The 128,830-nt window shown below is 38.2% G+C and overlaps 2 protein-coding genes across 3 annotated transcripts; one reads left to right on the forward strand and one right to left on the reverse strand.

Annotated features, from left to right (window-relative positions):
* Positions 1 to 14,199: 14,199 nt before the first annotated feature.
* On the forward strand, positions 14,200 to 44,708 carry Fam98b (family with sequence similarity 98 member B). The gene is made up of 8 exons (XM_046460828.2): positions 14,200 to 14,333; positions 23,161 to 23,306; positions 24,787 to 24,921; positions 28,872 to 29,050; positions 31,455 to 31,535; positions 32,449 to 32,565; positions 40,510 to 40,677; positions 43,920 to 44,708. The coding sequence occupies exons 1-8, from the start codon at positions 14,263 to 14,265 to the stop codon at positions 44,292 to 44,294; spliced, it is 1,272 nt and encodes a 423-aa protein (XP_046316784.1). The 5' UTR covers positions 14,200 to 14,262; the 3' UTR covers positions 44,295 to 44,708.
* A 5,446-nt stretch (positions 44,709 to 50,154) lies between these two features.
* Positions 50,155 to 121,340, reverse strand: Rasgrp1 (RAS guanyl releasing protein 1). Of its 2 annotated transcripts, none has more exons than XM_046460826.2 (17): positions 121,154 to 121,340; positions 116,196 to 116,380; positions 82,816 to 82,921; positions 76,993 to 77,055; positions 75,984 to 76,115; positions 73,476 to 73,629; positions 70,170 to 70,343; positions 69,117 to 69,233; positions 67,620 to 67,895; positions 66,422 to 66,502; positions 64,981 to 65,085; positions 64,018 to 64,127; positions 63,137 to 63,281; positions 62,384 to 62,420; positions 61,463 to 61,615; positions 52,363 to 52,748; positions 50,155 to 50,355 (listed from the first exon to the last, which is right to left on the reverse strand). In XM_046460826.2, exons 1-17 carry the CDS (start codon positions 121,186 to 121,188, stop codon positions 50,221 to 50,223), a joined length of 2,394 nt encoding a protein of 797 aa, XP_046316782.1. In that variant the 5' UTR covers positions 121,189 to 121,340; the 3' UTR covers positions 50,155 to 50,220. The 2 variants fall into 2 exon arrangements, with proteins under 2 accessions (XP_046316782.1, XP_058440657.1); XM_058584674.1 differs by lacking the exon at positions 121,154 to 121,340 and adding an exon at positions 118,529 to 118,636.
* Positions 121,341 to 128,830: the final 7,490 nt, after the last annotated feature.

The raw sequence follows: 128,830 nt of genomic DNA on the forward strand, positions 1-128,830 counted from the left end.
TGCTCTCTTCTAGACCTTACCATAAAACTCTTTGTACTGTCACCCACACTCCCCATATCCCTTTTTATGCTGACTTTGGTTGCCATGTGTCCAAAATAGCAGAGTTGCAAGAAGGATTCTGGGTCCCTTAATTAGCACATGAAGGGACATTGTTCTGGTTATCTACTGCTGAATTAAAACCACCCCAAAATTTGTGGCTTAAGCAATAGTGTTTTATTAATAATAGTGATTATTTCCATAGCTGTGTGGGTTGACTAGGCTCTGCTGGCAGTTCTTGCTCATGAAGGCAGTTGTTGGCTAGGATTGCAGTCAGTCCTCTGATGGCTTAGCTGGGATGAATGAAAACAGATAGCTCTTTGCTGGAAACCTAGTTGGGACTTTCAACTGGAGTGCTTGCATGTGGCCTCTCCATGTGGCCTGAGAGTCTCTCAACCTGGTATTGGGCTCCAAGAAGCAGCATCCCATTAATGCATTTTAAGAGGCAAGAAATAAAAGCAGACAGCCATTTAAAGGCTACATTTGGAATGGCATAACATCATTTCTACCACATTTAAGCGATCAAAGTGTCCTTAGGGCCTGACTTAAATCAAGAGAGATGGAATTAGACAGAACTGCTTACCTCTAGACAACTGGTGTATTGAGGTCAGGGATCCACCTCAAATCCCAAGCTCTATTTTGCATGTGCCGAAATCTTATTTAAACTCCAAGGTGTTTTTGAAATGGGCTTCTCTGTGATTCTAAGAATAGCACATGTTCAAATGAATTTTATAATTTGCATGATTTATAAGCATCCCTCAAGAGATTCTTGGAGCCTTTGGAGTAGCATAATAAATGCTACCTCTTTGGTGTAAGTCCCGCTTCAAATCATTTGCATGTCAACAATATGTTGGTTATAGGTTCAGTCTTGTACTTCTACTTTCAAAGAATCTTATTTCTGCTGCTAAGAAGTCCAAAGGACTGATATTAAGACACATGTACTGCCACTGCTTTGTTCTCTAGTTTGTATGATGCCCAATAAAAGATTCATTGGATTTCCTGCATATATGAGATTCTGAGAGGACTTGTTCATTCTCAGCAACTAGTAAGGCACATGTAAATTCCTTGGTCAAGCATATAAATGTCTGAACACAGTCAGACCATTTTTCTGAATATGTTAGTCTACATAGAGGTCAGGTAGGTTGTCTGGGCTAATATAAAAGAATATAGCTTTTGCCTTAAAGCCTCTAATAATTCAGTCCATTTTGTGCTTCTATAACAGAATACCCGAGCCTGGGTAATTTTAAAAGAACAGAAATTTATTTTATGGTTCCGAAGGCTGGGAAATTCTTTATCAAGACACTGGCAGGTTTGGTGTCTATCGAAGGACCTCTCTCTTCTTCCTAGTAAGACCTTGAATGCTACGTCCTCTGACAGGGAAGAATCTTGTTCCTCACGTGACAGAAGAGTGGAAAAGCCAAAAGAAAGAGAACCTACTCATCAAAATCCCCATTTAAAGGCATTAAACTTACTCATGAGAGCAGAGCTCCTATGGCCTGAACACCTCTTAAAGGTCCTAGTTCTTAGAACTTTTATAATGGCAATTCAATTTCAACATGAGTTTTGGAGAGGACAGACATTCAAACCTTTGTGGATGGGTATGTGACCTATATAGTTACACAGAACCCTGCTTTTAGCAGGAATCCACATTTGATTTAATGCTCTTGAAGTTAATAATAAATATTAACAATTTTTTAAAAGTTTGGAACTTACTCATTTTGCACTGGAGCCTGTACATTATGTAGTTGGTCCTGGGTGCAAAGATCATCATTCCTTTAATTAAACCAATTAATAGCTGCCTAATGATGTCCATACTATTTATGATGACTTCAGGATAAAATTTATCTGAATGAAATCTAGGAATTGCCACAATAGTGAAAACAGGTGATGTTCATAAAGGCTAGAAGTTTTATAATCCCAAACATTTCTCTCTGGATATTATAATTCTGTTCTATTCTACTGTACTCTGTTCATTTATTCCACAAATAGTTTTAAGTACTCTCCAGGAACTAGGGACATAGTTCAACAGAAAAACTGATCAGAGGCCAGTGTAAGTAAATAGTCTGGGGAGTATTGATGGATGCCTTTGGAGAGATCTGCTATGGACTTTTAAGCCATGTATATGTCGCACACAAATGTTATGTATCTCCTTAGATTTTCTCCTGGTAACCTTAGCTGCTTTTTCTACCGTAGCCACCGCTGTACCTGCCTGACTCCTTCTGGGTATCTGTCTGAGGTCAACTAATTTGTCATTCTGAGCGTTCTAAGTCATCTTCCTGTGTTATTGCCATGCAGCTCGGTCAACTAGTCATGCACATCTGTTGTTTGTGGTTTCTTCAGTACTTCGGAACTTGAGAAAACCCACACCATAGAACGTGGAATGTGGCACCCAGCTAAGCTGTGAAACAGGTAAAATGAGACAACTTAAAGTACAGGGACTTTTTGACCAACAGAAAAGTGATAGAAGGAGCTAAGCAGATCAACTTCTTTTCTTTCCTCCAACCCAGGGACTGCCTCCAAAGCAGATTTTCCTGGTGGCTCCATATGTTGGAGGTATAGATATACATTGGCTCCTGGGAAAGCAGGTGTCTTGGCTATAAAATTATGTTCAGGTCCAAGGGAGTGAGCCCAGAAGGTATGGCTTTTTTGCATTCCATCTCAAGGCCAGAAAGAGTGTATATAATGCAGAAGATACAGTCAACAATCAGAAAGACAGGGCAATCCGTTCCATGGTTGTCAGCCAGACTGTCTTCAGCACCAGTGTTTGCCTTAAGGTTAGGGTTAGGGTTAGGGTTAGGGTTAGAGCATCCCAGAAACAAGAATGTACTATACATTGACCCAACAATATGAAGGGTTTCCCTTCATTGAGGCTGATGATTTTTATACTTGTCTGTGTATATGTTTTAATTTCCTTAAAAAGGTTACCTTCAAAGTAAGTAAGTAATGTAAGGTTTTAAAAACATAATAGAATTTTTAAACCACTTAGTAAATGATATTGATTTTCTTAACCTGGTTTCCCTAGAAAACAGTTTAAGACTAAAGCTTAGATGCTAAGATAATCATCAGTAAGTACAACACTAGGGAAGAAGGAACAGTGCAAAGGGAAAGGGGCAGGAAGGAGAGCAATAGATAGAAGTACATTACCCTGCCAAATGCTAACCTACCAGCAGCAGAGACTTCAATGTGGCATGTTCCTCTAGGATTCCAGCAGCCATCTGTGGAAAGTTGGATTACAAGTAATCTTGGAGGGATGAGGATTCTAGATGGGAGTTTGCCTTTTCTGCCCAGTTTCTCTCCCAGCATCAACAGTTGAGTGTTCACAGAACATCTTACCTATCACCTTGAAATAAGTATCCATTTCATGGCAGACGTGTTTGAGGGACCACAATATTTATAGGTGCTGATCAAGGCAAGCCCTTGTCCAAGAGTGGCAGAGCAGTGGAGCAGGAGCCACGGTGGGCTGGACTATGGGTGAGGAGCATGGGCCATGACTTTCTGGAGACTGCCAACCCTGAGGCACTTGCCAATTTGTGTGTCACACCAAGGCAGCCTGGCCCAGGCCCAGGTGGATGCCTGCTCCTCATAATGCCACAGTATTCCTGATCCCACAACCTCAATCTCCCACTTCCCTACCAATGGTGAGAAAACAGAAGTGGGGCAGACCTGAATGGAAGTTCAGATCCAAGGGTTAACCAATAGCATTAGTATCTTTCCAAACTCTGATTAGCATAAATGTGTACCAATAGCATGGGCCCAAGTGTGATATAAGCCTCCTGACTAGTATGCTCAAGCGGCAACCCCATGGGGGTCCCCTCTTGCCCTTTCAAGAGTTCTTCAGTTTCTATTCTTCACACTTGAATAAATCCTACTCCTTATGCTCTTGCCTTCCATTGTCCTATGAATTTCATTCTTCAGATTTACAAGACAAGAACCTGGAAAGAAGTTGGCCATGAGTTGAATTGTGACCAGAATGGTTCATGGACATCTTTACATATTCCTATCTATTTTTTTTCTTTTGTTTGTTTATCATTCCTAGTATTTTAAGGCAGTTATTTCTCATTGGTCAATATTTTGAGGACTAAAATGTTTGATTAGAATATATCGGATTTGTATTTGTACCTTTTTGTTGTTGTTGTTGTTATTACCAGGGATTAAACCCAGGGGCACTCAACCACTGAGCCATATCTCCAGCCCTTTTTTATATTTTATTTAGAGACAAGGTATTGCTGAGTTGCTTAGAGACTCCCTAAGTTCCTGAGGCTAGCTTTGAACTCACAGTCCTCTTGCCTCAGCTGATTGATCCACTGTGACTCTTTTACTCTTATTTTTACAATTTTTTTTAATTTGTTTTTTTGGGGGGGCACTGGGGATTGAACTCAGTGGCACTCAACCACTGAGCCCTATTTTGTATTTTATTTAGAGACAAGGTCTTACTCCATTGCTTAGTGCCTCACTTTTGCTGGAGGCTGGCTTTGAACTTGTGATCTTCCTGTCACAGCCTCCTGAGCCACTGGGATTACAGGTGTGAGCCACCATGTCCAGATTAAATTGTTATTCTATATACTTTTTTTCTCTCTCACTTATCTGTTTCCTAGATTCTCTTTCTTTTTTTTTCCTTTGCCAATAGCCAAACTTTATTGATCTCTCTGTCACTCATGCTCTATTTTCTACTTCTATTTTCTCTCCTTGACCCACACAAACATCACATCCTACATTACTTCTATTTTATCCCTGTTCACAATCTAAAATTATAGATCCATATGTAAAATTACTTTTTTGACCATGGGCAACAACTGATCATATCATCTCTGTTTATTGTGGCAATTAACATAATAGATGCCAAAGCAGGAACTATTTGGTTTGATGCTGTAAATTGTTTGTATTATTTATTATTACTATCTGTCTCCCCAGAAACTGTGAGGTATTGGAAGACTTCAGAGTCCCTATAAGCACAGGGAAGAATCCCTACTGCTTCAAAACCATACTGTCAAATGAGCAGACACACAAACAACACGATAAATCAAAAACATGGTAAAGTGAAAAATTCACATCACACAAACCAATATAATTCTATAACAGAATTCATCAATGCCACAGTGGATTAAATGACAGAGAAGGAGTTTAGAATGTTCATAGTTAAGTTGACTTGTGAGGTAAAAAAGATGTAAGGGAGGAAAATACATGGAGTGAAAGATCACTTCAATAAAGAGATAGAGATTCTGAAAAAAAAAATCCAAGCAGAAATCCTTGAAATGAAGGAATAAATAAACCAAATCAAAAATTCATTGGAAGTCATCACCAGGAGACTAGACCAATTGACAGGCAGAGTGCCAGGCAATGAAGACAAAATATCTAATCTAGAAAATAAAGTTGACGACGAAGAAAAGATGTTAAGAGACCATGAACAAAACTTCCAGGAAATATGAGATACCATTAAAAAGACCAAACTTAAGGTTTATTGGTATAGACAAAGGCCCAGAGATAGAAACCAAAGGAATGCATAATCTTTTCAATGAAATAATGTCTGAAAATTACCCAAACGTTAACAAAAAAGTAGAAAATCAAATGCAGGAGGCATACAGGATCCCAAGTATACAAAGTTATAACAGGTCCACACCAAGGAACATTATTATGAAAATGCTCAACATGCAGAATAAGGACAGAATTTTAAAGACTGTCAGAGAAAAAAAAATGACAGGTTAGTTTTAGGGGGAAACCAATGTGGATCTCAGATGATTTCTCAACCCACATACTTTAAAGTTAAGAGGTCATGGAATAAGATATACCAAGCTCTGCAAGGAAGTAGATTCCAACCAAGAATACTATATCCTGCAAAATTAAGCTTCATATTTGATGATGAAATAAAAACCTTTCGTGATACACAAAAGTAAAAGGAATTAACAACCAGAAAGCCTGCACTATAGAACATTCTCAGCAAAATATTTCATGAAGAAGAAATGAAAAATAAAAGAGAAAACCAGCAAAGAGAAGAACTATACTAAAGGATGGTTAATCAAAGGAGATACTGATTCAATTTAAAAACTAGAAATAAACCAAAACTACATGGAATAAAAACATTTCTTAATAATAACATTGAATGTAAATAGTCTAAACTCATCAGTCAAAAGACATACAATGGCAGATTGGATTAAAAAACAAGATCCAACAATATGCTGTCTCCATAAGACTCACCTCGTAGGCAAAGACATCCACAGACTGAAGGAACAAGGATGGGAAAAAACCTTATCATTCACATGGATCTCATAAACAAGCAGGGGTTTTTATCTTCATATCAGATAAAGTAGACTTCAAGTCAAAATTAATCAGAAGGGACAAAGAAGGCCATTTCCTACTGCTTAAGGAATTATATATCGACAAGACATAAAAGTCTTAAATATTTATGCCCTGAATAATGGAGCATCTATATACATCAAACAAACCCCTCTCAATTTCAAGAATCAAACAGACCACAACACAATAATACTGGGTGACTTTAACATGCTTATCTCACCATTTGATTGATCTTCCAGACAAAAACTAAATAAAGAAGCTACAAAACTAAAATTTACAATTATTAATTAAGACTTAACAAACAAATAGAATATTTCATCCATCAATGACTGACTACACTTTCTTCTCAATAGCACATGGATCCTTCTCTAAAATAGACCATATTTTAGGCCACAAAGGAACTCTTAGCAAATACAAAAAAGTAGAGACAATACCTTGCATTTTATCAGATTATAATGGAATGAAATTAGAAATCAATGATAAAAAATAGAAGCTACTCTAACATCTGGAAATTAAATAATACACTAGCTAATGACCAATGGATAATGGAAGAAATCAAGGATGAAATAAAAATATACTTTGAGATAAATGAGAGTAACAAAACAACTTATTAAAATCTCTGGGATATTATGAAGGAAGTTCTAAGAGGAAAGTTCATTGCATTGAGCTCATTCATAAAAAGAATAGAAAGTAACCAATTAAAGAACTTAACTTTACATTTCAAAGCCCTAGAAAAAGAAGAACAAACCAACACCAAAAGCAGAAGACAGGAAATAATTAAATCAGAGATGAAATTAATGAAATTGAAACAAACAAACAAACAAAAAGCAAAAACTCCATGAAACAAAAAATTGGTTCTTTGAAATAGTAAATAAAATTGACAAACCTTTAGCCAAGCTAGCCAAGAGAAAGAGACAGAAATCTCAAATTGCCAAAATTCGTGATGCAAAAGGAAATATTATCAGGGACACCAGTGAAATGCAGACAATAATCAGAAACTACTTTGAAAATCTGTACTCCAATAAAATAGAAAATCATGAAGACATTGACAAATTTCTACAGACATATGAACTACCCAAATTGAATCAAAAGGACATGGAAAATTTAAACAGATCAATTTCAAGCAATGATATTGAAGACACCATCAAAAACCTACTAACAAAGATAAGCCCAGGAACAGATGGCTTCTCAGATGAGTTCTGTAAGACCTTCAGAGAGAAACTTACACCACTACTCCTCAAATCATTCCATGAAATAGAAAGGGAAGTAACCCTTTCAAACTCATTCAATGAAGCTAGTATCACCCTGATACCCAAACCAGACAAAGCACATCAAGAAAAGAAAACTTCAGATGAATATCCCTGATGAACATAGACGCAAAAATTTTTCATAAAATCCTGGTAATTCACATACAAAAGCACATATCTTTTTAGATAGTGCACCATGATCAAGTGGGATTCATTCTAGGAATACAAGGCTGGTTCAACACATGTAAATCAACAAATGTAATTCATCACATCAATAGACTTAAACACAAGAATCACATGATTATCTCAATAGATGCGGAAAAAGCATCTGACAAAATTCAGTTTCCATTCGTGCTCAAAACACTAGAAAAACTAGGAATAGTAGGAACATGCCCCAACATTGTAAAATCTATGTATGCTAAACCCAAGGCCAACATCATTCTAAATGGAGAAAAATGGAAAGCATTTCCTTTAAAGTCTGGAACAAGACAGGGATGCCTTGTTTCACCAATTGTATTCAACATAGTCCTTGAAACCCTAGCCAGAACAATTAGACAAAGGAAAGAAACTAAAGGAATACAAATAGAAAAAGAAGAGCTCAAGCTATAAGTATTTGCTGATGACATGATTATATATCTAGAAGACCCCCCAAATTCCATCAGAATACTTTTAGAATAGAATAAATGAATTCAGCAAAGTAGCAGGATAAAAAATTAACACCCATAAATCAGTTGTGTTCCTACATACCAATGATTAATCAGCTGAATGAGAAATCAGGAAAACTATTTCATTCATAATAGCCTCAAAAAAATAAAATATTTGAGAATCAATCTAACTAAAGAGATGAAACACTTCTACAGTGAAAACTACAGAACACTAAAGAAAGAAATTGAAGAAGACCTTAGAAGATGGAAAAATCTCTGGATAGGCAGAATTAATATTGTCAAAATGGCCATACTACCACACATATTTAATGCAATGCCTATTAAAATTCCAATGATATTCTTCATAGAAATAGAAAAAGCAGTCATGAAGTTCATTTGGAAAAATAAGGGGTCCTGAATAGCCAAAGCATTCCTTAGAAAGAAAAGCATAGCATGAGACATCACAATACTGGACCTTATATTTTACTACAAAGGTATAGTAACAAAAATGGTATGGTATTGACACAAAAACAGACATGAAGACCAATGGAACAGAATAGAAGACACAGAGACATACCCACATAAATACAGTTATGTCATACTAGACCAAGGTGCCATAAACATACATTGGAGAAATAATGGCCTCTTCAATAAATGGTTCTGGGAAAACTGGAAATCCATATGTAATAGAATTTAATTGAATATCTATCTTTCACCCTACATAAAACTTAATTCAAACTGGATCAAGGACCTAGGCATTAGGCCAAAGACCCTGTCTGTGCCTACTAGAACAAAAAGTAGGCCTACTCGATATCATGTTGGCTTTAAACTGACATCCTCAAAAAGATTCCTAATGCACAAAAAGTAAAATCATGAATCAATAAATGGGATGGTATCAAACTAAAAGCTTCTTCATAGCAAAGGAAACAATCAAGAACATGAACAGAGAGCCTATAGAAATGTGAAAAAATCTTTACTACCTGCACCTCAGATGGTACATTAATCTCCAGGATATACAAAGAACACCAAAACCTTAAAACCACAAACAAATAAACAACAACAACAACAACAAAAAAAAATCCAAATGACCTAATCAATAGTTGGGCTAAGGAAATGAACAGGCACTTCACAGAAGAAACACGAATGGTTGAAAAATATATGAAAAAATATCCCATATCTCTAGCAATTAGAGAAATGCAAATCAAAACTACACTGAGATTTCATTTCACCCCTATCAGAATGGCAATTACCAGGAATATAAGTAACAATAAATATTGGTGAGGATGTGGGGGAAAAGGTTTACTTACACATTGCTGGTGGGACTGCATATTGGAGTAACCTTTATGGAAAGCAGTATAGAGGATCCTTAGAAGATTTGGAATTGAATGACCATTTGACTCAGTTATCCCCCTCCTCTGTTAATATACCAAATACTTAAAATCAGCATACTACAGTGATGCAGCCACTTCAATGTTTGTGCCAGCTCAATTCATGATAGCAGAGCTATGGAACCAACCTATGGAACCCTACAACAGATGATAAAGAAAATGTGGTTCATATGCACAGTGGAATATTAATCAGCCATAATGAAGAATATCATGTTAAGTGAAATAAGCTAGTCCCCAAAAACCAAAGACAGTGTTCTCTCTGATATGTGGATGCTAACCCACATCATTGGATTAGGCAAAGGGGAATGAAGGGAAGGGACGATGGATGGGACTAGGAAAGACAGTAGAATGAATCAGACATAACTTTCCGATCCTTAATGAATACATGACCAATGTAACTCCACATAATGTACAATAACAATAATAGGATCCTAATTGGAAAAAGTTATACTTATTCTATTGATGTATAATATGTCAAAATACACTCTACTGTCATGTATATCTAGAAAGAACAAACAAATAAATAAATTAAAAAGAAAAGCTGCGATTCTGTGAGCTGCTACATACCACCAGTGGTAGTGAAGAAGAACTGGGCTTTGCCAGCTGCCACACAGGTGGACACTCCTTTGCTGTGATTGGCTGAACAGGAAAAGGGGCTTTTCGGCTGCAGAAGCCTACAGCTTTCACAGGCCCCACCCACCAGTAGAAGCAGAGAATCAAACTCGGGTTTCACTGCTCAGTCCCCACCCACCAGTAGAAGCAGAGAAGTTTCAAACTCGGGTTTCACTGCTCAGTCAGAAGCAACTGTCCTCATAGAATGGCAAAATGACCTATGGGAGACTCGGGGGGGCGGGGGGGGGGCACCTGCTCAGGCTCAACGTCTTGCAGGTTGAGTTTCTGATTTCCAGTATCTTACACATTGTGATGTGTTGTATTTTTATTTTCCTTCAGTTTAACATGATAATTTTCATTGTAATTTCTAGTTTGATGCCTGATTATTTATAAAGGTATTGCTTAAATTCCAGAAATCAAAAATTCGCATCGTTTTTTGAATTTTTTTTTCTTCTTTTCTTATTGAGTCCCACTTTAATTAGAGATCATGCTCTTTAGGCTTTCAGTCTTTGAATGCGAAGAGACTTACTTTAGGATCTATTAAAACATTAAGTTTTATAAGTGATACAGCACTTGAAAAAATACATATTCTGATGTTTTGGGTGTAGTGATCTATGTATATCAATTAGGTCAAGTTTATAAGTCACATTTTCCAAATCTTTTGGATAACTACTGAGAATTTCGACAGCTTGTTATATCATTAATGAGGGACATACGTTAAACTTTTTCCTCTGGCACTGTAGTTTTTAAAATTCATATATTTGGATGCTGGTTGTTGAGCAAATAGACATTTATGATTGTTAGAGCTTCCTGCTGTCTTGACCATATTATCATGAAATGCCCATACTCATCTTTCTCCATAATACTTCTTGCACTGATAACTAATTTTTCTGACATTGATATTGCTATCCAGCTATTATATGGTTTAATATTTTGTTTTCTGTTTTACCTTCTTTTAGACTTAATAAATATTTTGCATTATTCTATTTTCCCCTTAGTTGTCAGTTAAATAATATTTGATTATTCCTTTTCTGATTATCTTAATTATGTCAATATGCAATCTTGATTTACTACCACGAATTATTTATTTTACCACGTCCTGGACAATGGAAGAGCCTACAATTCTTTAATCCTATTTGCTAACTCCCCCCAACCATTTCCCAATTCTCTCTATATTTTAAATTTCATAAGATATTACTATTGCTGGTTTCATAAGACATTACTATTAAAGAGTTAATATGTGCCTAATTTTTCACTTGCATATTTATCCTTTCCAAGAGCACTCTCCATTCCTTTTTGTATCATTGTGTTTTCATCTGGCATTTTTTTCTTTTTACCTGAAGAACTTCTTAATACTTTCTCAATATAGATATGCTTGAAACAATGTATTTCAGTTTTTATTTATTTGAAAACATCTTTATTTTCACCTTCACTTATTAAGGATATTTTTGCTGTGTGTAAAGTTACAGAACTGTAGTTATTTAGAAGATATTAAAGGTGTTATTCCATTGTTTTATTGCTCCCATTGTTTCTCTTGAGAGGTCAGCTTATGATTTTTGTTTTTGTTTTTTTCTGTAGTGCTGGGGATCAAGCCTAGGATCTTGTGCATGCTAGAGAAACATGCTATCACTGAGATGTATCCTCAGTCGGCCAGCTTATGATATGGTATTGAAGTTTGAGTTTTTTTTCCTCTAGCTGCTTTTAAGATTTTTCCTTTTGTTATGTTCAGTATTTTTACTGAATTGTGATTATTCTAAATTTCAAATTTTATAAATTGTGATTTTCTTTGTATTTATTTGATTTGGAGTTAGCAGAGATCTTGGATTAGTGGTTGTTTTATCAAAAATTTTTTGTTTAGAATCTTTTTTTTTTTTTTTGCTTCTCCATTTTCTCAATGTTTTTCATTTTGAAGTTTAATTGTTCCATTTATGGTCTAAGACCTTTTCACATTTCTGTCATGCTTAAACAAAACAAAAACAAAAACCTTTGTCAGTGCTTCAGTTCTATTGTTTATATATTTTTAATGAAAACCTGCAGCAGAAAACTCAAGGTCAACATTAATGAAAAAAAGTTACCTCATTGCTATTTGTACTGGTTATTGAACCTAGAGATGCTTAACTACTGAGCCTCATCCCCAGCCCTTTGTATTTTTGAGACAGAGCCTTGCTAAGTTGCTGAGGCTGGCTTTCAACTCTGGACACTTCTGCCTTAGCCTCCTGAGCTGCAGGGATTGCAGGCATGCACCACCATGCCAGGCCTCTGGTATTAGATTTGTTTGTTCGTTTTGTTTTTTAATACCGGGGATTGAACCCAGGGCAGCTTAATCAACAAGCCACATCCCCAGTCCTTTTTAAAATATTTTATTAGAGACAGGGTCTTACCGAGTTGCTTTAGGGCCTCGCTAAGTTTAGAGGCTGGCTTTGAACTTGTGATCCTTCTATCTCACCCTCCAGAGTTGCTGCTATTAGATTTTTTTTTTTTTTGTGGTGCTGGGGATTGAACCCAGGCCCTTGTGCATGTGAAGCAAACACTGTACCAACTGAGCTATATCTCCATCCCCTTGCTATTAGATTTTTACAGACACTTTTTGTCAAGATTACTAAGACTAATACCTCTATAGCTCTCCAATTCCTTGATGAAGATGATAATCACTGGCAACATTCATTCTCTCTCATTTGGGGATGAATTCAGATTCATTAAAGTGCAAGACATTTAAATCTTGCGGGACACTAAGTAACAGTATCGTGTAAGTAGTCATTATACATTATGAGCAAGCATCTCTCAGGGTATGAAACACATTTATGAGTAGGCTTTTTCTTTGAACACTGATTGGGAGGTGAGCGTATTATTGACTTTTACTGTGGCTAGGGATGCTATGTATTCTGCAATGTAGATGACAATCTTTTACAAGAATAATTAGCCTGGAGTGGTGGTGCATGCCTCTAATGCCAACAACTATGGAGGTTGAGGCAGGAGTATTGCAAGCCAGACTCAGCAATTTAGTGAGGCCCTAAGCAATTTAGCGACACACTGCCTCAAAATAATACATAAAAACTCCTGGGGACGTAGCTCAGTGGTAAAGCACCCCTGGATTCCATCCCCAGTACAAAAAAAAAAAAATCAATAGTTGTAAATAGTTGTATGTCTTACATGACTTTAATCTGTAAGAGGGCCTTCTGAGATACCCCTGTAGGTGATATATCTGCTAATAATAATCTGACCCAATATTCTGATTCCCTTTTACATATTAAAATCTAGGAATTTTGTTCTGTATTGTTTAGATAAAGATTGAATTTCCCATGAATGGTAATAAAGGGAATAGTGTATTTTGTTTTTTGGAACTTTATGGAGGGTTAGTCATAATTCTATAAATTGACATCCAGTACCTTACTCTGCTCTTGGTATTTTTGTTGCTTATACAATTCATATATTGTTTGCAATACACATAGCTTGAATACGTATTTGAAGTGATTCCACAGACAGAAACAAATATCTGGTCACTTCATTGGTCTTCTATGTTTCATAATGAAATAATATTTTTGTTATAAATTACCTTCCCTTCTATATTAAAATCGGAGCATTGCTGTGTATATTGATTTAGTAATTATACTTGTAAGTAGATGCTATTATTTAATAATTGTAACTCGAGATAATTATAATTTCATCTCAGGATTTTTGTTTCAAAAAGAGAGGTCTAAGCCGGGCTTGGTGGCACACATGGCTGGAGGATCTCAAGTTCAAAGCCAGCCTCAGCTACTTAGCGAGGTCCTAAGCAACTTAATATTTGATGTTTGATTTCAACATAAAGATTCCTTTTATTGCAATTATTTACTTTTTATTATTGTTTTAAGAAACTACTACTGTTATACAAAGCGGTTTTAGACTATCAATCAAGCGTGGACTTCCTTATGCCCGGAACCTTGGCGGCCTCGTTCAGAGGTGCACTTAGTAGTCACCGTCTATATCCTAACCGGAACCTTGGCGCTGTGACGTTGGTTTCCGGCGGTCTCTTTAGAAAGCCGAACAGCTTTGGGCCAAAGGACCATGAGAGGGCCGGAGCCGGGTCCCGAAGCTACCATGGAGGGGGACGTGCTAGACACACTGGAGGCTCTGGGGTAAGTGTTCTTGGGACTTTTCCCTCGAAAACGTAACCTTTTCTACCGTTTGGCTGCTGCAGCCTCCTCCCCGTCAATCTCCGCGGAGTCTGCGCGGCCCGGTGCAGGCCGCCTCAGCCTTGCTGCTTCCGGCGCCGACGGAGTTAAGCGGGAGGCGGGAGAGAAATCCGTTTGGAGGGTGGAGCAGGGCCGGAGAGCTGGGGCGCGTGGCCCCCTTTTCCAAACTCTTTGCTTAGAAACTCTGCAGCCGGACCCGGCGGGATGGGCTGGCGTGGAGCCGGCGAGCTACCGCCGGTCTTGCAGGCACTCCGGTGCGGGCAGGTGATGTTTATGTTGACGTTGTTTTCGCGCCCGGGGGCGGTCCTGGAACCCGAACTGGGGCTGTGGACTCGTCTCCTACAGTGTACAACCCGGGACTTACTTGGGGCTCAAGAGTCAATCATTCCTGCATCTTTGACAGGAGAAAGCATTTTGTTTAGTTCAGTTCGAGTCCATGCATTGAACCATTGAATCCGTTCGCTAATACATATTTATGTGCTAGAAAAGGTTTTCGGATTATTATAAACTCACTTAGTCGTGGAAGGTACAAGGAGTCTCTTGCCTGCTGCTATTCACAATTCAGAGTACTTTTATGAGAACTCCCAGGGGTCGAGGTGGCAGTGTTGTTAACAGCTTGCAGGTGTCGGGGTCCTTATACTCCACAACATAACCTACGCTCATTCCGTTTTTCATCACAGCCCTTGCTCCTATCTTGTTTGCCAATTTGTCAGTCTCTTCAACTTCACTCTTGCTTTTTCTCCCTCCTCCCAAATCAGCTCCTGGAAAACTGGTACCTTCCGGGTTTTGTTTACTGCTGCGCTCCCAGCAACATCCCAGATTGGGGTCTGTCACGTGTATGGTGACTGAGTGAATGGGTAAATGAATGAAGACAAGTTCAAAGGAAACTTGCACAGAAGTAAGCATAGGACCAGATTATTTGAGAGTCGAAAAGATTCCTATTAAAAACCTAAAAAGCGTGTAGCAATCTGCATAGTCTTTTGCTGTGCTGCATGCAAGGACTTCTTAATGGGGTGAGCTGTGCCTTCGCAGTACTGTGTAAAACTTGAAACCCTATGTCCTTGATTTTTCTCCCCCAAACTGCATTTGTGCCTCTACCAACTGCTTCTTTAGTTGCACCCAGATAAAACCTACTCTGCTGTGACCCTGCATTAGAGAACTTTATGTTAGTAGCTCTTGAATAAATGTTTGTTTAATGAAGGAACAGTTAGTGATTATTTAAGAGGCATTTGTTTTTGTTTTTACTTATGTGCAATCCCTTGGAAATTGTTCCTTAACTTGATTAAAGAAGTAATGAAGACAAGAAGTTAAAATACTTCAAAGTGTTTAGACTCCAGTTTGATTGCCAAAGTACTCCCAATAAGAACAATGGGATCCTGTAAATCATTTATGAAAAGAGGGAAAACAGTGTTTTTATTCCTTCTTTCATTCCTTGAACTTACTGTTTATATTTTAGTGTTTTGGAAAATGAAGTTTTCTGTAGTCTTGACTTTTATCAAGAAAAATTAGTTTCACATTATTCAGTATGGGAAGTAAAAGAGTTTGCATACTATAAAATTGGTTTTTTTTCTAGAATACCTGAGGAAAAGGGTTTGAAATGCGAATTCCATGATAATGAAATGTGAAAAAATAGTTTTTACAGTATATGTTATAATTTAATACTGTTTTCAAATGTCCATGTAAATAGTGACTAATGTATTTTCTATTGTGGTTTTAGACATTTAGGATACCAGTGAAGGTGCTTTAGTTTGTTGTATAAAGAAATTAATGGGAGGAACTAAAAGGGAATCTGATAAAGAATAATTTAATGTTATAGTATATTATGAATGAAAACGGTTGGAATCACTCAGTTTCCTCATCTCTGAAATGAGTGTGTTGGAGCAGATGATTTCGCAATAGTTCATGATTTTGTGGAACAGTGGATCTCAACCAGTAGGTCTTGTTATACATTAGAGTCATGTATGGAACTGGGAGCAGTGGCACCCTTCTGTAATCTCAGTGACTCTGGAGGCTAAGGTAGGAGGATCATAAATTCAAGGCCAGCTTTAGCAATTAGTGAGACCCTGTCTCAGAAAAAAAAAAAATCATGTATGGAGGTTGTGAAAAATGTTCCCCATTCTGGCAGATACCACAGCTGACTGAATGATCATCTGCAGAGGTGCAGTACAGACTTGAATATTTTTACAAAGCTTCACAGCTTAGATTGAGAGCTACTATTATAGAAGGTAACACAACTGTATGTTGAGCACTGTTCTGAGGTATTGGTGATGAACACAGTAGTCTTGGTTCTTGTCCCTGTTGGGCTTACAGTCAAGGGCAAAAACAGACAGGGTCACACAAATAATCATAAACTGTAACGAGTACTTCAAATGAAAGGAATAGTAATATTTTAGAAAGCTTAGTGGTAGGTTCCTGAGTAATTGACTTTTGGGACAAAATAGGAAGGGAGAATAGAAGTTAAGTACGTGATGGAAAAGGAGGATAAAGGTGTCCTTATAGTGAGAACAAAACATGAAGACCTTGAAGTAGGAAGGAGCATGTTGTATTAGAAGAAAAGGAAGTAACTTCATGTGGTAGGAAGGCAGAGTGCAAGGGACACAGTGGTGGGAGATTGGAAGCAAGAGTCAGGTGAGGACTAGCACATGCAGCAACTTTTTAGGCTTTGTTATAGATTTTATTCTTTAACAGCAATGGAATATGACAGAAGGGTTTTTAAATAAAAAAGGGAGTGATTATATATCTATTTGGAAAGGTACGTCTCTCAGCAAATGAATTGGAGAATTTAGTGGCCTGAGACATTGTTTAGTGGCAGTGAATATGAAAAGAAGTACATTATAAGACTTAGTGAGTAATTGGATATTAGATTTCAGGGATTCATTTCTTTAGTTAATATTAAGCACCAAAGTGAAATGACACTGTAGAATCTAAATTGAATAGGAAATTAAGTGAAGAAAGGAGGGAGCTAGTAAATAGAATGTAGAAGGACCAATGGAATGGAAGTAGTGAGATCAAAGAGTAGTTGTAGGTGAGTAGTCAAAAAGGCAAGCTGGAAGGATAGATGTAGTAGGTTGTGGTGAGGGAGTGATGTGTTTGAATTTGTGATTTGGGAGGTGGAGTAGGTGTAGCGAAGGCAAGGTCCAGGAGATAGCTGATTGATATAAGGTAAAGAAGGTTGGTAAAAAGGAAATTAGGAAATTGCGAGTTCAGAGTACCAGATAGGATATACATATGGACTTTGAATAAACTCATTATAATGGCAAGAATATAGGTGGAGAGGAAAGGTGATAAAAGGGAATGTTGAGTGTCCAGGAGATTGATAGATGAAAAATACAAGTGGAAGAGGGTCGTAGATCTGACTGGCTAGACCTTTTGAGAGAGCAGGAGCAGTGATTTGGATACTGTCTTGGAAAGCAAGGAGGACAAAAACCTATCAACCGATCTTGTGCAATTTGAGAATAAAAATAAGGAAAGCTAGAAGTGGTAGGGATAAACTTTTTGAGTGATATTGACAAAATATGAGTTGTTTATGGGTGGAACACAGTGGAAGAGATGGGAAGCAGGTAGGGGTGGAGAGCTGAATCAGAGGCTCGACTAGTCAGGTTGGCAAATGACAGGGGAAAATACGCAATCTCATGTTATGTTAGCTGGTGAAAATAAACAGAAAGTAAGTAAGGCCCTGGATGTCTTTCTCTCTGAGGAAAGGTGCCAGTATCCTTAATGGAAAGATGTGGATCACCTAGCTTGAAGTGGTGCCAGACTACTACCAATGGTTCCAGTAAGAGGCCCTGGTGGGGAGATAATCTAGGCTTAGGAGGGGTGTCACCAGTGTTTGGAATAACAATATCACTTTCCTAATAGGAATGTATAGAACAAACTAAGAGCATGGCTATTCTCAGTAAATAGCAGAATTGCATTGGGAAATCAAAGCAAGCATGCAGTAGTAGTAGTGATAAGCACTAAACAGTTGCTAAATATGGCATAAATAGACTTGAATTCCTGCTGTAATTTCTCCTAATCTACAAGGGTAAAAACAATGAGCAGTGATGACAAACATTGAGAGATATTTAAGTGAAAAAAAAAGTTTCTTAGTACTGTGCTGTTTAATGAGAGGTCTGTGGACCAGCAGCATTGATATCACCTGGGAATTAGGAATACAGAATCTTAGATCTCACTATTGCTCTGCTGAATTAGTCTATTTTAACAAGACCCTCAGGAGATCAATATGCATATGAAAGTTTAAGAAGCATTGCTCTAGTCTGATATACTATTTCCTACTCTTATTCAATTATCTAGCAGAATATTTTCAGATACTTCTATTATGTAAAACAATTAGATATGTTTCTGAATGGCGACAGTTCAGTAGGGGAAGTAGGGATGTGGCTCAAGCGGTAGCGCGCTCGCCTGGCATGCCTGCGGCCCGGGTTCCATCCTCAGCATCACATACAAACAAAGATGTTTGTCCGCCGAAAACTAAAACAATAAATATTAAAAAGTTCTCTCTCTCTCTCTCTCTTTAAAAAAAAAAAAAAAGAACATAGGGCTGTAGCAATAGAGTGTATGGCTCAGTTCCTAGCCAGTTAGCTATGATTATGACAGTCCCAAGGAAGTTCTCTCTCTGTACTTCAGTTTTCTCATCTGTAAAATGAGGTTAAGAATAGTACCTACTCTAATAGGTATTATAGCAATTAAATGAGGTAATATATGCATAACACTTAGGGCTAGCCTAAGTAAGCAGTTTGTGTTAGCTACTGTTACAATTATTAGATATTCAGATTTGTTAAATGTATTTATGTTTTCCTCTTTTTATTTTTACCTTACTTGATTAGCTAAGGCATTAAATATTATGAATTTTTTCCTTTGGTGATTTGAGCAGTTTTTATTGAATTTGATAAATGGCATTTCAATGAAAATTGACTTACATCTACCAATATGAATTAGTTAACATTTATTCAGGAGTTTATGATTATTTTATTGCAGAAATGAAAGCAAATGGGGGAAATAAGACATTTACTATTAAGTCTCAATGAAAATCATTGTATGATATGGAGGAAGAGGTGAGACATAGAGAAAGCAGCCTTGGGCTGGGGGTGCAGTCCCAGTTCTGCCTTTTATTTGCTGAATCATCTGGGTCATGTTAGTTGCTTAGTTTCCTTATAGGTGTTGACAGATGTTTGAGTTCATACGGAGTATTTGGGCTAAATTCACTTAAATCCTAATGCCATTGTTTATTTGCTTATTTTATAGTCCTATAGAATTAGGATAATACCACCTCAAAGCATTGTTATAATGATTGAATGAATTATATATGACTAGCATTGTGCCTGGCCTGCTACTTAAGGCAGGTATCCTCACCTTGTTAAGTCTTAATTTCTTTACCTGCAAAGTGGGAGTTAGAAAATATTCCCCATGTGATACAACTGGAGAATTCAGAGAAAAACAAATGCAAATGACTTAAACTTATGCAGAGACACATAGCCTTGCTTATAAAAGAAATGTAAATTAAAACTACATTGACCTACCACATAGTCAGAATTCCAAGTTTGATATTTTCAGTGAATTACCAGACAGTGATAGATACCTTGATAGTACAACTCCTGTAGAGGAAGATTTAATAATGAAGATTTAATAATGTCTAACAAAATTATATATCTATATACTCTTTGATCCCAAAATCCCACCTTTAGGAATCTATCCCAAATATACACTGATGAAACTTTGCCAAATTATAATAACAAAATAGTAGAAACTACCAGGATATCCTCATTAGAAGCTGATGAAGATATGATGTATTCAGACAGATAATACACAGCTGTAAAAATGATTGAAATTTATCTGTAAGTATTCATCTCTAGTAAATGCAAATATATGTATGAGCATGTATGTTTGAAGGAAGGAATAGAACAGTATTATCTTAAAAAGGAGAAAAATATATATGCTTGTATTATTTTTAAAACTATTATAGAAGTATAACCCCAAACTTGTAAATATGGTTACATGTTGGATGGGAGGCAGAGCATAGGCAATAGAATAAGATTAAGATTGTGAACTAGATTTGTGTGAATGTACCTTGTTTTGTAAATTAGACTTTAAATCCACAGAAATATTTTATATAATTATAAAGCAGAATTAAATAAAAATGAAATCAAAACAAAACAAATCCCAAGCTATGGAATCAACCCAGGTGCCCTACAATGGATGAATGGATAAAGAAAATGTGGTATATATACACAATGGAATATTACTCAGCCATAAAAAGAATGACATTGTGACATTTGCTGGAAATGGGTGGATCTGGAGACTTAGCATAGCTAAGTGAAATAAATCAATCCGTAAAAACCAAAAGTCAGATGTTCTTTCTGATACGTGGATGCTGACACAACAAAAGGGTGTGGAAAAGAATAGAAGTTCAATAAATTCGATAAGGGGAATTAAGGGAAGGTTGGAGGGACAGGAAATAGGAAAGACAATAGAATCAGTCTGACTTAACTTTCCTACATACATAAATAAACACACCACAGTGAATCTCTACATCATTTACAATCATAAGATTGGGAGCCTAATTAAAATAAGATGTACTCCATGTCTGTATACATATGTCAAATTATACTCTACTGTCATGTATAACTAAAGAGAACAAATAAAAATAATTTTAAAATATTAAAAAATCCCTAAAAATTAAAGCACAATGAATCAAGTGTCTATTGGTATATTGAGTAGATGGAGTAATTGCCTGGAAATAAACTGTTTTTCTGTACAGTCTTAATGGAATATATTCTAAATGTAAAAAATTGGATTAATTGGACAGTTTACTTCTCAGATGTATTTAATTGAAGAATTTGTCCAATTGAAGAGTTTGTCTCCAGACATTTTTCTAAAATATTACAATTAAAATTCAAACATTTTGTTAATTGATAGCAAATTGTTCTGGTATATACAGTGAAAGGGAATTGAAAGCATTATTCACACATTGTGCTACATAAATTCAGCCAGATATGAGTACAACATATCAAGGCAAATTCCTCTCATGGACTTGCACTTTCTGTTCTGTTTTTGTTCCAATGGGACTTAATGTTTTGAGCGTATACACCAATAGGTGACATGAAACAGAAGTTGGGATTATTATGGTAACCTGAGTATGTTGGAATCCAAGGAGAGGCTGAATGTTATATGTAGCCCACTAATCGGAGTAATCTATGAATCAGAGTGAATGGTAGAACCAGACAGAGCTGCATATTGCAGAATAGACAGCAAGGTTTGGGCAGAGCAGTCACCAAAGAGCAGTCACCAACAGTTTCCAAATAAGCAATAGCTAATATCTGTAATATCAGAAATCCATATTTCCCTTTCTGGAACAGTGGCAATAACAGTGTATCTTAATAAATGCCATTGGGAGAGTGAAATAAAAATTTTCTCAAAAATAAAACCACTGAAAAGTTGAATTTGATTTACAGGGATTAATCACAGTAGAGGAATTTGACCCACAGGGATAATTAATTGATTCAAAAACTTAAACTATTTTCTGTAATGTTGTTAATATTGCTGGATTTCCTATTCTAAAACTAGGTAATTTATATCTATTTTATATCTAATGGGATTATGCAAATGTCATTAGAATTTTCATTTTAAAAGAAAATAAATATAAAACAAGTAAAAACCTCACAGTTGCAAATTCAGATTGGAAATAGCAATATGTATTCCTGATTTAATTTCTCTTAAAAAGACATACAGGGGTTAGGGGTATAGCTAAGTGGTAGTATGCATGCTTAGCTTGCCCAAAGCCCTGGGCTCAAACTCCAGTAACCCCTCCCCTCAAATATGTGGAAACAATGACCAATGTGTAATAACAGATAATATACTCTAAATGCCATTAAAAAGGACGAGGGACTCTTGGAGAGATGTCTGACTACAGCAGGACTAGGGCAGGAACATCTTGTCATAGAAAGCAAGGAAAGTATTTAAAGACTACTAAGAATAAGTCATAGGACTCACTGGCCATATGAATGGGCTCCTACTAATGAAGTTAGAACAATTTAAATATCAATAACTGCAGTAGATTAAAACATATAAAATACATTAAAATTGTGAGGTTATGACATTTTAAAAAGTTGCAGAAAGAACAATAAAAGAAAATTGATATCTAATTCAATTAAGATAGTAAGGTATTTTGAAACTTTAAGGTTCCTGTCAAATACATTTGCAAAAGTATTTAAAAGTATAAAATTGTGAAGTGAAAAAAATGATTTAGGTTAAATTGATCTCATAGGTATTTTTCAGGTTTAGGTTTTTGAAATTTAAAATTTGCGCCCGTATTTTTTTTTCACTATAAATCTTATTTTTGGAACTAGTATAAAACTGAAAAAATTTCTATTATCTGACTTTGTATTATCTGTAATATTGACAGTTTAGATAGTTTTATGGTAAAATGTTAAAATATGGGGGAAAAAGCCAAATACTATTTGTATAGAGTAAGAATTGGCAAACTATTTCTGTAAAAGGCCAGATAGTTAACATTATAGGCTTTACTGATCAATGACCTGGTTATAACTGCTCACATCTGCCGTGGTAGTATGAAAGCAGCCATAGACAATTCTGTAAATTAGTATTTTTATTCCCTGTGTTCTAATATCTTTATGTACCGAAACAGATAGCATATAATTTTATATACATGTAATCTCTAATTTAAATTTCATTCCTAAGCCTGAATAGGCCTTGATAGAGAATATTAGATTTTTTTTCTTTTCTTTTTTAATTGCCTTTTCTTCCTTTCTAGGTATAAGGGACCACTGTTAGAAGAACAAGCCCTTACCAAGGCAGCAGAAGGTGGACTGTCTTCACCTGAATTTTCAGAGCTCTGTATTTGGTTAGGCTCTCAAATAAAATCATTGTGCAACTTGGAAGAAAGTATCACTTCAACTGGTATTGTCATTTAGTTTTATTTACCTTTCTATTATTAGTAATAAAATAAACTGCTAGCTCATAATTTATAATTTTATTAATTATGGGATCACAGTAGAAAGAAAAATTGCTAATGGGGAGAAGTTCAGTATGGGATATTAAAAATCTTGATTTGAATTTTATGGTAATACAAAACTGATTCTCAAATTTGATGTAAAATTATGAATAATACTGTTTATCTGCCGTGTTGACTCTGGTATTGTTCTTTAGCAAAAAAAGTCTGAATTTGGTTATTTTAAAAAATTTTTTTAATATGACTCAGTTTTGAACTAATTTTATATATATGTAATCACTAATTTAAATTTTATTCCTAAGCCTGAAACTCAGGGCATGTATTTATATAGAAATACTTTTATAAAAATATGCCCTGACTCAAAGCTTGTTCAGTTTATTATCATCTTGGTAACTGGAGTCCTTGTGGATCTTTTTTTATTTTATTTTATTTTTTGGTACCAGGGATTGAACTTGGGGGCACTCGATACTGAATCACATCCCCAGCCCTATTTTTTGTATTTTTTATTTAGAGACATGGTCTCACTGAATTGCCTTGCTGAGATTGGCTTTGAACTGTTGATCTTCCTGCCTCAGCTTCCTGAGCTGCTGGGATTACAGTCATGCACCACCCACCTGCCCCTGCCCTCTCTCCGCCTAATCTTTGGTATAATTTCAGACAGTGTTAGAAAATAAAACATGAAAAACTATTGGGCATTTGCTAGGGAACAAAATAGTCTTCCCTTCTAAAGCTGTCCTTTGAAATTATTTTTTTCCTTGCCAAATTTAACAGAAGTTGGGCTGCGAATGTAGCTCAGTGGTAGAGTACTTCCGTAGCGGGTTCCATCTCTAGCACTGCAAACACAAAAGAAAACAAGCAACAAATTTAACAGAATTCCTGTGAAACAAAGTAAAATAATGTGAATTCAAAACAAGGCACAAGTTCCTACATAATTACATTGTGAATTAAAGATAATAAACTTAATTAAATGATTGCATTTAATAATCTGGTTAGAAATAAAAAAGAAATGGGTAATTTACTCTGAAGCCAGTTACAATAATTGTAGATCTAATAATGTTTTAAGTGTTTCAGTTGCTAATTCCAAATATTTCCAGTTTACCTGATTTTATGGAGAGTTCATTGGACAAAACTTGTCAGAGATTTAAATATAAGTGTTTGCAATCTTGTTATTACAGATGTTCTTAAATTGATATTTTTGTTCTTAAATTTAAGCCTAAACACTTGAGCATGCGTGTACACACACACACACACACATTGTATGGAAATTAGTTGCCTTAGCCTAAGCTTTGTAGTTACACATCTAAGGATTAAATGTGAAAGTGAAAATTTAGAATTGAATATAAAATTGAAATTAATGAGGTAGATTTCATAGTATTGGCTTGTATGGTAAGTACTTAGTAAATGTATTATGATTTTTCTTTTTTAAAGGGAGAGATGACCTAGAGAGCTTCCAACTTGAGATAAGTGGTTTTTTAAAAGAAATGGCATGTCCATATTCTGTTCTCATATCAGGAGATATTAAAGACCGTTTAAAAAACAAGGATGACTGTTTGAAACTTCTATGTAAGTTATATTTCCTTGGACATTTAAATGCATGTGTTTGATCTGGTTTTGTTATTTTCAAGCCAAAATTTATGCAGTTTCATTAATGAAACATTACTCATTTTATCTGTTGAAAATGTTTTAGTATTTGACTTAAAATATGATGCTGTCTCAGATGTTTGCATAAATAAATTTAAGTAAATTCTACGAGTATATCCTCTAACACTTGGGATATTATGGTTAATATAGAATGCCCTATGTTTGTACTTTCTATTTCCTTCACCTTATTCCTCTCTTAGCATTTATGACTAGATGTGTAAAGTTGGTGATCTCCAAGGTCCTATTTAATTTAAAACTCTGGGAACTAGACTGCTAAGGAGATTATGAGATCTCATTTTAGTGATAGGCATTGAATGATAATCTGTTCAAAAACATTTATTGATCACCTACTCTTGTACCAAAAACTGTTATAGGCACCAGGAAGATGTCAGTGTTTTGTTTTGTTTTTTTTTTTTTTTAAGAAAAATTTGTATAGTCCTTTTTTATTATAAAAATACATGCTCAGGAGGAATGTGATGGGGTGTTAATGTTTACGGATACCAAGTTTCACTGGGGAAGATGAAAAAGTTCTGGAGATTGATGGGATAATGGCAATGCAATAATATAAATATGCTTATTGTTACAGAGCTGTATGCCTAAAAATGGCTAAAATGGTAGAGTTTTAAATTTACATGCTGATGGTATAAGTCTTAGAAAGTAGACAAAATTGTAAAGAAGAAAATAAAGTATAACTTTACTACCTAGAGAGAATTATGAATACTTTTGGTGTATTTTCTTTTGAGGGGGGCGGGTACTGGGGAATGAACTCAGGGTCATTCGACCACAGAGCCACATCCCCAGCCCTATTTTGTATTTTTGAGACAGGGTCTCACTGAGTTGCTTAATGCCTTGCTTTTGCTGAAATTGGATTTGAACTCTCAATCCTGCCTCAACCTCCGAAGATGCTGGGATTACAGGCTTATGTCACTGTGCCTTGCAACTTTTTGGTGTATTTTCTTTCCCTTTTTCTTGTGTGTGTGTGTGTGTATGCACACATACACACACACACACACAGAGGAATGATTGAGAAACTGTTACAGATGCAGTTCCTTTTCCTCTTCCCCTCATTTAATGTATTATTCTACTCTTCATTTCCCCCTCACTTCCTGTTGTTATTATTTTATGGTACTGGTGATTGAATCCAGGACCTTGTGCATGCTAGGCAAGTGCTCCTTTTATTTTATTTTATTTTGAGATAGAGTCTCGTTAAATTACCAATGTTGGCTTTGAACTTGCAATCTTCCTGCCTCAGCCTCCCAGGTAGCTGGGATTACATATGTGGACTCCACTATGCCCAGCAGTTTTTTTTTTTTTTTTTTTATCAAATTGATTTAAATTAACTATATTACTTTTTATTGGCATAATATTTTTAGTTAATAGATTTCAAGTTTGGAGGTATTTGAATTTTTTTTTCTATTTTAAAACAATTTGTGTTTCTGGTTACTTTTACTTAGACAAAGACTATGAACGTTTAAAAAAATCTCTTGTCTAGTTATATTGCCATATTTTGCTTCAGAAATCAATTCACAGTCTTACCAAAATTTACTCTTTATCTTTAGTTTAACTGAAGTATAGTTATAGTTAGCTGTTTGAATCATATTTAGTCATATAATAATCTTGCTGTTGCTCCTGGAATGTTTGTAGTGTGCTTAAAATAAAAAGGGCTAAATTCCTTCCTATGGGAAAAGCTTTAATGAATCAAGAGGAAAACATGAGAACTTCACTAGAAAAATGTATAAAGTATATAAGACGTGAACATGTATTCTAAAGAAAAAAAAATTTTTTGTGTGTGTGTACTGGGAATTGAACCCAGGGGCACTCAACCACTGAGCCACATCCCCAACCCTTTTTAAGATATTTTATTTAGAGACAGGGTCTTGCTCTGTTGCTTGGGCCTTGCTAAGTTGCTGAGGCTGGCTTTGAACTCGCAATCCTCCTGCCTCAGCCTCTTTGGATTACAGGTGTGTGCCACCACACCCTGCAAGAAAAAGAATTTTAAAATTGCATATAAAGTGAAAAGATGCACAATATTTTTCAAAATCAAGGCATTATAAAAATAAAATAATACAAGTGTGTAGGATAACAAATTCTTATATACTGTAGACATGCTATGGGGGTCAAATAACTGGTGTAGCCTCTTAGGAGGACAGCTTTTCAAAATCATAGTTAAAAACTCACCTCTCTTTGACCTGGTAATTCATTGTCTCTGAATACATATCGAATGCCCTAAATATTGAAAGATAAATGAAAAGGATGTTTATTACAACATTGTGATATCAAGAAGACTGGAAACCTGAGTGTCCACAAATAGTTAAATGGGGATGGTGCATTTATGCAGTGATATCACAATCTAGTCGTTAGGAAAAATGAAAATAGATCAAATGTGCTTTTATGGAGTAATCTCTGAGATACGTTAGTAGTAAAAAGCAACATAGAACATGCATAATTTACTGTGGTGGGAAGACAACTTACTTTTCCCTGTATTGTTTATACTCTGCATAGGTTAGTTTTATAAGTACTAGACTAAACTCTTGATTGAACTATTGCTTAGAGCATGCTTCTGCAGAACAAATGCAGACTTCCAGAGATACGATACATTTCTGAAGAACTAGTAATCTCTTTTAATGAGGTTTTTAAATCAGAGGGTCCTTAGTGTAGTCCTCATCAATGAAGTATGGTAGATACTGGTTGTAACTTTTTGGTATTTGGCTCTTTAGACTGTAATATGTAGATTGCATAGAAAATTAGTGTTTTTTCTCTCTCCATGAGAGTCACCTTGACTCTAAAACAAACTACACAGATGTCCAACTTCTGCTTCATCTCTGTTCATTTAGAATCTCTGAGGATGGGATCTTGGTATCTATATTTCCTAGATATTGTGTTCTCAGCTGAATTTGAAACTGCTATATTAAATTGTGGCTTTTGTGTATTGTCAATTTTAACTAAGGACAAAAACAATATCATAACTGTTGTAGTGAAAAGTTAATTTAAAATAAGACTATCCATCAAAGATTTTTTAGTAATTTTCTTAAATATGGCTTTTGAAAGAATAGAATAGAATAGTGAAAGGAGAGGGAGTTGTGAACAGCTTCATGTGATCTTTCCTGACTCACATTGTTCCGTCCATGTATAGATGAGTTAGAGCTACACATTCTCTCCTAGCCCAGTGCTTTGTCATAAGAGAATGTGTTAGTAAAGTCTCATACATTCTTAATTTTTTGGTAGGTCTTTTCTACTGGATTTTAAATTCTTTAAGGGTAGGCAGTCTCTCTGATGTTACAACTCCATTGTATACACTGTGCCTGACTCAGAACAAAATGTGTAGGTACATTGAAATAGCATTGTAGATCATTTACTGTATTAATTAAAATGGAACTGCAGCCAGCTAGTGCAAAATCAAGGAGAATATAATAAGTCATTCATTCATTCCTCTTTTACTTGATGGTATTAAATAAATTCATTTTCATTTTTATTTTTAGTGCCCCCCCTTTTTTTACTCATTCATTTATTCAAACTAAGTCTTAGAGTAAATCTATACAGGTAAAATAGATGAAAAGTGAAGCTTCTCCTTTGGAGGGACCTGGAGCCTTGTATGCTTGACTCTAGAGGGAGCTGCTCAGGCTTCTCCAATGTGAAAAACAATTAGCCATTTAAAGTACAGTACAAATTTGAAAGAGTATTTTATGTAGCTTTAGGTAAGTTGTGTCCCATTTACCTCTGCTGCCTTAACACAGTTTACTGTGTTCTGCAAATGTTGGTATTGCTCTTTGGTTCTTTGTAAGGGAATATTGGTTTTGGTATTGTTGATACTTATTTTATTTAAGATATTTGGTGCAGATAATAACATTTGTTTTAACCTTTTTTTGTTATAGTATTTTTAAGTACAGAACTTCAAGCTTCACAGATATTGCAGAAGAAGAAACGTAAAAATTCTCAGTTAGATAAAAACAGTGAAATTTATCAGGAAGTTCAAGTTATATGTGATTCTCTTGGTGTTCCCAAGTCAACCACTTCCGACATTCCACTTATGCTAAACCAAGTGGAATCAAAGGTATTGTATTTGTTTTATTTTTATTTTCTCCAAATTTAGCTAAATACTAACATATAAATGCTGAATTAAAATGAAAGCCTTTCCTTTAAGAGTAAAATATACATTATCATTTCAAGACAAATTTGTCTTCATATAAACTAAATTTTGGATTTGGACTTAATGTCCATGTGACTTAATTTTGCCTATGGCTAATATTTAAGAATCAGATTTTAACATGTGAGTGCTGTTAGGCTTGGCTAGAGTTTGCCATAATAGAAATAACTTTTCAAATTTAAAGATTCTGTTACTAATCAGTGATATAATACAGTATAATGAAAGAAGGATAGTTTTTCTGTAAAGTCAAAAGAGAAACTAAACTTTTTTCCCAATGGATGTTACAGTGGGGTTTCTTTGGCTCTGAGTAAAAAGTTTTTTTGTTGACAAGTGTTTAGTAAGTGACTATTACATAATGAATGTATAAATGAGTATTCTGACAGAATAGTTAAAGACAAGTACAAATCTCATACCTCATGCTTTTTCCCTTTTAATGGTCTTCTGGCCTATTTACCTAAAAAGGCTTTCTATACCACTCACTTCCTATTAAAACTAAAAATTTCTCTATTTTCTTTCTTCTACTGTGATGTGTGCCCAGAAGACAACTTATTATCATTGGGGGAAAATTTTTTACAATACAATCTAAAGCTGTTCAAAGGTATAACAGCAAATAGGTATCATTTATTGTTCTAAATGCTTATATGTATAACTCATCTAATTCTCATATTACACATGAGATAATAACCTCTATGGGAAAAAACTGAGGTATTGAAAGATTTAATAATTTAAATAAGCAAGTTTCCAAGTAGTGGTAAAAACCTGAGGTTTGAACATATGTTCATATAGGCACTTTCCAGAGCCTATGATCTTCACTCACTCCATAACAAGGAATGTGAATATCTGAGGGTGGCTACATGTAGGAAACTATATGTGTGCATTCAGAATCCCTCTGGAGTGAGGAGTTAAAACCTGGTGTATGCCTTAATCCCAGTGACTTGGAAGTCTAAGGTAGGAGGATCAAAAGTTCAAGGCTAGCCAAGCAAGGTCCTAGGTAACATTGTGAGACCCTGTCTCAAAATAAAAAAGGGCTGGGGATATTGCTCAGTGGTTAGGTGCCCCTGGGTTCAATCCCCAGTACAAAAATAAATAAATAATGTATAAAATAACATAAAATTGACATTACTTACCATGAGTGGAATTTGTAGAAATGACATATTTTAAGAAAATAATTAATTCCATAAGATATGTAAAGATCAGGTCAATATCATTGGTATAGAGGTAGATTGCTACTAAGCTAGTGAAGCTTAAACTCTGGGGTCTCATTTGCATAGGTACTTTCTAAGCTAATTTAAAATATGACTTTCTAGATATAATTTGCATGTCATGAAATTCATTTCATCTTAAATATATAATCAATGAATTTTAGTATATTTACCAGATTGTACAACCATCTCTAAAATCTAATTTTAGAACACTTCCATCACTGTGAAAAGAAACCTCATGTTCATTTACAGTCATTTCCTATTACTACCCCATCTTCCAATGTGATTTTGAATTATTTTTCTTCAGGAGTGCCCCCAACATTAATTAAATAAGCTTCATTCTCCTTAAAATCTGAACTGCTCCTGATTATCTTCTGTTACTACCTTATAACTAAGAAACTTTAAATATTTCATTTATTTTTGAAACATTTTCTTTAGCTAGTGAAAGATTCTCTAGTTAGGAAGGTGAGCCTACTTAGGCTGTCATTCTGTGGTCGTTTTATTCAGGATAGATTATTATTATTGGATAGCTCCTGATACTACTAAAGAAAAAGTAAATGCCAAATATCTTGCTTACCAAAATAAATGTTTTAAGTAATTTAAATCAGTGACTTTGCAAAAGTAATGAAAATGTGTATGTGGTAACAATAATTGACATTTTTATATTGTCTTGCTGAACAATGAAACCAGAATAAATACAATTAGAATGTGCACATAGTATTTGAGAAAAATCAGTATGCTTGTTAAATGTGTAAGTATCCTCTTTGAGAATTTACCAGGAAGTAAGAGATTGCCATCTTAAGAAGAAACTCCAAAATTATTTCACATAAGACCCAATTTCTCATAGTAGAACCCTTTAATAAGTACCTTAGTCTCTGTACACTATTTCTTCTTATTGGAAAGATCTTCTGTAACTTGAATCAATATAACTGGTGCTTATTTGAAAAAGATAGTAATGGTACTCTTTCCTGATTTGTGAAGGTGTATTTTAATTATATCACTTTAACATTTTATTTATTCTCTAATGTTCAAAACAACACTCAAACCAGAATAAGCTTGTTTTTAAATTAAGTATATACATTTTCACAATTTTTTGTATTTACTTTTAGGTAAAGGATATTCTCTCTAAAGTCCAGAAAAATCATGTGGGAAAACCACTGCTAAAAATTGATTTAAGTCTGGAACAGGCGGTAAATCTTCTTTTCTTTTTAGTTTGGTGCATATGATTGTATTAGTTAATTTTTTGTTACTACATTGAAATACTCAAGTCAGAATAACTTTATAAAGAAAAGAGCTTTATCTATCTCAGTCTTAGAGCCCGAATGTCCATACAGCATGGTGTAGGCTCTTGCAAGGGCTGCCTCTTGGCTTTGTAACCTAATGATTGCAAGGATGGTAGTTGAAGGGAGATATCACATTGTCAAACAGGAAGCCGGAGAGGCTGGGGTCCCACAGTCCCTCTCAGGGGCAACCCCAGTTGACCTAAGGATCTTCTACTAGGCCATATTTTTTAATTCTCTTACTGCTTCCCAATACTGCCAACCTTCAGATAAAGTCTCCAACACAGGAAACTTTGGGGGGGGGGCAAATAATATATGAACCATATAATGACTTAATTTTGTAAATGGACATTCAGGTTTTACAATGCATAGCATGCATGTTATTTTGGAGAATCAAAATGGATTGATATTCTAGAGTAATATATATAAACATTTCTTCAGTCAAATTATTAAGTGAAAACATACCTGGTCAAGAGTATTGAAATTGCCCAATCTGTTAGTGTAGTTATGATTTCAAAAAGATAATATTTTTAAAGCTGATGAGAAGAGAAATTACTGGTATATTTTTTCTATATTGGTCCATACTACATGGAAAGTAGAGTTTTTACTTAATATGTTTAATTGAAGATAAACTTGTTTAATATCTTCTGAATATCATAAATGTTCTATCAGATGTTCATTATTTAAATAATTCACCACAAAGTCTAAAGGGAATTAGAAAATGGTTAAGTATAGTATACTTTGAATTAGCAGGAAGTACTTAATTCTTAGGTTTCTGTGTAGAATGAGTCTGAAGTTTATGATTTTGTTCCAAATTCCTTAGGAACAACTGGAAAGAATTAATGATGCCCTTTCCTGTGAATATGAATGCCGCCGCCGCATGTTAATGAAACGATTAGATGTGACAGTGCAGTCCTTTGGATGGTCTGATAGAGCAAAGGTAAGGCTGTTTTCCCATTTGTATCCTGTAGGTGGTATCCTGTGACAGCTCTTCAAGATCTTGTTTGCTATTATGCAACTGTACCACATTTGTTCCTTATCACTAATCTGAACCACATGTCTAGGTCAACTACTGGCCTCTTATATAAAATGATCCTAGTCTTGCACACATTCCTGTTTGCAAAAACTTAATTTTTCCACAGGCTTTCATATTTGTTTTAAATTCATAGATGGTGTGATTTATGTCAGAATATGCCATTGCAAAGGAGGCATCCTATGAGATAATTAGTAACTTATTAAGAAAGTAGAATATAGGAATGGGACAGATCGTACTGATGCCTGAACAGTTCTTAAAAGTTTCTTAAAACTGGGTAGGTGGGGTATGTGTTTTATTTGAAAAGGAGGTTTCAGGAGAGGGGAATTCCCATTTATGAATCCCTTCAGAGAGCTTTTTAGAAAGCGTCTCCCATCACTCCCATTTTAGGTGTTTAATTTGTATTCAGATTTAGTTTGGGATCCTCCCTATTATGGTTTAGATATTAGGTGTTCTCCAGAAGCTCACGTGTGAGACAATGCAATAAAGTTTAGAGCTAATATGATCAAGTTATGAAAACCTTAACCTGATCAGTGTCTGGGTCCCCTGACAGAGATTAACTGGGTGGTTAACTGTAGCAGGTAGGGTATAACTGAAGGAAGTGGGTCTTTGGGGTATTTATTTTGCCCCTGGTCAAGAGAGCTCTTTCTCTCTGCTTTCTGATGCCATGTTCTGAGCTGCTTTCCTTTGCTACCCCCTTCCATCATGAGATTCTACCTGCCCTTGGGCCCCAAAGAATGGAATTGGCCATCTGTGGACTGAGATCTCTGAAACTATGAGCCCCCAAATAAAAGTCTCCTCCTTTAAAATTCTTGTCAGATCTTTTAGTCATAGCAGTGAAAAAGCCGATTAAAATATCCCTAACCTAACTTGCATCACAGCCTGGATACTTTCCAGGCAGTAAAAAGGGACAATTATAGAACTTACCTTCTTTCAAGGATCACCATTCTAGACTCCTTGTTGTCCACTATCTGAAAGTCATTTGTACGTATGAATTACCCAGTTTTAAAAAATTATTTCATGTCGAAGGGTAAATCTGGTTGGTACCTGTTACTTGATGCAAGTGAAGTTCAGGTATTATTTTCATTTTTTGAATTAAGTGGGTAGTTCTTCTGTTTTGTGTTAATATCAGTTGGGGCTGCTTATGTAGGGCTTTGTTTTGGATATGGTTTGCCCCCCAAGTGGGCATGTGCTGGCATCTTGATCCCCAGTGTGGTGGTGTTAAGATAATGAAACCTTTAAGAAGTGGGACCTAGTAGGGCTGGTTTTGAAGCCCAGTGGTAGAACACTTGGCTATCATGTGTGAGGCACTGGTTTCGATTCTCAGCACCACATATAAATAAATAAAGTCCATTGACAACTAAGAAAATATTTTAAAAAAGAAGAAGAAGAAGAAGTGGGACCTAGTGGAAAGTAATTAGATTATCCACCCTCTTGAATGGATTAGTGCTGGTCTTGAGTGGGTTTGGTCTTGCAGAAGTGAATTCATTTTTGTGAGAATGGGTTGTTGTAAAGCAAGGCCACCCCATGTACTTGGTCCCTCTGCACACAGCTATTTCCATTTGGCTTATTTGCCATGTTGTGATATAGCTAGTGGGGGGCAATGCTGTTTGGACTCTCTACTCACCAGAATTGTGAACCTAATAACCCTCTTTATGCTTTATCCATTCTCAGGTATTTTGTTTTAGCAACACAAAACTAATACATGTAGCTTCTTTCATCTCATACCTGGCCTGGAATGACCAAGATGATTGTCTCACGTGTATGTGTCCTGACTCTGTTGTAGTACTTCCATTCTCCTCTTGGTTCTTGGCGGTCTCTCTCTCTCCATGTAGAGTGTTAGTTTTCTACAGCTGCTATAACAAATTGTCATAAACTTAGTAGCTGAAATAACACAAACTATTACAGTTCTGGAGACCAGAAGTTCTAAAATGAAGGTATTTACAGGATTGCAGACCTCCTGGATGTTTTAGTGGAGAATGTGTTTCCTTACATTGCCTGGCTTTTACATGCCACCTGCATAGTGTGGCTTTCACCCTAATCTGTCTCAAAGCGAGTAGCAGAATCTGATCTTCTAGTCTTTCTCTCTGTCTTTGCTTCTGTTCTCACATCACCTTCTGTCTCTGATACACTTCTGTCTCTCTTTTTAAGGATATTTATGATTATAATACAGATTAATTTTTCATTCTTAAGATGCTTGTCTTAATTTCATCTGCATCTACAAGGTAATATTCCCAGATTCTGTGGATAAGGATATACAGATGTCTAATTTTTTTAATTGAATTTTATTTTTCATGCATTATATTTCTACAAAATGGTGGTAGCTTTTTTTTTTTCATGGTAAGAATACTTATAAAAATTAAGTCTTCTAATGAGTATTTAGTATTTCTGTTATATTTTTGTCTCCCAGAAACTTGTGTCTTCTTATTGCAAACTCATCTGTTTATATGGCTATCATTGGCTGCTCCTCTGTTTTCTGGACCTCATGACCTGCTATTTCACTGATCCCTCCCTCACTCCCTCACTCCCTCATTTTGCCATAGTAAATTTACAAACAACTTGTTAATACAGAGTGTATAGGACATGATTTTTCTGAATCCCAAATTCTGAAAATGTTTGTTCTGCCATCACATTTGATTTTTTTGATGAATATAAAATTCAAAAATAAATTTTTGTCTAAGAATATTGAAGGCATTATTTCAGTTTTTTCAAGAACTTGGTACTGCTGTTATGAAAACCAATGTCATTTGCTGTTGTTTGGATAACCTTTTATTTTTCTCCAGACTCTTGGGCTCTTCATTCATGCAGTTATGAAATTTTATAATGTATGTTGGTTTGAATCTTTTTTTATTCATTACACCAAACACTAGCTAGGCATTTCAATCTGTAGATTCTTTTAGCTTTTATATATTCTGTATTAATTTCTTCCCTTTTATTCTCTGAAATTCTTGTTAGTCAGATAGTGAACATCTGGTAGATCTGCTTAAGATGCTTTTTTCCTCTCTCATTTTCTTTCACTTCCTTTTTGATTTACTTATTGGAAATCTTTTCAATTTTATTTTGTACCTAGTGTTGAATTTTTGTTTCTACCATCATTTTTAAATTGTCACAAATTCTTTTTTGATTCTTTGAGTTGTTTTTTTTTTTTAATATCTTTATTGCTTACTTGTAGATGGACAGTACCTTTATTTATCTTTATGTGGTGCTGAGGCTCAAATCCAGTGCCTCACATATGCTAGGTGAGTGCTCTACCACTGAGCCACAGTCCCAGCCCCTCAGGGTTTTATTAAAAAAATTTTTTTTTCTTATTTTTGAATGTACTGGCTTCTTGAATGCAGGTGAGAACTTTTTTTATTTTGGAGTTTTTGTTATTATTATTTTGCCTTCAATTTCTTCCAGGGTGATTTTTTTTTTTTTTTTCATTTTTTTCCTCTTTTGATCTCATACTGGTGACTTTTTTCAGCTGGATGGTGGTCCTTGGTTGTCCATAAGAAAGAGGAACAGAAAATCAGATTGGAAACTATAGTCATTGATAAGGATTATTAACATCAGGCTTTGAAGCTGGCTGTTGTGCTGTGGCACTTTTGACTTTAGCATGTCTTTGTAGCTGCCCTTTTTTTTTTTTATTACAAGAAAGGAAACTTCATTTTCCTTATACACCTCCCCACACACTTTTTTGTCAGGGAGGGAGGGATAGCAGCATGGAAGTAGGGATTGGAGTAGTTTTCTGTGATGTTGGTCTCCCACTCTCTATATCCCTTTTATTCTCTTTGCTATAAGATATGTGTCTCTTTTTATATTTAGTGTATTCATTGTGACTCACTTATTTATCTATAAATCTTCCCTTATATATCTTACGTAGAGTATTTCCAAACACCTGGGAGACAGATAAAGGAAAGTGAAGAGTGATTGTAACAGGGTTCTTGGTACAAAATATTATTTCAGATAACTTTTTCTTTTTTTTTTGGTACTGGGGATTGAACTCACTGAGCCACATCCCCAGCCCTATTTATTTAGAGACAGGGTCTCAATGAGTTGGCTTAGTGCCTCTCCATTGCTGAGGCTGGCTTTGAACTGATGGTCCTCTGTCTCAGCCTCCTGAGCTGCTGGGATTACAGGCGTGCGACACCACACCTGGCTCAGATAACGTTTTTTTGTTGTTGTTGTTGTTTTTTTTTTAAGCATAGTAGTAGAATATCTATAAGGCAGAGCTGAAAGCTATCATCCATGTATTTTTTTTTCCAGTAATAATGCAGTACCTTGTGTATGTCAAATGTCAAGCACTGTGATATACCTGATTGTGGATAGGCATATCAGATTCTCTATAATTAGATATAGATGTTTGTAGAAGATTGCTGTTTCTATAATTCCTACTCAGCTTCTCAGGTGGTTAAAGTTTAATTCTTTTCTACATGTGTACCTGGATAAACTCTTGGATGTGTCTGTACATGTTATTGGAGTAACTGTATGCAAGAAGCTCATATACCCTGAAGGCTGTGAATTATCAAAGAAGTGTATATAATTGTTGACCTCAAGAAAAACAGTTCAGCTATGTGAGAAGTACCAGTTTTTACTAACCTCTGGCAACTTAAGAGCTATTGTATATATGTTGGGTCTGTAGTTTAACCTGATAGAATTTTTATGAGAAAAAGGAATTTAGAAATATGAGGCAAATTGTGAAAGGTAGTTACATGAAACTTGCCTCATTAAACCAACTTGGAGGATGTTTTCAATGTTGGCTTTAATATTATAGAGAAATCTTAAACAAATGAGTTTTTTAAAAATATTTTTTAAGTTGTAGATGAACACAGTAACTTTATTATTTTAATGTGGTGTTGAGGATCAAAACTAGTGCCTCACATGAGGGAGGCGAGAGCACTCTACCACTGAGCTACCACACCAGCCCACAAATGAATTTTGATACATTCTTTTCTTTGAACATTCAGAGTGACATGGATACATAGGCATGTTGATCCTTTACTGGCCTTAAACAGAGGCTTTGAGCAAATATGCCTTTAGGAAATATGTTGCTATATCTTCTGATCTTGTTTCTTTTTCATCACATATCATATATTAGGATGGGGGAGGTCTTTTTTTTTTTTTTTAATTTGGTCTTTTCCTCAGTCTAGGAGATTTAAAAAAAAAAATATTTTACCTTGGCTATCTGTAGATAATTTTTGGCCTTTTAATTAAGTCTTTTTGGTTTGATTATGTGCGTATGTACCCTAAGTTTTGTTTTCTTATTAATTTAGTACATCTTTATCATTTTTTCTTTATTATTATGATAGAAAAATATGTCTGATATTGTTGTGGCTGTCATCAAATATTGTTCTATAACAGTTTAAATTTCTGCAGAGTATTTTGTCATATAGATATACTATACATTGAGGCTTCCTCTTACTTTGTCTGTTTGACCCTTTACTAAAATCCTTGGCAGCTAAATGATATATTCCTAAAAGTGGAATTTCTTGTTTAAAAAAATTCATGATTTTAAGGCTTTTGAGTCATATTCTGGGTTCGCCTTCGAAGATTATACTCAGTTATTAGTAAGATTAATCTAGTTTCTTTTATTTTGCTAGTATTGAAGTAATAATATGAGTGTAATTTTATAGTTTGCCTTTTTCACTAAATATATTGTGACCATTGCCCATATTACTAAAAGCTCTACTTCAGTACCCTTTTTAAAATTAATTTTTATCACATAACATAAAATGTATTATTTAAAAATGTACAGTATACTGGTATTTAGTATGTTCACTTTGTTATATAACCATTACCACTAATTCCAGAAAATATGCATTGCCCCAAATGAATAAGTACCCATTAGCAGTTATTCCCAACACCCCATCTCCATTTCCTGGCAGCCATTTTTATAATGTATTTTCTGTCTCCAATTTACCTATTCTGAAAATTTCATGTAAATGGAATCATGACATGTGCCCTTTTGTGTCTGGCTGCTTTTACTAGGGATAATGTTTTCAAGGTTTGCCCATGTTGTAACATGTAAAAGAACTTAAGTCCTTTTGGTGTCCTGTTTATGTTGGCATTGTATTTTGTCATGTGAAATTGCCATAATTTATTTATTGTTTTATATTTTTTCCCATATTAACAAAAATAAAAAAAGATGAATTTTTTTTTTGTAAGAATATTAGACACTTGAATTTCCTCTTTTTTTCCTATCTCCCCCCACCCCCTCAGAGTCTTCCTGTTTTCCTCTTGACTGAGCTTTTTATGTTAAGGAAGTTTTGTTAGTTGCTTTGTTAAAAATATTTTCCCCATTGTCTATTGATTTGTTTTATAACTTTTGATGTGTAGAAATTTTAAGTTTTTACGCTAAAACCTCAAGCAGTTAACTATTCACTTCAGAATTCTCTTTGGTATTTGATGTGCCTTATTGTTGTTATTATTAATGTTTTAATAAATAATTAACAGTTTATTCCTTATTGGAGCACTATTTAAAAAATCTCTCACTTCTTGTGAATCTCTGATGCTTCCTTTATCATTTATGTAAATATATTCATATGTCTATGGGGCCCTCAATATCAGTTGTTTCTTTTCATCAATTTATTTTTTTCTTCTAGTTTTAATTAATTATATGGAGGTAGGATAGTATACTGTCTCTATAAACTTGTGCTTCAGGGTCATTTGGCCTTTATTAGTAAATGGACAAAACTGGTATTCCTCTCTGTGGTTTTGGAATAGTAACCTAACATTTCTAAGCTTATTTTTTTCCCCCTGTCTGCAGAAGGGGATATTAAAAATCAACCACTCTAAAGGGATGTTTTGAAGATTGAAGAAATCATGCCTAAGTGAACAATATCCTGGAATATTTAGCTTTTTTTTTTTTTTTTTTTAATTTTTTTTTGTTCTAGAGATTGAACCTAAGGGAGCTTTACCACTGAGCCACATCCCCTTTATTTTTTAAATTTTGATGTAGGGTCTCTCAACTAAGATGCTTAGGGCCTCATTAAGTTGCTGAGGCTGACCTCAAACTTGAATCATCCTGCCTCTGGGATTATAGGTGTGCACCACTCTGTCTGGCTAAATGTCAGCCCTTTATTAGTAAATGGACAATGATAATTTTATATTAATATCTTGTAGGATTCTTTCAAAATTGTTCAAGTCATTCTTACGTATTTAGTTTCTGGATTTTTTTCTTTTTTTTGAACTGGGGATTTAACTCAGGGGCAGTTTACTACTGAGTTATAGCCAAACCTTTTTTTTCTTTATTTTGAGACAAAGTCTCACTAAGTTGCTTAGGGCCTTGCTAAGTTGCTGAGGCTGGCCTTGAACTTGGGATCTTCCTGTCCCAGCCTCCCCAAATCTCCTCAGTTGCTGGGATTATAGGCATGTGCCACTTTCATTTTTTTTTTTTCATCCTTCCCCAAACCATTCTAATGGGATTATAGTAAGTCTAAATTTATAGGTTAATTTGAGAGAAAGTTGACATGAATATTCACTATCTCCACCCAGAAAGTTGATATTTCTCACCATTTATTCAAGTTTTCCTTTTGTTTTTGCAAGATTTACTGAAGTTTTTTTTTTTTTTTTAAGTTCTGTACTTTTTTTTTTTTTTTTTTGGTAAAATTTTTAGATTTTTTTTTTTGTTAATATGAATAGAATCATTTCGTGTTATATTTCTTTGTGAGTTGTTGCTGGTATTTATATATTCTTTTAGCATCTGTTCGTCTATTTTTTCCTTCCACATATAAATTATCAGATATTGAATTCCTTTGCTTTTTCCTATTTATTTTTTAATCTTTTTCTTTTCTGAAGATCATGACTGCTATTACATTGCTCTTTCATTAAACTTTACTTTTGTTCACTTTTTCTCTATCCTTTGTCATTTAGGTCAAAACAGATAACATAGCAAGAATTTACCAGCCCAAACGTTATGCTTTATCACCTAAGACAACAATTACGTTGGCACATCTACTTGCTGCTCGAGAAGATCTATCTAAGATCATTAGGACAAGTAGTGGCTCCAGCCGGGAAAAGACAGCGTGTGCCATTAATAAGGTTGGTTTTTCTTTCAATATTAAAGACCTGAGAGATTTTCTCATTTTTATTTTATTTATTTATATGTGATGCTGAGGCTCGAACCCAGGGCCTCACATGTGCTAGGCGAGTGCTCTACCACTGAGCCATAACCCCAGCCCCCCATTTTTCTTTTGTGATTTTTTGTGAAACAGAAAAGAGCATGGAGGAGCTTAAGTCCATGTTGGCTTAATTGTGCTTTTTAATGTGTATTATTTATTTGAATTTTTGTATTCATAAATTGAATCAAAATTTTATTTCAATCTAAGTAATTAAGAATTGCTTTTATCAGTAGCTTTAGCAAGAATTATTTGCTTTATTTCCAGTATGAAGTTTTTTCTTTTTTGGTAAGAATTTGAAGGAATTTGTTTCAGGTACTTGTTTTTTTTTTTTTTTTTTTTTTTTTTTTAGGGGATTTAAAAAATGTGTTCTTTTTAAATATACATGACAATAGAATATATTTTTGACATATTATACATACATGGAGTATAACTTCCCATTCTTGTGACTGTAAGTGATGTAGAATTATACTGATCATGTATTCATATATGAACATACAAAAATTATGTCTGATTCATTCTACTGTCTTTCTTATTCCTATCCTACCTCCCTTCCTTTCATTTTTGTCTAATTCAATGAAATTCTGTCCCTCCCCACAACTTATTTTGTGTTAGCATTCACAAATCAGAGAGAGCATTTTGCCTTTGTTTTGGGGGGATTGGCTTATTTCACTTAGTATGATAGTCTCTAGTTACATCTGTTTACCCGCAAATGCCATAATTTCATTCTTCTTTATGACTGATATTTTAACTCTTTATATCTTTGGTATAAAGGGAAGAGGAGCACATGTTTTAGAGTTATACTAATCTGGGTAAACACCTTAGCTCTAGCCTTTATTTAGAGGAATTGCTACCATGGCAAGTTACTGAATTTCTTTGAGCTTCTGTTTCCTGATTCAAAGTACAGATTCATTTCTCTGACAGTGATCTTAAATTAAACAAGCTCAAGGACACTGAGGTGTTTTTTTTTTTTTTCCCCTCGTTACAGTGGCAGTAACAGTAAACTAATTTAGAATGTTTATATCAGCTAACTAGCATATCTTCTTTGTTTAGGTAGAGAAGTCCATGGCAGACTTTATTACAAAAGAGCAAAAAATCAAAAGAGATGTGGATAATTTTAAGGCATAGTTTTTTAGTACAGTTTGAGATAGGATATCTTGTTGAGGGGACTTATTTCTTTCCTACTCCTTCCCCTTCATCTCCCTCCCCCATTCTCCCTTTTCTTTCCTCTCCTTTCCTCTATGCTAGGGATCCAACCCAGGGCATTGAGCATGCAAGGCAAATGCTCTACCACTGAGCTAGACCCCCAACCTTGGGGATAGTTGTTTTTAAAGTCAACTTGCTAATTATTGCTATGTTAAGCATCACCAATGTTTGCCTCTCTGCTTCCATTTTAGATCATCCCCTTCTATATTCTGAAAATGTTCTTTCCTTCAGTATGTTACTTAATGTCTTGCATTGGATTATAGTCAAAATGTAGTCTTCCTGGATTTAAGTTCTGCTTCTTTAAGTAAAATTACCCATGTCTTTTCTGAGTTTATAGTCTGATTAGTTGAAGTAACCTTAAGTTCATTTCTTGGAGTAGCATCTCCATATGCCCACCAACATATTATGTTTGGTTAGAGAGACCAGTGATAATAACAAGCAAAAGAAGGTTATTTTTTTTTTATTGGATGATTAGGATATTATTGCTGACATTAAAACAGAGTGTTTGTATACTTAGAACGTTGTTGCAAAATGAGGATGTGGTGGTAATTTTTGTCATTCATTTACTCCATATATTTTTTTTATTTTTTAATATTTATTTTTTAGTTGTAGTTGGACACAGTACCTTTATTTTATTTATTTTTAGGATTGAACCCCCAGGGCTTTGGACATGCTAGGCAAGCACCCCACCCCTGAGCCACAACCCCAGCCCACATTTACTGCATATATTTTTAAAGTCAGTTTGATTATAGAGTATCAGTGGAAGTGGAATGCAACTGATTCATAGGTCATTTTGGTTAAAGAGTATATATTTTGGTTTTTTTCTGAAAAGCGTTAGTAAGATGCTATTGAATTCCCCTTGGCTGTGGTGAGTGATTGACACCCTCCTCAATTATCTGTCTTTCTCTCTGCTCATGGCATGTGTCGTACCTTCTAGAGAAGGTTAGGAACTTAAATTATTCTCTAATTTGTTCTTCAAGATATTGCAAAGCAGAAGTTAAGGAAGTATATCAACTTTTTATTTTTCTTATATAGGCTGAATATAAAGTGCTTGGGAACAGAAGTGTTTCAGATTTGGATTTCTTTTGAATTTTGGAATATTTGCATATATGTAATGCAGTAGCTTGGAGATGGGACCCAAGTTTAAACACAGAATTCATTTATGTTTTCTATGCATGTTACAAATAACCTAAAGGGAATTTTATACCATATTTTTAGTGCACCTATGTGTTGACTGTGACCTATCACATGAGACCAATTATGGAATTTTCCACTTTTGAACATCATGTTGATGCTCAGAAAGTTTTGGATTTTGGAGTATTTCATCTTTTGAATTTTAGGAGTAGGGATGTTCAGCCTGTAATGTTATAGTTACTGTCATTAAAAAAGTAAGTGAGCTTAAGTTTCTCACAAGAAAGAAATAATTCATTGAGAATCCTTGCATCTCTCTGCTGTGATGCCTGATGTTATACTTATATTCAACTCTTACTTCTTTACATTTACATGTTACTTTCTATACATTATGCTTTGTTGAAATAAAATGTGCTTAGGAATACAATCTTTTATCAGTTAATGTATTACCAAATCAATGTTAAATGTAGGGTATGTAGTTCATGTATGTGAAAAATATTTTTACTAAAAAAGTTCTTAGCATGATAGATACTACATTTGTTATAGAATTTGTTAGACAAATTTAAATAAGAGAAAAGTAATAAGCCTTTACATTTCAGAAATACTCCCCCAGATTTTATAAAAATAATACCACATTCTGAGGAATTTGTCATACATCACACTTATATTTTCAATATTAATTTATACTTCCATGTCTGATACTTTCATGTTAAATATTTGGCTTATATTTCTTTATTAGAAACAGTAACTTTAGTATTATTTGAAATCTTTATGTAAGTTTTAACTTTTAAAATACTAGAAACTGAAAGAAAATATTTCTTCACACAGGTGCTGATGGGAAGGGTGCCTGACAGGGGAGGACGGCCGAATGAAATTGAACCACCACCCCCTGAAATGCCCCCTTGGCAAAAGAGACAAGATGGTGGCGGAAGGGGTGGTTGGGGTGGTGGAGGTGGAGGTGGTGGCAGAGGAGGTGGTGGGGGTGGGAGAGGTGGCTGGGGAGGGGGAGGGGGAGGCGGGTGGGGAGGAGGTGGTGGAGGAGGTGGAGGTAGAGGAGGTTTCCAGGGCAGGGGAGATTATGGTGGTAGGGGAGATTATGGTGGAAGAGGAGGCTATGGTGGAAGAGGGGGCTATGGTGGGAGAGGTTATGGAGATCCATATGGAGGAGGGGGTGGTGGTGGTGGAGGATATAGAAGATATTAAAAACTGCAACAATTAGATATTAGTGCTTACTTCTTGTTAGATACTTTAGGCATAGTATTCTAAATAACAAATTTGACTATTATCTTTGGAGAAAATACCGTGTTAGATTCCCTGATGAAATCATTCTTGAATTGGGTTAATGTGTAAGAACATTGTTTTATACTACCAATTGATCTCTCAAAGTGATGACTTTTTCCATATTCTGTGTACTATTGAGCATGTTGTGTCTTTTTAAAAAACAAAAATGAACAAAAATATTTTTAAAAGTATAAATATTTATTACCATCAAACTTGGAAAATGGAAAGTATTTTATTGTCATGATTGAATTTAGATTGTTAACCTGTATTTTGTTCAGGATTGAAACACATAAATGATTCTGCCTGTGATAGAAAAGAATATAGACTCTTGCCTCATCTGTTTTCCTGTAGATGTTTTATATTTGTTAATTCTATTTTACAAAGTAGGAAAGGGACTGATACTTCTGTTCAAAATGTAGTTGTCATGATTTGTATTTTATGGGATGAGATTTCTTCTGATCACGTTTCTGTTTAAGGTTCTATTAATTGAAGCCCAGGTGTTTTTTTTTTTTTTGCTCAAGACAATACAATGATAGCCTAGGTTTTTTTTACTATGCATTTTTTATTTTGTTTTCTAGTTGGATTTGAAACTGGTATGATTTTATTTGAAATTAAGCTAAGTTAAAACTTGAGGTCAGAATTATTTGAAGGGACAAAAATACATACAGATGTTACATAATGTTGTGAAAAATTTTCCTATGAACTGGTCTTTTCATTGTTTGTGTCCTCGATTTAGATAATCTGATATTCAAAGTTAGACTGAACTGTATCACACAGGATTAAGGCAGTAATTTCCAGTTTCAGCAGATCAGGGGCCCGGTAGGGCATTCACTGATAATTCTGATTCACAGCTAAATTTGGGAAACATAGTATTAGAGAATAGCTATGTGTGGTCTGGTGAATAGAGCAAAGTCTTGGGGATTGAGAGTTGTGAATTTAAACTGTGGTCAGGGGTGTTTTGGATTGAAATGACTTTAGCTCTCAAGGATTAATTTGCTCTTAGTTGTCAAATGAGGAATGAGCCAGTTGCCCCTTGCTTAGGTTGTTTCATAAAGACCTACTTACCAATGCAATTTGTTGAAAATTTATAGAGCTCCTATTGTGAGGGTTTAAGAGGCGATTGGTATTTTTCTCTTAGTGTAAGAATTGGAGAAAAAAAGCTGATCATACAAAATTTCTCACACTTCTTATAAAATTTCGGTCTTGGCTCCTGGTCAATACCTGTACATAATAACCTGTGATCTAACTAGTTCAACGGATAGCTTAATTACCAGTGAGCAAATGGTATTTGATATTTGGCAAGTTTGTTATTTTATTTTACAGTAAATCCTCTGGTGAAATCTAAAATAATGTTAATTAAATCTTTAAACATAAATATTGTGTATGATGTAGTCTTCAACATGTATTTATCAAGCTAACTCTTTGAAGGAATGTGTTCAGGACAGAAAAACATAAAAAAGTTTTGGTTATTTGTAAACTAACGCTTTTTTGTGTTTATATTTAATTAAGAGACTTAATTTCATTTGTTATAATTGAAGGAAAAAGGCTTCACCTAATTAAGAAAACACCAATTATCAGTAGCTATAAACTCAAAAATAAATATTTTAAAATATATATATGTATAAGCAAAAGACCACTTGAGTAAAATGTTCCAAAAGAGTTAGTTTTAAAAAATGTTCATTTAAAACTTTTACATTTCTGCTTCTTTTCTTTTTGGGAGCATTAGTTACTGATATGGAAAGAAGATTTACAACCATTTTTAACTTTTTTAATACTAAAGGTTTATGGTAAATAAGGCAGAAGCATTAGTTTATAAACTTCTATAAAATTTTTTTGTACCTTCATAGGTTATCTGTTACTCGGTTATCTGTTGCAGTCACTATAAATCTTTTCTTAGTTGAACACCTTTCCTGGAGTTGTAGTAGAGCTGGAACTCCTATTTTCACATTGCTGTGAATGTCAATTGAATGAAAAGCTCAGTCCTCTAGACCCTAACATCTTCTTCTTTCTTTTAATATGGGATTTTCTTAGTAATCTTTGATCTGTAAGTTTCTTTTGCATAATTGATTTAGGACCTTAATGTGAAAGACCATTAATGTAAAAATGTTTTATAAATTGAGTTAAGTACAAATGTAGAATAAGATGAATGGTACTCCACTGCTTCCTTTTAAAATCTAACAGCTTTTTTGATACATCCATTTCATTCTTTTGAACCTCCTCATTACTAGTTCTCAGCTTCATTTTTTTCTATTTTCATACTTTCCTTCCTCCTTCCTTTTTCTTCCTGTCTTTGTTCAACCAGTGGCACCTAATAGCACCTATAGACATGATCTTACTAGGAGTTTCTGGATTAAAGTAGGAATTGACCTTTCCTATGGGCCATATAATAACATACATTCTATCTATATGTAATTACCACACAATTACTCATAAACTCTTCTCAAAAGGGAAATAGGTATTTTCTTTGAATCTATTTCCTTGTGTTTTGTAGATCTTGGAAATCTTGCCTCATTAAAGAGAATAAACAAAACATTTTAAACCAGCATTTAAAAAAAATTTTACCTGTATTTGTGACAAAAGATAGGACAACCTAAAATGTATGTGGCTGGACAACATTTTGATAGTGATACTTCTATACCTTGTAAGGAGCACAGGGTAGAGAAAATTTTGGTGGCAGTTTAATCTTTTCCTCAGGGTCAGGTTGTCAGTATGATTTCATTCTTTTGTATGAAATATTATGAATTGCCAAAATGATAAATACAACCTCCTCCACATGTACCAGAATGCATTCCACAGTAGAATTTGAATGGCTGAAACACCTCCATTGGTCCACTTAACAAAATATTTGACTGGGGATTAAGGGAAAATCATGACTGTCTCTAATCACTGTAAAGAATCATGACCACAAATAAATTGCATGAATCTGTTTGGAACTGTGAAATTAAAGATGAAAGCCACAGAGAAATGACAACCTCAAGTAGTCTCCATTAATGTTAAGAAATTACAGACTTAATATTTGGGTATGGGGAAAAGGTTGGATAGTTCTCCAAAGTTACTTTTTAAAAAAAATTTATTTTTTTAGTTATAGGTGAACACAGTATCTTTATTTTGCTCTACGTGGTGCTGAGAATGGAACTCAGTGCCTCGCGCATGCTAGGCGTGTGCTCTATCTCTGAGCCATGACTCCAGCCCCCAAAGTTACTTCTTCATGACATAAAAAACACAAGCTGAAAGTTTAGTTGCTTTGCTTGTCCTTTCAGGAAAATTGTTTGTTTAATAGCATAGGGGAGTGATCTCAGTGTGGAGTATAGTAAAAATTCAGGTGAAGTTTCTATATATTCATAAAGTTGAAGAAACACAAGACATTTATTTTGTAGGGATCCTAATGTCTTTTATCATATAAATATTACACAAGGAAAACTTACATCAAGTATCAAAAAAAAAAAAAAAACTTTACAATCTGTACATTTTTTTTCCCTTGCAGTTCTTTTACATTATACATCTTTAGACAGAAATTCACAAATGGTCAGGGAAAAGGTGAGACAATTAACAAAGAAAAGGAGAAGTGACATTGCTATATTTAAAAAAAAAAAAAATTTCCTTGTTTTGACAGATCTATTTGTCCCCAAATTTATTTCAAGTGAATGTGAGAAACAAAAATTTGCAACCTAGGTTTGATAAACAAAAACTTGTTTCAGATTATTTCTATAGATTCCACCAGACCCTGTAACTCAACATGAATAATATTAACTTATACAACATAATTTGGCTCTTGCTGAACTGTAAAAACCTGTAATGAAATTATTACCTTCTATTCATTTTAATGGTAGACTGTGCAGTGCTTGAGACTATCTAGTCATAATTTGACTAAGGGGACTATGACCTTTTGAATTCCTGCATATAAAGATTATTTACATTAAAAAATAATTTAGGGGGTCTTTATTTTGGATGGGAGAGTAAGAAGAACGAAAAAATTTGTTTCTGTGACTCTTTAAAAAATTGAGTTACACAGACTTTTTGGTCTTTATAAGAGGAAAATAATAGTGAAGAATACAATTTTAAAATTTGTCACAAATGCATATTTGTTCCATATAAACTATGTAACAGTGCTATAATGAGGTGGTAGACCTGAGTAACCCTGCTTTGAGGATTTCTGATTTTGGACTTAGAAAAAATAAATTTGTGTGTAAAGTGATTTTTTAAAATGTAATGAAACACTAACTGTAAGCTAGTTCTGTGTCAGTAAAACTCAGTACAAAGAAGTGTTCAGATGGAAAGTAGTTTTTCCATAAACTATTTGAGTGATCTGAATCCTCCAAGTAGGCAACACAGGGTGTGTGTATGCGTGTGTGTGTGTGTGTATACACTTTGCATTGTTATGAAGACTTGGTACAACTAGCTTTAGGTTTGAGACTTTCAGTTGTTAAAATTATATTCTTGGTAGTTGGTTATTTTGTGTAGGAATTGCAAGTCAGCCTGATACCTGGCTTTCCAAGCATGAAAATCCCACCCCCCACCACCAAAAATGGTTATATGATTTTTAAAAATGGAACTAAAATAAGGCTGATATGGAGTTTGTGAATACTTGGCTAGGCAACCAAATGATCCCATTTATCATTAATCATCATATTAGGGTACTCCTGGGACTGTTGTTATTTTTGCCAAACAATAACAATTTACATTTAAGCAGTTTCTTCATCTTCTAACAGAACTATATATTTATGAATTTGAAACAAAAAGTCACATTTGTGAATAAATGACTAAAGGTTGTTCAATTCACTTCCACATTTTTGAAGGAAAAAAAAGTCCCAAGCCACATGCATATCTGATATTGTATATACATGTTATGTACATATGTACATGCTGTCAACTATTATTTAAGCCACTAATCTAATTAGCTTATTTCTAAATAGTATTACTAGTAAAGACAGTTTAAGCACAAATTCAGAGGACTTTAAAAATTGTTTACTTAAAAGATAAAGATGGAACATGATTTAAATATACTTCAGAGACTGTTTCTTAAAAAACCATAAATTCCTAATTCTATCCACTGTAGAATATATGAGGACAAACATGTTTACATTGTTTTAGCTCATTAAGCCAGTCATGTATGAGATGGGAATAGCTTGTTTCCAGGTATTGGATTTGATTACCTATAATGACTTAAGACTAGAACAATGAGTTGACCTGCAGACCTGCAATTGGATAATGTTGTGTTGTTTACTAGGTCCCTAAAAAGCCATGGCTGCATTTCTGGAAATTTATTTCTAGGTAGATATGCTCGTGTGTATGAGCACAGTGAGAAAGGAGGGGAAAGAAGCTAATTGATTAGGTCTGAGGTAGTGAAGCAGAAATCAGATTCACAAGGAGTGCTGGCATGTAGGAGTCAATCTGCTTTGGAATTGGGTATTTTTTCATTATGAACAAAAAAGTTGGGTAGAACAAATTAAATTCCTTAGTTTATAGAAAACTCAGGGAAGGAAGCAAATTCATTTTCCAGAGATTTTAGTTCTCAAGAAGAATCAGTTGAGCATGCCACATGAGATGCTACCCTATCAGGAAACTGTAATCATGTTTTAGCACACTTTTGGTGTTAGTCCCAGAAAGGGAAAAAAGTTTTAGTATGAATACCAAAAGTTTCTCATTCTTCAGCTTTCCTCCCCTTTGAGCCAACTGATTAAAAGAGGAAACTGTGCTACAGATTAGGAATCTTTTAGGTAAAAACAAATAACAAAAACTGCTTTTCCTTTTTAAAGTACCCTCTTTAAACAATCCATGTAAGGTTAATCAGTGAAAGAATAGATCTCCAGTACACTCATCTACAAATTGTGCTTCTTGAGTTTCTGGGCTAAGAACAGTCACCTTGCTCCATTTGTGCTAAGACATGATTGGTTTTTTCAAGCTGGAGAGATTCTATTTTCTTCTGTGCATATTTCAGCTGGATCTTTAGGGCATCATTATCTGCTTTCAGGGTATTTATTTCCTAAAGGGAAAGGAGAATAAGGTATGTTAATAAAGCAGCAATGAATAGGAAATCAGTTAAAGTATTGGAAGCACTACACTTGATTGGCATCTCCTATTCACTTTGGTTGAGAATTAAAAATAGTTATTTTGCCCTGAATATAAAATAACATGTAAATATTAAATAAGCATGTACAAACAGCAATTAGTCTTTGTTATCATATCACAGATGTGAGTGGCTAGCAAGCAGAATAAACCATTCCTGGGCAGTGGGTGGAGGATGACAAAACCTTTAGACATTGTGTAGTAGATCTTAACTTGGCAGAAAAAAGAGTCTGGTGAGATCTGAGCTGTGAAAGAAGTGCTTGCAGATTCTATGTTATAGTTTATTTAATCTAAGACCCTCTCCAAGTCATTGAAACTAGTATATCCTTTTGATGAAGATAAAAATTTTTACAGCACCCCCTAAACTGGGATTTAGTGATCTAATTTGTAGAGATTTAATTACAGAGTCATCAGTTTATTTCCAAGCTTCTGATTTTGAAGCCAGTGTTCATAGATTGCATTGCACTGATTACACCAAAAGAATATGTGGGTGGTGTCTGGACAATTAAGGGTAAATTGGGTTGTTTTTCAGCCTGAATTACCTGGTTTGCTGTCCATTGGCTACCATATAATATTGAGTATGTACTTGTGCTTTCTTACATGATGACAGACTATCTTAACCCTCCACTCACTCTGAAAATAGGTGGTAGATCTAGATTTTAATAGAAGCAGAAAACATTGCTATATAGTGTCAGACTGGAGATTGGAACTTGGGTACAGGTGACCCAAGAAACGTTGCTTTTACTTTTGTCCCATGCTGATTCAGAGGTACATGTAGACTAAAACAACATGTCATATTTATTCATACTTCTATTCATATATTACATGCTACTTTAAAATACTGGTATAATTTAACTAGTTTCTTGTGGATAGAATTGTCAAATTACAAACAAGTCTTTATAAGGATTTTATTTAATTGAAAAGTGGGACACGTTATTGTTACTCTAAAATGTACCTACTGAAGTCTCTTTGGCATGGGTAAAAATAAAGAGAGCAACCATGAAAATGTTTAGGAGGTTTGCTGGCCCTGGGTAGGAATTATCCTGGACCTAATTTATCTGAAATCTTTCTGCTAGCTATATTATTCAGTTCATAGGCATGTAAAATTTCAAGATTTGAAACCTTAGCATGCAATTCCATTTTTGTATTTTACAGAGGACCAAAGAAACATCTAGGATTGGAAACAAATCTTTGCCTCCAATACCAAAGTCCTTTTAACTTTATCAAGTTTATTTTTCAAGCTTTCTTTCACTGTTTATAAAACTTCTGTTTGGTAACCTTTACCCCTAAGGAGAAAGGGCTTTGTGTAACCATGGTTGGTCACTTGATTCCTAAAGTGAATCTTAATACTTTAAATAAGAAGTCTTCCCTTTTATCCAGGAAATCTCTTGTTTTGTTTTCTATGTTTTTCCTAATATTATGTTCTTCATTCCAGGCATCAAATCAAGAGTTTTGCAAACATATCTAACTTGTTTCTTCAAAAGTTTCTCTAATTCTGTTCTGTGGAGTCTGACAGGGAAGGTGTGATGTTGAGAACAGTGCCTGGAATCCTGAGGTCGGCTGGGCAGTTTCACTGTATAGTCTGTAGATTTAGATAAGGAATTCTAACTAGGTGGATGTTTGTACTGCTATATGTCTCCCAACATATATTGCAAACCTTGATGTTTTGGGAAAAGGCAGACAAGCACTCCTCCCCTTTAATAAAATGAGGGATAATGTTAAAACGAATATATCCTTGCTTCCTTGTTTCTAAAATGGCTTATTGCCTATAATTGGCACTGTTGTTCTTCCCTTTCTCTCTCCCCTCCTTTATTCTATTAGTAATAATCTGAGTTGAATCTTCAGAATCTTCAGTTTACACGTTCTGCCCTGTTTAGTTGTACTTTACCACAAGACTCTGAAAAATAGTGAAATGAACAGGTACCTGTTCCAGCTCTTGGTAGGTTGGGAGTCTGAGGTGACGGAGCTCTTCTTTTGATTTTATGAGGGATTCTTTATTTTCCCACTTGACAAAAGCCCGCTTTCTGACCAAGACTGGGCTGGGGCATGGAGATGTGGGACTGGGAAGCACATAAAGGGTGTCCTGGGCTGTCCTCCTTGGAGAAGACAACACAAATTGACCTGAAGGGCCCTCACTGCCAATCCAAGGAAGTGACTCAGTCTGGGTGGTCTTGTGGGCAACAGTTCTCTTCAGACGAACAGAAATCTTCTGTGAGGACACTCCCATCAACATGATTGTTCGGTCCTTACTCTCCTCACTGTGTTCCACCATTTCCCCATTAGGGAATGTAAAAGAGCCTTCCTCAGGTGCTATGGGAAGACACACAGTGAGTTAGTATTCTCAGAAAAGCAGAGACTCAAGATACTCACACGAGTTTCACATGAGACATGTCTTGCTATTACAGGAACTCCCCATTTCCAAATAGCCTTCATTTGCAGGTATCCATGCAGGGGGTAAGTGGAGGCTGAAACCCAGGGATTTCAAACTACAGCCTTTTTTCCTGTTTGTAAAAAGGTTGCCTGGAGAGTTAGTGTTTCTGCAGGTAAGTTGGAATCCCTGTTTGAATGCTGCAAAGTTTCATCAATTCAGAAAAGATCCCATTTGTATAATAGACACAGCTTAAATATGAGGGAAAAGTTAGCTTTGTGGAAGTATGTTCCAAAATATATCACTCTTGTTTGATATTGATGCAAAAGAACAGATGTGTCATTCTGGGTCTTTTCATTGAACCAATATACCTCCCTAGGACCCAGCATGGAAATGTTAACCATAAAGAGAATTTCCTAGAAAAGTAGAGTATTTGAGATGAATGGTAGGCTTTAAGGTAAACTGCATATCATCTAAGTTTATCGTTTGCAAAGACTCAGCACTAAGTGTGGGTTTTCTGAAAAGTCCTATTATGTCCTAGACAACACTTTACACACAAATTTTGGATTGTTTCATTAAATGGGGATGAAAAAATCCTACCTTCCAAACTTTGGGGAATGATATGACCATGTGAAAGTGTACATTTGTATTAAAGTTTTTGGTTTTTTTCCTGTTATAGATTTTTTAGTTAAGACACTGGATTTAATCCCGGGCCTTACAAATGCTAGGCACTGGGTTACATCCATCCCAACCTTTTATTTTCTTATGTTTTTATTTTGAGTCAGGGTCTTGCTAACTTGCCCAGGCTGGCCTCAAACTTGATCCTCCTACCTCAGCCTCTTGAATAGGTGGGATTTTAGGTATGCCGCCAAACTTGGCTTATTTTCCTACTTTTTAAATTAATGCATATTAAATGTACATATTGATGATCGATCATGTCCAACTACCCATTCTTCTACCCTCCTCCTGACCCCCACTTCTTAGTCCCTAGTAATCACTATTCTACTTTCAAGTCAACTTTTTTTTAATTTACACATACGAAAGATAATATGCAATACGTTTCTGTGTCTGGCTTATTTTGATTAACATGTTATCTTCCTGTTTTATCCATTTTGCTGCAAATAACAATTTACTTTTCCTTATGGCCTAATAACATTCAGTTGTGTTCATATACCATATTTTCTTTATCCATTCATCTTGGCAGTCACCTAGGCTGGTTCCATATCTTTGTTACTGTGAATAGTGCTGCAGTAAGTTTGGCAGACTGGTATACTTTTCATTTGCTAGCATCATTTTCTTTGGATATGTGCCAAGAAATGAGATACCTAGATTATATGGTAGTTCTAGTTTTAGTTTTTTGAGGAACCTCCATACTGTTTTCTGTAATGTTTGTAGTCATTGACGTTCCCCTTAACAGTGTATAAGAGTTCCTTTTTTTAACATATCCTTTTTAGCATGTGTTAGAGTTTTTTTTTTTTTTCAATTGTTATTCTAACTGGGATGAAATGGTATCTCATAGTTTTGATTTGCATTTCTCTAGTGGCTAATGATATGGAACATGTTTTAATATACTTATTGGCCTTCTATAATTCTTCAGAAAAGTACTCAGATAATGTGTCCATTTTTTTTAACTTAGATTATTTGTGGGTTTTTTGTAAAGTTTTTTAGGTTCTTTATATATTCTGGATATTAACTAGATAAACAGCTGGAAGATTTTTTTTTGCGTATTATCTCTTCACTCTTTTTTTCTATACAGAAGCTTTTAAATTTGATGTAATAAGGATTGCTTTGGCTATCTGGGGTCTTTTGTGCTTATGTATGGATTTTAGGATTATTTTTTTCTGGTTCTGTAAAGAATGCCATTGATGTTTTGATGGGATTACATTGTATTTGTAATGTAATGGACTGGAAGAATATTGTTAAAGTGTCCATGCTACCCAACATCATACAAAAATCCTCAACAAAATAGCATCTCAAATTCAACAGCACATCAGAAATATCCTACAAAGATGGTTCAACATTTGCAAATCAGTAAACATATCACAAACAGAATGAAGGATAAAAATTATTATGATCAACTCAATATTTGCAGAAAAAGCATTTGATTAAAATTCAATATCCTTTCATGGTAAAAAACATTGAACAAATTATATTATAAAGTATATATATGACTGGCCCCCTTATACGTACTTTTGCCTGATTGCTCTAAAACTTCTAGTACTTATTGAATAAGTGAGAGTAGTTCCCATTGTCTTGTTCCTGATCTTAGAGAAGATGCTTTAATTTTATCCCCACTGGTATGAAGTTGGCTGTGGGCCAGTCATATATATACTTTATAATATTGAGATACGATCCTTCTGTACCTAATTTGTTCAAGGTTTTTACCATGAAAGGATATTGCATTTTAATCAAATGCTTTTTCTGCAAATGTTGAGTTGATCATGATTTTTATCCTTCATTCTGTTTATGTGATATATTTATTGATTTGTGAATGTTGAACCATCTTTATATACTTAGAAGGAAACCAACTTGATCATGGTGTAGGATATTTTTGATGTGCTGTTGAATTTGAGATGCTATTCTGTTGAGGATTTTTATATTGATATTCCTCAGGGATATTGGTCTGTAGTTTTTTGTTGTTATGTCCTTGTCAGGTTTTAGTGACACAGTAATGCTAGTCTTAGAGAATGTATTTGGCAGGGCTCCCTCTCTTTTAATTCTGTGGAACAATTTGAGAAGCATTGGTGTTAGTTCTTTAAAACTTTGTTGAATTCAGCAGTGAAGCTTCCAATTCTGGGATTTTCTTTTTTGGGAGATGTTTGTATTTGTGTTTTTTAACTGATTCTGTCTCATTACTTGTTATAGGTTTGTTCAGGTTTTGTATCCTGTTGGTTCAGTTTTGGTAGGTCATATAATTTTTTCTATTTCTTCTAGATTTTCCAATTGGTTAACATGGTTTTTTCAAATAATCCTTAATAATCCTTTGTATGTCTGTAATGTCAAATGTAATGTCTCCTTTTTTACTTCTAATTTTTTTTTATTTGGGTTTTCACTTTTTTCTTAGTTTATCTAAAGGTTTGCCAGTTTTGTTTATTTTTACAAAGAACCTTTTGAATAAGTGATGCTTTGTTATTTTTTTATTCATTTATTCATTTATTTCTGCTGATTTTTTCCCCTTAATTTTTGGTCTGGTTTGTTCTTTTCTAAGCCTTTGAGATACATCATTAGGTTGTTTATTTGAAATTTTCTTAAAAATTTTTTTTTTAATGTAGGCATTCATTGCTAGAAATTTCCATGTTAGTGCTGCTTTTGCTGCATTCCACAGGTTTTGGTATGTTGTGTTTTCATTTTCATTTGCTTCAAGAAATTTTTAAATTTCCCTTCTGACTTCTTCAGGGTCTCACTGTTCATTCAATGTGTTGTTCAGCCTCTGTGTACTCATATAATTCTAAAGTTTCTCTTATTGCTTCTTGTTTTATTCCACTATGACCAGAAAAGATATGTGGTTCAGGTTTTTTTTTTTTTTTTTTAATTGTTAAGACTTGTTTTGTGGCCTTGATAGTACTTGATCTATTCTAGAAAACATGTTCTGATGAAAAAAATCTGTAATTTGAAGCTGTTGGAATGTTCTATAAATGTCTATTAAGTCCATTTGATCTATAATAGAATTTAACTCTGATGTTTCTTTGTTGATTTTGAGGGGGTTAGTATCTGTCCATTAATGAGAGTGAGGTATTGTACTAGAGCCTATCCTGTTAGATCTAATTGTGTTTATCTTATTAAATTGGCTGCTCTGGCATTTGATGCATATAGATTTACAATTGCTATATTTTCTTGAGGACTTAATCTTTTAATCATTATATAGTGAGCTTATTTGTCTCTTTTTACAACTTTTAAAGTTTATTTTGTCAGAAATATAAGTACAGCTATGCCTCCTTGCTTTACAATTCCATTTTCTTGAAATATCATTTTCCATCCTTTCACATTAAGTCTGTTTATCTATACTAGTGAGGTGAGTTTCTTGTAGGCAGCATATTGTTGGGTCTTGTTTTTATTCACTCAGCCAGCCTGTATATTTTAATTGGAGAATTTAGTCCGTTTACATTCAAGATTATTGAAAGATAAAGATTTGTGCTTGTCATTTTGTTGAGTTTCTTCTAGTTGTTTTGCATATTCTTTGTTCTTTTCTCCCTCTTTTAATCATCTTTGTGATTTGATGGTTTTCCATATTGTAATGGTTACTTCTTTTCTGTTTCTTTCTTGTGTATGTACTCTTCCAGTGGGATTTGAATTTAATGCTATCATTATGGTAGTCATCTTTCTTTCACTTAGGGATATAGGACTCCCTAAAGCATCTTTTGTAAGGCAGGTCTGTTGGTCCAGAATTCCCTGATTTTTTTCATCTTAGAAGGTCTTTGTTTCTGAAGGATATACCTTTGCTGGGTATAGTAATCTCAGTTGGCAATTATTTTCTTTGAGAACTTGGAATATTTGTTCCCTCCTGGCCTATAGGTTTTCTGCTAAGAAATCTGTTAGTCTAATGGGGGAACTCCTTAAATGTGACTGGGTGCTTTTCTCTTGAGATTTTAAAGTTACTTCTTTGTCCTGTATTTTTGATAGTTTGAATATAATGCCATAGAAAATATCTTTTCTGATCTCCTATTTAGAGTTCTATAAACCTCCTATACACGGATGTCCATATCTTTCCCTAGATAAGGGCAATTTTGTGATTTTATTCATTTAATAAGTTTTCTACCCCCATTAACCTTCATTTCCTCACATTGAATGTTCCAGTGATGCAGATGTTTGATTGTTTAATGTTGTCTCAAGACTCGAATGCTCTCTTCTTTTTTTTTCTGTCTAAATGTGTCATTTCAAAAGACTTGTCTTTAAGCTTTGATGTTCTTTCTTCTCCTTGATCTACTGTTATCACGCTTTCAGCTGAATTTTTTATTTCATTTATTGACCTCTTCATTCCCATGATTTCTGTTTGGTTCTTTTTTAGAATCTCTATTTATTTGTGGAATTTCTCATTCATATCCTACATTTTCTTCCTACTTTAGCTATATAGCTATATTTTCTTGGATCTTAGTAAGCTTTTAAAAAAATCATTCTTTTGACCTATGAGGCATTTAATCCATTTTAGTTTCTATGGACTCTGTTACTAGAAAGATATGATCTTTTGGAGGGTGTCATAGTACCTTGTTTTTTCATATTTCTTGTGTTCCTCTGTTGAAATTTGTCCTTCTGGTAGATCTGACATCTCTACCACTTTTATGGAATAGCTTTCTTTATAAGCAGCTTTCTCCTGAAATGTGTCTTAGGGTATTGGTTTGTTATGAAATGATGACTTTATTTCCAGCTGGGCACCATGGTGTAGTCTCCCTGAAGTTTCTTTGGCTGTGATTAGTGAATGTAGACACTGTGTTCAAGTCATAGAGACCCATTGTCTCTGCAGCTCATGCAAGAATGGGACACACTAATGGTTCAAGTCAGGTATGGTATAGACAACATAGAGTGTGGGTTGCACACTTTGTAGCTACTACCGCTATAGAAGTGGTGGCCCCTGTTATATGATAGAGGTTTGCTCAGGCACTGGTGATACTGGCTTTGTTACTTGTAAGAGTATTTGGTATTGGTTGCATCAGTTCTGACACGGGACCTGAAGTACTTGACTTCTGATCAGACAGTGGTATTGACCTAGGTGCTTCACCAGGATAGATGGGGACAGGAATCATAGCAACCCCTCCATGGAACTTACACCCAGTTCTGCCAGCAGTGTGTGATCAAATAAGGTGCAGGGGTAGCCAGTGGTGGAAAGGTTTGTAGTGTTTCTGTCTGCTACTACTGTGGCATGCCCACCTAGGAGCAGGAACCCTTAGTTATGTGCCAGGGGACTGGGTGACAGCTGGGGCTTTGCATCCCCTTACTCTTTAGCTATAGTTTCTACCAGGGAGTGAGTAGAATTGTGTCCCAGTTGAAATTAGGCAAAATTTCTCTCAAAGTCTCCCTTGACTTGTGTGCCAAGGAACAGAGTGACTGCCAGGGTGACCCCTCAACTCTGTCAGCAGAAGGCCCCCATGAATAAGGGCAGAACATGGCTGGTGCCAGGCAGTTTCTATCTAGACCTCTTTAGGTCATGTTGGGGGGTGGGGAGGAACAGCTGGAGTGCTCCATAGCTCCATGAGTGTGGTGGTACACACCTATAATCCCAGTGACTTGGGAGGCTAAGGCAGGAGGGTCCCAAGCTTAAGATCTGCGTCTGCAACTTAGCTGCTTTGTCTTAGGGGGCTGAGGATGTAGTTTAGTGGTAGAGGAGGTCCCCTGGATTCAATCCCTAGGCTTACAAATAAAAAAGAAAGAAAAAAGCCCAGCACACAGCAGTGGAACCACAGCTCTTTCCTGTTAGTGATGGGCTCATCTGCTTTCAGTCCTGGTACAGGTGTGAATCTGCATGCAATTGGTCATGCCCCTGGGCTAGCAGGGCAGGCTTCCTGATTTCCTGGTTCTTGAGGGCAGTACCTTCTGTTTCTGTGTAGCAATATCCATCCCCTGCTGTGCAGGGCACTCAGCAGATTTGAATCGGAGACACTCTACTGAACCGCATTTGGTTCATGAGGCAGCTATGAACTGAATCATTGCAGTGGAGTGTCTATGAGGTTCCCAGAATTGGTCATATGCAAGGTTTTCTGACCCTTAGAGCAGTCCAAATTCAAACAACAGTTCCCTTCTTAAGATGGTTTCTTGCTGCAACATTCTGGAGGTTCACTAGGAAGTCTGCTGTACAAATCTCAGGTTACACTCCGTAGTTAGACTGCAATCCTTAGAGGGTTGTGAAACCCTCCGTTAGCTAGGATTGCCAGTATCTGTACCGATAAGAGTTTTCTGGAACTTTTTCACCTTTACCCCTGCATAGGGGAGATTTCCCTTCTCCTGACTGTGGAGCCATGTGGCAAGTGTTGGAATATTTGTTTCTCTTACTCTGCTGCTGTTCTTCATCTCTGAATCTTACAAGGTTTTTGTTTTTCTTATTTCCAGTTTACTCCCACATTCACTGTATTGAAAATGCAGCTGTATACCTGTTATATTGGTTCTTTATGGAGGTGCAGGTGCTAGGTGCCTCTATTTAGCCATCTTGAACTCCCCTATTTTACTTTTCTTTAACCCAGTTATACTATTTTTACCAATCACATTTCCCCAATTATGAATATAACATCTATTATTTTGTTCAAATTCCTATACATACAAGCAGCTTAGAATAAAAGAAGACAAATAAGAAAAAAGCAACAGAAACTAAAATTACAGAAAGAGTTCCAAGACGCTGCCGTGTTATAAAAACCAAAAGAGCTATAAATTTCAAGAAGTGAAAATTCATCCATAAAAAAAAATTTACAGTGAGGTAATGGGCTAAGGAAAAGTCATTGGCAATTTTGATTTGATAAGAAGGTGTGCTATCCCAGAAAATAATTATTAATGCTAAGATGGAAGCAGTTTGAATGGAGGATAATAGTCTCTCTTTTCTGTACTCCTGTCATTTGTGTCACTGCAGTCTATTTGACTCTTGGCACATACCCTTCTGCGTTGTTTCTAACCTGCTCCTTGTTTGTATAGTATCTTTGCTAAGTAGACAGAGGCAGACATTTCTGCTGCTTTGCAATTTGGACCTGGGGAATCTCAGAGACAGTTTAAAAATCACTTTCTTATTCTATTATTTGCATTTTAACACAAGCACATTTATATCTCAATTGTTGAAATTTTTGGCTTAGTCCTAGGATTGCTTAGTCCTTGTATGATTTGGAATATTAATCTGCAAATTTGTCTTGAGAGTTTTGCTTATTCTCTTCCTTTTGTGTCTACTATTCTATTTCTAGAATTTTGACAGTTATTTCCTTCTGTCCTCATTGAGTCCCCAGTCTAAGACCAGGTCTTAATGGTTTGGGGTTCCTATCCTGGAAAAAAAAAATGGGAATATCACAGGTAGCCACTCATAGTGGATGGCCTTGCCTGTAATTAATGATAGCCTTAAGTGACAGTTGCAGTTTTTTTTCTGTCTCCTATCTCAGTTTTAAGTAGTGAGTCTGGTTCTGTTCACCTTTTATGCAAAGGTGGTCTCTGTTACTCTGCAGAAATAAAATTCTCAGCCGCATTTGCCTGCTTCTGCAAATGGAATCAAGAAAACCTATGGCTTCAGTTTTCACTTCTTATAGTATGTTTTCACTACATTTCTGAGTAGTAGAAGAGTGACTAGCTCCTCTTTGATTATTCCTTTTAAATTAATATACTGTTTATAGATCATGTTATATATACATGCACATTCACCTTACTGTTTTTAGGTTTGGGGGTGGAGTAGGACAATTGTTAACTTGAAGCACTATTTTGGCCAGAAATCAATGTCTGCACTTGGTATAGGTGCTCAGCAAACACTAGCGACTCCTGATTTCTATGCCTACCCTGCACTATTATTCTAGTACCCTTATGTCTGAGATATAGGCAGGGAGCTGAAACTCAAAAATGTGGCAGGGATCAGTCCTGGTCTAGCAGTAGAGGTTAAGGTTTACTGAAACTTGGACATGCAATCATGAGGTGATCTTTCCTACCCATACACTCCACTCTTCCTCTATATTTTCCAAGATGAACATTCCCAGTGCTTACTTACCATGGAGCAGATCTTTGGCTCCCAGTGAGCAGAGGTTGGGCACTGGCCCCACAGAGGTACTATTCTCAGTGGAAGGTGCTTGGTTCTTGGCTCGCTTCTTGCATTCGAAAACCACCAGGTCTTTGCATTGTTTGTGGCAGTTCATCCCACAGTCTGTGGACAAGAATCCCTAGTCAGGAAGTCTTTCTGTTTCCTCCAGGGTCTCACAACCAAACTCATCCAGTGGTCTCTTTTTCAAACATGTCTATCCTATCTTCTGGAGCTAGGATACCTAACATTCCCCATGAACCCAGCATTCTTCTCTCTTGATAAACCTTGGGCCTCACAAGCTGATCATATCCCTTATTTGTGAGTCTCAGAATCAAAAGCAGAATACCTTGGAGGGAAGAGATGGTATCCAGGTCATCCTGCACACTCTGCCTACTCTAGGGAGATCCCCTGGAAGCCCCCAGCTGCTAGGTCTTAACTTTTTCTTTCTTGCATTAAAAAAATAAAAATAGAAATAAAACTTTCTCCCTTTCCTGAATTATCCTACTCACAAGGAAGGACACTTTAGGTTCTGAGATATCTGCTGATAAAAGGAAACCTGATAATCATTTATATCATATTCCAGAAGGGATTATCCTTTTTATTGGGAATCCACCCTTCCATGAGAGTATGAAAACAGTCTCTTATCAGCTGCTCCTATTTTCAGAGCAGTCAAGATAGAGAGAGGATCTTGTAAAGGCAAACTATGTCACAGGTCACCCAGGTATTCCTCTCTCCTGTGTGATGGCAGTCCCTCTCAGAGTGCTCTTGGGAAGCCAATTTGAAAATGAGGTTCTGTCTCTACCAAGAAGTTGTGGACTTCATAGACGAGTACTGCTATTGAGAGTCCCTCAAACTAGGGAGAACAATGTGGCCAACAAAGCTGAGTCTTACCTTTACATCGATATCCTTGTTTGATCACTCCCCAGAGCTAGGAGACAAATGAGAATATACATGTCATTCATCTATCTGGTGTGAGGCTACAGGGTAACACTCATTCATTTTCCTTCACTCTACTCTCTAGCTTAAATAGAAAGGACACCTATTTTATTTCTTGTCTTGTTCCTCAAACCTTAAACTGAAAGCAGGAAAAAGCATTGTTGGCCAAGCTTGACTAGTGTTTTTATGATCCAGGCCTTCTGCAGGCCTGAAATGGATGAATCAAGAGCAACAGGCTGCTCTGAACTCCATACTGACAGACAAGGATATGGTCTTGGATCAGGAACCTGGTTTAGAGGACATTTATTGGGTCAGGGTGGGACAGAGGAGGGGAGAGCTCGGGTGAGCTCTTAAAGGCAGGTTTTATGTTTTGTTTTGTTTTGACAGGGGAAGGAGGTATCTAATATTTTTTCTAGCATTTGAAACAGCACATGAATATGATACTTCGAAATGTATATCCAAAGTCCACCATTGTTGTACCATTATTCCAGGCCTCATTTACCAGGAATAAGAAAAAGTGAGAAAAAGAAAGACAAGGTGAACACAAATAAAATCCATACACTTGAGGACTAGGTCCTTCTCTGTGTTGCTTGGGCACTAAGCTGGGATAAGTTTGTAAGGATTGTGAAGCCCATGCCTGTCTTACTCACTTAAATGTACTGTACGCTTCACCAAGTTCAACCCTGATACAGTCTAACAATAACTTACAAATCCAGCACAGTTGTCGCAGAAAGTGGGCTTCAGGTAGGTGGTCTCTTGGAAGTTGTGAGGAAAGCCCAGGCCCAGTTTAGAGTAGATAGAGCTGGCCCTCATGAAGTAGGCTGTAATCTCATCCCTGCTGATGAGGCCTTCCCTGCCAGCACATGACAGGCAAGTATGTGAGTTGAGGCACAGGTGGCTTCTAGGCTTAGATACTCACCTTTTATCATCAGTGGCAATACAGTGTGTACTATGTGTTGATTGCTTCCACAAGCCCTCCTCATCCTAAGAATAGTGATGAGGACAGCATGGAATAAGTAGGTAAAGCAGGTTATTCAGTCCCAGAGCCATTCTTTGGCTAGACGAGGTAACTGACTTTACCACTATCTACAAGACTTGAAAAATAAATGATGTAAAATTTATTTCTAGAGAGGAAAAATGACTTATGTTATAGTTTCTGACTTTAGACAGTATATAACTAGAACCCACAGCCATATATTTGGTTTCTCATAAAGAATTATAATAGAAGATAATAACTGAGAAAAGTAAATATGCAAAATGTGAATAAATATTAGTTCTTTCCCATAATTTGTAAGATGAAACAAGAAGGAAGATTGAACTTTTTCTTATTTGTAGTTGGCTCTTCCTAAGATAGCAGATTTATGGAATCTTCAATTTCGAGATATTTTTAAAAGCATGAATACTTCATGGTCTGTTGTCCAAACTGAAGGCAAAGAGACCTTCAGTTGATGACTCTTTTAGCTCCAGTATTCATTATATAATCATAGCAGCAACACATACGAGTTTACAGGTTCTTCTAGTGAAACACTCTATAAACCTGTTCTCATCAGCAGGCTCATAACAACATATTCCTGTACATACATCCTCACCTGTCTTTGTCCATCACACAGAAGGAAAATGGAAAACTGGCAGCAATCTTTTCAAACTCTTCCTGAGAAATGTATCCATCCTGGTCATGATCATAGTTCTTGAAGACAGACTGAAAAAAAGGTATGTCTGTGGTGATTACTATAGAGAAACCTATAATCTCCCTTTAGCCAAGTGAAAAAGGGGCTGGGGCAGTTGGGACAAGCCTTTTGACAGCCTGAATGAGAGGAACAAGGAAACAAAAACTGAACCCTGGATAAGCTGAGATAGAACCCATTCCATGAGCTGTGGCAAAGATGCACAGGTTGCTTCCCAGGTCTTTGCCTTTAGGGGTGGCCAGGTGCTCTTGACAATTAGCAATCAGCTGTGCCATTGCACTGCTAGTCCACTGCATAAGGGGTGTTCTCCCTCCACCCTGCCCTTCTGTCATCACTCAGCTCAGATTACGCCTTTTCTGAGAAGCTCCTATGAACAGTGGAGTTGGAAGTGCTTTCTCCCTACTTTAATCCTCTGTTCCTCATTGTTGTGCTCTTTGACTTCTCTTGTTAAACAAAAATGGCCCATAGTAATACAGGCAGAAGTATGCAAGTATGGAGCCCCTCCTCTGCAGTTAGCATGGAGAATTGAACCAAGTAGGGCCACAATGCTCAGTTTCAGATTCTTGTTACCCTTACTATACTCAGACCTTTCCCAATTCCTCTTTGCCCCTGTCAACCAGCTTTCAGACTTGCTTTCTTGCTAGGCCTTTAAGGAGAGTCAGACCTGCCTCATATGAGACCAAAGTGCTAGCAAATTATACCTTCTGAACCATTCCTTAGTTACAGTATGAGAATAGGGTCCTTGTGCTCCTGCAGGAATGAGTTTCGACTTTCTCACCTTTGTGTTTCTGTCACTGTGCTCCCCTCATCCTTGCCCCCACACAAAACTAATGCCTTGTTTCTGTCTGTTGAAACAGAGGTACTTACATCCACCATCCTCTGGACGTGTTTGCTAATGGTCTTTGGGTCTGGTTTGGGAGATACTCCGGAGGCCCAGTCCACTACTACCGGTGGCTTTGAAGGTGTTAGTGGCTAAAATGAAATATTCAGAGAAATCCATAATTTGGAATTTCAACTTAGAGCCCCTTCCTTTCCCACTACCTGACAGTTCCATCTATAGATAAGCCCTGGCTGTGTGCAGTGGCATAGAGTACACATGTAACTGAAATCTGTACGAATAATCTTGATTAACAGTGTTGTGCTTTACAGTTCCTATAGTGCACTTCTCATACATTATCTCCAGCTACAGATAATTTAATATTCTCAATGTGCCCAAGTTTCATTCCTTTTCCATTAAACCCTTGTCAGAGCTGTCAACAAAGTAAAGTGAATCATTTAAATTTGCTCTATCCTGTAGTCACTTTTTAGTAGAGAGGTGAATGAGGAAAAAACTAGTAAAAAGGCATCAAGATACATAAGAGAAAAACAAAAACTGAACCCTGGATAAGCTTAGAATCCATTCCTAAATATTTGAAACTTAGCCCAAATTAAAATCTCCTCTAAAAACAGGAGAAATTCACCTTTTTACTGAAGTGTCTCTGACACCCTGAAAATAGAACCTACTAAATATTTCCAGTGAATATTTTTCATTACAATAGGAAGCTAGAACTTGATTTTTTTGTGTAGAGGCAGTGAAATCTAGCCCCTTTAAATAGATCAGCTGGATTTCTTATGTGCAGACAGCTATTCCCTTGAGGAGCACTGATTTTGGGGTTGGGAAACTTCCAAAGAGACTGAAATGATTTTACATGCCTGCAGGACAGACAGGGCCGATAACCTCGCTTTGAGGTTCCTAAGGTGTGCAGTTCCAGGACTAAGTTCTATTTTGAGGACTGCTGGACATTAAGAGGTCAGAAGACCCAGCAAACTGCTCTTTCTGTGAGGTCTGAATCTGACATAAGAAATAATGGGCCTATTCTACCTACCATGCCAGAAAACAGAAGTAAAGCTTCTCATTAGTATGCATATCTTCCCCCTCATTAACAAATCATAGTAAAACAACTTATGTGGGGACACTTTTCATAGGAAAATGATGTCACTCCAGTTCATAGTACTATCTCCCTTCTCTAATTTGTAAACCACTGACTGATTCCACCACTCAAGACGCTCTCATGGTATATAGTTTTTACTGTTCACAGTCATCCCTTCAACTCGATCACAAGCTGTTTATGAATAGCAATTGTGTGTCACTCATTTCGAGAAGCTTTCTCTGTTTCTAGCTCAAGGCTGTCACATAGAAACAATATACTTATGAAACATTCTTATGAATATCTTATGAAACAAAAAAATTCTGTTTCTTAAGATAAATTAACTTGAGGAGCAACTGGTAAAGTACCACCACACACCAGTTTTAATGTGAGAAACTCACTGGGGCTCTGTGGTTCCTTGGCTCTCGTGCATAGGAAAGCTCATAAATTTCATCTTCAGTGTAGTAGAGATCCAGAGATAACTGTGGATCAAAGCAGAACAGGGTTAATTGCTAGGATGCCATCTACTTACCCCAAGACTCATGTTCCTTTCCTGGTTCCTTTTCTCCAGTGGTTTAATCTTCTTGGCATGTAACAGTTTGTTTTAAAAATTCACAAAATTTGGCCAGTGTAACACCTGCTACTGCAATAGGGCAAACATTAGTTATTTCTTGTTAAATTGTTTTTAAATTTTGGAGAAGTCCCAGGATGCCCTCTTTTTAACTATGATTTCATATTTTTGGTTTAACATCTAAGCCTCTATAAGCCATCTAAGCCCCTGTTCATTTTGTCCAAGGCAGAGATCAGCCAAGGTCAGCAACTAAAGAGAAAGGGCTAGAACACCAAGATTCAGCCTGGGGTGCTATCGAAATGTTTCTGCAAGGTAGAAAGAGGTTATGGTCATTATTCATTTCACAAAAAGAATTGGGTTAAAACTTGTATAATTTTAGAACTGAGAGAGAAGTTAGAAGGTGTCTTGGAGACTAACCCCTCTGAATTCACAGAGGAAACAGACTTGGACAGTATGGGCCCATAGTCGCCCAATCAGTGAACCACAGAATTGCAGGTCTGGAAGGAAGGAAGCTCAGCTGTTGTTACCTCACACCCAAAATGCAAATCCTGGTTTCCACACCACTGACAAGAGTTCACCTACCCTTTGGCTTGGACATCTCCAGGAGCAGGGTTCTAAGCCAGTAGTAGCAGGACTCAAAGAACAAACCTGCCTGTTATACTCACTGTCTCCCCGTTTTTAGATAGCACACAGTTTCCTCTTGTTACCAATGCTATATCCTGATTTGCCCTGTGCTGCTCCTAAAGAGATTAAGACTGCTTTCATGGGAGTAAGGAAACACTCCTAGCAGTCCAAAAGGCACACTGCTCAAGAGAAAGGATCTCCCCATCTGGGTCTGCATCAAGGCTCTGATACGGAATAATGTGTGGTCTCTTGGCAGGTTATGTCTATGCCCCAGTACCCCATCCATAAAGTGGAAATAGTAGTTCTATTTCATAGAGTTTTTATGAGGCTTAACTGCTCATATTTGGCGAGGTGTACCGAATGAAGCTTGGCATACAAAAATTGTTCTCAAGTGTAAACCTCACCGTGAGCAGGTGCACCAAGTCCTTGTTGGCTTCCAATGGTGGGGCTACCTCCTGCAGCTGGACCAGTTCATTGATATGATTGTACAGAGCCAGCAGCTTGTGGACATTCACCTTCCCATCTTCCAGATAGTCGGGCATAGCTTCATACAGGGAAATGAGATCCTTGAGATGCACCCCCAGTATGGGGATCTTGAAGTGGGTGCACTCCCCATAGGCTCGCCTGTAGTTGTCATAATTTCTGCAGGAGGACAGCAGCTCAGTCATCTCACCCAGAACCTACAAAGTAGAACAGACCAGTCACAGGTGCTCGCTGAATATGGTATGTTGTCTGTAATGGCTGTCTTGCTTATTCTCATCCCCTGCCATGGTTTCACTCTATCCATAATTCATCTAAAAGGTAGAGATAGTGGCTTCCAAACTAACACTGGCTATATCAAGTGTCACAGAATACACTACACACTTTACTTGATTTTACTACATAACTTAAAGAATTTAAGTAGAGTTTAATTATTTTTGTATTCAAATTATTTCTTTTCAAAAATTAATAATATAAACACCTGACATAAAAATTGACGAGGCAGCCAGGAACAGTGACACACACCTGTAATCCCAGTGGCTCACGAGGCTGAGGCAGGAGGATCACAAGTTCAAAGCCAGCCTCAGCAAAAGTGAGGTGCTAAACAACTCAGTGAGATCCTGCCTCTAAATAAAATACAAAGTAGAGCTGGGGATGTGGCTCAGTGGTTGGCACCTGCGTTCAATGCCCAGTATACACAGACACACAAAAATAAAATCTGAAGATTTTTATTTATTGTAAGAGCTACATACAATAAATAACAAGTATCCCTTTAGTCCTGAGCCAGGGACACTGTAGTTCTTAACATTTGAAATGTGATGTCAGAAAGTGCTGCCTTTGTGGCTGGCAAGGGGGACGCATGTGTTTTAACTGTGGAGTTACAGTAGCTTCTTGCATGTTACTTTCCTTATGAAGCCCTCTATGGAGCTTTATCTCAAGACAGAGCTCATCTCCAACTGTGAGAAAATTTGAGTATTCAGAAAGTCATTCTCCAAGTGTTTTGGGTAGCTTGGGTTTTAACATGTCACTATACACTTGACTTACAAACTGAACTTTGGTTAACTGAACCTTACTCCTTTTGGGAAAACATTTTGGAGCAAGGAGCTGGGTCAAGGGAATCAGCAGTAAAGATGGTGACTAAATATTCAGTTGCCTATGAACATGGGAAAGACATATATCATTTCAACTGGCCCAGCAGGAAGGTGTACAGTGACACTGTCTTAAGATCAGATAGAATCATAAATACTTTCAAATCTATAACTTTCCCATCCTATGGATTTCCTTAGGGTTTGCCTCCCTGGTCCTTTCCCTGGTTGACCAGGTGTGGTGTGGTTTGGAAATGCTGATCTGAACCTTAAGGAGAAAATGGTTCTAGTGTTGGGAATGCTCCTAAGGGCCGGAGAGAAGATAGTAGCACTGACCTTATTGATTTCATGTGGGACATGCGAACTGGTCTCCTTGAGCCTGGAGATTGAGCTGTGACATAGCCCCCCTATTACAGCCATCAATGTATTGAAGTTCTGTAGCTGGTGGAGTTTCTGTGACACAAGAGACAAGATAGCAGAGTTATTGTACATGTGAATTATAAGGGGAGTTTACAGGCTGACTCTTGTCTCTGCCACGAGTCTTCCTTATACCCATCAAAGACTAGTAATCAAGAATTGCACTTTTCTGTTTCTCTCTCCCTTTCAGCTGAATTCCAGATGAGTGGATCCTAAATTAGCAAGGTGTCACATCTCCCTCCCTTTGCTGTAGCTGATCTGTGACCACCATCTAAATCAGTGGTGTCCAAGAATCACCCTGAGTATTTGTTGAACTCAAAAACTGTTAAACCCAAACCAGACATTCTGATTCCCTGGATCTGGGATGGGCTTAGAGATTTCTACCTTTAATGAATATCAGAGTAGGTGGTCCAGGTACCAAACTTTGAGCAACACTAGTGTGTATCATCCAGAGTTGGAAAAATATCATTAAGTATAATGTTTTATTCATTTACCCCAGATTTATCAGTTTGTTTTATTCTTGAGCATAAGGAGTTTGTCTTTAGGCAATGTTCAATGCCTGAAGGCATAAGAAGGGATACAGAAGCTGGAATCTCTACCCCTTAGACATTAAATCCAACTAATGCAGCATGAGCTCCAAGACCTAAGAAAACCCAGGCTGGTTTGGCTCCAGCAAAACAGAACTTCCTTGACTTTTGCCATGTGGGCCAGATTTGCGAAAAAAAGGTAAGCATCTTCTGAAAAATGTTAAAAAGATCTACATGTGAATCCGGATCCTGAGATGGCCTGTATGGCCCTCCACATTGTCCTTGGGTGAGAAAATTTAAAAATCACACCTAAATCAGGGGACAGTTGAAGCACATAAGGCCCTATATGGTTCAGGAAGAACAGCTCAAACCCATAGAGTAGGCTGGAAAGAAAGGGAATGGATGATTTAACTCAGAGACCAGGCAAAAATCTTAACCCACTCACCTGAGCCACATGGATGAACTTGATGAAAACTTCTGCCCTGAGCTGCGGGGTGGGGCGGCTGAGAACCATCAGTTGTACCCACTGGGAGATGCCATTGCACAGGGCAATGGATCGCTCCATGGTGGGGTTCTCCTTCACACAGCTATTTACAAGGTAATTTTGATAATCAGAGAACTGGGGGGAAAAAAAACAACCATCAGGACTGTGCACTGGTATTCTGGGAAATCTGAGGGACAAGTCAGCTCTGCTCAGTAGTAGATGGGACATGCTATGGGACAGACAAACTTGTATCCTCCCCTCCTACATCTTTGACATGAGGCCAAAAGGAATGATGGGAGGGAAGTCACATCATGGCCCCTCTACATGAAAATTAATTAAGCATCAGTGGATAAGTACACACCCTAATTAATCTAACTGTTGTTTTTGAGTGTATATTGTTTGTGTCTCCTCTAGATTCTAAAAACACTGTAGAACTATCTCACCATTAGTTCTGGCTCTGCTGCAAAATTTGAAAAAGATAATTCCCTTCACAAAAACAAATCTTTACCAGCTATTTTCTTTTCTTAAAAATGTGATAATAAAATCTCCCCTATTTAGGACATGAAGTTATCTCAATCAAACAAGATAATATATGAAAGCACTTCAAAAAGCACTTCTAACTTTTTGAAGTGCTATATACATGCAAAGTGGTGCTAATAGGATAATTATTATCTCATGCTAAAACAAGCCTGTTTGGATTTTCTTCCGCTAACTTGAACAGAGGCCAAAGGAAAGGGGTACATGAGACGTGGTTAACTATATATTCAGTGACCATAGTTTCCCAAACAAAATAATGGCATTTTCTGTGGTTTACAACAAAACAGCATATGTGAAACTGGAAATGTCCTGGAAGATCTGGTATGTGATTCCTGTAGCCATTATGTCCCTGTCATAAGAGTCTTTCTGCTCACACATTGTAGCCAAGAGGGAGGAATGGTCTGTTTTCTTCCAACACTCCCATGGGAGTCTTTGGTGCTATGCCCAGTCTGAACTCTTCCCAGTGAAAGCAGGTGTGGCCACGTGGCATAACCACAGGATTTGAGGGAAAGATCTAAGAGCCAATGAATTTACCACATTGCCATTCGTTTGCCACAGAGATGGTGGCAATTCCTGAGAAGTTGAAGCTGCTATCATCTGGGTCCTGAGTCAATGATCAGCCCCTACTGACCCGTGTTAGACATGTCCCATGTTACTTAGAGTGAAAAAATGAATTTTTCCATTGTTAACCATTGAGATTGCATGTGTGTGCATGTGTTGAGGGGTGTTACGGCAGTACGCCTTAGTCTTGCCTTAAGAGTAGTAAATAACACCAATGAGAAGCAATGAGGTTACAATACCAATGAGATTATGTAACCTAAATAAAAGAGCTGTAAATTAACAAGGTAACCATTTTACTGTGTGGTGATTGCTGATGGGTAGAGAAATCTGAGTAGGACCAAAATTACTCCTTTAAGGAGACATAAGAGAGACATAGAAACCAAAAGTGTTGGGCTGCAGATAAAAAACACACTTGTCTGAAACAAAAGTTGCCATGATTCATTCCAATGAATAGCCTCCCACTGAGAGACACCATCGCATCCCCTGGTTGTTGCTGCTGTTTTTAAGAATTAGCCCCATAGGCTCATCCCTGCTAAAGAATTGCAACAAACAAGGTTCTCAGCAGAGATAAATTTCCCTTCAATCTCAGTTGGAAAGAAAAGTGGGAAAACTCTTTAGGACTATGTCGGGAAAACAAAAAAATTCCCTGAAATAGTCTTCTATAAAGCAAATCAAACCACTCAAAAAGAAATGAAGGTTCAAACTTTTGTTTTCAGTCCGAAATAGAACACTTGTTCAACCCCCAGGGAGATGGGCTAGGATTGCTTGTTCTGAACTGATTTTTCACTTCTGCCTGCAATGATCTGAACACTGGCATCAAACAGATGTCCTGCAGGCCTGACTGAACAGCCCTGCCAGTTTCTCCCCAGCAGAGCTCAGATTTCCCGTGTGATAAATAACCCTTTTCAGTGGCTCTCAGCTGTGCCTGGTGTCCTGCCCCGTGATAGGGGAGGCGTTGCCAAATGGAAATTCCCCAAGTGAAGCTTTACAACGGGGCTCAGTGTCTGGGGGTGCAGGTGAGGGGACTGGGACTCCAAGAACAGGTTAATACTTGGAGACTTATTTCTAAGTAGAATGGAGGGTTCCTGGCTGGCTGGCCAAACAACTATGTTGACAACAGAAGTCTTGTCAATATAATGGGAAAGAATGAAATAACCTTTGTAACCTGGTTGGCATGTCTCTTTCCAGATGCAACTAGGCTCAATAAATTGGTGCTGAGTGACTAGGAGATGTGGTCCCAGCCCTGGCTCTTGACTCTGGTAAGCTGTACTGACTTTGCTCAAATCAGGCCTCTAGGCCTCCTCTCTCATCTGGGGAGCACAGGTCATTCTAGAATACACTGGGCATCTTAGTACTCCCTAGTTTTAGAGCAAAGCTGAAAACTGTACCTGCTGGCAGGAGTGGAGCCTGAGTGGAGTAATGGTGTCTGTTCTTAGGAAGGCGTATTGGCCAATGAGGGTCTGTTAGCACCTGAAATGTTGACAATTTCTCTTGTATGGAAACAATGTGCTCTGGTATGACACATGAGGATGCACGTGTGTGCCCTCCCTGTTCCTGGCAATATATTGAAATCTCTCTCCAGCACCACTTCTTTTGGCTCTGCTTAGTTGTCCCAGTAGCAATGATAAGGTCAGCACAGTTTATCTCTAGAAGTATGATGACTGCTGGGCCATGTCAGCACCACTCTAGGGGTTTAGGGATATTTGGGTTAGGCTAGGAGTATCTTTTCTACTTTAGGATTTCCCAGAATCATTCAAAGCCTACCCTTGAATGAATTTAAACTTCTAGGGAGACATATCCCAGTTTCATTTTTTTAGGAAGATATAAAAGAAGTTCTGGAAGCCTAATGATCATCGTGCGGGAGGGTGTGTGTGCGTATTTTCTCGCATATGCACGTGTGCAAGGTCCCTGCGTGCCCAAAGTGCATTACTGGAGCGAGTGTTGGGGTGGGGTGAAGTGGGTATGGAGGATGTGAGACGGAAGCACAGCAGAAGCAAACCAGGGGAACTCAGATGTACTGATTTTCCAGACTGTATGATGGTTTACTGGGAAAGCCTACCAGCACTGCTAGGGCCCCTAGTGTTAGTTAGACAGACTGTTTGCTCAATTTCTCTGCTTATTTTTAGAAATTTCCCAGAATAGGTTTTCTCCTGCCCCTTGGGTACATACTGATATCCTTCGAAAGGACTTGAACTCAAGGTAGGTGAGGTGCTCAGATAGCTCTTCTGGTTCCAGATGGTCAAAGAGCAGGGAGACTTTCCGTTTCTTGCTGGTATTTGATTTTATCCTTTGGGTGAGTTTCCTGGACCAGTCACGGGCGTTGCTTTTGTGGGTAATTGGGAGAGAGAGAAGACAAGGAGAAAGAATAAATTCCAATTACTTTTTGCAAGTATATCCACTGGTTTCGTCCACAGAATATGCAAAGCACCGAGAGCTTTGCTTGGCTAAAATGATGCATTAATAGAATTTCCCCAGATCAGGGTTTTTTTTTTTTTTCCTGTGGCAGCAACCAGAAAGCCTTGCTGGTTTTCAGGTAGCCTTTTGAATATATCTTGGAGAACAGGGTAAATGAGTTTACTCTGAGGCAATGGAAAGAGAGTTTCAGGCACTGGTCAGTTTCCTTGCCTTTGGTCCAGGCTCCCTTGTGTATTATGCCTGCTCTCCCAATGCTTTTGTTCCTGAATTCTCGTGAGAGAGATAGGAGAGTGGAAATCTGAAGGCAGTGGGACAGTTCTTATGCCAGAAGAGCTCAGAGAACCACAGAGAGAAGACATCGTGCTGGAAGGAATTGTGTATAGGAACAAGTGATCGCCCAGGGCAGATTTGAGTCATTTTCCTCCACTGTCCCCAGCCACTGAAATGACCAAGGAAACCTAGCTGACCCTAGAGTGCCCCTACTCCTCTAGTTCCTCATAAGCAACCCATGTGTCTTTTATGCGGTTTCAATTTCCCCCAACAAGACGGAAGCAGAGGAAAGCTGCCCAGTTTTGAAAGGCAGTAACTTGGAAATCTGTGTGTCCCAAATTGGTATCCCTAGATACCTTGCCTCTGATACAAGAGTTCTGTGATCAAATGAGCTTAAGAAATGCAACAGATTCTGTAGCCATCTTGATCGGTGAGTATATTACAAACTCTAAAATGCATTGTAAAAGCGAAATTTAACAGGTTATTTCTGAAGTACATCTGGTCAGATAATACCCCACAGATTATAATTCTGTGGAAAATATTGGTACAGGAAAGTCAGCTAGGAAATATTAGGACAGGAGACCTAAGTTTGACAACTGTTCTGTCTCTAAATTCTCCATCTTCAAAATGAAAAACAAATTTTTACTTTGAAAACTCTCTTTAACCTTTCAAGATATATAATTCTAAGCAAAGAAGTACACAGAATCCAAACTGATGAACAGCCTTGTGTGGGGCTCTGGGATGTGATTTTGAAGTCACTTCTATGTAGGCAGGGCATCGCGCATTGGAAATGGGCATCGCGCATTGGGAACAGGCCTCTCAGTCCAGTTTCAGCTCTGACACAAGCTTACCTAGCTGTGTGACCACAGACTGGTCAGTTTCCCAGTCAGAAAACCAGGACTTTAGATGAGTTGATAACTAGAATGTTTTTTCATTGCTAGAATTATAAATCTTAGGGATTTGTGCTATTGCAAAATAACATGGCCATGCTGTGAAAATTTTAGCATACAATGTGTGTGCACTCCTCCCTCAAACTAGGAAGGACATTCATTTTCCTGATTCAGCCAATCTAAGAAATAATAAAAATATTCCTGAGATCCCTTCCCAGCTCTAGAAGTTTAAATGATTTTCACAGACATCCGTAGATGTTATAAACCCTCTGTTGATTACGTTTCTAAGCAGTTCTTTCCCCATTTACAAGTTCAGGGTGCCTCCTGCATTGACTAATAAAGGAGCATGAATCCAGTGTTGTACTTTCAGTTTCTCAGGAGGTGGATACATTTTAAGTGAGGTCTTGCTACCTGATTTCTTTTTGACTGGGATTCACTTTTGTCCCACTCTTGGATGTTAATTACCTATGGCTCAATCATGGGTTCTGTCTGCTTTCCTTTTAAATGTCCATTGTACTCTCTTTTATTTTTTATTTGTTCTTTTTAGTTATACGTGTCAATAGAATGTATTTTGATATATTATACATACGTGGAATGTAACTTTCCATTCTTGTAGTTGTACATGATATGGAGTTACACTAGTCACTATTCATATATGAACATAGGATAGTTATGTCTGATTCATTTTACTGTCTTTCCTATTCCCATCTCCCCTCCCTTCCCTTCATCCCCTTTGTCTAATTCAGAGTCCTTCTATTGTTCCCTAACCCACCCCACCCCTTTATGTTGTGTTAGCATTTGCATATCAGAGAGAACATTTGGCCTTTGGGTTTTGTGAGATTGGCTTATTTTACTTAGCACATACTCTCCAGTTCCCTCCATTTACTGGCAAATGCTATATTTCATGTTCCTTTATGGCTGAGTAATATTCCATTGTACCAGCATTCATGGTGAGGCAATATGAACCCACTTCTCTGAGATCAGAGCGCTCAGCAGGGAAGGGGAGCAGCCATCTCACAGGGACAGAAGCCTAGAAAAGCAATCTGGGTCATAGGAGGAAGATGGTTTAAAAAAAAAAAATCACGAAAACCTTGACACTCACATTTGAGTTGTGTCAATTAGGCGGCAATGTAGCTCCTCACCATTGGCTTTTACCAGTTCCTGAAACTCCTCCATGGTGTTTGTCAAGCTGGCATCCGTTTTAAACATGATCCAGAATTCTGTTATCCAGTACCTATGGGGAGGGAGTTAAAAACCACAATCCAACACTGAAGCCAAGGACTCATAATTGGGTGGGCTCCCAAGGGAATTTTTGATCACAAGGAGGATTCAGAAAAAGACAGAGGCTGATCCGTCCTACAGTGAAGTAGGTGGGTGGGGACAAGGAGGGACCTAAACCATCCAGTCAAAGTCTTCAGTGTCTCCATACACAGAATGCTCTGACAAGACAGGTAAAGTAGCCAGGACATAATCATGCATCATTATGTGCATCAGTTAATCACAAAGTGAAGAACTGCAGATAAACCAAATGTCCAAAAATGGAACAATGTATCTGTAAAATATACTTTATAACATATTAGAATGTTATATGGTCATGAAAAAACAGTGTTTTTAAGAAGTCTTTAATGACTATAGAATATACTGACAATAGAAAGCTAAGTGAAAACTATAGAATATAAAACTTTATGTATTTTTTAATCTCAAACCACATTTTAAAAATCTCTGTAGAAAAAAAAGGAAATATACCAAAATAGGTAGTTGGATGTGATGACTATTATTTTCTAAATTTTTTAAATGTTGTTCAGTTTTATTTTTTATAAGTAGAAATAAAAACAAGACATCCTTATCTCTGTGTATCTTCCTTAAGCCACTTGATGCCAAAATACTGTAAAATTGAAAAAAAAAATGATATGAAGTTTAAGTTCAGGTATACCAGAAGAAATTCACTGTGCACTCTAGAGGCAGTTCTAGTAGCAATCCTTGGTCTTTTTGGTCTGTCCAAGGGGCTTTATGGATGGTGGGGAGGGGAAGGGCAGGGAGGAAAAGAAGAACTACAGCCTTTCACTTCAGCTCCCCTCCACAGAGTCTCCATGCAAGTGCAGAAACATTACCTTACAAAATAGCAGATCTTCAGGCAAAGCCCTGGTGAGTTCTTTGCCAAGGCTTCCTTATAGGTAGGGCTGTGGTTAAGGGAAATGGAAGCCTCTGTCACAGAAACCAAATAACCTCCATCTTTGAAAGTATTTACTAAAACAACTGCCTGAAATAAGGGGCACATGACCTCTTCCCTGTGCCCAAGAGGAGTCCAACTGCATCAACAAGCTAAAATGAGCCTTTTATCTTTTAAAATGTAACGGATTCATGCAGTGAAAAAAATTGTATAGTGAATTAGGAAAGGAAGACATATATGTTCAAATATATTTTCGTGATAATTAAGAACAATACTGTGAAAATTATAATAAATAAACCTAGAGGATGCCACTAGACTGACCCAGTAAACTGTGATGTCCAATCAGACAAAGCTATGGGCATAATCCAATATACAACTGGAGATCACCTTAAAGAGTGTTGCCATTCTGAAGATTCCAAAATATGAAAGAACAGAAAAATCTCATCGAGTTTGCTTATCTGTAGAGATAGATACATGGAAAGTGTGTTCATTTATTTTAAGAGTCAAAGAAATGAGAACTTCAATCCAGTGAGGAGCCTGAGGCAGGAGGTTCTGCCATCTTCCCTCCATCAATGGATTTAGGAATCAGATTATGTGGGCTGTGTATTTCACAAGCCTGGACATGGTGGTGCACGCCTGTAATCCAAGCAATTTCAGAAGCTGAGGTGGGAGGATGGCAAGTTCGAGGCTATACTCAGCAACTTTGAGGCCCTAACTCAAAAAATACAAAGTACTGGAGATGTAGCTTCATGGTAAAATGCCCCTGGGTTCAGTTGCCAGTACCAAAAAAGCAAAAACATAATCACTTCAATCTAAGATTGAGTGGCTTCCAGCTGAGCTCAGGAGAGGAGTGCAGTGAGCAGCCAGGAAAGATCAAAAGCCAAGGATAGTCAAAACCATATTTAGAGTTAAATATAGAAAAGCCAAGGATAGTCAAAACCATAGTGCTAATGTTTATTAGGAAGGCATTTGTGCATTTTGAAACTTCATATGTTTTAGAGCATATTAGAATGATAGCCTTGAAATTTCCATTAGGAATGTTTTAAGTGCTTCACATTTGTGGTTTTAAATTGAAATTTAAATAATTTTATGCATAGTTTTGAAACATGTAGACAATGCTAGCTTTACTGTTTATAACTTTAATTTATTAGAGTTGTAAATAATTACTTAGAATTCAGGGAGATATCTGAAGCACTTAAAAATAATATAAAATGTAAAATGAGTACCTGTAGTTTAAGACCATTTAAAGTATTCAATCAACATTATTCAAATTAACCAAACATTTTTCAACTGCTTGCTGACACGTACTAGACTTATACAAAAATAAGATATGCAAGCTCAACTTGAAAACCTAAAGGACTATGGTTATGAAATTTATAACTTTAATAAAGTGACTCATAATTTTAAAAATTGAATTTTAATAGGCTTACTGCCTATTAAAATATGTCCTTGAGATTAGAAAACAAAACAAAAACCACACAACCCCCCTACATCAACAAAGGTAATTAAGACAAAAGTACAAGCAACTGGCAAACTTCATGGAATAAGAGGTTCTGGTGCCCACCTTTCTACAGGCGTGAAAGGCAGAATCGAGAATGAGATGGTTTTATATTTCTTTATGCCAAATTAATTGCTTTGAAGGAGGGATTTAAGCACAAAACACATTTTAGATAAATATGTCTTAAGAGTCTATATTTGTAATATTCGGCTAGTTGAATTATTTTCTTTCTTTGTTAAAGGGGAAGGGACAAAAGACATGCTTCTCTATTAAAATAACAGATATACGAAATCAATATGGTGGTATTTGCCTTCCTCCTGGTTGTTTCTTATCCTCCCTTCATGTCTACTGACAGCACATGTAGTCTGCATGTGGTTCTGTGTCATTGTACATATCCAGTCTGTCTATCTAATGCCTAGCCTGGAGCCACTCTGAATGTTGTCTGGAAGGCTGGAAGCTGCCTGAGGTCTTCAGAGCTCAGAAACCATGATAGAGGCAGTCCCTGCAGGCCAGGCAGAGCTCCCTCTTTCCAACTCTAGGAGATGAAACAAACTTAGTAAGAGGCTGAAGCTCTGCTACTCTGGCATGAACTGCAGGGTTTGCTGGAAGCCTCAAACTCTGGCCCCCCTTTCTTCTTTTCACAGCTCCTACTATGGCCAGAAAGCACCAGCACATGCTGACCTTACTTTTTAGGCATCTAAACTATTCAATGCATGTTTTAAAATCAATCTCTCTCTCTCTCTCTCTCTCTCTCTCTCTCTCTCTCTCTCTCTCTCTCTCACACACACACACACACACACACACACACACACAATGAAAAAGAGGAAACCATCTGAGTTTATTTAACTAAAAATTCTCTTACTTCCAGGTGAAAGAACAAGGAAACCAAGAGCGAAGGAAAACATCATTTTGCTGTCAGTGTTTAACCTTTCCATTACAGAGTCTTCTTTCATACTGCCTGTCTTAGAATCCTGTCTTCCACCCTAGCTTACTTTTTAAGCTAAGCAAAGCCTAGATATCTAAAAAGTTTGGGTATAAAGAAAAAAGTTATCCCAGTGCTTTGTGTCCATATGGTGCAACATTGATTGCACCCTATCATGAGACACTAGGCTCAGAGAAACAAAGGTGAGTAAGCTTCGTCCCTGCCCTTGGGGGGCAATCTAGTGTAGGGATGATTTGCAAATAGGTAAGTGTATGTGCTTTAAAATATACTTATATTGCTCTTAAAGTAATTTTGCAGTACCCTTGCAACCTTTCATATTACTAACAACAATCAAGCCACAGCAGCTAGACTCGGTTACTTGACACAGTCATTAGCCAGAGCGCACAGTATTACATGCAAAGCTTAGAGACAGAAGATCAGGTAGATACCTTTAGTTAGTTCACAGAATAAAAACACTTCACACTTTCTGCAGTCACAGATGAGAAGCTGAAAAGCTTCTAGGCAGATTACCTCCAGGCTAGAGGGAGACACATTTTGACTGAAGCAATACAAAACTAAAGTCAAAGCAGTTAAATAGATTTTCAATCAAGAAGACTATCTTCAACCACCACAAGTATTTTTAAAAGAAGAGAAGGGCTGGAAAAGTCAAGGAAAGGCTCCACAGAGAGGGTCTTGGAAGGAAAACATTTAGCTAGGCAGAGGGAAAAATGGGTTTCCAGGCCCAGGCATCTCAGAGGCCCCTTAAATCTGGAGTATTGAGGAATCCAGGGTAGAGGGAAAGGGGCTCCTGGGAGAGCTGTAGGATGCGACAGGGAGGGTGGATGGTGTCAGAGGCAAGATGCAGCAGGGAGTGGGGGGAGGCTCACACTGTGGAGGCATTTTGCAGGCAAGTTGAGGAGTCAGACATGAACCCTAGTAGTTGGCAGAGGCCCCAAAGCAACAGCCTGCCCAGTTTGTTTTTAGGATGTGAGTTAATATCCAGGTGTGGATAATAACCAGACGGGAGAACCATATAGATGAGAAGACTAGTAGGGGGCAGAGGTCTGGGATTGTGACAGTGGGGACCTGGACGGGGATGGTGGTATAGAAATGAAGGGACGAGAGCAGAAACAGGTCATTTCTGAAGCAGAAACCCTGGGACTGGGTGGCAGATTCTGTAGGAGGTGAAAAGCAGGGAGGAGTCAGGACTGCTCCTGATGTTTCTGGTTTTGGCAACTGGATGGATAATGACACCACCACCTGAAACTGAAAATGAAGATACTGGTGCCAGTGTGGAATATAATAAGACTGTGGGTAGTTGGGAGTGGTAGTGGTGAGCAAATGAACATATTAAGGTGTTTGGATATGTTAAGATTGAAGTGTGGGCACGAGAAACTAGTCCAGACCTTCAAAAAATGGCTTAGTTTACAGAAACATAAATTGGAAGAAGTCACCATCAGCACAGAACCACCATGGTGGACATCCTGGGGAGAAACCGCCCATAGAAAGGCAGTCAAGTGAATGGAACACTGGGATGCTATCCTAGGATTAAAGTGGTGCTCAGAGAAGAGGCCAGATGAGATGCTGGAGAAGGCACAGCCTAAAGACAGAGACCCAGGAAGGTCCTGTCCAGGAGCCCTGGGGGAGAGCTGAAGAGAGCTGAGGGTTGCAGGCATTGGTGATGCCTACTACTTCTGGAAGGTCAGTGTAAACAAGGATGGGGAAAAGGCCCCTGGGCTTAGCAATTGGGAGGTCACTGCACTGGTGACATCAGAGAAAAGTATGAGTCCTGGGGTAGGCGCCATAGTTGACTTACAGAGTGCGTAGGAGTAGACAGATTGAAGATAATGCAGACTGCTTTAAGACGTTTCTGCATCAAATTTCTAACAATAGAATGAAGGGGTGGCAAGGTTAAGAGTTTAGTTTTTTAGGTTAAGGACACTTGAATGTGTGGCTCAGTTAATGGGCAGGTGCCCCTGAAGAGGCCAAGTTTGGAAGTACAGGAGGGAGATGAAATAACTCACAGGGTGACGGCAGGGCAGAGGGGGCCAACTCAAGGGCAGCACCCAGTGCATCCCGAGGGTGAGCACCCGGGGTACAATTTAGTTCAGAGGCTCTCAAACAAATTTTTAAGGAGGAGTACATAATCACTGACACTGTTTACAATCACTCATGCATGGAGTCAATAAAAAGCAGACAGACTTTGAGTCGGTGTTACTGTGGTTTTAAAATTCTCTGCAGAGGAGGCTTCCCACTTATTACCTGTACCTCTCATTATGGGAACCTTTCCCAACAAACACTACACCCTTGGCACGCTCTTAGAAACACCACCTTTGAGATGAGAGAGAAAAATTTCTGAGCACATTTAGAGGAGGGATTCAATTTGACCTTTTTTTGTTTTGTTTTGTTTTTTGATGGTGCTTAGGATTGAACCCAGGGCCTCATACAAGCTAGGGAAGTACTCTACCATCAGGTTCATCCCCAGACCTTTCAATTTTCATTTTTGAAATAGGGTCTTACTAAATTGCCCAGGCAGTAATCTACTTGCCTCAGCCTCCAGAGTCACTGGAGGCATGGGCCACTGCACACAGCAATTTTTAAGTTTTAGTATTTTTTTTCTGTGTGTGGCAACATGAAATGGGGAATTAAAGCAATGAAGGATTACAGCAGCAGTCACAAGTCATGACTCAGTCCCAGGGGCTTGGGCCTCAGGTGCTAAACAGTCTCACCTCCTCTACAGCCTTTATTTCTTGGGGGCTACATCCCCCAGTGTCATTTGTGAGAAGGAGGAGGAGGTGGGTCCTTCTCTGCCCTGCTTGGTTCACACCCCACGGGAAGGCTAACATTCATCAGGGCTTGCTTGGTGCACAGTCAATGTCTCTGCCAGAAGCAAGAAGGCACCAGCAGATTCTCCAGATGCTTTTGCCTTGGGAAGCTTTCTCCAGAGCCTGGGAAGGCTGAGAACTGGGCAGGGAAGCCAGAAAGGAATGCATCATTTGAAATGTGCTGTTGTCCTTGTCAGTTTGTTCAGGATAAACATGAATTTTGACTACTCTACAGGAAAAGTAGTTTTTACTTGCAAGAGATACTGAAGGTGACCATGTTTGCACCTTTGACCACCCCCAGAGAAATCAGCATCAGTACCAGTATCCCACTCAATGCATGAATGAACATGATACACAAATGAATACATGAATGAATATGCACACACTCCATATAAAAGGAAATGGACATTTCTCACTCAGGCTATTCCAAACCAAGCAAAACGAAAGCATGCTTCAAATCTCCAGCTACTTTTGGAATAGATCCCGTTCTGGCATTCCAGTCACTATGTTAAAGGATATAGGGTCATAACTTTTTGCAGCAGGTCCGCAGAGGAGATGATGATTCGGTGCATGGTCAGCATGACTTGCAACAGCTGGTTACTTCGACACAAGTTCCCATCTGCATCTGAAAATATAAAGAGCAGCATCTGAGTCAGGTCCAGTCAGGCATCTGGTGGACCACCTGACACCCTCCTCTTCCACTGCTCTGGAAGCTGGCCAGAGCATGCCTCAGGCTCAACCCTCCTTCCTGGCTTTTCTCTCTTCCTGCTGTACTCTATCTTCTCCCAAGTGTCCATTTTGATGCTCATTAGTCCCCTTGCCCCAAAGATGATAAAATCTTGAAAAAAGGATAAAATCTACATCAATACACCTAAGTGTCTGTTGAAAACAGAGGCAGTCCAGGTTTTGTGAGGCCTAAAGTTCACATGATGCAGGAGAAACCTCCCTAGGCTCATAACGAGAAAAGTTACAGTATAAATTGATTGTAATTAAAATACCTTACTTTCGAAACATTTTACAAAAATGTATGATCACATGAATAGGGCCCTCCCACAACCTTAGAAGTGAATCATGCAAATGAAGAGCCCTAGTTTCATAGTTAATGTGCCTCTGGATTGAAATAAAGGAGACAGATTAGAAGCAAACATGACATTGGAAGGTTGTCAGTAGATTACAGGTATTCATGTTGATTTGTATTGAAGAGCTTGGTTAGCTGGGTTTTCCAAATCCCACCTGGTAACAGATGCATTCTATACACCAGCATTTGTGGTATGAAGTGTCAGGGCCAGAGCTGATTACTTATTGCCATATCTACTCTCTGGTCTTCAGCATGAATCACATCACTGGGGCTCCCTTACCAGCTGGGTTCAGCCATTGGGAAACAGGAGCAAGAGATGGGAGGGAAGTCAAAATATGTCTTTCTCATTTCCTCTCTGCCTTGACAGCACATCCTTGATAGTAGCTACATGCAATTGGATGAATAATCACATGGGTTGGCCCTTCCTTCATGACTACAGCTCTGGCTGGGATATCAAACTGTTTATCTCTTTGACCCTTAGTCTAAGGGTAGTAATGACTTAACTGTTGACAGTTTCTAATGCAACATCTTTTAATACTTCTTCATTTACAGAAATTAAGAGAATTCTATTCCTAGCCAGGAATTTGAATGGTTCAATGAAAAGAATCAAATGAAAGAATATACATGAATTGTTTGTCATCTGTATTGCTATTTAAAATATTTTATAGAGGTTAGGCCTGGTAATCATAGAAACTTGGGAGGCTGATGCAGGAGGATTGCAAGTTGGAAACCAGCCTGGGCACCTTTGAAAGACCCTATCTCATGATAAAAAATAAAAAAGGACTGGGGATGTAGCTCAGTGGTAGAGCACCCCTGGGTTCAATCCCCAGTAAGCCCCCGGCCCCCACAAATACACTATAGAAAAGGGGTTGTCATTTTTATTTTCTTTCACATTTATCAAATTGTAAACAAAGGACATAGAACATTTGGGCCCAGAAGTTCTGATGCCTCAAATGAAACCTAAAGTTCATTGAGAAAACACTGTAAACTGACAGGCTCCTCCCTCCCTATTGCCAAATCCACCAACTTACTGGTGCCCTTCCTACTGCCCTTTCCTTTACCATGGAAGACCTTTCATAGTGGAAGACCTTGTATAGTGCTCCAGTCTCCTCTCCTCAAGGACGCTGGTGCTGCACCTGGCCACCTTCTCTCCTATAATCCCAATACTTTTCTCTCTACTGGTTTACTTCCACTGGCATTCCATGTACCCCTGTATCTCCCACTTGAAACAAAATGAAATAAAAACAGACCCATAACTCTCCTCCTAGTCTCCAGCTTCCTCTGCAGCTTTCTGTTTCCTTTCAGCAAAAACTCACTGTCACTACTTTCTTACCTCCCATTTACTCTTCCATCATTCCACTGTGACTTATTCCATTCCATTATTCCATTAAATATTTTCTTTCTAAAGTTACCGATGCCAAAGGTTACTTCATTGCCAAATCCAATAGTCATACCTCTGTTCATGTTACTTCATGATTCAATTGCATTCAACCCCAAAACACAACCCAAAGTTGACAACTCTCCTTCCTGGAACACTTTCTTCCCTTGGCTTCCATAACATCACATTCTCTCACTTCTCTCTCACGCTCTTCTTCTGTCTCCTCTTCCTCTGCTAAGCTCTTAAATGTCATCATGCTCTATGGCTTAGTCTTCCCACTTCTTTTTTTCTAACATTTAAAAAAATTGTTTAAACTTCTTAAATTTTAAATTTAAAAGTCAACTTTTTTTTTCTAGTGAAATCATCCAGTCCTATGACTGAAATACCAGCTCTATGCTGACAACTGCCCAAGTTACATATCTTCAGCCATGACCACCGAATTAGTATGCCCAGCAGCCTACCTGGCAAATCCACTTGGAAGTGCAAGTTCAAACTTAACTCACCCAGACAAAATCAGGACTTTCTCCTCCCAATTCATTCCTCCTCCATTTGTCCTCATCTCTAGAAATGGCACAACCAACCATCTTCAGAGTTGCCCAACCTAAAAACCTGGGAGTCATGCTTCATTTCTCATTTTCCTCATATCTAATCCATCAGGAGGTCTTGATTTTACTTTCAAAATATATCTCACTTGTCTCCATCCTTGCCATAACCCTCATTCAGCCACCATGATGCAATGAATTGACTTCCCTGCTTCTACTCTGGTTCACCTACAGTCCATTCTCCACACAGTAGCTAGAAGTGAGCTCCTGAAAACTATAAATCAGGTCATGTGCTTATATTAATATACATTAACAAATTCCATTATATTTGGTATAAAACAAATCCCTTACTGTAGCCAGCAGAGCTTCACTTATTCTACCTCTTTTAATATTACCCACTTCATTTTTTTTAACCACATTGCTCCTCTCCATGCATCTGTGTATACCTCATATTCCAAGCTTATTCCTACCTCGTGGTCTTTGCATTTGCTATTCCCCTCCACATAGTCTTTCTTCCCTTGATTCATTCATGTTATGTAAATCTCAATCATCACATCCCCAGAGAGGTCTTCCTTAAACTACCTAAGGTACCCATTCTCCTGCCTGAGTTTCTTCATAGCACTTATGTTCTAAAGTTATCTGGTTATTTTTTATTTAATTTTTAATTTACAGAATTTCAATAGAACACAAACTTCATGAAACCTAAGTCTTATCTGTTTTTTCCCACAACCTATTTCTAAAACCTAGAACAGTACCCACAATGGTATGCACTCTAGGCATGTGTTGAGTAGATGAGTGAACTCATTCATGCCTCTCTGGAAACTGAGTTTGCTTGTAATTAGTTATATCATTGACTGTGTATAATATACACACTTATTTTCTTCTCAGCCACAGTTTTCAAAAGAAACTCAAAATTACAATTTAGTAAAACATTTTAATGAAATATACATGGTTATAGCTGTGTAAATCTTCCATTAATTTTTTTGTACTTATACTCTGGTGAGGTATGTCTAGCATTGCTTTGTCTGTTTTCTGGCCCACATAATTTCTGTGATAATTGTCTCTTGCCACAAAATACTGCAAAACAAACTATGCCAAAATTCAGTAACTTAAAATAGCAACCATTTATTTTTGCTGAAGTGTCTCAGTTGGGGGGCAAGTGATACAGGCTGGGCTTTGCTGGCGCACTACTCCACATGTCTCCCAGCTTCCTTGGAGCAGCAGCCTATCAGGGGCAGGTTATTCTCATGATGGCAGGGCACTGAAGGGTAACTAGAAATATCCAAGGCCTCTTGAACTTAGTTTTGGAAGTGGAATGCTGTCACTTCTGCCTCATTCTGTTGGCTAAAGTAAGTCATATTTCTGAATCTAAAGTTGAAGGGAGGGAACTTCAAAGTCACATGGAAGATATCAGGCACAGGGAAGGTAAAAAAAAAAAAAATGGTGGCAAGCATGCAATCAAACCCCCAGAGCTACAGAGGGGTAACTTCTTAATGCGGCATTTGACAATAGTTTTTACAATGTGGACCTCTTCACAGAGATGGCAGTATTTATATTCTTGAATAGTGAAACTGCAATATGCAATACACTTAAAGGTATGCATTAGAATGTTCCCATGTGCTCCATGCACTACAGACACAGGCCCAGGCTTGGTAGGTATGGACAGCACTCAAGACTTGCTATCTCATTTTCCTTTTGTGGTTGACTATAGTACTTAAGAGGAGGCATGACACTTAATAAGCATTGCTGTCATTCACATAGCAATTATCATTACTGAAGCCCTACTTAATGCCAGGGGCTGTGCTAAGGACTTTAACAATGTTATTTATAATTCTCAGAAGACCCTGCAATGTTGGCTATTCACTGTTTACAGCTGAAGAAATTAAGCCATAGTGAGGTTAGGAAAGGGACAATGAATGGCAGAGTTAGGATTTAGCCCTAGGTCTGTTTGATTCCAGAACCCCTGCTCTTTCCATCACACCTGGTTGCAATCTGCAGGCCATCTGTTGGGAGAGGGAGCCAAGAATTAAATGGGAGGCTAATGAGGGTGAGTGCTAAGAACTCTTCCAGTCCTTATGACTATAAGAGATGCCATGAGGATCCTGGGTTGGAGCCAAGGCACACTTGGCAGAATGGCCTTTATATTCTGGTGAATTCTTGAAAGTTTTGGTCACTTGGTCCTGATCTTGAAAGTTGCCTTTAGGAGGAGAACCCAGGTGGCCATGCCTAAGAGTCACAATTGTTCACACTTTACCTTTACCTTGTGCCTCTTCTAGAGTTCCCGTGACGTTCCCACACTGCAGCTTGTGAGTCCTACCATGTTCTCTGTGGGGGTGAGTGCTGGAAAATGTTCAGACCAGAGGGGATGACTCACTCCACAAGAAGAGACAGAGATGGAGTGAGGGAAAGAGCAAGGAGACTTTCCACGGCTAGTCAGGAGCTCCACTGCCTCTCCCTCCTCGGTTCTTTTTCAACAAGAGAACAGCCCAGTGTAGTCACTTGCCCTCATTCCCACCATCATCTCTTCCCCGCGTGACCATCAAATGCCAGATGAGCTTTTCAAGGTTACATCAAGGTTGCATTCCTTTCCCACCCTCATCCCATACAGTGCATGCCTCTTCCCTTTGAGAACCACCTCCCTTTGAAAGACACATTTTCCAAATGGTGGTCAAGATGGAATCTACCTTCTGGGCTGCTGGAAAAAAAAAAAAAAAAAAAATATATATATATATATATATATATATATATATATACACATACACACACACACACACACACACACATATATAATTTCTGTAAGCTGATTTAAATATTTCAAGGAATTATTCTATTTTGTTTTCATCTTTAGGCTTTTAAAAATGCAGGGTGTCATACTAAAAATTCTAATAAGTAAAATGTGCAATGCATAATAAAATGTGCATATTTTTTCATTACCATCTGTTCTCCTTATACATTCAGAGAAAGACTTTTTTAAAGGGTTGAAACCTCTGTGAGGTACAAACTGTCAATCCTACATACTCTACCACTTGACTTAGGGAATAATGTATGCTGCTAGAAAAGTATACTAATTAAAGACGCCTAACCTGTGGACCATTTGCTCAACAGAACAAACAGAAAAGCCATGTGAGATTCTTTTGTCTATGAGCCAACAACCAATTTTCCACCATTAGTCTTAGTGCTGGCAGTAGCTGTGCTTTATGGAATCACTGATTCTTAGGGAGAAAAAGATAATCCTCTACCTTTACTTTCTGTCTCAGGCATTATTTCCTCCTGAAAGCATCACTGGGAAGTGATACCTACCTAACCTCTACCTACATCCTTCCAACAAGAGGAAAGAATTTCCTAACTATACTGTGTGGCAACTTTTCATTCTACTTCAATTAACAAGATTGTGGGGGAGGCGGAGACTTCGGTTCAGTGGCATAGCAATGAATTGAGGCCCTGGGTTTGATCCTTAGTACCACAAGTAAACACACACAATTTTTTTTTGGTACTATTACCCAATATGGACAAGGAAGCTACCCTGTGGAAAGCACTGACATAGGCACTAAAGGAGGTCTGATGAGCTGTAAGAAACCCTTGTCCTTGAGGAGCACACAATCTAGTTGAGGATTTAACACACACTCAAGACGCCTAATATTACCAAATAGGAAATGTTAAGCAGGAACCCCATGGAGACCCAGCTATAAATGGTAAGTTAAAAGGGAGAGCCATCCCATTTCAGATATGATGGTTTGGGAAGGATATCAGGTGACCTTGGCCAGGAGACATGCAACTTCAAGATTCAAAAGACCATCTATTCAATCTGTCTCTGAACCCCACCAACTTCTTTCTTTCTTGCTTGCTTTTTTTTTTTTTTTTTTTTTTCTTGACGTAATTTTAAATAAACTGCTTGCTTCAGAGAGATGAACTGCTCCTGGACGATCAGAATCCTATGAGTGAAAACCAGCCAAGGGTTGCATACCACATCCTGCCTCTTTCTGACAAGAGCTGGGGGGACTTTGCTACAGTGAGATGAATCTGGGGGATGAGATGGAAATGCCATGCTGCCAAATGGACATAAATGAAAACAAACAGCCAAGACCAGAGAGGAACTTCAGAACAGTCTTTTCTAAAGGGATGTTGAGTGCACCAAAGGCAAAATGTCAGAAACTAGTACTCTGAGGGTAGAGAAGCCGTCAGCACTGGGGGCATAACATGACGTACAAGATGGTTGCAACCAGGCCCTGAAAATGATAATGGAAAAACGAGGACCAGAAGACCATGCAGGCAGAGCTGACGCTGTTCATGGAAGTCACAACCTCCAGAAAGGGTAGACTGAAGGAATGTTCCAGAGACATAAAACCCATCTCACAGCAAGACTATAACAAATGGACCTTGAGAGCTTGTTTGGAGGTTCTAGCAGGGGAGCGCAGCTACTCGTATACCCTTGACCGAAGAACGGTCCTCCTCTATCGGGGAAGGTCGTCCTCTTCGACCGAGCGCGCAGCTTCGGGAGGGACGCACATGGAGCGGTGAGGGAGGAAGGGGACACCCGCCTAGCCAGCCAGATCAGCCGAATCAACCCTGGCGATCAGTGGGGTGACAGATGTCGCAGCCAGATCGCCCTCACATCCGCAAGACTATAACGTGTTAAACCCTATTTGGAGAGTGTGCAAAAACTGGTGAGTGGAAAATAAGATTACTGGTTTTTGCTGTTTGTTATTTTTTAGTGCTGACATTCGCAACTGAGGCAGCAGATGCACATGAAGGAGGAAGGAGGCGATGACAACTCTGAGCTCAATAGCTTCTACTCCCTAAGCAGCTTATAACATAACCAATGCCACTTTGATTTTTTTTTTTAAATCCTCTGTCCCTGAAGAGGAGAACAATCAGGGGAAAGCATGTGATTTGCCAAGGATCAGGACTCACTTCTCAGGGCAAGTATGAGAATAGTCAGTATGGTTGCTACCAGCAGCATGCTTATAAAAGTAACAAACAAGAAAGATGGAGAATGGTTTATAAAGGGTTTGCATACTTCGTGGCATGAATGCTCCCACATGGTCAATCTCAGCTACCATAATGAAGTCAATGGACATGGAGTGGGGAAGAAATGCTTGCAGTCATCTCTGGAGACAGCTGTGGGCGACCAGTAATGTGCACCTACCACTGTAAGTTCATCAGCAGATCTGAGGTCACAGGGCTGCTGTTTGCTGGGCTTCCTTTGTATCCCTTCCCACACCATCTCCTGCTCCACAGGATGACCATGGGCTCAATGTTAAGGATGAAAAATATCTCTGGTGAGACCCTAACCCTCAAACCCACCACTTTTCATGAAATCAACACAAAGAAGCTACTGGCATCATTTAGATGGGTCACTAGTATCCAAAGAGTTCATTAGCCAGTGGCCAGTGGGAAGATGCCAGGTGCCCTGGGCTCTCAGTGCCCTGCACAGCCAGCAAAAGTGCTCTCCATTCTTATAGTCAAATCATCACCAACGGAAATGTTCTTCCCTGGCATGGATTTCCTTCTGAGGCATGAAACTCTATGTAAAGTATGACCTAGATTTCTTGGATGAGTGATTGCAATCTGTAAATGTCTAAGCAAGTACATGAATTGCCTAAAGTGAGAAAGAGCTTTTAGCTGTATTGCCTCTGCTGAGCGAGACAGCCAGCTTCCCTGGGGAACTGCTGCCTCGATCTGGATCTGTCATGTTGGAGGAATCTGCAGTCTGAGAAGTCGTGAGGGAAGCTGTTCTTTTTAATTCTGCAAAGTGGACACAGTTCTGTGGGTGGGGCTGAGGCTTAGAACTAAAGATGAGGCCTGGGAGGAGACATGATAGGTCTTGGGCACACCCAGTGAGCCAACCTGGGACAACACTGGGGCTACAGACTTTAAGAGTCACTGTCAAAATGTAGTGCCAACTTCTGCTTTCCCCAGTGTCCATCCAACTCTCTGGGACAACCAAATTATCTGGCTGCAATGTTATGCTGCAATGTGGTTCTTTGGTGAACTGCTGTCAAGGCAGTCTACCTGGCTCACAGACAGGGAACATTTCCACTGCAGTGTCGTAGGAATGTACCTGGCAAGGGGAAAAGCAGAAGCAAGGTTCTGTCCCAGCTTCCCAGAGGGACACATGGCTGGAAGGGAGGACAGCAAAGGCCAGGGAACCCAAAGAAAAAGAGACAAATTGAAAAGAAAATATGGGACACACTCATACCTTGCTCATTGGAATTTATTCCTAGCATTTCATTCTTGTCTATTAAATTCTGGGCCCTTTTGTCATATCTTTGGACAGACACTAAGGAACAACTTGGGGTGAAGTTGAGAATCATGGGTTAGCCAAGACCTCAGCCTTCTTCAGAAAAATTTTCTGAATGTGTGATTTTGATCCTATCAGATCTGCAAGCCTAAAGAATAGATAGTCTCAATCAGTGCATGACAACATTGTAGCAGGGTGTGCTGATATAAAATGGCAATATACTGATTACAGCCCAACCACCAAATATACTTATGACCACAGAAATTGTTCTTTGCTTATGATTCTCTGCAATAAATAGTTCTATAATATATATATAGAGAGAGAGATAGATAGATAGATAGATCGATCGATCTCAACACCATGCATGGTAGAAGTCACTGAGCAAAGTCTTTTGCAGTCAGACAGAAAATAGTCTGAGGTGTCCCTTACTCTTCTTTGGTTGGAGTTTGGTTGATTAGATTAAATGTATTACAATGCTTGATAAACTGTAGAGCACTATAACAGTGATAAATTGCTGTTTCTCTTAATGGGATTTAAAACATCTTGTCTTTTTCTTTGCTCCTGTTGGTCCTTGGCTATCCTGAGTGGGACTATGATTTTTTTTTTCTTTTGTCAAACCCTTCACTGTAAACACAATCCAAAGAGCTGCTGTCCACTGTGGTTTGTCAAGCCATCTGTAATTGGACTTGGACTTGGGTTCCTCTCAAACATGGTCTCACTCCATAGCAGTTGGCTGATGGCCTTCCAAGCTTCCTTCCCATCCTAGCTTTTAAGTGTATCCTCCCCTGGGATCCTCAAAAGGATTTTTTGTTGTTCACAGAGGTGCTGGAGAGAAACCCACATGAGGGTGTAGGGAGAGAACTGCAAGGGAGGATGAGGAATCTCTTTAATTCTGAAGAACAGAAGAAACTGGCCTCTACTCAGCAGTCAAAAGTCAAATAAGAAAGTGGTTCAAAACATCCCAGTGGTGAACTGATGCTGTGTTGTGACTGTCTTACAGAAATTGCTAAAAGGCAACACTGAAATTCACAAGGTTGTTGCCAACTGGAAGATGGAAGAGACCAGGAGAAATAATGGTCTTTTTGGAGAAAAGGCAGAATCTAACCAGAAGAAATGAGCTACAGTTACAGTCTTGCTGCTGCTCTCAATCTGTTTGCTAATATATTGGGGGCATTTCCTGTGTAGCAGTCACTATTCCAAGAATTTATATATATATTAACCATATCATTGGCATCTGTTAGATGAAAAAACTCAAGTAGGGTCACTTGCCCAAGTTAACACAGTTATTAAGTGGCAGACCAGGATTGAGTCTGAGAGGCCACTTGGCCCCAGGATGACCCCGATCATTGCTGAGCCTGTGTGCTCACTTGCAGAAGGACAGTTTGGTGATGTCTCAGCCCTGGCTTCCCAGCAAAGAGGTAATCAGGAGATCAGTCTAGAAGAAAGAATGTTGATATCTTTTGGGGTGAACAAAGTTCTGAGCTGAGTTCAAACCACTGTGATGTCTCATTGATTTGTGGGTGTCAAGTATCTAGATGGCTTGACAGTTGTCACGTAGGCACATGAAACTCTCACTGTGCTGTTGAAATACCACCAACCTACATTTATTAGTGCTTTGTGGACAACCACTCTCTCCTTGTGTATTGTCTCCGCTGAGCTTCACAACTCTGAGATAGGTATTGTTTTTATTATTTATAGGTGAGGAACCAGAGAAGAAGGCAATGTGACCTGCCTGAAGTCACATATTTGATAAGTGACAGGATGGGGACTTAAGTTCCGATCTTTTGACTTAAGCCTTACCCTTTCTACCATATCCCCCTGCCTCTCAGCCTGAAAGCTGTGAAGACAAAAAGCACATCCTGTGCTCAGCACTTGAGTCTGGAGCGAGCCTACATGCTAAATGAGCACACTAGCAATGGTTGCCACCAGAATGCAGCATCAGCCACATGCCAGATGAGGGCTAGGCCATGTTACAGATATTCTAACTTTTACTACAACACTGCATGGTAAATGTTTTCTTCATTTACACAAGAAAAAACAGATTCAAGAGAAGTAAAAATAAGTTGTCACTGGTCCCACAGCTGGAAAGTAGCTAGAAAGGGCTGCACATTTTGTCCTTTTTTGTTTATCATTCTGGTTTTAGGTTTTTATTTTATTCATATCTACAATAATTATGCATTGCCTCTTAAGGGGGAATCCTTCAAAGGTAAGGGAAAAGGTTGTCTACTTTCTGTTGATTCCCTGAAATCTCTAGGGCCCTGCTATACGTACCATACTGGGACCATTTCCTTCATTTAAATCAAAGAATGTAGGAATAGACATAGACTGACAACTGCCACTAAGCACAAAACAGTAAGGGCACACTTAATATAAGGAAAGAGTTACATGGCTTTGGGAGGGACAAGGAGCTAAGGATTTGTGTCCCTAGCATATATAGATGGGAGGGGCTACAAGGAGGCAATGGTAACAAACTATCAGTATTTTAAGAAACAAAAAGGTAAAAAGAGGAGAAAAGAAACTCTAAGGACAAAGCAGGAACTAATATTTAGACTCTTCTATTAATCTACGTTAATGTCACTGGAATTTAATTCCATTTAAAGACCTAGGCAGGGCCACCCCTTGCCATATGGTAAAAACCAGGTGAATCTGAGACTCCCAGATACCTTTAAGAATCCTGAATTTTGTGGTCACTATGCCATAAAATGGCATGAATCTCTCGTGAAGGAGGTATCCTCACATGAGAAAAATTTATACTAACATTTAAAAAAAAACTTTATAAGCTTTTGATTTTGGTTAGATTTTCCCAGTTTTCCAGGTGTAGTGGTGTATGTCTGTAATTCCAGCGGCTTGGGAGGCTAAGGCATGAGGATGGAATTCAAAGCTAGTCTCAGTAACTTAGCAAGACCCTGTCTCAAAATTCAAAATAAATAAATAAATAAATAAATAAGAGCTGGGGATGTGGCTCAGTGGTTAAGTACCCTTGGGCTCAATCATTAGTCAAAAAAAAAAAAAAATCCCAGATCTTATTAATGAAAACATTATTTTCCAGGCCTAAAATGGTAAGGGGCCATGCTTGAAGAAGCTGATGTTATGCATCTTTGAAAGATCTAACAGGTTGATTCCAAGATTTCTCATATTAGTGGTATCCTCATTAATTGCTCAATAAGACCTTGGTTTGTGCCTGGACCCTGTTCTGAGAGAAGCGGAGCAGTGGTCAAGGCGATGAGGTCAGTGGACCAACCCCAAATGTAGGTGCTAGAAATGCCACTAAACAATTCTGACTTACATTTGCATGACACTTTCACACGCATTATCTCATTTGACTAGCGCAATTGTCTTGTGAGGTAGGTAGGGACTATATCCATTTTACAGATGCGAAAGGCAGAAAGACAGGGCTGATACTGTCCAACTGGCGTTTTTTTCAGATTGATGGGGACCAATTTGGTACCAGTTATTAAATATTTTGAATATCACCACTGGATAAATAACTTTCCCACGGATAATACCAGCACCAAATGGCAGAGCTGGAGTTCCAGGCTTGGATTTTCTTATTACAAGTCCACAGCTCTTTGTTAAATAAATAAATTAATAATAATAATAATAAGATAGAGTCTGTGGGGGCCGCAGACCTAACAAGGATCCTGTCCCAGGAAATGTCAGAAATCTACAGGCAATAATTCAAATAGGATACAGTAAAGGCCTGGAAGAAGGCCCAAACAAAACCATATTTGACACGAAAACATGGCTAACCCTTCATGAAGAGGACGGTATTTGAGGTAGGCCCTAGAGGAGGGTCAGATTTTGATAGAGCAACACAATCAAGGGTTGTGCGGGGTCAGGCAAGAAATGATTTCTAGGTTTGGAAATGACAGTTAAAAATATATTTGGGAAAGGATGTGAGGTTCAGTTTGGTTAAATTAGAAAACTCTATATGTAGGGAGAGACATGAGGAGAGGTCGATCAGGGTCAGGACTGGAGACCTGACACACTAGACTGAGGAATTGCCCTTACTCTGATTTTTGTTTTAAAACTGCAAAAGCACTGATTTAAAAACATGGGGTAAAAATAGAACTTCAAAAGCAGATGGACCACTGAGAGAGGAAAGCAGGCTCTCTGAGCCGGCATCTGCTACTGACGGGTTGTTCTACCTTATGACCTGAGACCTAAGGGCTCTTTTCAAGGTAGGTCATTTCCAGAGAACCAGGAACTTGATTTCGATTTCCACATATATACTTTTCCCTAACTGCACAGCCACAGCCACCCTGAGGTGGCTAGAAAGTACACGTGTCCAGGCATGCACGTGCTGCTCCAGTGAGGTCACAAAGGAGGAGGAAAACAAAGGGTGGCTTTTGCTGAACTTGACTAATTTTGTTGTTATTTAGGAAAAGATGCCACTTGCAGTTATTATTTTTCCCCCCTCACCTTACCCGTATTAGCATCTTAACCATCAAGTTATTTCCTGTCCACATCCTTCTCGGCTTCCTTGAGAAGCTGAGGAATCATAAAGGAAGGACATCCATGGTGACAGAGATTCAAAGACCCGAGGGCTTCCACCATCTGTCACCTGGATGCTGATGGAAGAAATCCAGACCCCCTAAGTGTATTAGAATTCAGCAAGAACAAGGCTTAAAGTTGGCAAGGCTTTGGCCTCACCTGATTGGGCAAGTGGGGTAAATATGGTTATTTCACCTTCAGTTCTTCATAAGTACCAGCTGGCACATCTACCCTTGATCCACAGAAAGTGACTACTATCATTTAGTCAGTCAGGACAGGTCTAGAGCAGACTGTAAAGTAGGTAAGCACTTGGAAGCTTTCTCCACTTGAGTTTTTCTCTTGCTCTTACCTTTAAGTACTGTGAAACACTTGATTGCCTTTGCAAACCATAGGAAAGATCCACTAATAATCACTATGAGAAGACAGCATAGTAATGAGTAAAATTTGGCTTAAGTGGGTGATTTTTTTTCTTTCTATTGAAGAAGCCTTAATATAATATTCTGCTACTATTCACCCTTTGGAGAGTTTTAGGAGAAGAATCAATGTTTTTTTTTTCTCTTATAATGAATAACAGGTTCAACTTATTCTGCAGTAAATTAATATCTTAAACCTGACTGATTTCCAAGACATCTTGAGTACCTCAGAAACAAAAAACAAACAATAAACTGCCAAACATATTCCAACGCCTTGCCTGAGATCTACTACATCAGGATACAAGAGATGGAGCATAGAATTTGCATTTTAGAAAGTTCTTTAGGAATTTGATGATCAGTCAAGATCTATTAGGCTGATTTAGACTATTTCGTTTACTCCTTGCCTGGTGTAGGTTCTATAAACTACTAATTACCCCTTGAAGACCCTTCCAATTTCAGAAGTCAGTGGTAAGGCCTCTTAGCTGATTTCAGGGCTAATGGAAGTGAAGTGCTTAAAGAGGTGACATTGCAGACTTGGTTGACAATATATGTGGATTTGTTTTTGAATTTACTATTCTGTTCCCAATTAAACTATAGCTTTATAGTAAGTCTTGAAAACAAGAAGTGTAAATTTTTCAGCTTCATTCTTTTTCAAAATTGTTCTAGCTATTCTAGGTCCTTTCCTTCCCATATAAGCTGTAGTTACATTGCCTGAATTTCTAGTTGTTTTCCTCCTTCCTAGTGTTTGCTAAGATAATGACCTGCCTTCAACTTTAATCATCTTTTTCTTTAATTTTAGCATTCAGTATAGTATTACATCCATCACAATGAAATTTTATTTTCCATATACTTTGTTTTTCAGTACAAAATTAAAAAAAAATTTTGTTGTAATGAACATGATACCTTATTTTATTTAGTTATTTTTATGTGGTGCTGAGGATGGAACCCAGAGCTTCACACGTGCAAGATGAGCACTCTACCACTGAGCCACAACCCTAGCCCTCAGTTCAAAAATTTTGATTTGGTTCCTTTTATTGTTTCCATTTCCCTGTTGAAGTTACCCATCTGTTCATCTTACTTTCAATCCTCCAATGCATTTACTATAGCTGTTTTAAATTCTTTGTCCAGTATTTCCAACATTTGTGTCATCTCTGAGTTCATTTCTATTAACCTTTTTCTTTTGGTTATCAGTCACATTTTCCTGCTTCTTCTTATACCTTGAAATTTTTTATTGAATGCTGGGCACTGTGAGCATGATATTGAAAATTTGGATTATGTTCCTTTATAGAGATATTTAAGTTATTAGAGTCATAGATGTCTCTTTTTTAAAATACATTTTTAGTTGTCAATGGACCTTAATTTTACTTATTTATATCTGGTACTGAGAATGGAACCCAGTGTCTCACACATGCTAGGCAGGCACTCTACCACTGAGCTACAACCCCAGCCCAGTAAATAGCTCTTTCCAAGCTTAGAGTTCAGCTTTTTTAGGGTGGGATGAGAGTAGTATTTATTCTAGGGCTAAGGCAGCTCAACTTCTATATTATAGTCTTTTCTACATCCCATTTGAAAGCGCAAAGCATAATGTCTCTCCACTCTCTGGAAGGAACTATACCATTTCCCTTCTATGCGAACTTCTTTGACTCACATGCCCCCAGTAACTGTTTTAAGTGTCATGGATTGATATTCATGAATAGTTTAGTGTTTGGTTGAAGACTAAAGGAGATCCCATCTCTCCTCTATGTCTTTCCACAAATTCCTGACATCCCGGAACCCCTGAATACTACCTCTGCTTTCTCTTTGAGGCAACATGGTACTCCCTGGGCTCCAGTTCCTAAATCATGATTGGTAAAGCACTTCCAGGTAGAAAGCCAAGGTGAGTTTTGAATTCACTTCATGTGCTTCCATTTTATCCACAATCACAAAGTCTGTTGCATTTTCTAATACCTAAAAACGGATGTTTCACATATTTTGTCAAGTTTGAGAGTTGTTTATAGGAGGAAAATAATTTTAATACTCAATATTCCATTATGATCAAAATCTAAGTTCCTGTTCTGATGTTTATTACCTTTATAAATGGGAAATCCATTTTTTTATCCATTCATCTGTTGAAGGAAATCGAGGTTGTTTCTATAGTTTGGTTATTATGAGTTGAACTGCTATAAACATTGATGTGGCTGCATCACTGTATGCTGATTTTAAGTCCTTTGGGTATAAACCAAGGAGTGGGATAGATGGGTTAAATGGTGGTTCCATTCCAAGTTTTCTAAGAATCTCCATACTACTTTCCATAATTGTTGTACCAATTTGCAGTCCCACCAGCAATATATGAGTGTATCTTTTCCCCCACATTCTCACTAACATTTATTGTTGCTTATATTCTTGATAATTGACATTCTGACTGGAGTGAGATGAAATCTTAGAGTCGTTTTGATTTGCATTTCTCTAATTTCTAGAGATGTTGAACATTTTTTTCATGTATTTGTTGATTGATTGTTTTTCTTTTTTGTGAAGTGTCTATTCAGTTCTTTAGTCCATTTATTGATTGGGTTATTTGTCCTTCAACAGATGAATGAGGGCTGGGGATGTGGCTCAAGTGGTAGCGCGCTTGCCTGGCATGCGTGCGGCCCGGGTTCGATCCTCAGCACCACATACAAACAAAGATGTTGTGTCTGCTGATAACTAAAATAAATATTAAAAAATTCTCTCTCTCTCTCTCTCTCTTAAAAAAAAGATGAATGAATAAAGACAATGTGGTATATATACACATTTTGGCTTATTTTGCTTAGCATGATAGAGAATATCCCCAAAAACCAAAGGTGGAATGTTTTCTCTGATATGAGAATGCTGATTCACAACGGGGGACAAATGCTACAGAAGAATAGAGGTACTTTGGATTAGGTAGAGGGGAGTGAAAAGAGGGGAGGGGCATGGGGATAGGAAGGATAGTAGAATGAATCTGACATTATTACCCTATGTGCATATATGACTACATGACTGGTATGATTCTACATCATGTACAACCAGAAGAATGAGAAATCATACTCCATTTATGTATGATGTGTCAAAATGTATTCTTTTTTAAAATTTTTTTATTGGTTGTTCAAAACATTACAAAGCTCATGACATATCATCTTTCATACATTTGATTCAAGTGGGTTATGAACTCCCATTTTTACTCCAAATACAAATTGCAGAATCTCATCGGTTACATATCCACGTTTTTACATAATGCCATATTAGTGTCTGTTGTATTCTGCTGCCTTTCCTATCCTCTACTATCCCCCCTCCCCTCCCCTCCCCTCCCATCTTCCCTCTCTACCCCATCTGCTGTTATTCAATTCTCTCCCTTGTTTTTTTTTTCCCCTTTCCCCTCACAACCTCTTATATGTAATTTTGTGTAACAATGAGGGTCTCCTTCCATTTCCATGCAATTTCCCTTCTCTCTCCCTTTCCCTCCCACCACTTCGTCTCTGTTTAATGTTAATCTTTTCCTCATGCTCTTCCTCCCTGCTCTGTTCTTAGTTTCTCTCCTTATATCAAAGAAGACATTTGGCATTTGTTTTTTTAGGGATGGGCTAGCTTCACTTAATCTGCTCTAATGCCATCCATTTCCCTGCAAATTCCATGATTGTGTCATTGTTTAGTGCTGCGTAATATTCCATTGTGTATAAATGCCACATTTTTTTTTATCCATTCATCTATTGAAGGGCATCTAGGTTGGTTCCACAGTCTAGCTATTGTGAATTGTGCTGCTATAATCATTGATGTGTCAGTATCCCTAGGGTACGCTCTTTTAAGGTCCTCAGGGAATAGTTTGAGAAGGGCGATAGCTGGGTCAAATGGTGGTTCCATTCCCAGCTTTCCCAGGAATTTCCATACTGCTTTCCAAATTGGCCGCACCAATTTGCAGTCCCACCAGCAATGTACAAGTGTACCCTTTTCCCCACATCCTCGCCAGCACTTATTGTTGTTTGACTTCATAATGGCTGCCAATCTTACTGGAGTGAGATGGTATCTTAGGGTGGTTTTGATTTGCATTTTTCTGACTGCTAGAGATGGTGAGCATTTTTTCATGTACTTGTTGATTGATTGTATGTCCTCCTCTGAGAAGTGTCTGTTCAGGTCCTTGGCCTATTTGTTGATTGGGTTATTTTTTATCTTATTGTTTAATTTTTTGAGTTCTTTGTATACTTGTTTACCACCTCTGTACTTTCTACAATCTTTCTATTCTTACCTTAAAACTCAAACTCAATTGCACACTGCACTCTAGTGTTTGGTTGGCTCTTGGTGCAACAGAGAGATGTTTTCTGAGCCCAGCATATAAGCCTTCCTTTGGGAAGTATTCCTTCCATAAATTCAAATGCTGCATTTTTAAGTTTCACCCCTGTAACCACAGTAGATTGGTTTAAGTGGTAGTCACCTGATCCAATTGGAATCAAAGTTCTTTCCTGGATGTTTTTTCCAATGAATTTGAGAGAAAAACATATTAAATCTTTAAAGGCAAGAAATGCATGATAGTACCATGTTTCTTGTCCATGGAGGAAAGAAATTTTCTATGAAAGAGAATGATTAGTTGACAAGCAGAAGGGTATGTATTAGGTGGGAAGAGGTGAAAGAAGACAGTGAAAAAACATGCAGGAGTCTCCTAATGATAGTGTAGTCCCTGATATCAGATGATCCCAAGCCTTACATACAGGCATCCTGTACTGTACTCTTCTTATGCTTTATATGAAATACCCCATATTCCTTCTAATAAATTTCATAAAACAGTTCATGTCGGATTTTTGTCATGGTCTGGATTAATATTTTGAAAAATGAGAAACTTTTTGGGTCTCATTTATTGAACACCAAATTAATATACCTCAAATTTGTGTAAAAATCTAAATTATAATACTACCTACTAAGCTCACACCTACTAAGCTCACAGCCATTCCAACCAGATATTTCCATCTAGTATTTCCACAGTGTGATTTTGGATCTTATGACATTTTGCATTATCAATCTGAGGTAGTAATATACTAATATTCAATAAATCTACAGTAATAATGATTGATGCCACTTTTGAGTATACACTGTGTAATGTAGTAATGATAACATTTTATATCAATTCTTTCTTTTTGCAGTGCTAGAGGTTGATCCCCAAGGTCTTGCACATGCTAGGCAAGCTCTCTGCCACTGAGCTACATATTCAGCCCAATCCTTTCAAACTTTCTATTTTACAACAATCCAGGGAAGTATGTAATAGCTTTTTTGTTGACAGAATTTTTTTTTAAATTTTTATTGTTGGTTGTTCACAACATTACATAGTTCTTGATATATCATATTTCACACTTTGATTCAAGTGGGTTATGAACTCCCATTTTTACCCCGTATACAGATTGCAGAATCACATCAGTTACACATCCATTGATTTACATATTGCCATACTAGTGTCTGTTGTATTCTGCTGCCTTTCCTATCCTGTACTATCCCCCCTCCCCTCCCCTCCCCTCCCCTCTTCTCTCTACCCCTCTACTGTCATTCATTTCTCCCCCTTGTATTTTTTTTCCTTTCCCCTCACTTCCTCTCGTATGTAATTTTGTATAACCCTGAGGGTCTCCTTCCATTTCCATGCAATTTCCCTTCTCTCTCCCTTTCCCTCCCACCTCTCATCCCTGTTTAATGTTAATCTTCTTCTCATGCTCTTCCTCCCTACTCTGTTCTTAGTCACTCTCCTTATATCAAAGAAGACATTTGGCATTTGTTTTTTTAGGGATTGGCTAGCTTCACTTAGCATAATCTGCTCTAATGCCATTCATTTCCCTGCAAATTCTATGATTTTGTCATTTTTTAATGCAGAGTAATATTCCATTGTGTATAAATGCCACATTTTTTTTTATCCATTCGTCTATTGAAGGGCATCTAGGTTGGTTCCACAGTCTTGCTATTGTGAATTGTGCTGCTATGAACATCTATGTAGCAGTGTCCCTGTAGCATGCTCTTTTTAGGTCTTTAGGGAATAGACCGAGAAGGGGAATAGCTGGGTCAAATGGTGGTTCCATTCCCAGCTTTCCAAGAAATCTCCATACTGCTTTCCAAATTGGCTGCACCAATTTGCAGTCCCACCAGCAATGTACAAGTGTACCCTTTTCCCCACATCCTCGCCAGCACTTGTTGTTGTTTGACTTCATAATGGCTGCCAATTCTCAGAAACATTAAGAAACTTGCTAAGGGCACAAAATTACTGTGTTCCAGGGTTAGGACTGGACCTCACAATATAATGAGGGAAATGCTCCCTTAACATGGAAATTCTATTTCTGTAAATACAATTTCAGATTACTTAACATTTTGAGAAGATGTATGACACTACCAGCTCATATTAAACTTATAATACACTAAAATCCCTTAGTATTTATTGTAAGAACTACAATTAATTCAGTTTCCCCCCATCAGAATTTATAAGCAGCAATATTTTTAAACTTCAAGTGCAAGACTTCATTTACTCCTATTGAAATCTAGGTTCTTTGTTCTACATTATTGATCTTCCTGAATTTTGATTTTCATATAAGGTATTTACCATGCACAGCAATGCATGTAACGAAAACATGGACTGTGTTTAAATCTGATGAAAACATCCAGAGCTACTTATACACATGGTTATATACATGACCCTACCGAATGACATCTGTCCATCTCATATCCATAAAGGTATACTGTGAGTATGACTATTAACCAGTTTGGAATATGTTTGGATTTTTATCTAGCTTGTACTTGCTCATTTAATATTTACTGAGCCCTTACTTTTTGACTTTGGAACAGAGCCTGTCAGTGGCATTCACGTGCTCTTGGGTTGTACCATTATAATGTGTGCCAACCCAACTCCACCTGCTGAGAGCTTTCTGGAGGCCCTTCATACCTCCATCTGTGTGTAAGACACTCTGGGAAGCCAACACCCTCTAGAAGCAGCCTTAACTACTGGTTGGTGGCACTTGGAATGTAAACACACTTCTCCTGGATGGGATGGTTCTGAAGGGAGTCTTAAACTTGACCCCCAGTGTGGGAGCCCATTTGATGATACACCCTTCCGGAGCAGCTTTTCTTCTTCCCCTGTCAGCTTTTGGTAGGATCACCTCCCAAACATACATTTTGTTCAAATTCTTGTCTCAGGATCTGCTTCTGGGAATTCTCGAACTAAGATAAACTTATTTAATTTTCACCTAACTCTTAACATTTCTTCCTACTATTAACCATTTTGTAGATGAAGAGATTAAAGTAAACCAATTTGCCTTAGGCAACAATTGGTAAACAGCAGAGGCAGGATTAAATCCCCAAACCCTGCTGTGACCTGGCTGTTGCATCAAGGCCAGGCTGGGTCTTTCCACCAAGGCTGGGGTAAGGTGGGAGGGGTGGAGGGGCCAGCTGGAATTACTGAATTCCAGCTCCTGTCTCTGAGAGCAAAAATGAAGATTAGAGCTTCTAGTTGCTTTTTACATTTGTTTTGGTGTTGTTTTTTTTAATACCCAGGAATTCACCATTGAGTAGAGAATGGACTGGTATGACATGGAATGTAATATACATGGATACGTTATTTTCATGATGTGCAATTAAAGTAGCCCATTTTTGTTCTTGACTTTCCTCTCCCCTCTTTAAGATAGACATGACTACTCCATTTCAGTGCTCTAGAAAATGAGAGCAATCAATTCTAGAAGAAAGCTGGAGGCATCACTATACCTGATTTTCAGACATACTACAAAGCCATATTAACCAAAATAGCATGGTATTGGCATAAAACCAGACATATAGAACAATAAAATATAGAAGCCCAAAGTAAACCCAGGCATCCATATACTGGAGAAAGGACAGCTTCTTCAACGTGTATAGCTGGAAAAACTGGATAGTCACATGAAGATTGAAACTTGAGCCCTATCTCTTATCTGGTACAAAAAAATCAGCTCAAAATGAATCAAAGAATTAAATATAAGACCTGAAACTACTAGACGAATGCTCTTCAAAAATTCACTAGAAGAATGCACTTCAAAACATTGGTACAGGCAATGGTTTTCTGAATAGGACCCCAGACGCATAGGAAATGAAAGCAAAAAAACTGACATATAGGATTCCATCAAACCAAAATGCTTCTGCACAGCAAACAACCAACAGAGTGAACAGACAACCCACAGAACTGGAGAAAGTATTTGCCAATTATTCATCTGACAGAGGGTTAATATTCAGAATATATAAAAACTAAAAAAAGTAACAAAAAAAGTAATTTAATGTACAAATGGGCAAATGATCTATTTTTCTTTTTTCTTTTTTTGTTTAGTACTGAGGATTGAACCCAGTAATGCTCAACCACTGAGCCACACCCCGGGGCCCCCCTCCCTTTAAATTTAGAGACAAGGTCTTGCTGAGTTGCTAAGTGCTTTGCTAAGTTGCTGAGGCTGGCTTTGAACTCAAATCCTCCTGCCTCAGCCTCCTGAGCCACTGGGATTACAGGCATGTACCACCATGCCCGGCTTTATTTTTCTTTTCTAAGATTTAAATTTTTTTATTTTTCACAAATGATCTAACAGACACTTCTCAAAAGAAGAAATGCCAATGGCAATAAATATATGAAAATAATAATAAATATTGTTAGCCATCAGGGAAATGTAAATCAATACAACAATGAGATACTATCTCATCCCAGTTAGAATGTCAAATGCCTATTATAAAAAAAAAAAAAAAACCAACAAACAAACCCAAAATCCCAAAAGAAATGTTAGCAAAGATGTGGAGGGGCTGGGGATGTGGCTCAAGCAGTAACACGCTCGCCTGGCATGCGTGCGGCGCTGGGTTCCATCCTCAGCACCATATACAAACAAAGATGCTGTGTCCGCCAAAACTAAAAAAAAATAAATAAATATTAAAAATTCTCTCTCTCTCTCTTTAAAAAAAAAACTAGTTAAAAAAAATAAAATAAAATAAAGATGTTGTGTCCACCGAAAACTGAAAAATAAATTTAAAAATATTTTTAAAAAAGATGTGGAGAAAAAGGAACTTGTATACACTGTTGGTAGTATTGTGAATTAGTATAACCATCATTGAGAACAGTATGGAGATTCCTCAGAAAACTAAAATTAGGTCTATGTATGATCCAGTTATCTCACTTTTGGGTATATATCCAAAGGAAATGAAACTAGCATTCCAAAGAGATACTTGCATGCCCATGTTTACTGCAGCATTACTCATAATAGTTAAGATATGAAATCAGCCTAGGTGCCTATCAATGAATTAATGGATAAAGAAAATGTGATACACATATGTGCAATGAAATATTATTCATCCATAAAGAATGAAATCCTGTCATTTGCAGAAAGATGGTTGGAACTAGAGATCATCATGTTAAGTAAAATAAGCCAGACACAGGAAGACAAGTACTACGTGTTCTCTCTCATATGTGGATGCTAAAACAAGTCAACCTGAATGTAGAACAGTGATTAACAGAAGCTGTGAAGGGTGTGTGTGGAGAAAACCGTGGATAAAGGAAGGTTGGGTTTGATCAGTGTACAATGAATACATGTATGCAAAATCACATTGAACCCCATTAACACATGTAATTAATACATGCTGATAAAAATTTAAAAGATAATAACCCAACACAAAACAATAGTGATTCCTTAATATCATAAAATATCTTATTAGTGTCAAAATTTCCAAGTATGTATAATGACATATTAAAAGTATATGTGTAAACATACACACACACACATAATTTTCAGAAGTAAGAATCATACACTACAACTGATCTTCATTAACCAGAGGGTCCTCCTCCATCTCTTTTTTCCTGCAATTTTCAGGGTGCCCTTTTTCTCAGTTAACTCAAGCCAGATCCATTAAGGTTGACCCTGGTGGTTACTGATTAGCTAATGAGACTCTTAAGCCACCAGGGACAGGGCAGGTGGTGGGACCACAGGCAGAGTAAGTGTGGGGAGCTGCTTCATTGAGGCCATACACTCAGGTGAGCCCCAGAGTTCATCGCTGAGAGCAGGCACTTGTCCTTAACAATAACTGGACAGCTCAGTGGCAGGTACTATGGGTCACTGGCTATCTTCTGAAAGCAGCATAGAAAAAGTGGAATGACTCTCTGTCTGGTCTGGATTGCATGGGACTAGAGGGAAATGATGAACCCATCATGGCAGGTTTAAATGGAGAAAAGCTGGAACCTATGGTGAGGAGGAAGGATGCATGAAAAAGCCTATATGCATATGGCATTTAAATAAATAAATGCAAAATTAACCCAAACAATGAACCACTCATCAGATTGAAGGAAGCTCTATAGGCTATAACTACATTCTCACAAGATACCCTCAACTATGATAACCTTGGGATTTTTTTTTTTTTTTTTTTTTTTTTGCTTTCTGAATGCCCTGGGTTCCCCTATAAGATGGGATGGTTCACAAAGTAACAGAAACATGTGTGAGACTGTGTGGTTCAGGCAGATCAATGAAGAAGAGACTTATATGGCTCCTTTTGCTCCTCCACCCAGAAACTCTCACTTAACTGGCTTAAGCCTAAACTTTCCTAATTCTCAGATATCTTCATCCTCAACTGTCTTCTTTACTAGTCTGGTTATTGTGTTCCCTCCTTCATTACAAAACTGTCAATCCCTACTCCCTTTTGTCCATTTCAGTTAACTACTGGTGTCCTTCCAATTCAATTCCATTCTGGCAGCTTCTTTTATTTGAAGATTCTAGAAGAACCTCAGCAATCTCCCCAGGGCCCTTGACCACAGTCTGGGAAAAAACAGAGTAGACAACACGGCCTCCCGTCCTCAACTGCTGCCCACCACCCCTTCCTCACAGCAGAAGAATCACAGCTATACCCACTGTAGCTTCTTTGCAGTTCTGTCCTTGTATTTCTCACCTAGCGGTTACTTGAGACTCCCTAAGAAAGCTTAGAAAAGATTTTTTGTTTCTGAAAGTAAAGCTTCAACAAAACTTTCACTATACATAACAAAAATGAATTTTAAGTTAGTGGAAGTATTTTTTCTTTGTTTATTACAATTATAATCAGTCAGGCTTATTGCAATTTAGCACTGGAAAGAACAAAGTACTTTTCTTATAATTCCTTTAATTCTTCATTAGCATCATTTTAGTTGCCAAGCAACCTTCAATTTTATGTCCCATAGTTGAAAGAATTATGCCAGAATTATATCAGGATAGAATAGCAACTTTGTGGGTTAGCACACCATTTTATAAATACGAAGGTTAAATTATGGAAAGTAAAGTTATGGTATTTTATCAAAAGTCAACATAATTATATTACCTGTAACTATCCATAGAAGTCAATTTAGGAAATTAAAAAAAAAACAAGAAAGTTGATATTGCTATTCTTTGCTAGTCTGTATTTTCTAAGTTTTCTATAGTGAATCTGAGTGATTTAAAAGTCGTTAATATTTTAAAAGTAAGTATGAGAACTGAGTGACACTTAGAGCTTCACAAATACAAGAACTTATAGAACAGTGGGAATTAAATGAGAATATGTATATAAAATATTAATATAAACACTGTTATTCATAGTAATTACTGAAAAGTTAGGTATTACTAATCGATGATATTTTAAATATTTTAAAAGTCTAGGTAAGTGGTTGATTTTGTTAGTATATCTTACCACAATGAAAAAAAAATCTTACGTAAGAACAATATAAACTTAGTCTATATTAATAATTTAGATATAATGGATTTAAATATGGTTGGGACTCCACCCTAAGAATATTGGGTCTCCAAACAATCAAAAGCACTTTCTTTAAATACACAAATTCTGAAGAACTTTTTTCAAGTTCATATTTCATATCAAAATGAAACCTTCTCCCAGACATTTTTAGTTTCAGAATTCATTTCAATAGTATCACAATGAGGAAAAACCAAAGCTCTGAGTTACAAAGTGACCTGTTAAAGCACTTTGGTTTCAAGCCAATGTCAATTTCAGAAATAAAACTCAACACTTCTTTTTCTCCAGGAGCAACTCACAAACTTTTACTGGTCATCCCTAACAGGAATGATGTAGCATTACACAATGGATTTAATAAAACTCTAATTAAAATGTCAATGAGATATTCACCAAGTCTTTGGAATATGAATTTTTAAAGCTTAGAGTTAATGAAAGAAAAAAGAAATGGAGACAAATTTAGCTTTATAAAAATGTGAATTTCTACATATTATAATACTAAATGCAACATAAAAACGGAAAGAGGAAGAAAATGCCTGTAGCAAATAATATCTATAGAGTTAACAGATTTTTTAAATATAAAAAGCTTTTGCAAACCTCTAGTAGTAAAAAGCATTAATTAAGCAGCAGGTGATAAATAGGCAAAAGATATGAACAGTTTATAAAATTGAAATACGGTCATCACTCAAACTTACAAAAACACACTCAATAAAAGTTTGGTTGTATACATTAATGGTGCCTGTTACCATGTAGTAGAATGATTAAACGGGTGAAATCAGAAATAAAGAGACAGAGCATAAAATACATGATGAACAGAAGTCTACAAAATTGAGATTTGGTTGATCAGAAACAAGGGATGCTTTAATCCTGGAGAATTTTTAGAAATGAAATAAAAATTTTAAAAAGCACAGAGTGATAACTTCAATTCCAGAATATGAATCTCTCATTGGTTTTAAAGTTTTGTCCCATTATCACTTCAAGAACACTTCTCAACCTCACTGATATTTGATTTCCTTATCTTTACGGTATATTGTTTCTTTCCTTTGAAGAACACATGGGGGTTTAAAAAAGAAAAAACAAGATATGTAGATGAAAGAAGCAAAACAATGGAAAAATTATTACTTTCTCCTAACTAGGTGATACAAAATAAGATTCCCAGTTGGGGGGTTTCCCTTCCCCACTAAACACTTTGCGTGGTAAGCATCCTCTATACCTGGAAGACAGTGGTGTGCTGGTAAATGTTTGACAATGGTCTCTCTAGGGTTGGCACTGAACAGGAAGCACTGATAGTAGCATTTGTTGATTTCCAAAGTGTGAATGCTTCCAACGTAGACAATATCAAGCTAAGCTACTAGCATGATTTTACTGGTCATGGACTTGGGAAGCAACTGCACAACTGCATGCCATTATACAGCATTTATACCAAATAGACATATTCTCAAAAGCACAGATCATAGTAAAGATATGGTAATGTATTAGGAAGTGATAAGTTTTGAATACTTCTGACCTTCTTGTAAAAATATGATTTAAGTAAATATAGTTTAATTTTTAATGATGCAAGCTTGAAGAATTCTTGAAAATTTAACAACTTGCTCTTGTGAGCTGGTACCAGTCAATCCAGCACACCTCTGCTAGGAGATAATGCAACTGGAGGTGAAATAAAAATTTAAAAAGCACACCTAGTTGGTGTGCCCCAAAGCTGGCCCATACTTTGCCTTTTGCCCTGTATTTTCCTTCCAGTAAATCTAGGGTACCTCAGCTAGGCTGTAGCTCAAACTCACTACTCCTGCAGAATAAGGCACAATGCTTGGACACTATAATGCTCTAAGCAAAGGCCAACAGGCTCTTAGATCAGAAGATAGGCCAGGGGTGGCACTGTCCTTCTCCATGGTTCTACAGTTCTGTCACTGCTGTCTCTGTCGATTCTGAGCAGACTGTGTTCACACTGTTTCTTAATAACCTTTAGGTCAACAGACTGCCTTAAAAAAATAAATTGGTGAAGTGGTATATCTGGGTGATTTCTTGGGAGGCCCCTCTCCAGCTAAGCCACTACTTGTAAGCTTCTAACCCATGGAGGCTGGGCATTAATTAGGGAGCCTGCCCCTGCCATGCTTTACGAAACAGGACTGAGTGCTGCATAAAGGTAGAAACATACAGTAGGAAAGTTGCCTTTGAATGCAAACAATCACATTATAGTTACAACAGACATCCACATTCTCTTTATTCCTATGGTCAAAAGATTTACAGACTTAGTTTAGTTCTATAGACAGTTTACCTTAGTTGAGAAGAAACAGGAAGGCAGGAAAATCTGACAGTAGTTGTCCCTGAGTTTCAAACCTGCTCACAGTCAGGGCCTCTTAATTACACAAAGGCTGGATTGCTTTAAGATCCCCAAGAGGCTATTTCCCTCATGTGCTTTTCTAGTTCATAGCTTGAAAAACCTATTTGCTCCATTGCTTCTCCAGAGATTTGTGCTCTTCAGGGTTTCCTAGAAAGCGTGAGAGAAAGCTCTGGGATGGCCAGGAAGCAAATGGGCTATGCAGCAGTTTTATCGTGGGTCATAGGTCACCTCCATCAAAACCAGAGTGACTACTGGCCAAATAGAAAGTTCTGGGTTTGGCCTACAAGAATAGAATGCTGAACACCCTCCCTTAAAGACTACTCCTCACATCACAGTTGGAGAATGTCTAGTATAGCAGAACGTCTTGAGCCTGAGATAACTTAACCAGAGGTCAGCTTCCTACCAACTAATGAGCTGCACTGTACACGGGCCATTGAACTTTTCCAAGTTTCAATTCCCTAGCAGTTCAAAGAGCAAAACAATACTCACCTCATAGAGTAATGAGGAAGATAACCGGATCAAAACAGGTAAAAGCACAGTGCCCTAGGAGAATGTAGTATGCAAGTTTTCAACTACTGCCAGTCCTTGACTGTCTCTCTTGGCAGTAAAATTCATCTCTGGATGATTATTGAAAAAACTCAGAATTCCTGAGTTTTCTTTTTAAGATGGACCATCCTCTATTACTGAGGGAGGCCTGCTGTGAACAGTGCACACAGGGGAGCACAGATAAGCAGGAAAGGGCTTCCCACCTTCCAAAGGCCTGATGGTCACTGTAACTTATGCATATAAGAGGGCAAGCATGCCAGCCTGAGGCACTGGGTGGTGCCAGCCAGTCAAAGATGCAGCAGAGGGCTCATTAGAATAAGAGGCATCCTGACCATAAAGTGGCAATTCACTCCCAAAGACTAAGAGTAGGTGTGCCTGGGAGCCGCACCCCAGAACCATGCTTTACATGTGAAACCTTGTGGTCATGACTGCCAGCAACTAGGGGTTCCACTGAGGAGGCTTTTCGGTCAGTTGTGGGCTTCATATAGTCCATCATCAGCAGGGGGCAAGACTAGGGCTCCTTCCTGACCCTACGCTTCACTTGGTTCTTGCTGTTCCCAGTTCTTAGGTCTAAGTGCCCATTGATGTCATAGCCCTTATCTTCTGGTTTTGTTCTCCGGTTGCCTGTGGGCACCTTGCTCTGGTGCACAGACTTGAAGTTGCAGAGTGGTGAGAAATCCCTAACGTTCCTTTTGCCAACAAGTGTGTTTGCCTTCTTTGACTCTTGATTTTAAAATCAGATATAATGTTTTATCTTTAATTAAGGTCTACAAAATGTTTAACATCTAGCAGCTTCATGATGGGGAAAATATGTTATTCATTTTGGGCTGTTTCCAGTTTGCAAGGTCTTTGAGTAGCATTAATAAAATGTATATACTAATTCATTAATTAAAAAGAAATTCAGGAAGATGCCTGGTGGTCTAAAAGATGGGGTCTAACAAATATTTCTTACATGGAATGGGTTAAATTTCTAATCTGGAGAGGCCAGGCCTGCAGAATTAGGTGCAGGCCTATCCTGTGTGGCATGTAGGTCTCCTGAGTGCAGGAAGGAGGGTCTGAAGAGAAATATCCAAGTTGGCCCCAGCTCAGGTTGCTGTGGCTGCCAGGGGTAGGGGAGGAACATGAGCAACCTGTTTCTTTTTTAGGCCATAGGCTTGAGCAAGTTGTTTCAATTCTCAGAAATTCAATTCACTTTCTTGTTTGTCCAAAAAAAGATAGTAATACCTGACCTATTTCAGAGTTGTTTTGAGTATAAAAGAAAATCAATACATAAGAAGTGATAAGAAAAAATAAATGATAGTCCACAAATAGGAGATACCGGGATGCATTTCTCTTTGCATTGACAGTTAAAACAAAACATTGAGTTTCTTTTTCACCCCTCCCCAGAGCAGAAGGGCTGCTTGCAGACAGGTGCTTTCTGGGTCTTGTGTGTGTGTGTGTGTGTGTGTGTGTGTGTGTGTGTTTCTTTTCTGATACTATCAGAAATTGCCTTACACTGAGGAAACTAGGAGAGGCTTCATGAATTTGTACATTTAAAGACTTCTATTTGTCCCCAGTGTTCACGGCCTTACTACAAAGTGGAAAAAAAAATAAAAAAATAAAAAGCCCTGATGATCTCATAGGTCTTTCTACCTCTGAAACAGATGGTATGATTCACATACATTTGACATAAATGTACCAGGTTGTGATGATTTGCCTCATTATGCTCAGCTGAAGAGTGGATTAACTGGCAGTAATATATTAGGGATGTAAAACATGACCTCTGATTAGAACAGAAGGTAGGAGTGGGCTGTTCCATGGTTAGAGCAATGAATTATGACTCAAGGCACTAAGTTTCTAATCACAGGTCTGTAAACTTGTGTGAGGAACTGGGAAGTCTGCTGGAGACCTTCAGACATACCCTTAGTTTGTATGTGCAGGCTATCTATTCTCATAAACATTATAATGCACACTTCTTCTGAGAACAGTGTGGGTGATAAAATTAACGGTTAATAATGCTAGAGACAGCCATCCCTAAAGATTTCTGAATGCCTGTGATGCTAACAGTATTCAGACTGTCACCTATAAATGCTAGTGAAATGCAAATCCCATAGTTTCCAGAAAATCTATCCGCTACTTTTCCCCCTTCAAGTCAACCATTTACCCTCTTAGTACCGTAAAACAGACTTTGATGACGGAAATATTCCCTATTTACTCTGTCCAGCAGTACGCACTGCTGCTTGAACTTGAACTAGGACTAGTGAGGCTCCAGAACTCAATTTTCAATTTGATTTAATTTTAACTAATTGAAATGCATATGACAATAAACCTGTGGTGTGGCCAGTGGCTACTGACTACTGTTTCGGATAGCGAGGCTGGAGCCAAATTAACTAATGAATTAGTCAGTCTATCTTCAAGAGAGCTTTTTTTGTAGCTCGGATACAAAACAGATATCCCAACAGATATCCTAACAGATACCTCAACTGATAATCAAAGATGGAAGATGGAGAAGAGAATAAAAAGCACTCCCATCCCCTCTAGACATAGTGTTTTTTTTTTGTTTGTTTGTTTTGTTTTGTTTTTTTTGCCTCTTTCATGTAAATTCTGTGACAGGAAACTCTGCAGTATACTACAACAAACCCTGAGCTCTAACCTTACCATTTCCCCACAGCATTCCCTAGGCCCAAGACAGTCTGGAGACTGGCCAGGCTCCTCAATCTGCCACCTCGTACCAGAGTACACTTATTCACAGTATACACCTGTGTGGTGCAAAGCACATATTGTTCCTGCATACCTTCATTTATTATCAACCATCTTTTGTATGTGCATATATGTACATATTTTATATATAATATATATATATATTTCTAAATAGTACACTTCTCAGGTATCATAAGCTCTAGTGGCATGGGGGTTTGGTCACTGTCATTCCCCTTACACATTGCCCAGCAAGTCAGATGCAATTAGGGGCTTAAAGAATGCTTCTTGATAATGAATAAAAAACCATTAGATTCAGTGGGATTTTTACAGCTATTACACACACACACACATGTATGCATGTGTGTGTGTGTGTGTATATATATATATATATATATATATATATATATATATATATATATTATTATTTTAGTTGTCAATTGACCTTTATTTTATTCATTTATTTACACGTGGTGCTGAGAAGTGAAACCCAGGTCTCATACATGTTAGGCAAGTGCTGTACTACAGAGCTACAACCCCAGCCCAGCTATTAATTTTTTTTTGAGTTCAACACATTCCAAAACAATGTATTAGTGCCTTTGTAGAATTTGATGAGAGGAGTGGGTTACACTTGGTTATTATGGGGAAGGACTTTGCAAGTGGTTATATTTTTTTCTGTTTGATGTCATGATTACTTGAATGTTAGGAAAAGAGTCCTGCACTCAGCAGGTGGTTGAATGGCTCTGAGGAAGAACGATAATATGATAAATATATTAATGATCCCAATTTTCTTAATAGTAAAAGAGCAAGAAAATAAGTCATTTTTCATAAAACAATCATTATGTTCTGCTAAGGACTAGTAAACATGACTGAAAAAAAGTGGGTAAGGAACTTTGCAATTTATCCAAGCTGGGAACTAGATACAAGCAGCATGTGAATTATGGCTGTTGTACCCATTGGCTTCCACTGTCTTCTACTTATCTCTTTGCATGTACGTGTTCTAAAGAAAAAGAAAATCATTCATTTTGCTCCCAAATTCATCCTTAACTGAAAGATCAAAATGTAAATAAAGAGGAATTTACTAGTAATAAAACCCTTGCATTATTTTTCAGTACAGGGAATCAAATCCAGAGCCTTGTGCATGCTAGGTAAGTACTCTACCACTGAACTACACCCCTAGATTTTCTCTCTCTTTTTCAAGTTAAAAGGTCTACAATAAACAGCACTGCAAAACAGTGATTCTCAAAGTGGGGTTCTTAGAGCAGCTGCATGTGTATCACCTGGGAGCTTGTTAGAAATGCAAATTTGGGGGCCCTGCCCTGCTCCAGACCCGCTGGAGCAGAAACTTTGGGGTGGGGTCCAGCCATCTGCATTACTTAAAAATAAAACAAAACAAAAAACCCCTCCACATGATTCTGACGCATTGATGTTTAGGAATGATTGTTTAAACTAATTTTGAAATAGTTGATTGAGTGTTGTACTAAATGAGTATCTCTATAAATAAGTCTAACCAAACACTAAACATGTCCAGTCAATAGACCAGTTCTGAGATCTAATAGCTCTTGTGCTACCAGGGATCCGCTTAACCCTCCTCTCTGCTTCTAGGAGGCTACCAGGGCTGGGGTGGGAGCTACAGAGCTGAGCCAACAAACTCATCTTCTTCCCAGTGGGAGATGGAAGAATACAAAAAGGGGCACACAGAGGAATTGGATATTGGAAATCTTTGAATTCAAAGATTTCATAGAAATCCATTAATTTAATCTTTTCCCTTTTGGAACAAAGCAAATATTTAGCACTTTCCAATCACTTGTACACAATGATAATCAAAAGAAAGATAGTGCTTATAGAATTAAAAATAAATCTTTTCAGAGAATTGCTTTATAGCTCCGCTGAGCCTGAGTACCCTTTGTGATGAGTACAGGTGTTGACAAAGAGCAGTGTCTGGATAATTCGCTGCCCGTATGTGTGTCCACACGCTCACTTCCCAGCTCCTTGATCCTCCATCATAACATTTATTAACCAGAATCTTCTAATCACAGACACAATTGCAATTCCAGATTGTAAGAGGAATTATCGAGACATTATTTGTCCAAATGATTCGAAGGCTTTCAAATTTCTGTTGGATAACAATGTTTGCTCATGTAACACAGACTTTATCTACCCCAAGAACACAAAGACAAAAAAGTGTCAGAGGACCAGACGCACAATATTATTTTATGATATTTTTCATCATGAGACAGATCTCCAACCTAAGAAAAATGAAAATGCAAACTCTGTTCAGTAACTTTTTTCACTTTAAATTGCACCTCTCATCACGACCTATTACACCCACATAGTCATGTGCCATAGGCACTGCAGACTGTCTCCAACATTTCAAAGGCTCAAAAGCTATTTTTAAAGCCAAAATACAATCTAGGTTGCTATTCTATAAAACATTTTTTAAGGGAAGAACAAAGTAATACAGTGATTTCTATGCACAGGAGCAATTAGCCAACTCACCAAAAGATTGAATGCAGCTGTCAATGAGATCGTCCAGGCTGGCTCCTTTGGCCAAATGTCCCAGGGACACCATCATTCGGAACTGGGTGATCTGGGCCAGACTGGGATGGGAAGGGAAGGGGCTGTTGGCTGATTTCGCCTCTAGTCTTGCTTTAGGGGCAGCTCTGGAGCCATGGGAAGGTTTCCTGGGGAAGAGAGAAGGCAGTGAGGGCAAGCAGAGCAGCTCCAGGCTCTGAAGGAGATTGGACAGCAAAAGGCGTGGAGATAAAACAATTAATCCCCAGAGTTGGGCTGATAGAATACATACCCCTCCCACTTAGCAAATGCACCAAATGGACTGGTTGGCTGTTAAAGAGACATCTCCCCAGCAAATGACAGGTGAGATTTTAGGATTGCAACTGTGGCTCTTTGCCCTGGCTTGAGGATTGCTCTGTCCTGCTGTTTCCTGGTTCCCAAAGGGGAAAGGCAGAGGCAAGACTGTATCTTGGCAAGACTGTATCTTGTATCTTGGTTTCTATCAATATATATATTTTTTTATTTTAGCTGTTAGGCCCCTGACTTGGACCTTAACAGAATTAAGTTGGCCTAGTCTTCAGTTAAGTTCATTCTTCATGAGCAAAACCAGAGATGTTGCAGGTGGCCAGGCAGCCTCAGAAACATCTTTAAGAACTTTAAGGGAGAAGTTAAAGACTGAAGCATATGGAGTGAGGAATCATGGTGGTGGTATTTAGATTTTAAGTTAGCTCTGCCTTTATTACAAATATTGGCTAATTTTAAGAAACGGTGTCATTATTGATAATACAGGTAGTCATTATGGGCCATTTTAATCATTACACATTATTCCATGAAGTATTTTTTAGCAATTAAAAAAGAAAGCTGAGCTAAGAGAGGTTTGTTCCAGAACTAAATGTAAAAAGAGAAGTTTGGATCTGGATCTAGATCCAGGATCCAAAGACCCTTCATTTTCCTCACTTAGTTTACCTTTGGTCATGGCCTAGTCTGTACGAGTTATTTTGCAAAACTCTCATGATCATTAAGTATTTTATTTTCCTCTTTATTAAAAAATACATTCACACAGATACATATCTGAAATCTCTTAAGGGCAATGATAGGTATTGCTGCTCATAGCTTTTTTAGCATGTAGCTAATTTTCCTTCCCTATTGTGGCTTTTTTTCCAATTTACTCCCAAAGAAGAGAAAGGACAAAGTGCAAGAGACATATACCCCATAACTGTGACTTTGTGCTCATCACATTTTATGATCAACACAAAATGGAATCAATTAATCGGTTAGTGCTTATTCTATGAGCAAGACATTGCATTAGGCTAGAGGGACCACAGTGAGATAGTATACCTGAGGGTACTTTGTATGCCAAAAAATATGCTCATTGTATGTTAGGTGTTATGTAAAGGCAATCTAGAATTTCTTTTATATATATATATATATATATATATATATATATATATATATATATATATATATATAAACCTAGTTGGGGAATCAGACTGAGATAATAAAAGGGTAACTACATAATTTTTAAATAAGTGTCCTGTGAGGGTCAAGGACAAGAAATACGATGTCCTCAGAGGAGGGAGAAGCAGTTTCTGGGTGAGTGTTGGAAGAGCTTCTCTGACAAGATAATATCTCACTCAGAAGGGGCTAAGTGCTTAGATCAACAAAAAATGTTGAGCACACCTGGGTTTTGGAAAGCCAGCCTGCCATAAGACAACTCTCTGAACACGGGCCAATCAGTACCAGGCCAGTCTCAAGGAGGGAGCACCTCGGGGCTTCAGGTTCTGTTTCAAACTAGCTTTGGGACACTGGTCTGTGGTAGCAATAGGCTCTGTTCCAACCTGGAGTGAGGCCAATTAAAACGAATCACCAATTGGTTACTGAGTTTTGCTAACCCAAGGCAGTGATTCCTGAAAGAGTGAAATGATGACTCAAACAAGTTTCTGGCCATTACTGATTTTTACTCAGGTCCTATGATAGCCTCAGAATAAAATGATAATCTAAAAACAAAACAGTAATGGCCACCATGAATTGAGTACCTATGCTATGGGGGCACTGTGTTGGGGATCTGCATTGTCTCTGAAGTTGTTATTTTCATATCATGATACTCAGGCTGAGTTAGAAAAGAGCCTAAAGGTTGCACAACTTGAGCTGGATTGGGATTTGTTCCCGGAGCCTCCATGGCTTTAGAGTAAAAAATATTTACTGTGCCTTCAATTGTGAACCTTCCACTACATCAGAATTGGCAAGCAGACTCACAGAGAGGCTGAAAAGGTTAATTCAATGTAAAACAAGTTGAAGCCTTCAAAAACATAGCTTACAATACAGAGGCTGAATCTCTGTCCTTATTCCTTCTTCAGGTCCTTGAAACTCTCCTCAGAACTTCAGGGCTGGATGGATTTTTCACATTCATTTTCCAAACTCCTTGCCTATAGATATAGAGGTCCAGGCTTGGAAAGGCAATGTGACTGGCGACCAGGGCAAAGCAGTCTAAAACCCAGCCTCCTAGGCCCCATGCCATATTTCCCAGCTGGGCTCCCTTCCCTTCTTGGAAGTACTGACAAGTCCCTAAACCTGGCCCAGTGTAGGGATTAGTTAGCTTTCTGCTTCACCTGCTGCCTTAGCATCATTTAGATCACCTCCAAAAGCAGAGTAGGAGAAAGACACAAGTCCTGTCCTTCCTGGTAAAAGTCTCTTTTCTCTTTTCCACAGTAGTTTTCCCTAGACTCTGGAAAAGAGGCAAAAGCACAGCACATAGGGCACCTGTCCTGCTTTGCAAACAGAGCTCATCCTGCTGAAGCTGGGAGGTGACTGGAGATTCAGAGAAAATTCAATTTTCTTTCTTAGTTGGTGGCACTGGTCAATCAGGTCTTCTTAACCCACCCTGTTCTCTAGTTCTAGTAACATGTCCTGGTGTGGCCACTAAGGGAAACCACTTTGATTCATTTGGCACTTCTCAGAGGTAGGTGCTTTTACCAGAATTAGAATGAACTGTGATAGATAGGAATAAAGAAAGATCTAGAAAGAAGTATTTAGGGTAGAAAAAAAGGGGGAAGGTGAGATGCAACTTGGAAAGTAGGAAGGCCTGAGATACCAGACTTGGGCATTGGAAATGGGGGAGGGGAATTATTACAAATTCACTGCCCTAAGATAGGATTAACTGCTCCATAAATGGAAACTTGGCTCTTTTGCTGTTTAGTCTCTTGACTGGTTGCTTTATGAAAAATCCTCAAATTGCTCCTCTGTCTCTTCTGGTGAAATGGTGGCAGATAAGGATTTATGAGATATTTTATTGTAGGAAGGTGTAAGGGTGTTTTGACAAATGATATAATGAATAGTCTAGTTCTGAAAAAGCATATTTTTAAAGGATAATTAAGCCAAATGTCGCCAGTTTAATTTGCAAAACAAGATACCCCCTCCCAAAACAAAATACCCATATTAGCTTAAAGGTGTTTTTCTTAACATTTTATTTTTTTGTTGTAGTCAGACACAATACTTATTTTTATTAATTTATTTTTATGTGGTGTTGAGCATCGAACCCAGGTCCTCATACGTGCTAGGTGAGCACTCTACCACTGAATCACAACCCAAGCCCCAACTTGAAGGTGTTTCTGACCTAAAAGTGGCCAAGGCCCCACAGAGCTTACTGAAATATGTTGTTAAAACTCTGAACTGGTTTGTGTGAAATCCTCTTAAGGCACAGGTATCTCAGAGGGGTCACAGTTGCAACCTAACCTTATCATAAAATCCAGCATAAGAGTGAAAGATGAAATGGAGGGAGAGAACTGGAACTCCCACAGCTTGCTTTGCAGGGGAAGGTGACTTCCATTAGCTTCTAGTGAGGATTCTAGAAGTCCTGTCCTTTCCTCCCCATAATACAGACTCCATTTAACTGATGCTCCTCTCTCCCAGTCTAGTGAAAAGTGCAGTGGCGGACCCTCAGATACACGGAGTGGGGGCAAGGACTGCATTGAGGACTGAAAAACCTTAGTCCAGGGGATTGTAAGTACAGAAGGTCCAGCATCACAAAGCAGCACCCTGGCCCTGTAGGTATGGGTAGGCTGGGCAGGCGCAGTCATATCCTAGTCTATGTGAATGGATTTGTGAAGTGCACAACTTGCTCTGCCCTGTACCGAGACAGGACGTCGTCCGGGCTGCAGCCTACTTCCGGTCCTTTGGGAGCCAGTTCTTCATTTGCCTGGCCCTGCCAGGGCTTTTTCTCTTGCCAAGAGCCCTTTAACTAAGTGTCATTCTTCCTTCATCTCCTGTCATCCCAAGACCCTCTTAAGCATCTCTCTAGAATCTTAGTGGTGGAGAGGAGGAGTGCGGGCTCTCATTCAGAAGGTTATATGGTTTGCTAACCAAGGATTTGGAAACTTCTCTGGCGCAGGGGCAACCAAGCGGTGCCACCTCCGCTTGTTTGCTCGCTACAAACGCCTTTGGCCGTTTGGGGCAGGACCGAAAGAGAGCGCCAGGTGGCGCTGCCAGCGCCCCGCGCCAGCAGCAGGTGCTGGGGGTGCGGAGAGTCGGCGAGTGGGAAAATGGGAGTTCGGGTGTCCCGGGAAAATTCGGGAGGAGGTCGGAGGTTGGGCACCACATGGGTGAAGGGCATTGGTCCTAGCCGTTCTGGATCCCTCCAGGCGAACTCAGCCTCGCAGCCTCACCGCCAGCACAGCCCCAAATCCCTCCTCCACCCCCGACGCGCGACTTGCTAGGCGCTCGGGACCCGTTCGCCTCTCGCGCGGGTCTCCTCGGACGTCAGCTGAGACCCCGGCTCCCCGAGGTCCTCCATCCCCCTCCAACAGCTTCCCTTGGGAGAAAGGTCCTTGTCGCCCGCAACTCCCGTCTGCCCATCAACAAGAGGATCGCAAGAGCCGCCCGCGCAGCTGTCCTTTACCCCAAGAAAGGAAACTGACGGTCCCTAGGGCGCCGCCACCTCTACTCACCGCGGAGCCTCTCGCGCCTTGCCCAGGGTGCCCATGGCCGCGGCCAAGCGCCTGCAGCCGGCTCACCTAGCGCGGCAGGACCGGCTCGGCGGGGCGCGGCGCATCGCCACGGCCGCCGCCTCCAGCCCTGCCTCTCCGCCCCGGGTCCTCGCCGCCCCCGGCCGTCCGCCTGCAGCTCTCGGAGCCAGGCGAGCCGACAGAGGCGCACCCGCAGGCACAAACTTTGTGTGAGCGCGCCCCCTCGCCTCACTCGCGCGCGCGCACACACTCGCCCGCACGAACCACCTGACAAACGCTGATGTTATCGGCTGTAAGAAACGTGTAGGGCTCTGAGCTCTTCTACGAAACCTGCCCCCATTACTCAGTAGCACCCCAGGCCTGCGCCTCAAACAGATCTCTTTTCACACCCGTCGACTGTCGACCTCTCCCAGGCGAAGGGTTAAGTCAGGGAGAGCAGTGGAGGGGGAAGCTCGCGAATCCCTTGAATCACCCCTGTCCCGGGCCCGGTCCGCTCCTGACAGAGGAGCCATGAGTCCAGCTGTCTACCACCTGAGCCCGAGGGAGCGAGCTTCACCTAGTGGCTCTCCTGGGACTCCTTCCTCCACCCTCGTAGACCTCTCTTGTACACATCAATCAAAGCACAGAGTCGGGGCTGAGAACTAAGACAGCTGTGGAGTTGCTGGAACCTCGCATTTGGGTCTCTTGGTAGTAGTTCGCAAGGTCCGGCCGTCCATGTGTGCGCTGCTCCCTGGAGGAGGGCTGCAGGTGTAGACATGCGCTCTGGAAGCGAGATCCGTGTCTGGACACGGAGAGAGATAGCTGCCTGGAGTTCGTGGGTGTGGGTGATGTGGGAAAAGGAGCAGGGGTGGAAGGGTGGGGGATCCTTCTTACAATGACAAGAATGTCGGCCCAACCACCCCCCACCAGCAGATGTCCAAAGGATGGTAATAACAATAGCTGATGCTGATTGTGTTGTGTGTTCTCTATACCTCAGTTAAACCAATCCCCCAATCACAAAGAGGTCACCCTTTAAGAGATGAGAAAAAAAAAAAGGTTTAGAGAATATCATGTCTCAGATCACACCACCAACTAACACCAGAGAACTGAGATCTGCCTGCTACCTATAATCCCTTGCAGGGTTGTCCTAATAGCACTCTCGTTGTCACATTCCCTAACTCTAGCCACAGTGATAGTTGTCTTCCCAGCCACAGGGTTCTAGACTTTAAGAATGTCACTTACATATTTCCTTATATTTATACGCCACCTTGTCCTAAAGAACAATTTAAGAGCACTTACAAGAGTACAAGACCTCAAAAAGAAGTGTGTAAAATGAAGAATAAGGCACATAAAATGGGACTGGGAATGAACATGATTTGAAAAACTTGTACCCCATAGGATTCAATACATTTGCTTCAAGTGGGGCCACAATATGTGACAGCCCCCTCCCCCTCCCCTACCCCCCCACCCTCGCAGCACGTTCTCAAAAGGAATTTTTTTTTTTTCCTTTGGTGCTGGCAATTGAACCCAGGGCCTCCCACATGCTAAGCAAGTGCTCTACCACTGAGCCATTTCTCCAGGCTTTCTGTTCTTCTTGTTACAGAGACCATAAATATATTTCTTCAGAGAACCCTCCTGAACACTGAGTAATATGAAGAACCAAGTCCTCCGTCACAGCCAGAGAGAAGGGCAGGCAGAAGTTCAATAACTATTAATTAATGACTCTATTCCTCACTAAAGGGCTCTAACTTTCACAAGGTTTTAGTGCTATTATACCTCCTCTCTTATGTGAGCCCTAAAACACAGACAAGCAAAAAATGTGGATGAAGATGAAGAGTCATATCTTTACCTGTATTTATATCTATTTCCAAAAACAATCATGAGTGTGTGGGCTTTGGTTTTGTTCAGAGATCTTCTCTAACTACCAGATACACAACCTTTCACTGATCTCATCCCAGAGTGAGCTCTTTGCCATTGCCCTTCAGAAAGTTAAATGTTGCTTAGACTTCATATTGCCACATAATATTCCATGCTTTTGTCTTATCTCTAGAATCATCTTATCTTTGTCTTATCTCTATATTGTAAATGATGAGGTCAAGGATCAGGTCTTATGCTTTGTTAGCTTCCAAAGAACAGATAGCTTTGAGCAACACATGTGGGTCATAAACTGCTATTGATTCAATTTTGCAATGTGGAACATAATGATCTCAAAGAAGAAAATTACATCCTTACTGATTATTTCTGAAGAAAGGATGTGTGTTTTCCTTAAAAGTCTCTTATATACAGAAAAATTGGTAATCTTCCTGGAGCTTTAACCTCTAGGTTTCATGGGATCCCCTTCACCATTGCTCAATTGCTTCTGTTGAGAATAGAGCCCCTCTGTTCTCAGTCTCTGAACACCAAAGGCCTTGTATGTGGCAAGGAAATCATCCAGACTTATACTGTATGTACATATGTATATATGCCAAGTGACTAATCATATATCTTTATGTAAATACATGATGATATTTATATGTAAGTATGTGTTTATATATACAGATAGGTTATTTGGTGTATACTCTTAATATTAAACACACATGCAGGCAGTTACATACACTTAAATACCTAAATTCCACAAAACCTAAGTAGTACAAGCTGAGATTATTTCTTCATTCGTGAAATGAGTCTTGCTGAGTTAAGAAAGAAGCCTACATAATTTCTTTCTCTTGGGCTTCCTGAAAAATCTACACTTCACCTGTATTTGATTCTGTTTCTGGGCCCACCTGAGATTTTTGTTTTTTAAAAAGTTCAGCTTTTTATTGAACGTATTACAAAAGAATACGTTGAAAAGACCAAAGCCCTTGTCCTCATAAGATTCCTCTGATTCTTCTTTCTTTGCCTCTACTTTCTCCACAGTGGGCCCAGTCCCAGTAATAGAAGGGCAGGATCTCCTTCTGGTGCAAAGCTGCAGCTGGAGTAGGCCTCCCTCCTCGATTTTGCAGTTGAGGCTCTCAAGGTGAATATTGGCCAGGCTTTCTGTAAATAATGCAGGGCAAAAAGGTTTAACATTTACAACAGCTACTTTGTCAAGGGCATTGATCTTCTGTGGTGGTCAACTCAAGTGCAGGATTCGAGCAGAATAGATAGAAGCAAGCTTGAAGACCAAGGCCATGGTTCAGGGAATTCAGGGCTGTCATTGCTGGATGAAGTGAGAGCCTCACCCCAACACAGCTTTAGCATTCTCAGAAGGACTAGAACCTTGGCAGCAGCCGAGGAAAGGGTATACTTGAGGTATTCTGGATGCTTCTACCTGAGCAATGCAACTTTTCTAAATATCTAAAAATTAGTAGTTAGCTTTGTCTTGCTCTTCATCCTCCATAGTCTCCCTGGGTATGAGGCCCCTCTGGCCTTGAGAACAAGGGTTGGTTTTGCTTTTCTTGTACCTTTGTTTTCTTCTTTTCTTCCTCTCCTACTTATTTGATAGGCGAGAGTCAATGTTTCTGTAACAGCTAAGTAGGGGCAATTAAAGTCTTTCTGTCCATCCTTTGGGTGAGGCCATTCCTCTGAACTCTTTCTCTGTCACTTTTTCTCTTTCCAGTCAGGACCTTTTACTTAGATTGGTGGAGATATATTAGTCAGCATTTCCTTGATGTTACCAAAATGCCTGACATGAGCAACTTAAAGGAGGAAAGATTAATATTGGCTCACAGTTTCGTCCACTGTCTGCTGTTGCCATTGCTTTGGGCCTGAGACAAGGAAGAATATCAGGGTGGAAGGGTGTGGCAGGAAAACTACTCAGCTCATGGCAGTCAGGAAGCAGAGGAAAAGGTGGTGGTCAGGGAGAGAAGGGTTCAGGGACAAGTTATAGTCTCCTAGGACATACGCCCCAGTGACCTACTTCCTTCAATCAGGTCTAGTCTTCTATACTTCCCAATAATGCCTTCAATTTACTCATCCGATGGTGAGGACAGAGCCCTCATGACCCAATCATTTCCCCCATAGCCCCAGTTTTGAACACTGTGGTCTTGGGAGGGAGGCACTTCCAAATTTAAACTATAATAGGACAGTTATATGTGCAGCTTCTGACATTATATTCAATTATTTTAATATATGGTTTTCCAGAGGGAAAGTTATACAGCTTTCATCAGATTTTCTCAATGGTCCATTAATCAAGCTACGTGTTTTCACTTTCTTCCATGGCTTCAGCAGAACCCATACAATTCTCCTGAATGTATACCCTTGATGATTGATATTCAGGCCCACATTTCCAACTGCAGCCTCCTTGAGGTATCCTTGAGACTCTCTAAAGGGGTCCTTATGGAGGGCATATATCTTGTATTTTGTGTGAGATCACCCCAAACACAGACCCTACATGTGGACATCCATCCTTGTTTTCAACTGTTTTGAAGAATGCTGCCTGTCTCTACAAAGTCCCTTCCAGAGCCACAAGCATATTTATTTACATTACCAGCGCTTATATTTTCAATCATATGGCCCTAAAGAGTGTCTCCAAATTTGATCAAATTTGGCCTTGGTATTTTTTTTTTTTAGAGTGCTAACAACAACAACAATAACAACAAATAGCAATGACGTTGTCTTGTGACTATTTTTCCTGGTGAATGGGGAGTTTCTGGAGGATTCTGCACAGAGAAGAGCTGGGATCTAACTTCAGCTTGAGCTGGGACCCCTGGGGCTGATGAAAGATACAGGTAGGAGGTTCTGGGAAGAAGTGGCCTCCTAATTTCCCAATGTATGGGGTCTGCCAGGTCTGGCTTTCAAACTGATTTAACCATTACTTGGCAGTGAGAAAGTCATTTTAAGCCTGTGACAGTCAGATTTAAGGTACATGTAAAACTGAACACAAGCTGCTTGAAACAATAATGACCCTTACTACATGTGCTTCTGCAAGATTAATCCTTACTGTGGTTCCTTCAAATTTATTATTTCTCAATGACATTTTAAAAATGCTATTTAGAATCTATTAAATCAATTCATTACTGGGTTGGGATTATAGTTTAAAAAATTCAGTTCTTGTTCTGCCCATCATGACTTTCAGTAAGTCTTGAAAATTACTTCTGGAAAGGGAATCAAGTGGCTCTGGATAGGAGGGATTCTTCATTGTTCCCACTTTATAACTTTTATCTTTCTATTTTTGCATGCATCTAGTCAATAAATAAATGCTATTTCAAATTATTCCAGCACAGAACTTACTGCTTTCTGATCTTGCCTGAATGGGTTTTAGAAACCAGAGGCTGGAGCCACAAAGTTAAGTTATTGGCGAATCTACTTTATTCAAGTTTATCTGATGAAGTTCATTATTTCTTGCAAATGTTCGAATGACAGAATGGCTTATAGAGTTAAAAGTGTGAGGTATGGAGTTAGTTTGAGTTTGACTCTCAGCCCCAATGCTTCATAGTGATGTGACTTTAAGCTGGTTAACAACTTTTTTGAACCTGTTTGTGGAAGTAGGTACAAGCACTGCCCAGCTTGTATAACCTTGCTGATGATGGCACTGAAGGACCTCACATGTGGTAAGCACTGAAGACACGCTAGTGTTTTGAGCACTTCCTCTGTGCCAGGTTGCAGGATTCCAAGTGGTTAGGTAATATAGTGCTCTGCGTTCAAGTCCATGGGGCAACTGCCAGGTTCTTGCTGGATGGAGGGTCAACTTCTCAAAGGAGGTGAGGTCTGGGCTGGTAGGATGAATAAAGAGCTGAACAGAAGTGAGGGGAGAGGAAGGTGTTTTAGAGAAAAGGAATCCACAGAGGTAAGGAAGCGCCGGGCTCTCTGTGCTGAACCACAACACTCAGGAACATATCTTCCTCCCTCCCCACTCCACCCTTCACCTATATATAAATAAGGTTCTCAAGTCTGACTTAATCTTGCTGCCTGCATGTGGAGTCTGGGAGGCTTCACACATTGAAGAGTCTCCATGAGCTCTTTGAATCCCTCACTCCACTCTGGATATGAATCCATTAACACTGCTCCTCAGGTTTGCCTCTGGGTGCTTGAGACAAGTGCGACAAAAAAGAGGGCTGAGTTAATTCAAATTCACACTGGGCCTCTTTTCAAAAGGCTGGCATTGCAATCTGAACAGCAATAATTTAAATGCTAAAACCAGTTTTGTCATGCAACCAACTATTTTTAAAACTCCTATTGTGTACCCAGCACCTTGCTGCATTCGGTCTGCTTAATAATTTAACACCTACAAAGATAACATAGGTAAAAGCTGGGAAAAAAGAGTTCGTAGAAAGATTCAAATGACCAGGACCAGCCAAAGGATGTGGTTTTCTGTGTAAAAAAATTAAAAAAAACTGTTTAATTTAATATGCAGTCAAAAAAGTACTGTAATGAGCATAGTATTGAAATGAAAACTCCTGAATGTTAATAGACTAACTTGCAAGAGATGCAGCAGAGAAAATCATTGCAATTTAATGTGGGTGGATGTTTCTCAAACTGGGGTTCATCTGCAGATGAACCCTTCAGGTCTGCAAGAAATTGTTTTTCCTAAAAGAAGTCATATTTAAGAAAGCCTAAAGTAAACCATTTTATGCAAAATTCACAAGCGTTTCACCCCTTGAATTTTGCAGGGGAGGGCATGGTTGAACCAGGGACTGAACTCAAGGGTACTCAACCACGAAGCCACTCCCCAGCCCTAATTTGTATTTTATTTAGAGACAGGGTCTCACTGAATTGCTTAGCACCTCGCTGTTGCTGAGGCTGGCTTTGAACTCGTGATTCTCCTGCCTCAGCTTCCCAAGCCACTGAAGTTACAGGTGTACACCACCAGTGCCCAGCTCACCACTTGATTTTGACAGTAGAGTTCCCAGTACTCCATCCCCCTATCCCTGTGCCAAAGTGCAATCTTATGCATCACACACAGGTTTAAGTATCTTTTTTATTCGGTCTGATTCTTTGTCATGGTAATAGGGAGCCATACTTCCATGGGCAGAAAGCAGCCTTATGAAAGTAGAACTTGGGGTCCTCGAATAATCTATCTTCTTTGTTCTTTTGTGCTGTCTGGCTTGGGAGGTGAGAAGCAGGGCACTCAGAGACAGACTGAGGAGGGCGTATCTCACCCTCTGTTTTCTGTGACTAGAATTTGTGTTTCACAACTAATAACATCACATGTGAGAGAGCATTGTGGGCATTCGAAATGCACAGATTAAAAAACAAAGCTTCAATTTGCTGTATAGTATGGGTTAGGACTGGCCAGCAACCCTGTCTAGTTTGCAACAGGCTCAAACATTTTGGTAGAAATAATTTCTTAGCATCCATATCCATGGGTGATGGCAAATTTGCTATAAAAGAAAATACCACCTTCTTTGTTTTTTATTGTTTTAGTTTTTTCTGTTCCTTGCATCAAAGTAAAAAGGCCGGACTCGAAACAGTGTACTGCTGAAGTCTGCATGACAGGCTCTCAAGTATGGACTGTGACCAGCTCTTGACTAGATGTCAAGCAAGTGTTCTGCATCACTGATCTTGAGTTAATTAATCAGCAAAAACCATTGCCATATGTTGTGATAAGTGTAATCTCTGCCCGTTTATGTGTGATTTGCAAGTGTCCCAGAAGCGAGACTTCCCAGAGGGACTTACCTCATGCTGGATCTTAATTTGGACCATGCAGGTGTGATCCTGCTGTGCTGTTAGTGGCTTTGACGTCATTAGTTTGTATTTGGGTTGGGGGTGTGAAGAAATGGG

This window comes from Marmota monax, unplaced genomic scaffold (genome assembly GCF_021218885.2).
Source record: "Marmota monax isolate L192 unplaced genomic scaffold, Marmota_monax_Labrador192_F-V1.1 WCK01_AAM20220418_F8-fsc00001, whole genome shotgun sequence".
Classification (NCBI taxonomy): Eukaryota; Metazoa; Chordata; class Mammalia; order Rodentia; family Sciuridae; genus Marmota; species Marmota monax.

Excerpts from the sequence above, each read along its gene's own strand:
- Fam98b (XM_046460828.2), top strand. The coding sequence starts at position 14,263 with ATGAGAGGGCCGGAGCCGGGTCCCGAAGCTACCATGGAGGGGGACGTG. Across the intron at positions 23,307-24,786 it reads AGAAAGTATCACTTCAACTG|GGAGAGATGACCTAGAGAGC; the intron begins GTATTGTCATTT and ends TCTTTTTTAAAG. Across the intron at positions 32,566-40,509 it reads GATGGTCTGATAGAGCAAAG|GTCAAAACAGATAACATAGC; the intron begins GTAAGGCTGTTT and ends TTTGTCATTTAG.
- Rasgrp1 (XM_046460826.2), bottom strand. The coding sequence starts at position 121,188 with ATGGGCACCCTGGGCAAGGCGCGAGAGGCTCCGCG. Across the intron at positions 66,503-67,619 it reads ACTTGGTGCACCTGCTCACG|TTATCTCTGGATCTCTACTA; the intron begins GTGAGGTTTACA and ends TTTGATCCACAG. Across the intron at positions 65,086-66,421 it reads CAAGGAACCACAGAGCCCCA|CCACTAACACCTTCAAAGCC; the intron begins GTGAGTTTCTCA and ends ATTTCATTTTAG.